Raw genomic sequence first — 121,896 nt, 5'->3', positions numbered from 1 at the left:
CACTCTGCCACGTCTCACTCCGACCCCACCGCCTAGGTAAGGCTTGGGAGTCACCTACATGGAATGCATAGGAGCAATCACTCGAAGAAGAAAAGACGGTTACTCACCGTTGTAACTGTTGTTCTTCGAGATGTGTTGCTCCTATCCATTCCAGACCCGCCCTCCTTCCCCACTGTCGGAGTAGCCGGCAAGAAGGAACTGAGGAGCGGACGGGCCGGCTGGGGTATATAACTAGCGCTATAGCGGCGCCACTCCAGGGGGCGCCCAGCCGGCCCGCCGGTGTTGCTAGGCTAAAAATGTTCCGAAGAGCCGTGCACGCGCGGCGCGCACACCTACATGGAATGGATAGGAGCAACACATCTCGAAGAACAACAGTTACAACGGTGAGTAACCGTCTTTTTCAACTAATTTGCCCGGTACCGATGTTAGACTTACCGGTGTGTAATTGCCGGAATCACCTCAAGAGCCCTGTGCAGGGAGCCCAGGCGCGGAGCTCCGCTTCGTGGAGCCCAGAGATCAAAGTGACTGACAGCGCCATGCTGCATCACTCTACCCTAGAGACTTTGTGGGTCCAGCCGCAGGGACTTGCTCAGGATCGCCCAGGATGGACCTGTCTGAAGCAGGAATTGAACCCAGGCCTCTTGAGTGTCAGGCCTGTGCCCCGCCACTGGGTCCCCCACGCTTGCTTCCTTCCTAAGGGGGCTCCTACCTTATGAGCCTTGTTCCCCTCTGTTAACAATACAGCTGAGGCCATCTCCCCATCACACCCAGCTCCTCTGCACACCCACGGCCGGCCAGGCAGCCGCCCCGCACCCACCTGTCCCGTCTTGTCCCAGGTTACCCCACTCCTGTGAGGCGCAGCATGTAGGGACACAGCTGTGCCCATAGGGAGCTCACCACAGGATCGGAGCCTAAACCTGAGAGCTCTGTGGGGCAGGAGATGGCTTGTATGCCATGTCTGCCCAGCACAGGGCACCCTGCTCCGGGATGGGGCTGATGGGCCTGAATGCAGTTCGAAGGATGCTAATTATAGCTCAGCTTCTGCTCGTTACCATTAGTCATCTCCCAGCAGCACCTAGAGGCTGCAGCTGAGATCAGAGCTCCCTTGTGCCGGGCGCTGCCCAGACACAGTGTGAGAGACAGGCCCTGCCCCAGCTGGGATCAGGGCCCTGTTGTGCCAGGCGCTGCCCAGACACAGTGTGAGAGACAGGCCCTGCTCCAGCTGGCATCAGGGCCCTGTTGTGCCAGGCGCTGCCCAGACACAGTGTAAGAGACAGGCCCTGCCCCAGCTGGCATCAGGGCCCTGTTGTGCCAGGTGCTGCCCAGACACAGTGTGAGAGACAGGCCCTGCCCCAGCTGGGATCAGGGCCCTGTTGTGCCAGGCGCTGCCCAGGTAGGGTTGCCAATGTTCTACTTGCACCAAACCGAACACCCTTGCCCTGCCCCCTACCCTGCCCCTTCTCCGAGGCCCCGCCCCCTCTCACTCCACTCCCCTCCCTCCGTCACTCACTCTCCCCACCCTCACTCACTTGCTTATTTTCACTGGGCTGGCTCTGGAGGTTGGAGTGTGGGAGGGAGTGAGGGCTCTGGAATGCCGGCTCTGGAGTGGGGCCAGAAATGAGGAATTCAGGGTGAGGCAGTGGGTTGGGGTGCGGGGGGTGAGGACTTCAGCTGGGGGTGCAGGCTTTGGGGTGAGGCTGGGGATGAGGGGTTTGGGGGGTGGGAGGGGGTCAGGACTGGGACAGAGGTTGGGGCACAGGAGGGGATCGGGGTGAAGGATCTAGGCGGCACTTACTTCAGAAAGCTCCCGAAAGCAGTGGCATGTTCCCCCTCCGACTCCTACCCAGAGGCACAGCCAGGAGGCTTTGCATGCTGCCCTGTCTGCAGACGCCACCCCTGCAGCTCCCATTGGCTGGGAACCACGGCCAATGGGAGCTGTGAAGCTGGCGCTTGGGGTGGAGGCAGCATACGGAGCCTCCTGGCTGCCCCTATGCATAGGAACTGGAAGGGGGACATATCGCTACTTCTAGGTGCCGTGTGAAGCCACGTCAGGCAGGAAACCTGCCTTAGCCCCGCTGCGCCACTTAGTGGACTTTTAACAGCCTGGTCAGTGGTGCTGACCGGAGCTGCCAGGGTCCCTTTTCGACCAGGCCTTCCTGTCAAAAACTGGACACCTGGCAACAGTAGTGCCAGCCACTAGACCCTGCCCTTCCCCCTGCTGCTGTGTCGGGCCCCAGATCACTCCTGCGGATTGCACACAAAATAAAGGTTTATTAGCCACCGGCAAGCCCCAAACCTAACTCTCATCCAAGGCCCGGAGGCGGCTCTCCTCTTCGGATGCGGCGCTGTTGAGTGACGGGGACAACTTCCTCCTCCAGGCCTGCATCCTCTCCCGCAAGGCACACAGGTTCTCTCCGTGCAGCGCTGGCGTTTTGTCATGACATGGTGAAGGTGGGCATGAGCATGATGCTGGTGGAACCAGCACACGTGGCCTGTGCTCTTGGCAGGACATGACCCTGGCTGCAGAAGCTCAATTTCCAGCCTGGCCCGGTGCCCACGGCGCTCCAGATTAGACACGCCGACTGTCCCGGATGTGTCCTTGGTGGCATTTCCTCCCACGCCATTGGCTGGCATGGCCACCCCGTGTGACCTGGCCTTGCCTGACCTCCTGCGTGCGCCCTGCCGATCCTGGACTCCCTCTCCCACCAGGGATTCCCCTTCTCTGCTTCTGGACCTTGTTCTTCTGCCAGTGGGCCTCCCTCTGCTGCTGGATCTCCACTCTCTGCTTTGGGCCTGGATCCCCATGCTGTCCACTCCCCTGGCCCTGCTGCTGCACCATGGGCCTTCCACCTGGCTCCGTGGGCGAGAAGGACTGAGTCCCCAACCCCTCTGCTGCACCGCGGGCCTTCCACCTTGGCCCTGTGGACGAGAAGGGCTGAGTCCCCGACCCCTCTGCTCTCTGGGCTTTGTTCTGGAGGACTCCCTGGGAGATGGCTGGTTGGAGCCCAGGGCTGCTGAGCCAGACTGTGAGACTCCTTCGCCTTCTTCTCCCTTGTGACTGCCAGTTGTTCTGGTGTCCCTGGTGGTGGGGCAGGCTGGGGGTGGTGGCCATGAGGCGGAAGGTGCCGCTGGCACAGCTGGCGTCCCACTGGGATCATGCACATTCCCCTCCCTGCATTCGGTCACTCTCAGGGTCACCCGCTCTTGGTATCCACCACACGCTGCTGACGGCCCTGTTTCCTGTGGAGAAGGTTCTTCTCTCCTGGTCATGCTGTCCCCTCACCTGGCATTGGGGGAGGCCACCCCAGATCCCTGGGGAGCCCCATTCCCTGGAAGCCCCTGGCCTGGTCCAAACAGCTGTGGCTGGCTCCTTTCTCCCAGCACCATCCATCTCCTCCGCGCTGGAACACAGCTGGCATCTCCTGACCTCTGCCCACATGTGGACATTGGCATTGAAGGTCACGCTCTTGGGGGATGGGGCGAGTTTCTAAGGGGGTGGCGGGGCTCCGCGTGGTGCAGCCACCGACCTGTCAACCTGTCCTCTCTTCTCCACCGATGCCCTGGAGGTGACGCGTTTGAGGAAGCCCAGCATGATTCCCCTGAAGGTGGAGCCCTTCCCCTTGCAGGGGATGGACGGTGACTCGGCCCCTCTCCCTGGAGGTGCATGAGGCAGCTGTTCAGCCCTGGGTGGTGCCTCAGTCAGCACCATGGCCTCTGTCTGCCTCATGTTGGTTCCAGCCCTTGGGCTTGTCCCCTCCGCCGGCATCTCTCTCATGCTGCGTCGCACCTTGGTGTCCCTCCTCTCCTTCCACCCCAGGCTGCCTTCCCCCTCCGCGTCCCAGGCTGCCATGGCCTCACTGTCCCAGTCCCCGACCATCTCCCACTTGCCTTCAGTGCTGAACTGGGACAGCCCTTCTGCAGACTGCGGGCGCTGCTCCGAGGGGCTGGCTGGCCACCGGCTACTGGACAGGGGGCACACAAGCTCATTGGAGGTTGCGGACGAGCCTTTGTCTCCCGCATTGTCTCTGGTTACTGGCTGGGGATGATGTGCTGGTGGGGCCCACATCTGGCCCCCTGCTTCCTCTCCATCCTCAGCGCCAGCGGGACCTTCGTACAGGCGGGCGCCAGCTGCACGGCCCAGATCCCGAGACTGCTGGTAGGATGCACCTTGCTCCCCTCTGCAGACATCACCTGATGTCTCCCTGTCCCTCTGGCGCACGTGAGTCTCTAGCTGAGCCCTCGCCACATCTGACTTCTCAGCCCCCTTGGCAGGACAGGGCGGGAGACTGAGTCTCTCCTCACCGGTGGTGAAGAGGCCATGGCACGTCTCACACAGGTACTGGTTTGCCTGGCTCTGAGACTCTCTGATCAGTCTCTGGCCCAAGGAGCTCGAGACTCGCCCTGACGTCGCTCTGGAGGAAGGGGGTCTCCGCTTCGGCCAATTCGAGCCTGCCGGGCACACGCAGGGCTCCAGGGCTGACCCGCGCTGGGGGTCTCCCAGCCAGAGACATCGGAGCTTCCCCTGCGGCCCTGGGTGCCGTGTTTTCTTGGTCTCGCTGCCATTTGGCCTCCCGCCCTGACATCCTGGTCCCACCTGGGGACTTGACCAGAAACGGCACCCAATTGGGGCGATGCGCCTGCCTCTGGGGAGCGGCCTGGGGGCTCCTTGCTCTGCCTCTGTGCAGGAAACTCCTGACCCAGCCATGTTCCCCTTGGCTTGGTGAGAAGGGCTCATGCTGAGCAGGAGAGGGGCTGGGGTACTCCTCATGACTGGGAAGAAATGGCTCGTGCTGGCTCGATCCCGTTCTCAGCTCCCATGTGAGTAGGGGCTGCTCATGCTGGAAAGAAGAGGAACTCTGGGCCTGCTCTTGCCCGCGAAGGAGAGTCTCATCCCAGAGACAGGAGCAGCAGAAACATTCCTCCTGCTCCATGGAGGAGCCTTTGGCCTGCTGTGGGCGGGGCAGCCCCTCCTCATCCTCTCTCGGCGGGTGGCGCTCTGTTTTCCAGCTGCCTGCCTGGCGCTCGGGAGGGGAGCGGGACTTACTGGGCGGGAAGGGGCTCTGCGCAGGTGGGAGGACCCGGTTGCCTATACATGTCCTAGAGCGGCACCACTGCAGCACATCCAGGCCTCTCCACATGGATCTACCCAGCAGGTTCCTCCCTTTGGAGTGGGAGGCAGGAGGGGGAGGTGACCCTGGCCCAGCAGGGACCCACACACTGGCCCTGTCGGTGTTCACCAGCCGCTCGGCTTGCTGGGCCACCTCGTTGCACAGGACACAGTCTGAGTTGTCACACAGCAGCTGGTGGATGGAGCGGCGCCTGGAAGCTCGGCGAGTGCGGCGTGAGGGGTCCCAACACAGCTGGTCACGTGGCTGCTTCACCCGCTGCTTCTTTGCACCTAAAACAGAACAGCAGCGAGGGCTTCTGAGGAGAGATGGGGTCTGAACGTAGCGGGGGCCACCGGAACCCCAACCGTGATCCCACCCATCCGTACCGCCCCAACCCCAAATCCCCACTCCTGCACTGCTCCTAACCCTGAGGCCCCGCCCCGTGCCACTCCTTCTCCCGGCATTCCGCCCTCCTGTGACCTATTCCCCCCGAGGCCTTGCACTCACACCAAGCCCCGCTCCTCCGCCACTGCTTTCCTCCAAGAGCCTGCCCCCCGCTTGCTCTTTCTTCTCTGCACGCCCTTCCTCCTGTTGCTTGCCCTTACAGTCAGTCAAAAGTCAGAGGGCATGGCCCCCCGGCCCCCTCATTCCAGTGCCCTGGCCCCAGGCCACTCTGCGCTGCTGCTCCAGAACCAGGCATGCTGAGCTTGTGAGAGCCTGGGGCCTGATGAAACACTCCGCCAGCACCACGCCAGGCCCCCTCTCAAATACTGCCAGTGCTGTGAACCTGGCTAGGGTTAAGTCCCAGCGCCGTGAACCCGCCCAGGGCATCGTGCCAGGGCCGTGAATCTGGCCGGTGCACTGTCCAGTACCAGAAACCCGGATGGCACATGGTCCTGGTGCAAATAACCCAGCCGGTGCCCCATCCTGCAGAAATGGGTCTCGCCAGTGCGCGGGATCCCAGGAAATCTCTCTGGCAAATGTCAGGGGCTGGCAGCACCTAGCAGCCTTGGCCTTGCAAGCCCTGATACGATGCACAGCAACGGAGTGCCAGGGGGCTACACCACTATCCAAGACAGAGCAGACGGGGTGAAATAAAGACAAGAGCTGCTGGGCAGTGGGCAGTGCCTCCTGCTGGCAAAGCTGCCCTGTTCTGGGAAGGGCAGGTAGCTCCCCCTCTCCTCCCCCGCGATGCTCACCATTAGCCTGCACAAAGCCCTGGAGGACATGGGGACAACCTGCCAGAGGGGACAGACAATTGGGTGTTTGCCTCCATCGCGGCAAAGCCCCCAGACGACGGTTCGTTAGCAGCATGTCAGCTTATCCCTGCTCCAGTCAGCACCTTGGCTCCTGCTTCCATCCCCAGGGGCAGGCCAAGCCTGGGGGGGCCTCATGCGGGACCCCTGGTCCAGGGTGGAGGGCTTGGGAGAAGCCCTGGGATTCTGAGCCCGGGAGCCGTCAGGGAGTGTGAAGCAGGCCTTACCTTCTCCCTTGTCCACTGTCCCTCTCCGTTGGAGCCTGCTGACCAGAAGAGCCTGCGGGAGCCAAGGAAGCAGCAGAGTTACGTAGTACCCAGACTGAGGCTGTGCAGTGCCAGCCTCCTGCCCAGCCCAGCCCGGTGCCAGAGGTGCCCGCGCTTCCCTCCACCTCCTGCAGCTGGACAACTCCAGGCTCCTTCAGCCATGCCCCGGGCTCCCCACCCAAGTGTCATTGGAACAATCCTGGGTCCCCCATCTCCCGACATCAGGTCATCACCACACCAGAGTCATAGCAGGCCAGGCTGTGTCCACAGCCTCCGCAGCTGCGCCCCACTGAAACCAGCTCATCCAGAGTGTCTGGGATGTTCTGCTGCCCCCGGACCTACACGCATGGGCCCCATCTGCCCCTGGAGCTGGCAGGGTGATTCCCAGCTCGCACAGACAGATTCATGCTACATCCCCTCCAGCTAGCAAGCTAAACCCAGAAATGTAAGCGTGGTTTCACGCACAGTGGCAGCACAGGCTAGTACAGACCCATCTGGATGCTGTGGGTATGGATGGGGGCAGCCACATGCCAAGGGGGTCCCTGGTTTGCCTTTGCCCCTCACCCAGCCCATGGCCATATGCCAGGGAACACAAGCTGGAGGGAATACCCTGGGCTCCCCTTTCTATTGCCTGGGCACCAGGCTGCCCCTGGCACTCTCTCAGCCCCTTGAATTCCAGGCTGCCCCATTCTGGCACCAGCTGAGCTGCGGATTACAGACTGCTCAAGGAACCGAGGCTGTAGGAGCTGCCACATCGCCCCCAGGGCTCTGGGGACCCCAGCACCAGGAAGCCCAAGCAGGGCCGTATGCTGGGACGTTAGTTCTGGGGCTGGGGCCAGATGAGCCGTTCAAGGCCTGGTTGTTTTGGAGAGCTGGGTGACAAACACAGACACTGTAGCTGGCTGGGCACCCTGCCTGGAGCAGAAACGGCATCAGCCGCAGAGTAACCCGGGGGGAGGGGCAGCAGGTTCCTCCTTCGCTGTCCGTGGGCCCTGGGTCTGACCCTTGCCGGGGGAGGGGGTGATTTCTGCCCCCGGTGTTATGAGTTGAATGGGGACCAGGCCCTTGGGCTTCGCAATGTGCTCTGGCTTCCTCTTCTCTCCGTCTCCCCTGGTTCCCACCTGTGAGCCCAGCTCCCCAACTGATCTGGGACCCGAGGCAGGATCCCCAACTGACCAAACCCAACGGCTGTCCAAAGATCTGTCCTGGATTCCCCTTTTCTCCCCCGCATCACTTGCCTGCCCTCTGCCAGGGACCCAGGAAAGCTTGTGGCTTTGGGAGGGAGCTGGGAGGGTTTGTTGGTCAGCTTTCCCGAGCAGAGGGAAATAACTGTCCAGAGCCGGCTTACTGCCAGGAAGCCTGGGACTCCGAGGGAGAGCCCTGGTATTTCTAGCACTAGCTGGTGGTCGGGGCAGTAAGGAACAAGCAATGAATGGAGCCATGAGCTCTGTCTGTGGCCCTGTCTCTCTCTGCAGATGTGCCCAGCCAGCCCAACGGGGCCTGGTCAGAACAGGGGGCCTCGGGCGCTCCCACCCACCCTCCCTTCGATGGGGCTGTGTCCAGGCAAGCTCTGCTGAGAGCGCAGGACGGCTGCAGGGGGGCTAGGTGGGGGGGGGGTCCTCCTACCATCCTGCTTCTCCAGGAGAAGCTGTGCTGAGTCATCAAGGCCACCCAGATGACCAGGACCAGAAGAACACAGGTGTACAACACCCAGGAGCTGTCCCAGCAGGCACAGAACCAGCTCTGCATGATCCCCACCCCCGCGCCAAACATGCTGGGGAGGATGGTCTGGACGCACACAGGGGTGGAGACGCTACACTCCCTGCTGCTGCTGCTGCTGTGGCTGGATCTCTCCCGAGGGGCTGTTTGTTCCAGTGACGCATCATAAAGGGCCAGGACTAAGCGAGTCCTGACATCACAAAGGGACTGCAGGCATCAGAGGTGGGCAAGACCCTGGCTCCCTGCAGCCCCTCCCCAGCACCCCATGTAGGTACTTAGAGACTGTGACCGAGTCACACCGTAACCTTCTCTACGTTAAGCAAAAGAGATTGAGCTCCATGAGTCTCTCACTAGGAGGCAGGGTTTCTAACCTTTGAATCAGTCTTGAGGCTTTTTTCTGACTTCTCTTTCATTGATAGCATTGTGACAGTGCTGCCCGTGGGAGCCAGCTGAGGTCACTCAATCAGGGTGAACTGCAAACCAAACGGGGCAGACAAACTCCAAACGCTGGTGGATATTCCAATACTTAGATTTACCAAGCCAGCACAAAACAGCTTCTATAGTACCTCACTGGTTACTCAGAAGTCCAAATAGTTCCCTTAAAGTGCCCAGCCTCAGGCCTCCATTCAGACACACCTGTCAGATATGATGATGATTCCTGAAAATCTTATCTCATCATATAAAAGAAAAGGTTCTTCCAATCCCAAAGGATCAGTCACATACCCAAGTCCAATTATAACTTAGATCTTACCCAAAATACACACTAATAGCCAATTTTTATTAACTAAGCTAAAATTTATTAAAAAAGAAAAGAGAGAGAGTGTTGGTTAAAAGATCAATATACATACAGACTTGAATTCAATTCTTGAGGTTCAGATACATGGCAGAGGTGAGCTTGTAGTTGCCAAAAGTCCTTTTAGAAAGAGTCCATAGGTTATAGTTCAATGTCCATATTCAGGGTGACTCCAGTCAATGACTGGGGATCTCAATCCTTATGGCTTAAGGTTTCCCCCTCTAGAAACCCAAAGCAGATCTGAGATGAAGTAGAATCGTGTCCCAGGGTTCTTATACATTTCCAGCAGCCTTTCGGCCTGAAAAAACAATAGGCTTAATTCTTTTTCCCAAACATCCTGGCAATTAGCACAGGGTAATTTATCCATTAAACAGTTCAGATACAGGTTTCCACAACCTTCAAAGAGACATATAGACAATAACACTATTTCACTCAAGTATCATCACACATGTTAATATTCCTTTTTTGATCATTGAATTAAAGTTATAGCAACAGACAAGACTTGTTTGCTTACATCACAAGACCTGAGCAAACATCTACCCTTGAGATCTCTAACAATGCAGACTTACATTTCAAAGCTCTGTTCATTTAGGTATCTTCCTAACCAGCCCTTAAGGTTCACCCATGGGTCAGGTCAGTCGGTGAGTTAATTAACTCTTTCTGGCTCTGTTATTCCTCAATGAGATATTAGATTAGACTCATAACGTCACAAACATCCTTCTGGAATGGCGTTCACCAGCATAACCCGTTGGAGAGTGACATTAAATTGGAGTAACACCACAGTGAATCAGGCAGGCGCTGTGAGGCTCTGGATGGGACTGGTCCCCAGACTGGGTGTCTGTCTGTCAATATCCACCAGCCACTGTAGGAAGATGTAATACTAGGCTAGATGGACCTTTGGTCTGACCCAGTATGGCCATTCTTATGTTCTTATGTGCCACTATCTTCCACCCTGGCACTGTTCAATTCAGAGACAGGGAGAGGAGAATTTTCAGAAGAAAATCTGATAAAGCAATTCTCTGCTCAGTATGACTAAGGATATCTCCATTTACTGTACACAGTTACACAGCATTGCCCATGCTTGCATTTTATCAGGAGATTCACTACATTTGATGCAAGTCCTCAACTGGAGTCACGTGATTATATGAGATTCTCAGTTTCCATGACAACAATAAGTAAGTTTCTGGCATTCATGGTGTGACAATGCAGTTCTGGTGGAACCCAACTGAGAGTGCCAATTCAGGACAAATCGCTTAAAACAGGGCAGTTACAGTCAAAGGCTGGGGTTTTTCCACCTTTAAGGCAAACCAAACCAGCCAAAGAGGACTTTGGTCTCACCCACTGGCTAATCACAAGTCACAAGCAATTCCCTTAGACACTCCAATCTCCCAGTATCACCACCAGTGCCCTCGTCCTGGGGATGAATGGTTATGAAAACCAACACCCTAATAAAAGAAAAAGGTTCTCTCGATCCCAAAGAATCAAGCCCCAGGGAAAAGGGGCGGGTTGGGGGCAGGTACTTGGGGCTTAGGGTGGTGTGGGGACAGGGCCACGGGGAGAAGGGGTTACGTGGGGGCTGGGCTTTGGGGAAAAGTGGTGGGGTGGGGGCAGGGGATTGGGGAGAAGGGGCGGGACGGGGGCAGGGGTTCAAGGAGAAGGCGCAGGGTGGGAGCAGGCCTTGAGGAAAAGTGGTGGGGGCAGGGCCTCAGGGAGAAGTGTGCCAAGCTCAGATATAATGACATGGGCCTATATCTTCAAAGGGTGTCTAGGCAACTAACCCCCCCAATAAGATTTAGACCCTAGTCCTTGTGCCAAAGGGCTGGCAATGTAATTTCTAGCCTGGCACATGACAGGGGCAAACAGTGGTGGGTAGGAGATGGATAAAGAAGGACCAAGGTTACAGCCAGCTGGTTATTTACTGAGGTCCCCACTTCAGCAAAGTGCCTTGACTTCAGTGGAACTGGAAGACCTTCAATTGCTTAGCTGTAGTGAGCCCAGTGTGTGTGGGTGGGGGGGTGGGGGAGGGTAGGGATGGGGGGTTGAACTGGAAAAATGCACCAGCTTCCTTGGAACATCAAGACAGGGCAGGGAAGATACAGCCACATGGGGGTCTGTTCTCTAGTACTGTCCAGTGAGAACCGGGGCTCCCATGGGCTCCACTTAAAGGGACCTAAGGAGAATGATTCATGGATTCCAAGTCCAAGTCCATCGTGATCATCTAGTTTGATTCTCTGTACAGCACAGGCCAGAGACCGGCCCCACAATAGTTCCCAGAGCAGAGCTGTTAGAAAAAACAGCCAAGCGTGATTCAAAAATTGTCCAGTGATGGAGAATCCACCAAGAGCCTGCATAAATCTCTTAGGCAAGGGTTTATTAAAGAGGACACTCTATATCCTAGACAAGAGGAGAGGAGAGACAGTGATAAGTGCAGGTAGGGACGGAAGAGAAACAGACAAAAGAAAGTCCCATTCAATTACATCCCATGAAGGCAGACATCTAAATATTGACAAAGTTTCTAAGTGCTTGTGTACCAATGCTAGAAGTCTAAATACTAAGATGGGTGAACTTGAATGGCTGGTATTAAATGAGGACATTGATATAACAGGCCTCACAGAAATGTGATGGACCGATGATAATGAATGGGACAGGGTAATACCAGGGCACAAAATGTAGTGGAATGACCTTGTAGGTCATGCTGGTGGGGGAGTGGCACTGTGTGTGAAAGAAAGAGAAAGTCAAATATACTAAAAATCTTAAATGAATCAAACGAACCATAGACTATGGATAGAAATTCCATGGTTGGATAAGAGTATAGCAGTAGGAATATATTACTGACCAGCTGACCAGGATGGCGACAGTGACTGTGAAAGGGACATTAGAGAAGTTACAATAACAAAAAATCTCAATACTAATAGGGTTTTCAACTATCCCTGTATCGACTGGGTACATGTCACCTCAGGACGGGATGCAGAGAGAAAATTTCTAGGCAGCACTAATGACTGCTTCCTGGAGCAGCTAGTCTTGGAACCCACCAGGGGAGAGAAACTTCTTGATTTAGTCCTAAGTGGAGCACAGGGTCTGGTCCAAGAGGTGAATATACCGGTATCTGCAGCACTTGGTAATAGCGACTATAATGTAATTAAATTTAACATCCTAGTAGAGAGGGAAATACCAACAAAGCTAACCAAGGTAACATTTAACTTCCAAAAGGGGAACTACATAAGAATGAGGTAGTTAGTTAATGGACATTAAAAGGAAGAGTATCAAGAGTGAAGTGCCTGCAAGCTGCATGGAAATAATTTAACAACATCATAATAGAAGCTCAAACTAAATGTATCCCCTAAATAACCACAACAAGAAAATCCCAGTAAGATGTTCAAAAAAACACCACTGTGGCTAAACACGAGAGTAAAAGAGGTGGTTAGAGGCAAAAAGAAATCTTTTAAAAATTGGAAGTTAAATTGTACTGAGGAAAATAGAAAGGAGCATAAACTCTGGCAAGTCAAGTTTAAGAGTATAATTAGGCAGGCCAAAAAAGAATTTGAAGAGCAACTAAAAAAAGACACAAAAACTAACAGCATTTTTTTTTCCAAAGTACATCGGAAGCAGGAAGCCTGCTAAACAATGAGTGGGGCACTGGACAATTCAAGTACTAAAGAAGCAGACAAGGAAGATGAAGCTATTGTAGGGAGGATAAATGCATTGGTTTTCACCTGATTCTTTTTAGGTGACAGATCTGAGGAACTGTCTCACATTGTGGTATCATTAGAGGAAGTTTTTGGAACAAATTGATCAATTAAACAGTAATAATTCACCAGGACCAGATGGGATTCACCTAAGAGTTCTGAAGGAACTCAAATATCAAATTGGAAAAATACTAACCATGGTATGTCACATATCACTTAAATCAACCTCAGTACCAGATGACTGGCAGAGAGCTAATGTGATGCTGATTTTTAAAAAAGGCTCCAGAGGTGATTCTGGTACCTGTAGGAAAGGGGGATCCAGAGGCTATAGTGTACTTGGACTCAGGGCTGCCCAGAGGGGGGGAGGCAAGTGGGGCAATTTGCCCCAGGCCCCGGGGCCCAGCAGGGGCCCCCATGAGAGTTTTTTGGGGCCCCTGGAGCAGGGTCCTTCACTCGCTCCGGGGGCCCCGGAAAACTCTTGCGGGGCCCGGGCCCCCGGAGCTTCTTCGCTCCCGGTCTTCGCTGGCCGGGGGTCCTTCCTCTCCGGGACAGAAGGACCCCCCGCCACTGAATTACCGACGAAGCGGGACCCGCCGCCGGAGTGTAGCCGGGTCTTTGGCAGTAATTCGGCGGCGGGTGTGTGTGTGTCCTTCCATTCCGGGACCCACCGCCGAAGTGCCCCGAAGATCCACAGTGGGGGCTGCACTTCAGCAGCGGGTCCCGCTTCGGCGGTAATTCGGTGGCGGGGGGGTCTCCGCCGTGGGTCTTTGGGGCACTTTGGCGGCGGGTCCCGGAATGGAAGGACCCCCCGCCTCCGACTTACCGCCGAAGCGGGGGCCCCCCGCCGCCGAAGACCCTGGGCCCCCTGAATCCTCTGGGCGGCCCTGCTTGGACTTTCAGAAAGCCTCTGATAATGTTCCTCACCAAAGGCTCTTAGGCAAAGTCAATGGTCATGAATTAAGAGGAAAGGTCCTCTCATGGATCAGAAAGTGGTTAAAATAGGAAACAAAGGATACAAATAAACGCTCATTTTTCAGAATGGAGAGGAGTAACTAGTGGTGTCCCCCAGGGGTCTGTACTGGGCCCAGCGCTGTTCAGCATAGTCAGAACCATGACTGCTCGCTTGGGCGCCAGCCCCAGCTGCAGAAGAGCGTCAGCAAAAATAACCCTCCCACGTGGGTTCCCTGGATGACTTTTGTCCGCGAACCACAGAGACGGCCCCGCAGCGTCCCACACCCGTCTGATGACAGAGAGGAGGGGAGGGGCGGGGCCTGGCTCGGGGCCGGCGCTCGAGCGAGGGGGCGGGCTGGGCAGCGCGGGAGGCGGGGTCTGCGGCAGCCGCCGGCTCGGGGAGCGGCTCCAGCACGGTACGGGGGCCGCGGGGCCGCGCCTGGCGACGAGGCGGGGGCGGGGCGGCTGGGCCCGCGAGGGGCTGGGCTGGGCGGGGGACCCCGCCCTATGGCGTGGGGGCGCCGCCCCTCCAGGATTTAGCTGGAAGGGGCGAGAGCCGCCGCCAGCCGCGGGGGAGGCTGGTGCAAGCCCGTCCCGTGGCCGCTCGGGGACGTGCTTTGCAAGAGCAGCTAATCCCGGTGAACGCCTCGGGCGCGCACGTTTAGCCGGGAATTAGGAGTGCTTTGTTGTGGACTAGGATGCAGCGAATTCGGAATAGGGGAGTCTGGAATAAGAGCATCCACACATGGCCTTACCAGGAATGGTTAAGCTGCTTTAAATTCATACCCTATTAATTTTCTTGTATAGCCAAGGTCCTAATCTATCTAGCCAGGGCGTGCGCCCTCTCGCTGTGCAGCACAGGGTGGCTCCTCCACCTAGGCCAGGGGAAGGCAACCTATGGCCAGGGCTGGCTCCAGGGTTTTTTTTGCCCTAAGCAGCCAAAAAAAAAGAAAAAAAGAAAAGCCAGGATCGCTATCGGCTGCAATTCAGCGGGCGGTCCTTTGCTCCGGGGAGCGAGGGACCCTCCGCCGAATTGATAAGCTGGTGCCTGGAGCCAGCCCTGCCTATGGCGTGTGTGCCGATTTTCAGTGGCACTTACACTGCCTGGGCCTTGGCCACTGGTCTAGGGGGCTCTGCATTTTAATTTAATTTTAAATGGAGCTTCTTAAACATTTTAAAAACCTTATTTACATTACATACAACAATAGTTTAGTTATATGTTATAGACTTATAGAAAGAGACCTTCTAAAAATGTTAAACTGTATTACTGGCACGTGAAACCTCAAATCAGAGTGAATAAATGAAGACTCGGCACACCACCTGACCTAGGCTTTCACAGACCTACTGTCCGCACATTAATTCTCCTCATTTAGTGTATCTGTCCTATTTCAGTATTGTTTCTATTGTTCATTTATACCCCTCAGAGGTAAAATTGGGTGTGTTCGCCTTTCCTGGCTATGCATGCTGAAGAATTGATCTTTGACCTTCTCAAAGAGTAGCCTGCACTTAAGAGCATTTGCAGGTGTTAATCTACAACAGAACCTGGGAAGTCTTGGTTGAAAAACTTTACTTTGTTTAGTGAAAAGAAATGTATAATCAACAGCAAGAGACTTTGTTCTATACTAGAAAATGTATCCATTGTAGACAATGGGTGGAACTGAATGGCACTGGACTCTTTCATTGCAAACATAAGCAGGACAAAACTATATTAGGCACCTTCAGAAACTAGGTTTTAATTTTGTTCTGAGTAGCGCTCAGCTATGGTGGGTTCTGAACTGATGCTAAACATGGTTTGGTCTTGTCCGTACTGTTTTGAGCACCAGCTTAGAATGTGTAGAGTGCTGATGCCCATTGTTAGCAATGGATATTCTTCCTGATGTAGTTACAGCCTTATTATTCTATCCCCTTTCCTTCCTTCAGTGAGGTCCTGTCTATCCTAGAGCTAACAGTGGCACAACCTCACTAGTATTAGCAATGTTAGAAACTCTAGTGTAGATGGGCCACCAGCTGCCCTCACTGTCGCTGGCACTTTTTGATTATATTTGTTCTAAGCAGGGTTTGATAGAACAGTCCTTAAAATGCTGGTAGCTTGTTTATGCAAAGGCTCCTGACATTGGAAACCTGGTGCTAGCTCTGGTGGGAAATTTCAGAAACATTTCCTTAGGGTAGATGGGGTGTGAGAGTACTTTTGGCTGCATTCCCTTAACCTTTCAAACTTCTCACCCACTCATTATGATTAATGTTCTTTACATCTAAATGAAATATCATTAGGGTTTTTGTTAAATCCTTCACAAAATTTACCTTTCATTTTGATTGCCATTAGAGAAAGCTGACAGGGCTGTAGCATATGAAATTTGTGTTGGTGTTTGCAGGGGCGGCTCTAGGCATTTTGCCGCCCCAAGCACAGCAGGCAGGCTGCCTTTGGCGGCTTGCCTGCGGAGGGTCCACTGGTCCCGGAGGTCAGGCGAAGCCGCGGGACCAGCGGATCCTCCGCAGTCAGGCCTGCGGGAGGTCTGCCGAAGTCGCAGGACCAGTGGACCCTCCGCAGGCAAGCCGCCGAGGGCAGCCTGCCTGCTGCCCTCGCGGCACCGGCAGAGTGCCCCCCACGGCTTGCCTCCCCAAGCATGCGCTTGGTGTGCTGGGGCCTGGAGCCGCCCCTGGGCGTTTGGGATGTGTGCTATAACACAGTTCCTCTAGGTGTTAATCAGAGCTGGCTCTACTGTACATGCAATTTCTTAGAACAACAAAATACAGTATTAGAGGAGTCAAAATGTTTATAAGCTTTTCAGTTTGCTTAGGGCAGCAAAAACCCAGGTTGTAATGCTAACCAAACAAGACAGAAAAGGGTAGTCATTTAGTGAGGTTAAAGGAAAATCCAAGTGATATCAGAGTGCAAAGAGGGATTGTTGAACAATTTAATTTATCATTAAATATTTACACAGCACCATAAGTGTGGATAGTACAAAATTATAAAAAGACAGTTTGATGTAAATGAGACATAGTGCATCAAGCAATGACAGCAAACAGCCTCTCTTCTTTTTAAAAACAAAACCTCTTAATGTATTTTCAGAAGATGAACTCAGAATTGATGGAGCAGGAGAGAAGGTTAGCAGGGGAAGGTGTTCTGGGTGGTTCTTCTCAACACCTGTGTAACCTTGGGTGACACTTAGCTGATCTGTTCTTCAGTTTGCCTTCTCTAAATAATAGGGTCTGATTTATCATTTGATGACATTGCCACTGGAATTAAGAATCTTAAGCCTAAGAGGGGAGTGAATAAGGGAAACCTCCTGTGCCTCTTCTGCTGTTATTTTGAGTAGTTTTGGTGTTAGAGGTTTCTATTCTGAAAATAACACTAAGCTGAAATAAATGTAACGCACCTTTTGTACTGTGATTTATGAGATCTGGTTTGACTGTAACCCATTCTTTTTATTGTTTATCACACATCCTATGTCTGGATCCTTAATTTTTGGATTTTTTATTTTAAAATGATAGATTTACTATTCATTCTCCGAACAAGCATGAGTTGGATCTTTTTATTAAGATGCACTCTTAACCGTCTAAGGCCTTTACATTTACTTTCTTTATTGGGAGATAAATATTATTCATCAAACGTGCACGTGTACGCACCATCCTACAGGCTTGATGAATAATATTTATCTCCCAATAAAGAAAGTAAATATAGCGGCTTAACAGGTTAATAATAGTATGTCTTAATAAAAAATTCCAATTCTTATATAATCTATTAGTGGGGTATGAAGGCCATCCAAAATAAAATCCACTAACTTTTTATAAACACACAGCACCACCATATATTTTGCTTATTCCAAATATTTTTCATATCCCTGTAAAACTGGCTGCTTGGGACTATGAATCCAGCAGCAAAGATGCAGGTAGAGGAAGATGATGAATAAGAGAAACATCTAGCACTTCACAGGAGTACTATGGAGATTAATTCATTTTTTCAGAGTGTTTTGAGAGTTCTGATTATAAGATGCAATAGATGTACACAGTATTACCATAGTATGAGTTTGTAGTAAAAATTTCTGAAAACCTTATTCTTAGTAAAGTCGTAATAGCATTGAACAAAAGTTCATTTTTGTGGCAATTATGAGCAGTTGTCATTGCCATCATGTTATAATTATATATTTTTGTTATTTTGCCATTTTCTCTCATACAGATAATGTTAACCAAAAATACAGCTTCTGAATTTTTTCCCAAAATTAACTGAGTTTGTTATACAGTTTGGAAGAAATCCTTGTGAAATATAACATTTAAGGAAACAAATAAGACTTGGGCTTACAAACAATGGAAGAATACACTGTATTAAAAGTACTTGGAGAGGGATCCTTTGGGAGAGCTCTTTTAGTTTTTCATAAGAGTAGTGACCAGAAATATGCAATGAAGGAAATAAGACTTCCCAAGGTAAGTGTTTACGCTCTCCTTCTTTGTATATGTTATCTTAATTCTGTAACTGCCTTTTAAAAACTCACTATACCCTCCAACGGAGGCAGGCTAAGGCTATTCTTGAGAAAGTGCAACATTTCAGAACTTAGGCCCAGATCCCTCAAAGGTATTTAGGTGCCTAACTCTAGGAGTCAGGCACCTAAATACCTTTGAAGGATCTGGGCCTTAGCCAGCCCAGTGATGAGTGCCTTCACTGAGAGATAAGAGTGTTGAGAATGTTACAGGATTTGGCCTTTAATAAGTACTGCAGGACTGAGGATGTTACTGGTAACCATAAAGACTGACCAGCATCACATTTGTGGCTGAAGATTAGAATTATGGAATATGGGAAGTTATAGAGAGTTAAATCCTGGTTCCACTTGAAGTCAATGGCAAAACTCCCATTCACTTCACTGGGGACAGGATTTCACTTCAAAGAGGAAGTAGGTTGTCAGGTTTGTTGCTGAAATTCAATTATTTCAAATTACTTGCTTTTCATTCAGCTATCCAAGAAAGCTCAAAATTATTTTTCATAGAGGCCTTGGTTATACCCTGATTAAAGTTAAGTTTATACTAAGGCACATTCAAATAATCTGTGATACGCTCTGATAGACCTTCAACTGTTCCAGAGCTAGGAAGTGCTGCCTCATTACCTAGTTCTGCAGTGGTCCGAATAGAAAATCATAAAGTGATGTAGCAAGGTACCCTATCTATTCAAAAAAGCGTACAGAATGGCTCTAAAATACTTACATTCTCTAGAGATACAATTCTGGGAAGTTTATTTTGTGTGCTATTTTTCGCTTATTGATTTTACAATAATGGATGGAGTTTTAAAGTTTCTAAAAGAATGGCTTTTTAAAGCAGTTGAAGAAAATAAATTGAAATCTAGTGCTTCAGAAGTAATTCTGGTTTTGAAAATGACACGTAATATATGTAAAGATTTATTCTTCTTCGAGTGATTGCTCCTTTGCATTCCAGTTAGGTGTGCGCGCCGCGCGTGCACGGCTCTTCGGAAGATTTTTACCCTAGCAACACTCGGTGGGTCGGCTGGGCGCCCCCTGGAGTGGCGCCGCTATGGCGCAGGATATATACCCCTGCCGACCCATCCGCCCCTCAGTTCCTTCTTCCTGCCCGTGATGGCCGTTGGAACAGTGGAGCGTGGCTTAGCTGACCTCCACTTCCCTAGCTACTCGTCGTTTCTCTCGTTTAGTATATAGTTCAGATGTTTATAGTTGTAGTTAACTTTATTTGTTTGTAGTATAGTATTTATTTTCAGGGGTTCGGGGTTTATCCCCTTCCCCTCACCCGGTGCCGGGTCCGATGCCCGGACACAGGGTTTTACACTGCTTGGCCGGCCACAAGCCGATGCCGACAAGAGATCCTCTCCTAAGTGCCTCGAGGAATCTCAACTAACAGATAAGTGCCGCATTTGTGAGGCCTTAATCCGAGAACAAAGGGGAGCGGGACTTTCGTCTCAAGCAGCTCCTGAGGGAGGCAGCTCTTGCTCCTCCGCTCTCGGCGCCGAGCGCTGGTTAGTCTTCAAGGAGCGCTCCCTCGGCACCGGATCGCCGGTACCGCCAAGGCCTCCCGGCACTGGCCCTCGCTGGCTCCGACGTCCACTCGGCATGGTTCCCTCTCCTGGAGGATGAAGAGGCACAATATACTTGCTGCGTCCGAGCCTCCTGCTCCGCAGCCGAGCGCTATGCTCAGTCGGAGCGCCCGGTACCGATGTCGGCCGCGGCTCCGACAATATCCGCACCATTAACTCTGGCCAGGCAAGAGCCGTCGAGTCCGGTGCTGGAAGGCTCCCCGGTACGAACCGTGGTCGAGCTCGCTATGAAGCTGCGTCCGAGCCGCCTGCTCTGCAGCTGAGCGCTTTGCTCAGTCGGATCGCCCGGCACCAATGTCTGCCGCGGCACTGACTATATCCGCACCATTAACTCCGGCCAGGCAAGAGCCGTCGAGTCTGGTGCTGGAAAGCTCCCCGGTACGGACCGTGGTCGAGCTCGCTATGAAGCTGCGTCCGAGCCGCCTGCTCCGCAGCCGAGCGCTACGCTCAGTCGGTTCGCCCGGCACCGATGTCTGCCGCGGCACTGACAATATCCGCACCATTAACTCCGGCCAGGCAAGAGCCGTCGAGTCCGGTGCTGGAAAGCTCCCCGGTACGGACCGTGGTCGAGCTCGCTATGAAGCTGCGTCCGAGCCGCCTGCTCCGCAGCTGAGCGCTATGCTCAGTCGGATTGCCCAGCACCGATGTCTGCTGCGGCACCGACAGTATCCACACCGTAGACTCCGGACACGCAAGAGCTGTCGAGTCCAGCACCTGAATGCTCCCCGGTGCGAGCTGTGGTCGAGCTCACTATTCCCTCCACGCTGGAAACATTTCCACAGCGAGGGAGTTGATGGCAAGGGCAGAGCCTGCGCTGCTTTAACCCCTGACACCGCCGGTGCGGGTTATATTGTCTATCGGCGAGCCTGTCTTGCTCACGCCACCCTGCGTCGGTACCGCAGAGCGGCACCGTTCCCGATCGTGGTCCCGCAGACGTTCTCAGTCCCATCAGCAATCGAGGTCCCGACGCCGCTCGCAGTCTCGGCACCGTTCTCTATTTCGGTATCTTTAGTACTCGCGGCACCGGTCAGCGTCCCGTTCGCTGGCCTGGTACACTCGGCACCGATCCCGCTCCCGGCACCGCCCCAGGCACCGAGACTTCCGTAGCCACTCCTGAACATCGAGCCTCGCGCTCTCAGTCGACCGCCCGGCACAGCTCCGGTGGCAGGTCCCGTTCTCGGTACCGGTATGTCTCCCGGTACCGATCCCCGGCGCCGCATCGAGCGACGTCAGTTAGAGAAGGAGACTCTACCAAAGGCTCTTCAGCTCCTTCAGGGCCATCCAGCCACGCATCAGTGTTGCCACGTGCGGACACTTCATATGCGCAGTACTCTGTTTTCCGACGTGCCCTCCAGAGTCTTCCAGGAGACCTATCAGTGGTCCTTCTAGTCACCTTGGGCGTACTACCATGCCAGAGGCATACCGGTGCTCCCATCTCGCTCCGTTCCATCGGAGCTCTGGGTGCCAGAGGCGACAATTAGCCATCCCCCTCTGACCGGTCGGAGCAAGCCCCGGTTCAGCCACCGGGCTCCCAGATCCCACCGGATCAGGAGGTCGTCCTGGAGCGCGAGCCCACACAGGACCCGCTTGTCCCTGGCCTTTCTTCTGCTTCTCCCCAGATGAGGCGGGGGCAGGAACATACTCCTCGGGCCCTCCTCTGATCGGAACGCAAGTGCATGGTATCATCCAGGGGGTACGAGTACCTATAGGTACATCTACCCCCCTCCCCGCTCCCTTGTCGTCCAGTCCCTCAATGGGATGGAACGCCATGGCCAGCAGGCACCAGCCCCTAAATCCAAGGAGGCTAGGCGAATGGTCTTACTGGGCCATAAGATGTACTCAGCGGGGGCCCTGCCACTTCGTGTAGCAAACTAGCAAGCCCTGCTTAGCCGCTACTATGGGTGGCGGTGGGCAAATTTACAGAGTCGGTTCTTCAGAACTCCTCTCAAGAGTTCGATGCCCTCCTGGAACGAAGGAAGAAGCTGGCTAGAGCTTCCCTCCAGGCCTCGTTGGATGCAGCTGACTCCGCTGCCACAACCCTGGCCTCGGGTGTTGCCACGAGGCGCATTTCATGGCTCCAGTTATCGAGCCTTCCCTCGCAGCTGCTGTACACTATACAGGACTTGCCCTTCAATGGCAAAGACCTGTTCTCTGGAAAAACGGGCCCTAGGCTGCAAAGCCTGAAGGGCAGCAGGGTCACTTTGCGCTCTCTCTCGGCATGCACATGCCAGTGCTTTAGCGCCGACCTTTCCGTCCCCAGCCTCACCACTCTTACCCTGCGCCTAGTCAAAGACAGGACTTTGCCAGCAGGCGTCACTTATGCGGTCGTAGGCGTCAATCAGGCCCCCAAAGGAGCCAAAATTAAGGTCCTTCTAACCACCAATGGGGCAAAAGCCTACCCATCCTCGTCCCTCTTAGGGACCCCTCTCACGAGCAGTTCCGCTTGCAACATTTGCGGACGCTCCTCTTCATCAGAGCTATACAGGAGGTACCTAAGGACGAAACCTAATCCCCTGGGCAAAGGGAGGTCTCAGACCTATCCTAGACCTGCGGGACCTCAACAAGTTCACGATGCAGATAAGTTCCGCATGGTACCCGTGGGGACCGTCATCCCATCCTTGGATCCCGGAGACTGTATGCCGCCCTCGATATGAAGGGCGCATATTTTCACGTCGCCATTTCTCTTCCACACAGAAGGTACCCCCGGTTGGGGGCCTACCGTCGCTTCCAGTATACGGCCCTCCCGGTTGGCCTCTATACAGCCCAAGTGTATTCAAAGTGCATGGCGGTAGTCGCCGCCTCTCTTCGCCACCGTCGGATACACGTTCTCCGTATCTAGACAATTGGCTCATTCGAGGGACCTCCCGGCCCAAGTTACCAGTCCTGTGGGCATCGACACGGACCTATTCCTGTGTCTAGGCCTGATGATCAATAGTAAAATCCACTCTGGTTCCCACACAGGGAATAGAATTCATTGGGGCCATCCTGGACTCCAGTCTCACCAGAGCCTGCTTACCTCAGCCTCGGTTTCATGCAATGGTAACAATTGTACAAGGTCTACGGACCTTCCCGACAACTTTGGCTCGCACTTGCCTAGGTTTCCTGAGTCACATGGCTGTCTGCACGTTTGTTTCCAAACATGCCAGGCTTCGCCTCTGTCCACTTCAATCGTGGCTCACCTTCGTGTACCACCCGGGCAGAGACAGCATACTCCTGGTCGTCTCGTTCCCCCTGAGCATCCTAGGCTCCCTCGACCGGGAGTCAGCGCCCTCCCTGGTGTATCCAGGCAGGCTGTTCCATTAACCCCTCGGGGACCCTCATGACAGACACCCCATCTCTCGGCTGGGTGCTCACCTGGGTCAGTTTCGCATTCACGGCCTTCGGTCGGCTCAAGAGCTGGCCTTACACATCAATGTCCGAGAGCTGAGAGCAGTCTGCCTTGTATACCAGGCGTTTCAGCTGGCTTATCGCCTCAGCAGATCCTTCCTGTCTCACAAGTGGTCGTTTCCTCCGGACATTATCCATTCCGTTTTTCGGAAGTGGGTCTTTCCCCGCATAGCCCTCTTCGCTCCCGCGAGAGCGAAAAGAGAGAGAAGTTCTCCTCATTCCAAAGCCTCTTCCCGGGCTCAGTTTTGGAGGGGTTTTCTGATGCTGTGGATGAGCCATCGGCTGTACGATTTCCCACCATTCCCGCTGGTTCACAGGGTCCTGCTAAAACTCCGCAGGGACGGAGCGCACCTGATCGTGATCGCTCCAGCGTAACCCAGGCAGCACTGGTACACTAGGTTGCTACCCCTGTCGGTAGCCAACCCTATTTCCCTACCTCTTTGCTCAGACCCCATAACGCGGGATCACGGCAAGCTTCACCACCCAGACTTGTAATCCCTGCACCTCACAGCATGGCTGCTGCGTGGCTAAACCGATCCGAATTACATTGTTCTGCCTCGGTTCTACGGGATTCTCCTGGGTGGTAGGAAATCTTCCACTCGGTTAACGTATCTGGCAGGGTGGAAGCGTTTCTCCTGCTGCTATGAAACGCACAATGTTTCTCCCGCCGAGGTTCCGATCCATTCCGTCTTGGACTACCTCTGGTCTCTCAAACAGCAGCACCTGGCGCGGTCCTCATTAAGGGCACTCTTGGCAGCCATCTCTCCCTTCCACCCAGCGAAGAGTGGCCGCTCCGTATTCTTACACCTTGTGGTTTCTAGGTTCCTCAAGGGCTTGGAGCGTTATACCCCCCCCAGTTGGCCCCCGCCAAAACCTGGGTCTTCGACCTGGTTCTAACCAGTTTTATGATTGCCCATTCGAGACATTGACGACATGCTCGCTGACATACCTGTCCTGGGAGACAGTTTTTCCTTGTAGCCTTTCCATCGGCCAGACGAGTCTCCGAGCTTCAGGCGCTCATGATGGACCCACGGTATACTGTGTCTCTCAAGGACAAGGGCAGTTGTGACCACGTCCGGCCTTCCTCCCTAAAGGTGGTGTCAGCCTCTCATATCATCCAGGATATCTTCCTTCCGGTCTTCTTTCCGAAGCCTCACTTATAGCAAGGAGAGCAGCAATTGCCCTCCCTAGACGTCTGTAGGGCATCCGCAATCTGTATCGAGCGGACAAAGCCCTTTCGTAATGCCCCCAAATCTTCGTCGTGCTGGCGTGCCGGACGAGGGGCATGCCTGTCTCCTCCTAGAGGATTTCGTCTTCGATGACGTCGTGCATCCGCACCTCCTGTGTTTTGGCCCATGTTCCATAGAGCCACCTTACTTCACATTCCACCAGGGCTCAGGCTTCTCTGCTGCCTTCCTGGCTCACGTACCCTTTCAGGTGATGTGTCGTGCAACTGCCTGGCCCTCGGTCCACACCTTTGCCTCATTGGCCCAAGAGTCCAGAGATGATGCAGCCTTTGGCTCAGCAGTTTTGCATTCTGCAACATCTAACTCCGACCCCACCGCCTACGTAAGGCTTGGGAATCACCTAACTGGAATGTATAGGAGCAATCACTCGAAGAAGAAAAGACGGTTACTCACCGTTGTAACTGTTGTTCTTTGAGATGTGTTGCTCCTATCCATTCCAGACCCGCCCTCCTTCCCCACTGTCGGAGTAGTTGGCAAGAAGGAACTGAGGGGCGGATGGGTCGGCAGGGGTATATATCCTGCGCCATAGCGGCGCCACTCCAGGGGGCGCCCAGCCGACCCACCGAGTGTAGCTAGGGTAAAAATCTTCCGAAGAGCCGTGCACGCGCGGCGTGCACACCTAACTGGAATGGATAGGAGCAACACATCTCGAAGAACAACAGTTACAACGGTGAGTAACCGTCTTTTATTGCAACATTTGTATAATTGTACTTATTATCAATGTGTTTTCAGTCTCCATCTGATGTACAGAACTCTAGGAAGGAAGCTGTTCTGTTGGCTACAATGAAACACCCAAATATTGTTGCCTATAAGGAATCATTTGAAGGTAAATATATAGGTTTTCAGAATATATCTATGTGCATTACAGGTGAGTCTCATCTTACGCTGGGGCTACATTCAGCTGTCCACGCATAAAGCAAAAATCGCATATAGTCAAAATTACATTGAGTGTAATGGCAGACAGAATCTCCCACACTACAGGTACAGTATTTAAATTGTTATTTTTCTCTCTTTTTTTCCTTCTTTTTTTTTTTGCTGACTGTGCAAAGCTGAATTCATGCATGTTAAATGCGCGTAAGATGAGACTCGCCTGTATTTAGACTGAAAGTTCTTATTTCACTTGCAAGCTTTTGGTGGGGCCTGGATTTTTTTTCTTTAAACTGTATTTCTGTAAAATATGTAGCATTTTGTTGGTGCTATATAATAACAATGATACATTTAGCATGCTAATGAAATTACTAATTAATCTTAAATTATTTAAAATTTAGCTGATGGACATCTGTATATAGTGATGGAATACTGTGATGATGGAGATCTAATGCAAAAGATTAAATATCAAAGAGGAAAGTTGTTTCCTGAAGATACGGTAAGAAAAAGAAACAAAGCCAGCCACATAAGAATACTTTTTTACGTGAACTGATGATCATCAAATGATGTATATTGAAAATGAGCAGGATGTTAGATAACTGACCTGCCAGGTAGTTGAAGGGTGTTTGAAATATGCCCTTACCTCAGACAATACTAAGGATGTGATGCCACTGTTTTCTTCTGGTGCTGCTTCCCAAAAAGCAGCACTAACCATGGTACTTTGGAGAGTGATGGCAACATGTCAGACAGCCACTACACCAAGTGTGGCAACCTTGATGTCAAAAGAACAGGAGTACTTGTGGCACCTTAGAGATTAACAAATTTATTTGAGCATAAGCTTTCGTGGGCTACAGCCCACTTCATCGGATGCACAGAATGGAACATATAGTGAGGAGATACACCTCTACCCTGATATAACGCCACCCGATATAACACGAATTCGGATATAACGCGGTAAAGCAGTGCCCCAGGGGGGCAGGGCTGCGCAGTCTGGCGGATCAAATCAAGTTCAATATAACGCGGTTTCACCTATAATGCAGTAAGATATTTTGGCTCCTGAGGACAGCGTTATATCAAGGTAGAGGTGTACATATACATACAGAGAACATGAAAAGGTGGGAGTTGCCATACCAACTCTAAGAGGCTAATTAATTAAGATGAGCTATTGTCAGCAGAATCGAAAAAACCCCAACCTTTTGTAGTGATAATCAAGATAGCCCATTTCAGACAGTTTGACAAGAAGGTGTGAGGATAATTAACATGGGAAATAGATTCAATGTGTGTAATGGTTCAGCTATTCCCAGTCTCTATTTAAGCCTAAATTGATGGTATCTGGTTTGCATATTAATTCAAGTTCAGCAGTTTCTTGTTGGAGTCTGTTTTTGAAGCTTTTCTGTTGCAAAATTGCCACCTTTAAGTCTGTCTGAAATGGGCTATCTTGATTATCACTACAAAAGTTTTTTTCCCTCCTGCTGACAATAGCTCATCTTAATTAATTAGCCTCTTAGAGTTGGTAGGGCAAATCCCACCTTTTCATGTCCTCTGTATGTATATATATTTCCTCACTATACATTCCATTCTATGCATCCGATGAAGTGGGTTGTAGCCCACAAAAGCTTATGCTGAAATAAATTTGTTAGTCTCTAAGGTGCCACAAGTACTCTTGTTCTTTTTCTGGATACAGACTAACATGGCCGCTACTCTGAAACTTGATTGTCAGTCACTTTCAGGAGTGGCAGTTCATGATTTGATATAAAAGAAAATTTCACTATGCTGTTGTTTATGTGCATGCATATATCTATATGGTTTATATGTATAAACAGCAATGCAGTGACAATTTCAGGTAAAATCACATGTATGTGTGATTTACCTGCTGGTAGACAGAGACATCTAAATTCAGAAGTACCTGAGATTTCAGAAACTAGGGAAGCCAGTTACTGAAGTAAATCTCTTGGGCCTCATTTTCCATTGCCTTGCACCTCCATTGGCACCAATGAAATTGGATGTAAAATGCTACCAAATCACAATGGTAGTGATTTACAGTCACTTTGTGCTAGTGTAAGTGACTAAACAAGGTGCAGGGCCTGGTGAACCAGGCCCAATATATTCAAGGTTGAGGTTATATGTAGATATAATCTTCTTAGCTGTTTCTGAAATAATTATCTTCGAGGGCTGTTTTAGTTACTAGCAGCCAAAGTCATATAAAACAAATTTAAAATATACAAAAACCTACAAAAAACCTGCTTGAAATTAAAAAAAATCCTTCTGTATGTATGACATTATTTCTGTCTGAACAATGGGTGGGGTGGGACAATTTCAGTAATAACAAGATAAACCTGAGTTATTTGAGAGAGACTGTAAATATACAACATACATACTGTGTAAAACATAGTGAGATTTGTATTTTTGCTGCCAAGTATCTAATGAAGAGTTTAAAATAAAATCCAAGGGACTGTGAAGTAAAGTTATGAGGTTGTATTGCAAATGAACAGTGAGTGAAACAGTCTGATACAAGTGGACGTAGCCACAGGGTCAAATACTAACTTAATATAAAGTAGTGAAATATGTAACCCCCACCCAAATTTATTTACACTTTGTTTATTTATAATAAGTAATATTTTCCATTTTGGAGGCATCTTTTTAGAAAAAAATAGAGGTCCGGGAAATGTTGATCTAATTCAGTAGTTAGATTGGCTGAGCATCCCTAAAAGCCCTACAAAGTACATTTAAAGTATGTTTTACTCTTCTTAAAAATATAGTGACTCGTTTACAGTTAAATTAGAATATTTAAACTATACAATTATAATTGAAGTGCCTGTAAAATGGCTTGCAGAAACAGATTTCTTTGACTGTCCAGCCTTATTTATACTAACAATGAGTGTTTTACTTGCCATATTGAAATGTCACATATCTTAGTAGTTAAATCTTTACACTGTCTAATGGGAGATCACTAAAGCTGTCAAGCGATTAAAAAAATTAATCGCATAATTAAACAATAATAGAATACCATTTGTTTAAATATTTTTGGATATTTTCTACATTTTCAAATATATTGATTTCAGTTACAACACAGAATACAAAGTGTACAGTGCTCACTTTATATTATTTATTACAAATATTAACACTGTAAAAATAAGAGATAATATTGTTCAATTAACCTAATACAAGTACTCTAATGCAATCCCTTTATCATGAAAGTTGAACTTTCAAATGTAGAATTATGTACAAAATATAACTTCATTAAAAAACAAAACAATGTAAAACTTTAAAGCCTACAAGTCCACTCAGTCCTATTTCTTGTTCAGCCAATCGCTCAGACAATCAAGTTTGTTTGTATTTACAGGAGATAATGCTGCTTGCTTATTATTTACAATGTCACCTGAAAGTGAGAACAGGCATTCACATGACACATTTGTAATCAGCACTGAAAGGTATTTACGTGCCAGATATGCTAAACATATATATGCCCCTTCATGCTTTGGCCACCATTCCAGAGGACATGCTTCCATGCTGATAATGCTTGTTTTAAAAAAAACATGTTAATTAAATTTGTGACTGAACTCCTTCGGGGAGAATTGTATGTCTCTCGCTCTGTTTTACCTGCATTCTGCCATATATTTCATGTTGTAGCCATCTTAGATGATGACCCAGCACATGTTGCTCGTTTAAAGAACACTTTACTGAAGATCTGACAAAACACAAAAGCTACCAATGTGAGAATTCTAAAGATAGCTACAGCACTCGACCCAAGGTTTAAGAATCTGAATTGCCTTCCAAAATCTGAGAGGGAGGAGGTGTGGAACATGCTTTCAAGAAGAGTTAAAAGAGCAACACTCCAGTGCGGAAACTTCAGAACCCGAACCACTAGAAAAGAAAATCAACCTTTTGCTGGTGGCATCTGACTCAGAGAATGAAAATGAATGTGCGTTTGTCAGCACCATTTTGGATCGTTATCGAGCAGAACCCGTCATCAGCATGGACACACGTGCTCTGGAATGGTGGTTGAAGCATGAAGGGACATATGACTCTTTAGTGCATCTGTCACGTAAATATCTTGTGACGCCGGCTTCAACAGTGCCATCCGAACGCCTATTCTCACTTTCAGGTGACATTGTAAACAAGAAACGGGCAATATTATCTCCTGTAAATGTAAACAAACTTATTTTTCTGAGTGATTGGCTGAACAAGAAGTAGGACTGAGTGGACTTGTAGTCTCTAAAGTTTTACATAGTTTTGTTTTTGAGTGCAGTTATGTAACAAAGAAAATCTACATTGGTAAGTTCAACTTCATGATAAAGAGATTGCACCTTATATAAAGTGAATTAAAAATACTATTTCTTTTGTTTACCATTTTTGCAGTGCAAATATTTGTAATAAAAATAATATAAAGTGAGCAATGTACACTTTGTATATTTTGTGTTGTAATTGAAATCAATATATTTGAAAATGTAGAAAAACATCCAAAATATTTAATAAATTTCAATTGGTATTCTATTGTTTAACAGTGCAATTAAAAGTGCGATTAATCACAAAGAATTTTTTAATCGCACTTAATTTTTTTGAGTTAATTGCGTGAGTTAACTGCGATTAATATCGACAGCCCTAGAGGTCACCTTAAATTTATGCCTGATTTACTTTTAATTCCCATCTTGGGAGGTTGTCGACACTGTTAACTTGTTTGTTCTTTGCTGTGTCTTATAATTTTTCGTTCCACCAATAAAGTTTGTATAACACATGCATTTGTATTGTCATAACTTTTTAATCACTTTTTTCAGATACTTCACTGGTTTGTACAGATGTGCTTGGGAGTGAAACACATTCATGACAGACGTGTGTTGCATAGAGATATCAAGTCCAAGGTAATTGGAATAACTTTAATAGCTTTTATTACAAGTTGCCAACAGCCCTCTTCCACTTGGGATGTCTAATTCCATGAATGCTGTGGTTCATTTTAAATTCTTTATCCCAGCATGAGAGTATTAGATTAATTGAACTATCAGGATTAAAACTCATTTAAATGAAAGTGTGGTCTCAAAGTAGCTGCAGTCTTAATATCTATCATTCTGCTTCTATTCCCGAATCCTTGATGATAGCAACTTGCTTGTGGCTAGCTGCAGGCAATTTAAATTTAAGGGAAGGCTTAAAAATGGAGGGGCTGGAATGGCAAACATTATACATATCTTGCCTTTCATCTTCTCTGTTTCATTTTCTCTGAAAACCATTCACAGTCATGCTGGAAGGACATAACGAGTGGGGTCCTGCAGGGATCAGTTCTGAGTCCGGATCTGTTCAATATCTTCATCAGTGATTTAGATAATGGCATAGAGAGTATACTTATAAAGTTTGCGGATGATACCAAGCTGGGAGGGGTTACAAGTGCTTTGGAGGATAGGATTATAATTCAAAATGATCTGGACAAATGGGAGAAATGGTCTGAAGTAAATAGGATGAAATTCAATAAAGACAAATGCAAAGTACTCTTTCACGAAGGAACAATCAGTTGCACACATACAAGATGGGAAATGACTGCCTAGAAAGGAGTACTGCAGAAAGGGATCTGGGGGGTCATAGTGGACCACAAGCTAAATATGAGTCAGCAGTGTTATGCTGTTGCAAAAAAAGCTAACATCGTTCTGGGATGTATTAGCAGGAATGTTGTAAGCAAGACATGAGAAGTAATTCTTCCACTCTAATCTGCACTGATTAGGCCTCAACTGGAGTATTGTGTCCAGTTCTGGGTGCCATGTTTCAGGAAAGATGTGGACAAACTGGAGAAAGTCCAGAGAAGAGCAACAAAAATGAATGAAAGTCTAGAAAACATGACCTATGATGGAAGATTGAAAAAATTGGGTTTGTTTAGTTTGGAGAAGAAGACTGAGAGGGGACATAACAGTTTTCAAGTAAGAAAAGGTTGTTACAAGGAGGAGGAAGAAAAATTGTTGTTCTTAATCTCTGAGGATAGGACAAGAAGCAATGGGCTTAAATTGCAGCAAGGGAGGTTTAAGTTGGACTTTAGGAAAAGATTAAACATGGTGGTTAAGCACTGGAATAAATTGCCTTGGGAGGTCGTGGAGTCTCCATCATTGGAGATTTTTTAGAGCAGGTTAGACAAACACCTGTCAGGGGTGGTCTAGATCAGTGGTTCTCAAACTAGGCCTGCCGCTTGTTCAGGGAAAGCCCCTGGCAGGCCGGGCCAATTTTTTTACCTGCCGTGTCCACAGGTTCAGCCGATCGTGGCTCCCACTGGCCGTGGTTCACTGCTCCAGGCCAATGGGGGCTGCAGCAAGGGCGGCCAGCACGTCTCTCAGCCCGGGCTGCTTCCTGCAACCACCATTGGCCTGGAGCAGCGAACCGTGGACGCAGCAGGTGGTAAACTGGCCTGGCCCGCCAGGGGCTTTCCCTGAACAAGCGGCGGCCCTAGTTTGAGAACCACTGGTCTAGACAATACTTAGTCCTGCCACGAGTGCAGGGGACTGGACTAGAGGTCCCCTCGAGGTCCCTTCCAGTGCTGTGATTCTATGATTACTCTCTAAAGGAAGGTTAGCAACTCAGAAAGAGGTGTGGGATAGTGGTTTGAGTACAGAACTGGGATGCAGAATTCCTGAACTCTAATTCTTCCTTTGCTACTGACTCTAACCTTGGGCAAGCCACCTAACCTTTCAATTTCCCCTGTAAATTAAGGATAATTCTTACCTTCCTTGCAGGGGGAATATGAGGATTCATTTTAGTACAGTGAAGATAAAACCTCTATCTGTAGCCTTTCTGAAGTGTCCGTCACCATATTATCTATATAGTGTGCAATGCAGAAACATTTGTTAGAAAAGAGTTTTTAAGTACATTAATTCTTACTACTTTTTTTGCATTGCAGAATATTTTTCTCACTCAAAATGGAAAAGTAAAATTGGGAGATTTTGGATCTGCACGTCTTCTTACAAAGTATGTAGATATTGCCCCTGGATTCAGTGATCTCTAAACTACATTTTTTTTTACCATTGCTTAAATATTACAGAAAGCTTATGTCATTGCTTTTCATATGGCTTTTCTTTTTTGTTTGGCAAGTCCAATGGCATATGCTTGTACATACGTGGGAACTCCTTATTACGTACCTCCAGAAATATGGGAAAACTTGCCGTACAACAACAAAAGGTAGGCACTTAATCAGTGATCAAAAGACGATGCATTATTGTAATACGATATTTAATACTTGTGCTACAGATTGCGTTGGTGACCAATCCAGGTATCAGGAAGACTCTGGTTTAGAGCTTGTTCTTGAGGAGTTTGGGAGTATTTTGGAGGTGATTATCTCAGTTTTCAGATGGGAAGGCCTAGGTTACACCTCACTTGAATAGCTTCAAGTGCAGTACTGTCCAACCCAAAAGTTCAAAGATCATGAGACAGACCTCCCTAAATTATTAGAATTTGTTTTAAAGATGAGATTGTTTCTCAATTTGTCTTTTGATTTTTGAACTCCCCCAGCCCACCCCCATTGTGGATGTGTGGCAATTAGTGTTACCAGCTCTTCCAAATTCATCCTTGCCCATTCCAGGAGCTCTCACTGGTTGGTTGATGGTGCAGAGATTCCAGCTTCTTCACAAACCCCAACATTTTAATTAATTCTGTGCCCCCTTTGGGGTTTGGGGGGCACATCTGCCCGTCTCCCACCCCAGCAATGAATTATGTACAGTAGAACTTCAAAGATATGAACACCAGAGTTCTGGACTTACCGGTCAACCGGACACCCTCTGGAACCAGAAGTAATCAGTCAGCAGCAGAGACACAAAAAACCCCCTCAAAACCAGCGCTCCCCTCGTAGCTAGAGCCCCAGGGCAGAAGCTGGGAACAGAACCGCAGGGCTGAAGCCCCGAGCCCTCGTGCTCCCTGTGAGGCTGAAACCGAGAATAGAACCATGGGGCTGAAGCCCCGAGCCCCAGTGCTCCCCTCAGATCTAAATCCCTGGGCCCTGGTGCTCCCAAGGGTCAGAAGCCCTGACTCGCCCACCTCCCCCCCCCCCGTGGCTGCAGCCCCATCCCTCCCCTGTGGCTGCAGCCCCAAATACCCCCCGCAGTGGGTGAAGTCCGTAACGTCTTGTTCAGAGTTATGGACGTTTCAGAGTTACGGACAACCTCCTTTCCCAAGGTGTTCGTAACTCTGCGGCTCTACTGTAGTCCCCAGTCCTCACATCAGCTTTTCTTCTTCAGACCACACATCTGCCATTTGCCCCTCATTGCACCTCTGCTTCTTCTGCAGCTCCAAGGTTTTTTTAGCCCCCTCTGTCAGGCCTGGAGGGGTGCAGCTCCATGGTTCTTTCCATCTTTTTTCCCCATGTCAAGAACAGAGAACAGACAGATCTATTGTTCACAGGAGGGAAGGGGAAGCAGAACTGTCTTGAGCCTCTGGGTTCTGTCTGCTCCTTCCTCCTCCCCTTGTGAGAATGGTGTCAGCTGTTGACTTCTTGATGGTGCTCACTTGGTGCTCTTCCCCAGAAGGTGGGAAAATGGGTAAGGCAGCCAATTAAAGGGGGATTTCCGCTGTCCTGAGATAAGCTCCAGCAGTGGTCAAAATCGCTACTTGTGACAGTTGGCAATGCTGCAAATGGCTGGTGTATTATGAAACAGCCTGGTGGGAGAGTGCCTGCCTATGCTGGCTGCAGTATGTGTGCCACAATGAGCGTGAGTAATTTTGCTGCATGAAGTCAGTCAGGAGAAATGCTACTAACAAAAAATGAACTCCCACTGTAGATCGGCTGTCACTACTTATCGATGAGTTTTCTTGGTCTGTTTCCTGATCAGGTAGGGTAAGCAAGAGTCTTTACTCTCATTACCTAAAAAGATAAACATGTAGTCTTATTCTGGAAGGATGTAGTCCAGACTAGTAAGTGGTTGTGTCACTGCCTGCCCTGAAATTCTAGTTGCCTTAAATTCTCTGCTGCTGTAGCTCACAGCCTGAACACCGACAGTCAGCAGACAAACGTACTGAGTGTCTTTGTGTTAAGCAGCTCTGGCTCAGCACTCTAATTCCAGTAGTCTGCTTGTTACATCCCAGCCCCACTTTGGTATCCATCAGCCTTGGTTACTACTAACCAGGTGACTCCAACACACTCTGAGTCTCAGATTTTCCCAAAACTGTGTGCTTGGCAATGTCCAGACCTTTCCTGAACCATTCAGAGGAATAATACGGTTCGTTTGCTTCTCTAAAGAGACAGAATGCATAGCGTGTCACTTTAACTGCTGTTAACTGTCACTTTAATTCAAACACAGAGCTGGGCTGGTTTAGAGTAAAAGTAAAACAAATTTATTAACAAAAGGAGATAGGATTTTAAGTGAGTTCAGATATAAAGGATAGAATTAGGAATGGTTACAAGCAAATAACTGTGAAAAACTCTTGCTAAAGACTAAGACAACAAAACTGTAGTCTTAGTTCAAGGCAAGATTCTTACCGCACCTCCTTCCAGCAATATGGCTCTGCCCCTCCCCCCAACCCTTGGTCAGGATCTCTCCCCAAAGACAAAGTGCTCAGTTCCGTTGTCATCTTAGGTGAGAAATAACTTGGAATTCTTTTCCACTCTCTCTTATAATCCAGTGAACCTTTGACATAGATTCTTGTGAAGGTTACCCCCGGCCTCCCCCTACTTCCCCCCCAAAAAAAGTTCATTCAGGCTGTGAGAAAGGAGACATGGGGTCTGCTGGTGAAGGAATTTCATGCTGGTTTCTTCCCCTACTGGTGTTTGCTAAAATGCAAATTGATCTGTACCTGCCTTCCCTGTGCAAATGAATGGTCTCTTAACATGTGATTGCTAATCAACTTGGATGACACCTGGCTTGTCCTTTATCTGGGAGTAACCTGTTTACCCCTTCCCCAGACTTGCCCGGTATATACATTTTAGTTCCTCGTTTCCTTCATATTTGTAATGTCCCTTGGGTGTTTACCATACATACGCCCCACAAGAATATTATCAGTGTGTTGTTAGTTTTCCAATAATACCTTAGGTGACACACATCAGATACAGTTTATGACATTAATACATTGGGGTACACTGAACTGGTTAAGGCAGTGAAACCTGTACCAGATATCCGGGAGCCCCTTGCCCTCTTGTACTGGGATGCTGTTAGGGTCACACACACAGTTTTTATATAATATTATATTCTGTGAATATTTCTGTTCATTTTAAGTTAAATGTATTTTTTTATTTGCATAGAGTTGAACACTTGAATGAGTAACATAACTTCTGCTAAACGTGACATTGAATTATAATAGTTGGTTAACTACTTCTTATTTTGACTTCTTTGTGTATATATATTTCTAGTGATATATGGTCCCTGGGATGCATTTTATATGAGCTCTGTACTCTTAAACATCCGGTAAGTGTGCTTATTTGTATCAAAACAATTCTAATTTTGTTTATATATCTATATATAATATAGATATATAATATAAAAAAACTTTCAAGTACTAATGAACTCTGAAACTTCATTAGCAGTTAGATTAAGTTGGATGGATTAACTTGTAATTACACATATAGGTTTCCTAAGTGTTTTCTTCTCACTGAGTTTTACTCCATTTAAAAAAAACTAATTATGACAGGCAACAAGTAGAAAATTAATATATATTTAACAAAACACTCACTGCATAAGAATGGTGAAACAAGTTCAGATCAATGGTCCATCTAGCCCAGTATCCTGTTTTCTCACAGTGGCCTGTGCCAGATGCTTTAGAGGGAAGGAACAGAATAGGGCAGTTTCGAGTGATCCATCCCTGTCATCCAGTCTCAGTTAATTCTTTTTTGAACCCAGATATACTTTTGGTCTTCACAACATCCTGTGGCAATGTGTTCCACAGATTAACTGTGTGTTGGGTGAAGAAGTACTTCTTTTGTTTGTTTTAAACTTGCTCCCTATTAATTTCACTGGATGACCTCTAGTTTTTACGTTATGTGAAGAGGTAAATATTCACTTTGTCTGTACCATTTGTGATTTTACAGCTCTCTAGCATCTCCCTCCTTAGTTGTCTTTTTTATGATGAACAGTCAGGGTTTTTTAGTCTCTCCTCATATGGAAGTTGTTCCATACCCCTAATTATTTCTGTTGCCCTCCTCTGTACTTTTTCCAATTCTAATACATCTTTTTTGAGATGGGGTGACCAGAACTGCATGCGGTATTCAAGGTAAGAGCATATCCTGGATTTACATAGAGGCATATCCTTTTCTTAGTGGTTCCTAATATTCTGTTAGCTTTTCTGATTGCCACTACATATTGAGCAGATGTTTACAGAGAACTATCGATATAGACTCCAAGATCTTCCTTGAGTGGTAAGAGCTAATTTAGACCCCATCATTTTATATGTATAGTTAAGATTAATTTTCCCAGTGTACATTACTCTGTGCTCATCAACACTGAATCTCAGTTCACAACCCCTGCCTGCTGGGATTTCCTGCTGTTAGGTCTTGATTGTTCAGGCATTGTAGTGTCTCTTTGTCTTGCTAGAGCGTCTGTTGATTTGGGTTGGTTTCAGCCAGTTTTTTTTTTAAATGACTCTGTTCATTCCACAAGGCAGCGAAGACACACACACACACACATACACACACACACATACACACACACACATACACACACACACACACACACAGCCTTTCCCCTACGCTGTTCCAGGAGCACCGCTAACCCTTTTGCATCCATTGGGTAGCAGTGCAAAATGCAGAGGGAGACTGAGGCACATCTTGGATTCATAAAATGTATTACAGAAAATTCCCATTTCGTCACAGATCCCTTTGTAACCTTCACAGTCATCTTTGGACTTAACTATTTAAAGTAATTTTGTATCATCTGCAAATTTTGCCACATCACTGTTCACCCCCTCTTCCAGATCACTTACAAATACGTTGAACAGCACAGGTCCCAATACAGATCCTTGGGGGACTCCACTGTTTACTGCTCTCCATTGTGAAAACTGACCATTTATTCCTACCCTTTGTTTCCCATCTTTTAACCAGTTACTGATCCATGAGAGGCATTTCCCTTTTATCCAATGACTGCTTACTTTGCTTAAGAGCCTTTGGTGAGGGACCTTGTCAAGGGCTTTCTGAAAGCCCAGCTACTTTTGTCCACATGCTTTTCAACACTCTTAAAGAATTTTAATAGATTAGTGAGGTATGATTTCCCTTTACAAAAGCCAGGTTGACTCTTACATCTTTACTAATTGGCTAGCTTTACTCTTGTGGTTTGATTTTAATTTCAGTTGTGTGAGGAAGAGGTCACTGATGTGATAGTGAACTTTGCTTATGCTGTTTCCTGTTCTTTTGGAGGCCTAGTAGTGAACATAAAATGTATCTGTGCATAAGTTGTACATGTAAGAGTAACTTCTTCCCATGTTGAATTAGGTGATCTCTCTCCTACAACTTCCCACGTGGAATATCACTTTTCAAAATCTCCGTTAGGTTCCTCTTTTTTTTTTTTTTAAGTGGAGCTTTCTGTATTTACTATTGTTTGTTCTAAGCAAGTTTTCTTTTCCTTCTAATGTTGACACAATCAGGCATATGTAAAATATTCTTGAGTGCTGTTTATTTTGAAACATCTAAAAAGTTTTTGTACTCCAACACTGTGCACAGAGGAAACTTCTCAATTGCATTATTACATTTTTTTGAATTAAAATTATTAATTCTCTATCATACACCTGACTCACCTTTTTGCTTACAATATTGGTTGGTTTTACACTTGCTGTATGTTAAATACAGAACTGGAAGTGTAAAATGCACTTTTAGCCAAAGAGTTGCAGTTGGTAGCGCAAACCTTTCAACTTGGGACAAAAAATTAAATTCTGGCTCTAGTCTGAAAGTGAAAATGAATTTGATATGCTCACTCAAGATACAGTTTGCAAACATCACAAAATTTGATACACAATTTGCAGCAAGCAGCCTTTGCTAGAGAAGCTCAGGAGTAGAATATCAGGTGCCTGGGGAGCATTGCCAGCAGATCAAGGGAAGTGATTATTCCCCTCTATTTGGCACTGGTGAGGCCACACCTGGAGTATTGTGTACAGTTTTGGTCCTCCCACTACAGAAGAGAGGTGTACAAATTGGAGAGAGTCCAGTGGAGGGCAACAAAAATGATTAGAGGGCTGGGGCACATGACTTATGAGTATCAGAGGGGTAACCGTGTTAATCTGGATCTGTAAAAGCAGCAAAGAATCCTGTGGCACCTTATAGACTCACAGACGTTTTAGAGCATGAGCTTTCGTGGGTGAATACCCACTTCGTCAGATGCATCCGACGAAGTGGGTATTCACCCACGAAAAGCTCATGCTCTAAAACGACGGTTAGTCTATAAGGTGCCACAGGATTCTTTGCTGCTTTTACATGACTTATGAGGAGATGCTGAGAAAACTAGGCTTATTTAGTCTGCAGAAGAGAAGAGTGAGGAGGGATTTGATAGCAGCCTTCAACTACCTGAAGGGGGGTTCCAAATAGGATGGAGCTAGGCTGTTCTCAGTGGTGGCAGATGACAGAACAAGAAGCACTAGTTTCAAGTTGCAGTGGGGGAGGTCTAGGTTGGATATTAGGAAACACTGTTTCACTAGGAGGGTGGTGAAGCACTGAAATGGGTTACCTAGGGAGGTGATGGAATCTCCATCCTTAGAGGTTTTTAAGGCCTAGCTTGACAAAGCCCTGTCTGGGGTGATTTAGTTGGTGTTGGTTCTGCTTGGAGCAGGGGATTGAACTAGATGACCTCCTGAGGTCTCTTCCAACCCTAATACTCTATGAATATGTCCCAGAACGACGTTCGCTTTTTTTGCAACAGCGTAACATGGTTGACTCATATTTAGCTTGTGGTCCACTATAACCCCCAGATCCCTTTCCGCAGTGCTCCTTCCTAGGCAGTCATTTCCCATATTGTATGTGTGCAACTGATTGGAGTGCTTTGAGCAGGGAGTAGGACTAGATGATCTCGTGAGGTCAGTTCCAACCGTAATCCTCTATGATTCTATGCCATGCATTTTACCACTGTGCCCTGCCTCAGCTATTTTGGGAAGGTTGCAGTGCTAATAGTCCTTCATTTTCATTGGTATAGATACAGATGATGTATTAGATTATATGGGACATGAACATACAGTAGATTGAAAGTGGAACTCCCAAAATATTGTTGTTCCTAGAAGTTTCCTGCCTAGAAGGCTTTATGTCCATGATTACAGTTGCAATGTAAAGAATAAACTGACACTATTATGTCATTACCAGAAATACAACTTACAAAGGTAGTACTGACTGACTATCAAAAACACTGTGTTCATGGCTGTTTAAGTGACAAAAGGCAGGAAGGTAAATACTTGCCCTAGTAGCAGTAGAGACCTGAGGTTTTCAAAACTCGTTGGCCCAATAGATAGCATACAGTTACACAATATGCATTATTGCAGAAGTAATTAAATGTTAACATTGCTCTCACATTATGGCAGCTTTTCTTTCCCTTCATATTTGCTTTCAAGGTTTTAAAATTATTTTCTTTCAAATTTAGTTTCAAGCCAATAGCTGGAAACATCTCATCCTTAAGATATGTAAAGGATCCTACAATCCACTTCCATCTCATTACTCCTATGAACTTCATTATTTAATAAAACAGATGTTTAAAAGAAATCCCAAGAACCGTCCATCGGCCAGTACTATTCTTGAAAGAGGCTGCTTAGCAAAACTTATTAAAAATTGTTTGCCAGCAGAGGTATAGTGTACTTTTTTATTTTGTCTCCAATTAAAAGAATTTAAAAGTAGTGCCTACATTTTAGAGGCTAACTCAAATACCTGTATTGCCATATCTTAATGTTACTGAAAAATTACTACTTGGGAACCTTCTTAAAGAGCGTTAAAAATTAGTCACCATCCTCTGTTAATACAGGTTTACAAATCAGAACTATTACCATAGGGGAGTTGTTGAATTGTGGTAATGTGGTTAGGACTATACAAAATCTGTATCTGTCCAGAGGAGTTTACAGTCTAGGAAACTAATGAAGATGACAGATTCAGAAAGCACAAAGGCCCAGATCCTCAAAGTGGTTAGGCACCTAACTCACATTGAAATCAAGTGGAGTTAGGCACCTAAATACATTCGAGGATCTGGGCCAAAATGACCAGGTGATGGAACCGATACAAAACTGCAGAATCCTGCACATGTATAGTCTTCTCAGAAAAGTGGAGTTTTGATGAGGGATTTTTTAAAATTAAAAAACACTGGTGTTGATTTATGATTTAATCAGTAGTGGGTAGTTATTGCTAACTAGAAGGTGCTTTTGTTCCTGTTGATTAGCCTATATTTTTAACACAAAATTTGTTGAGTAATCTGAAAAAACATTAAAATACGCACACTACATAGAATCTTTGTGTACAATTTTCAGATGACAGCTGAGTTTGAACAAATATTAAAGGAGACAAAGAAACACAAAGGTGATTTAGGAAGAAAAAAAGGTAATTTTTTGTCAGAATGATTTTATAAATGACTTAAAAATGTATCAAAATAAGTGAGTATGAAATGCAGTATCTTAGAATCTAACATTAAAGAACATGTGTCAGTTCTGTGTTTTCAAATAAAGTTGAAATTATTTTTAAATGTGAAATCTTGAACCGGTTAGGGTTCTATATAGTTCATCTTTGCAGAGTTTAGTGGGTACTTTGATTTTTCAAACTACAGTTTTATCCTTTACCATAAGGAACAAATGTATCTGATATCTTTTAGCACAAGAAAGGAAACTTTATGTGCCACATATTTTATTTGTAAGCAGTACTCTAATTTTATGTGATAAATTTAAGGGTAATAGTATCACTGTCTGGTTTGAGGCTCCAGTTCAATGAAATCCTTCTGCTCATGTGCATAACTTCAAGCATGTAAATTGTTCCATTGGCATACCTTCCTAGTTTAAACACTCTGTGTGTAGTAGTGGTGGTGGTGGTGTTTTTTCCCCCCTGGGGATATTTACCCACTGCTCAAACCTGCTGCATAATCACAGACAATCAACAGTTCCTTTTTTCCACCGAGAGGTTCAGGGGAATTGAATAGCAGAAGTGTCTCAAGATGAGACTGAGGCAGTGATGAGCTCCCAAAATCCTAAGAACTGGTTCCCTACCAGGTCCTCGGCGGCACTTTGGTGGCGGAGGGGTGGGGGGTGTCTTCACTCGCTCCGGGTTTTCGGCGGCATTTTGGCAGCAGGTCCTTCACCTGAAGCGAGTGAAGACCCCCGCCGCCAAAGTGCCGCAGAAGACCCGGTAAGGAACCGCGCAGTGATTAATGTACAAGCCCCTATGTGCCTGCCCCCCCATCCAACCCAACCCGTGTCCTGCCCCTGACTGCCCCGCTCAGAACCCGCAAGTTTCTCGTCCCCCGTCCCTCACTGGGGTAGCAGCAGCAGCCCGGGGCTTCGGGGGCTATTTAAAGGGTTGTGGCTCTCCTGCTTCTACCACCTCGGCCCTTTAAATAGCTGCTGGAGCCCTGGGGAAGCGGTGGGGCTCTGGCGGCTATTTAAAGGACGAGGGCGGCAGAGGCAGCTGGAGCCCCAGCCCGTTAAATAGCCCCATGGAGCCCCCGACTACGCCTGGGCTCTAGGGGCCATTTAAAGAGCCTGCGGCTCCCCTGCTTCTACCGCCCCAGTCCTTTAAATAGCTGCCGGAGCCCTGGAGTAGTAGTGGGCTCTGGCAGCTATTTAAGGGCCGGGGTGGTAGAAGCAGCGGGAGCCCCCGGACTTTTAAAATAGCCCCCAGAGTCCCGCAGCCCTACCCCAGGGCTCCAGCAGTGGGGCTCTAGTGGCAATTTAAAGGGCCCCTGCTGGGAGCCCCAGGCCCTTTAAATTGCCCCGAGGAAGCAGGGCCACCCCTTTAGCAACCAGTTCTACACCATCTTCTAAATTTAACAGCCGGTTCTTGCAAACCGGCTACAGCTCACCACTGGACTGAGGTATATTGGCAGAGCAGTGAAGAAGCTTTCACAGACTTTTCCTTCAAAATGCCTGGCTCAGTGGTGTTAATTTCTTGCCTTCATGAGCACCACTTTACTCCAGCTGCTTATCTCAAATATGGATTTAATTTTTGAACATGGCCATTAATTTATCAGGTGCTGTCAGAACAGGTGGACGTTCTAATAATGGGGTAAGTACTCAAATATGAATACAAATATAATCCCTATTTTTTAAAAATAACATATAGCAAATTGTTGCAGACTAGTTACTGTATTCATTAATAATCCATAGGCTGCTAGATCAGCAGTGGAGTGAATTGTGGTGGTATTTATGTAAACATGTCACCCACATACACCTCTACCCCGATATAACGCTGTCCTCGGGAGCCAAAAAATCTTACCGTGTTATAGGTGAAACCGCATTATATCGAACTTGCTTTGATCCGCCGGAGCACACAGCCCCGCCCCCCCGGAGTGTTATGTCTGAATTCCTGTTATATTGGGCCACGTTATATCCGAATTTGTGTTATATTGGGTCGCGTTATATCGGGGTAGAGGTGTATCTGTTATAGTAGGTACTGTCCACATCCTCTACAGTTAAAATTGCAACATTTTCTGATATAATCTCAGCTTCATATCCTTGTGGCTTTCTGAAATTTTGGTTTAGGGTCTTGCGTTTTCCATGTTTAGTCCCTGCCTCGAGGTGGATTTTGTTTTAGTTTTAGTGAAAATCCCTCCGGTTGTTTGAGTTATGGGACAGTGGATAAAAATAAAAACACTGAACAAGCCACAGCAGAAACAGTTTGGCTTGGACATAGTCCTCACTGAGAACTAGTGCCCATGCTTGATTTTGGGGTGAGAGTAGCTAAGTTAATTTAAGTTATAAATGCTGAAAGATCACTTCTGAGCAAATTTTAGCAGAGCCTCCACCATCCCCAGTGACTGTATTTTTCAAAATAGAAAAGAGACGTTGCCAATAGGGCTCATTTCCTTTCCCTGGCTGAGTTTCTTAATGGACCTGTCAATCTGTGAGCTTCCTGTTTGGGTGCACCTTGTTGTTCTCCAGCTCAATTCCTATTCATTCATCCAATCCAGCTGCACCTATTCATTCTCCATTATATTGCTTCTGCTTAAAAAAATTAAAAGATGCATAGCCGTACATAACTAAACTTGTGCTTGGTGTCAGAAATCCTGACTCTCTGTCAAGAAGGGACGTACAGTATGAAATGGGGTATAGGAAGTGCAGTGCAATTGCTGGTTTGGTGTCGGTGTTATTAACTTTAATATACTTGACTAGTATTTTTGTCCAAAATGTACCAAAAAAAGACTTGCAAGGATTATTGTTTAATTGCTTTAACAATACAAGTAATGACTAATGCTGTCCTTGGACCTTTTAAAGCAACGTGAAGATCAAAGTAGTACAGTTAGCAATTCAGAACTGGAGAACATTACCAAGCGCTTGAGTGAGAGGACACTGAAGCAAAGGGGTGCTGGTGAAGAGGGTAATGTATATTGAATTCTAAGGCTTATGCGTTCTCTTATTTATAGTGATGCTGATCTGCTGTACGTACAGCCAAATCTTTAACTTAAAAACATGGGAGTACACAGCACTGTAATTACAGAAAAAGGTGCCAGTACACTTGCATGCAAACTTTTTGAGATACAGTGATTAATTGTTATTGTATATTTCAGATTAAAGTTTTGCCCACAATGTTAGAAAAGCAGGTTCTTTGAAAACAATTGATGTAATAAAAATAAACAAACACATGGGACCAAATTGGACTTGCACCCACTTCCATTAAGTCCAAATTTTGACCCCCTAGTGCCTAATCTCAGTGTTGCTAGAGTACTTTATTGCTCTTTATAGTATTTTGTTTGAGCATAGAAATAAATGTGTTAGAAGCTAGTAATCAACTTTTTCTTTTTATCAGAAAACTGTGAAGTCCCCCCAAAGAATGTGAATTTGCCACATCCCCACAGAAAACATTGGGAAAGTGGAGAGTCAAATAAGGTGGTAAACGTCCTGGAAAATGCATCCTTGCTTTCTTCCAGTTTTACAGCTGAGGAGGATGAAAGTAAGATCAGACTAAATGTATTTACAGTTGACTTTTATTTGTTTTTCATACAAGAAATGGACAGACTTCTTAATGGTTTTATAAAAAATCATTTTTTAGAAAATGATGGCACTATGCAAAAAGGGTACCTAATAATGACAAATACCACCATACCAATAAGGATTTGAAGTAGTAAACAGTGCAGAAGAGAATAAATGTCTGATTTTTAAAGTGTGGTTTTTGAAAGTCTGAGATAGATGCCAGCAGTGTTGGAAAGAGCCACAAGTGGAAAAAGCAGTGTTGACAGCAAATGGTCATCATCTGTGTTTGACAAAGAGATTGTGCCTTTACCACAGTTATGTCCCTGTTACATGAAGCTAAATCACTTTAACGTGCTCTACATCAGTGCTTCTCAAAGCCGGTCCGCCGCTTGTTCAGGGAAAGCCCCTGGCGGGCTGGGTCGGTTTGTTTACCTGCCGCGTCCACAGGTTCAGACGATCACGGCTCCCACTGGCTGCAGTTCATCGCTCCAGGCCAATGGGGGCTGCGGGAAGCGGCGTGGGCCGAGGGATGTGCTGGCCGCCCTTCCCGCAGCCCCCATTGGCCTGGAACGGCAAACTGCAGCCAGTGGGAGCCGCGATCGGCCGAACCTGCGGACGCGGCAGGTAAACAAACCGTCCCGACCGCCAGGGGCTTTCCCTGAACAAGCGGCGGCCTGACTTTGAGAAGCACTGCTCTACATTGAGCTAACCTTGAGAGCTACTTATAAGATTCAGCTGATGCAGAACTCAGCTGCCCATCTTTGAGTAGGGTAGGCTGGTGGGAGCATGTCATATTTGTGCTTCAGATTCTGTGCTGTTTTCAGCTAATATGCAGGTAATTCTTGTTGACAAAGGCTGAAATGGCCTAGGCTCTAATTACTGTATCTCAGAGACTCTCTCTTTCTATGTCCTGCTGTGATGATAACTCTCAACAGGAACACTTCAGCACAGATATTTTACTGAAAAATTTGCAGATTTTACCTTGTACAGTGCACCCACGTACTGCAGTAATGGATGCCTCGTTCATGCTTATAGGACTATAATTATTATTATGGGATAAATATATATTATAAATAAATGTGAAAATTAGCATTGGTATTTGATTACAAAATCAAAATATGAATGGTCAGAAAATTCCAAAAGTTAGGGGAGCAGATGATACACCAGGCCATGGAATGGAAACTAAACCTGTTTGGACTTGTGCATTTCCCTTGATTTCTGCTATAGGAGTGAGTTTTTCTTCTTCGTTAGAACTGGCCCTCCAGGCGCCATCCTATGAGATTCATAGAGGCACATGATGTCCAGGCAGAGGTGATAAGCCTCTACACTTGGTCCTGGCTTCTGCTGGTTTCCTGATAGAATCCAGAATCTCTTGCTGCCTTCAGTACCCTCATTCTGCTCTAGTGGTGACACAATCAGCATCAGGTCACCAACTGAAGGGCTATGTGTTTGGGGAGCTGGGCAATAATGCTACAAGCTCAAATCTCCAGACCACACCCCTCTGTTATTTTTCTAGTAGATATCTCTATAATTCATTTTGTTAATGGTATCTTATGTAGATAGTATGTTTCAGGGTATGATTTGCTGATGATCAGTGATTTGCTAGTGATGTTTTTACTAGGTGGCTGTGTTATAAAATACAGTGAAGATAAACCACGTAAGCAGTGGATCAAAGAAACGCCTCACACCTTGATGAATATTCTCAAGAATGCTGATATCAGCTTAGCATTTAAAACCTACACAATCTATAAACCAGGTAAATCCTGAGTCTGCAGGCAAACTGACATTTTGAAAATCAGATCCATAGTGATCAAAGTTTTTCATTATATAGCATTATTTTTATGTTTGACTTTCAAAATTGCAACAGATTTATTTTAAAATTTTATTAAACAAAATTTAGACTATTAAAAACAAATGAGAGAAATTTACGTACAGACTTGCAGCTGTGTGGTAAATCTCTTTACCCCACACTTCTACCTACCACTTGTGGTGGCCATGTCCATGGCAGCCTTCTGGAAGGCAGGATGCTGAAAGAGTAAGGTATAAAAGAATTTCTTTTACCAGATTTGCTGCTGCTTTAGTACAAGTGGCGGAGCTTTGGGAAGCCCTGGCCCCAGGGTATGGCTATACTACAAGCATTACCATGCTGCATCTACACTGCTGTAGTGTAGACATTTGCTACAACGGCAGAAAGGGTATTTCTGTTGCTGTAGTAAATCCACAACCTTGAGAGATGGTAACTAGGCCGACAGAAGAATTCTTCCGTTGACCTAGCTGCATCGACAATGGTAGTTAGGCTGACCTAACTATGTCACACAGGGCTTGAAACTTTTCACAGCCCTGAGAAATGTAGCAAGATTGATATAATTTTTAGGTGTAGACCAGGTGCCACATTCTGATTCTACCCTGCATTCTTTTGCAGACTGCTTTATTAGCTTGTTTAACTACTCATTTAACAGAGTGTAGCAGCCTGTACTGATGCTGTAGGCATAGGAGAATGTCTCTGTGTGTCCAGTTTATGATTTGACATCATACTTTCTTTGCTTGTCCACATTTAAAAAATGAAGAAAGGGTTTAAGGAAAATGTTACAAGTATGATTTGAGTTTGGGGAAACCTGCCTTACAGTGAGAGACTTAAGAAGCTTCATTTATTTAGCTTACCAAAGAGAATGCTAAGAGGTCTAGGAGTACTACATGGAGAGAAGATTCTGATAGCACAGGGTTCTTTAACAGATAAAGGGACAATGAGATCCAATGGCTGGAAGTTGAAGCTAGACAAATTCAGACAAAATAAAATACACATTAACAGTGAGAGTAAGTAGTCATTGGAACAGCTTACCTTGGGATTTGGTGGATTTTCCATCACTCAAACTCTTTAAATATAGATTGAATGATTATATTATATGTAATATAATATTATATATGCTATATATATATAATTGTAATATAATGGTTATAGCTCAACCAGAAACTTTGAGCTAGAGACACGATTTGATAGGTGAAATTTTTGGCCTGTGTTATGTGGAGTTTCAGACTTGATGATCATAATGATCTCCTCTCTTCTTAAAATCTATGAATGTGCTGATGTTGGTTGATTTCTCATGTGGTAGCAGTGAGAGGTTGTTAATTTGAGAGAGTTTAATTCAGACAAGCTACTTGGCCTGAGAAACAAAAGAGTTCTTGGACCATGGAGCCTGATTTTGGCAGTATGTGTACTCTCTCTTGGGATGTGTGTAGCCCTACAAATACAGAAGATGAAATTCACCCAATAGAAAAAGGTTCTTTGAACGTAAGTGGTGGGAAGGCCTTCACATGGGCTACCTGCAGTAAGGTTACTCCTGTGGACATTCTTTGCCAAAAAATTAAAAATTCTGCAAATTGCATTTGTCAAAATAACACTAGATAATCACGCTAGTTTCAATTATTTTGGTAATTTATTTCAAAATATCTGTTAGCAAATATGTCTGTAACAATACAGACACACACAAATTTTTCCCCAGGAGTAGAGAGTTAAAAAAAACCCTATGACAACCCAATTCCTGTTTCTCTGCCTCCTTCTCTTCCCCCTCATCCCCCCCGCCCCCCTGGAGCCCAGCCAGGGGGCCATACATCTACAACCCCTCCCCACAATAGCCCAGCTGTGGCGCCCTCCCCCAGCCAATACACCCAAACCCCCTCCTCCCCAGAGCCCAGTCTTGGGGCCTCTGGCCCAAATATCCATACCCTCTTTCCCCCCACCCCCAAGAGCCCAGCCGTAGGACCCCCCAAGAGCCCAGCTGTGCCCCCCCTTGCCCAGATACCCACTCCCCCTCCCCTCCAAGCCTAGCCACAGGCCTCCCCTTGCCAAGATACTTGCACCCCCTTCCTCATGAGCCCAGACACCCACCCTCTCCCCCTTCCCAGAGCCCAGCCATGTCCCCCCCAGCCCTCCTCCTGCCTCAGAGTCCAGGGATCCAGAGGGAGAAACAGCCAGATGCTTGGTCCCAGGCTTGCACAGAGTTTCCCTCCTCTCCTTCCCTCAGGGCATGCTGGGAACTCTAGCAGCCAGGAAGCCTCTAGCTCACTGTCCCTCCCGCCAGCAGTGTCTTCTATGTGTGAGCTGGGATCTGCCAGGTCCAGCAGCCCCTCGTGGTGGCCAGCAGTGCTGCAACCCATTTCTGTTGGGGAAAGGAAATTCTGCGCACACAATGTTAATTTCTGCAAAATTCTGCATTGCGCAGTGGCACAGAATTCCCCCAGGGTGAATATTACCAATAGCTATGTCTTCACTGCAGGATTAACTTGAATTAGCTACATCCAAGTTAACTCCTCTTGAGTTAGCCTAGCTCAAGTCAAAGCAACCATGCTGCAAAACAACACTTAGATCTTGTCTACACTGTCACTCACAGTGCTGAAACTTTCTTCGCGCAGGGGGAAAAACACCCCCCTGAGCGATGCGCTTTAAAGTGGCAGTGTAGATAGTGCTCCAGCGCTGGGAGCTATTCCCCTCGCAGAGGTGGTTTTATTACAGTGCTGGGAGAGCTCTCTCCCAGCACTGAAGTCACGACTACACAGCCACGTTAAAGCGCTGCTGCTTTAACATTGGCTGTGTAGACATACCCTTAGCTGCACAGAATGATTGGTTTATTGCACAGAGTGATTGTATTAGCAACACAGAGCAATTGTGTTAGTAGCTGAATAATTATGCTAATTTGAGCTGTAGCCAAAAGGTTTGTCAGCTTAAATAAAAATACTACCACACTCAAATTAAGGGATTTTGTGTGTGAACGGAACTCAAGTTAAAGGCAATGCTCAAGTTATAATTTGGGTTAACTGCAGTGAAGACAAACCTTATGATTTACGGAGCTTAGTTTGGTTGGAGGAGTTAGCAAAGGGGGCGGTAGAAAGAATTTACGAGCAATATTCAAAACTTGGGGAACTGGTGAGGCATTGGGAGGTGTGAATTTTGTTGACATTCGATTTTGGTTTTGAAACACTTTTTTGCTTTCTTTTTTCACACTAAATTATTCTGGGTCCCCCCCCCCTTTGTTTCAAAGTCTCTGAAGACTTATTGAGAGGTCCACTTTCTGAGGAAACCAAAGTATCTGATGAAATAGATGGCAAAAGTGAAGCCATTATAATGGATCCTGAGAGGCTTGAATCAAGATCTGATGAAGAAGACACGTATGTTCCAACACAGCTTAAAAATTGTATTCAGCTCTCATGGTTTTCTTTAGATTTGTTAGAGTAATTGCTTAAAAATAACCTTTTCTCTTGAAAACCTGGAATGTTTCAGCATTTTTCAGCATATAAATTCTGATCACATTTATTGCTATTAAAGTATAAAATTCAAAGTACTTTTTCACTACTATTTTTCACATACTTGCCACATTGTGGTGAGCCAAATGGGAATGAGCTGTTCCCACAGGAATAAACTCCTTCCTCATCACTCAGCCTGATGAGAGACTAAGAGCTTGTCTACACTGGCACTTTACAGCACTGCAACTTTCTCACTCGGGTATGACATGACCCCCTTCCCCCCCGAGCGCTGCAAGTTTCAGCACTGTAAAGTGCCAGTGTAGACGGTGCACCAGTGCTGGGAGCTGTTCCCTTTGTGGGGTTTTGTTTTTTTTATCGCGCTGGGAGAGCTCTCTTCCACCTCTATGCCGTAACTACACAAACATATTAAAGTGCTGCCGTGGACAGTTCTTTAAAGTTGCTAGTGAAGACATGCCCATCTGGCTTCAAGCTGCCTGCCATGCTATCTCTGGTGCAAGTGAAGCCATTTCAGATGTGAAGTGGTGAGATGTGTGGCAAGTGAGCACACCTGGAGCCTCAGGAACAGTTGTCACGTGGCTACAGTGTGGTGTAGGATGCTGCTTGTCTATTGAATGGCTGCTTATCTCTTGCTGGTCTGTCAAGAGGACTTTTCAGACTCCACACTGCTGAGCCCAAGACTATTGAATGGCCTTAGAGTGTGTGATGCCCACCTACGCTGTTTGGACACTTTGGACATTTCTGATTTTTTTACTTATACGTCTCTGTTCTCGCTCCTGAATTATTATTTTATATTTTGAACCTTTTTTCCTCTTTATAGTACCACTTGTGCATTCCCTAATATGTACCATATTTATACATACCAGTGATGTCAAAATTAAATAAATTACAAATTTTCTTACCGTTCAGTATTGACATAAGAATGGCCATACTGGGTCTGACCAGTGGTCCGTCTAGCCCAGTATCCTGTCTTCTGACAGTGTCCAGTACCAGATGCTTCAGAGGGAATGAACAGAACAGAGCAATTGAGTGATCCATCCCTTGTCATCCAGTCCCAGCTTCTGGCAGTTAGAGGTTTAGGAATACTCGTAACATGGAATTGTATCCCTGACCATCTTGGCTGATAGCCATTGGTGGATCCATGAACTTATCTAATTTGTTTTTAACCCAGTTATACTTTTGGCTTTCACCACCTCACATGGCAACGAGTTCTACAGGTTCACTGAGTGTTGTTTGAAGAAGCACTTCATTTTGTTTGTTTTTAAACCTGCTGCCTGTTTTTCATTGGGGGACCCCTACTTCTTGTGGTGTGTGAAGGGGTAAATAATACTTCCCCATTTACTTTTGCCACACCATTCATTATTTTATAGACCTCTATCATATCTCCCCTTTAGTCATCTCTTTTTTTAAGATGAACAGTCCAGTCTTTTTAATCTCTTCTCATATGGAAGCTGTTTCATACCCCAATCACTTCTTTCTTGAGCAATAATAGCTAATTTAGATCCCAGCTTTTTGTATGTATAGCTGGGATTATTTTTCCCAATGTGCATTACTTTGCATTTATCAACATTTGAATTTCATCTGCCATTTTGTTGCCCTGTCACCCAGTTTAGTGAGATCCCTTTCTCTTCGAAGTCAGCTTTTTTGAGTAATTTTGTATTGTCTACAGATTTTGCCAGCTGACTGTTCACTCTCCTTTCCAGATCATTTATGAGTATGTTAAACAACGCAGGTCCCAGTACAGATAATTGGGGGACTCTGCTATTTACCTCTCTCCATTATGAAAATTGACAGTTTAGTCATACTCTTTGTTTCCTGTCTTTTAACCAGTTACTGATCGATGAGAGGACCTTCCCTCTTATCGCATGTCTGCTTAGGGCTTGTCTACACTTACCGGGTGATCTACGAGGGGCGAGTGGTGCATTGGCAGTTGATTTAGCGGGTCTAGTGAAGACCCACTAAATCAACTGCAGATCAATCTCCCGTTGACTCCTGTACTCCACTGGATCGAGAAGAGTAGGAGAAGTCGACGGGAGAGCATCTCCGGTTGACATCATGTAATGCGGACCCCCCAGTAAGTAGATCTAAGATACGTCGATTTGAGTTACACTATTCACCGTAACTCAAATTGCGTAGCTTAGATTGAATTTCTCCAGTAGTGTAGATGAGCCCTTAGTTTGCTTAAGAGTTTTTGGTGAAGGACCTTGTCAAAGTCTTTCTGAAAGGCTTAGCACACACTCCTCTTGTTGGCTTCTCCCATTTTTTAGTTTGTGGCTCTCTGCCTAGCATGCTGGTTTGCAGATCATGTTCTAAGCCACCTATCTCTCCCCATTCGTTATATGAGAGCCTAGGTATCTGACTCAGGCTTTCTGGATCACAGTGTTGTTCATGTAATTTTCTAGGAGCCTAAAAGTTAGATGCCATGATGCTCAGCATTGCAACACCTTAGTCCCTTTTGTGGATCTGAGACCTTCTCTTTGTTTTCTTATGAAAGCTATAATTGGAATTAATTCAAAAAATACCTTTCCATTCCCTAATCACAAAGGTGTAAAGAATATACCTTTTGTAATTATTTTGACTGTAATTCAACGTGATATATGGGATAATTGTGGAAGAAGGAAAAATAGTAGTCAAGATTTTTATGACTGTATGATTTTATCTTTGAGAATTTATTCTTTTAATCTGTTTTTAGGGATTTTGAAGAGGAAGATGATCCTGATTGGGTGTCTGAATTGAAGATGATGGCCAAATACAGTGACTGAATGTATTATGTAACAATTATATGTACAATATATAAATTACAGTTGTTAAATGTATGTAATCCAAGTTTGGACTTTAATTTTTTTAATGCTAAATCAACAGTTTTCAAGTTGATTAGTTCTGAATATGTAAGGTTCATACACATCAGAATGGAGAAAATATATACTTGATAAAAATTAAAACTGCAATCCAATGAACAAATCTGAGTATTGAATATATGCTTGTTCTGTAGAAATGCCCAGGAGAGCAACACTGTTAAAATGATCACAGTGTGGCAAGTGAGGAATGGTAGCACTAAAAGAATAATATGCAAGGTGTTTTTTTTATTTAAAATACAGATGTTTTATAGTAGAAATAATTGATCTTGCCTGAATGTAGCTTTAGGGGACTTCAATAACTTTTAATAAAGGCCTATGGCTCTCTCCAGCCAGTTTGTAATCCTTTGAAAATGCCCTAGACTTGATTGTTTTTGTTCATTCATTTTAATAACAGAAGATTTTTACAGAAAACCTTGAACATGGTAGTGAGTTAGGTTTATTTGCAGAGAGGACATGGGTGTATGTGTGTGTGGTGAGGGGAAGGGAACACTGGTCTCTTTTGTGAGGTGCAGTGGAACACTGACCTCCGTCAATTGAAATGAGGATTCTAGTCTTGGTGCAGGAACACTGGGCAATGGGGAAGATGTAGTGAAGGAAGACAGGGGTCTCTGGGTGTGTAGTATGGACGTTGGGTGATGGGGGGTGCAGTCAGGACACTGGGGAATGGGATACACTCGATGATAGGGGATGCAGTGGGGACATTGGGTGATAAGGGTGCAGTGATGACTAGGGGCGGCTCTAGGAATTGCGCCGCCCCAAGCAGGGCGGCATGCCGTGGGGGGGGGGCGCTCTGGCAGTCGCCGGTCCCGTGGCTCCGGTGGACTTCTTGCAGACGTGCCTGCGGAGGGTCCGCTGGTCCCGCGGCTCCAGTGGACCTCCCACAGGCACACCTGTGGATGCTCCGCCGAAGCCATGGGACCAGCGGACCGTCCGCATGCATGTCTGCAGGAGGTCCACTGGAGCCGCCTGCCGCCCTCCTGCGGCGCGCCGCCCCAAGCATGCGCTTGGCGCGCTGGGGTCTGCAGCCGGCCCTGGTGATGACATTGGATGATGGAGGTGCAGTGAGGACACAGTGATAGGGAACACTGGGTGATAGGGGTGCAGTGAGGACACTGGGGATTGGGGTACACTGGGTGATAGGGATGCAGTGGGTACACAGGGTGATAAGGTGCAGTGAGGATACTGGGTGATGAGTATAATGACGACACTGGGTGATGGGGTGCATTGGGTGATGAGGGTGCAGTGAGGACACAGTGATAGGTAACACTGGGTGATGGGGGTGCAGTGAGGACACTGGCCCCTGGGTGAGGGGGCAGCGCTGAGGGGATCCCGGGAGGGGTCGGGGCACTATATTATCCAGGCTCCTCCCCCCTCGGGGAGCCCGGGCTCCTCCTCCTCCTTCCCACCCGCACCCCGCGCGCTGCTCTCACTGCTGCGGGGCGCGGGACCCGGCCCGGCTCCGGCACACAGGTACCGCGCGCCCCGGTCTAGACCCGCCGGGGCCAGGCGGCGCCGCGCGGGGGGCTGGACGAGGGGCCGCGCTGAGCGGCGGGTCTGGCGCGTCCCGGCCCCATGGCAACGGAGCGCGCGGGGAGGGGAGGCCGGGCCGGGCCGGGCGAGGACTCAGGGATTACCCCGTGGCCCCCACAGCCAACGGGGGGAGGGCGCCGGGGGCAGCGCGCTCCCCCGCCCCCGACTGCACCAAGAGGTTGTAAATAGTGACAAACAGGGAGCCTTTTGTAGGGGCGGCTGCAAACCAAGGCTGCCCCAGCCCCGCCTCCTGCCTGGGGCCTGGCTACAGGTGCCCGCGGTCGGATCCAGCCTTTCCCGAAGTGCGGGTGGAAGCCCAGCTTGCGTCTCTAGAAGACCCTGCAGACGCAGTCCTGGCAGCGAGGGGGCAGCCGGCGCTGCCTGTTTGCCTGGTAGCTGCAGTATGAACGTCCACATTCATTTCAGTGGGTCACGGGTGCTAACCCAGATGCCAGTGATAATACTTGGTGTTAATGCTTTTAACTATTTCACTGAGCCTCGAAGCTTATAAGGAAAGAGAAATCACGTCATATTATTAAAACCTATAGCATTAGTGTCAGCACATTTTGAGTAGATGTCTAACACCACTTTGTGCTGAGGAAGTTGTAACTGGTTTTATTTTCCTGAAGGTGTGGGAGGCTCAGCATTCTTACATTTGGAAAAGCTGGTTTAATTAAATACGCTGCACACCAACCCAGTTGTTTCCAGTTGGTGACAACAATTGTGACTGTGATTAAATTCTTCAAATTTGTGACTTCAGCAATGTGTTAAATCCCTTAGAATATTTTCAGAACACCCATTACCTTTGAAACCCTCATATTAGGGACTTTATTTTGTATTTTAGACACTGCTTTAAGACAAAGACATCATGGATAAATATGAAATTATTAAAATGATTGGGGAAGGAGCCTTTGGCAAAGTATTCTTAGCAAAAGGAAAGGTAGATAACCACCAATCTGTTATCAAAGAGATCAATTTAACAAAGGTAAAAACAAAAGCAACCCTATATAATACTGGTGTTTTTTATTTAATTGGTTATAGTGCTATGTGTTACTACAATGTAAACTTAGGAGTTTTTTATTTCCTGTACAATTATAGGTTGACTATATAAGGTTAAAATTTCTAAGATTGTTCAGTTTGTCTATTAATTTAGTGATTTGCAAGCATGATTACATGTACAAATGTAACATCATAAAAACATGCCCACTATATTTCCAGTTAGTTCAGACTTATCTATATGTAGAGTATGATAGCGAGTATAGAAATTATGAGCATATCCCTGCCAAACGTTTACCACTGAGTATAATGGTTACTAATTGTGAGTATTCCTGTTTTCTCCACCAAAATTTGTTTACATTTTATTTACTTGTGTTTCAATTTCTCAAAAGATGACTATGAATTGAACTTTATTAATACAACATGTTTTAGTCTTCAAGCCTTTTCAGTTAATTGATTTCTAAGCGTCATTATAATTTAAAAATATGAGTAAAATATGATAGAACATATAATTAAAATAAAGCAACTGCTCTCAGAATAACTGAACAAAGTACATTTTGTGATGTGTTACCCTGCTTTTTTACTGTTTGTTCACTTATTTTCAAAATTAAGTAATTCACAATGAGGGGAGAGGAGCAGTCCTCTTAGTGATTAATGTGAATTAGTGTGTGCATGATGTATTAGGCAGCTGCAATAGAAGAATACATTTTTATAGACCAGGTCTGAAAATCTTTATACAATGTTCATACTCAATACCAGAGACTTTACAACCTAAAAATTACCTGGATACAAAAACTGTACAAATTCTCTCTAAACTGTAGTCACCAGCAATACAATAAACAACATTTGCCAGGTATACAAGACTTCAGATTTTGGCTGTGCACAGTTTTAAGATCAGTAACTTTAAAAAATTGCCAAGCCTGAGCATTCAAAAATCATGAGTCATGTTAAAAAAATTACAAGACTTTAAAAAAAAACAAAAAAACCACACAATAGATTTTCGGTTCTTTTTATTTGCCTTTTGGTTTCTCACCCTCCTGTGTACACACAGGTTACATTTTCAACTTTTAAATGAAAGATGAGGTTCTCAATAAATCACTAGACTTCAGGATCAGCTGCTTTAAGAAAAACACCATGGGTGAAATCTTATCCCCACTGAAGTCAATGAAAGTTTTTGCCATTGACTTCAGTGGTGCTAGGCTTTCACCCAAAATATTGGAAAAGTGGATAACACTTAAGAGGAATATTTTTCAATATTTTTCCTTTGTATTTTGTTCATATGAACTTACCCATACCAAGAATGTAAGTCACATGGGTCCTGCTGCTGCTAACACACAAGCATGGGCCTAACTTTACTTATGTGAGAAAAATCCTTTTGACTAATTAGGACTACTCAGATGAGTGAATTTACACACCTGCTTAAGTGTTTTCAGGATCAGAGTCTAAAAATATCAGTGTCAATATATTTTCAAATGTCAGAACTTGTATTTTTCACTGTATATGCATAAAACCCTTTAAATAACTCTTGCAACATTTAGATCCACCACCACTTATTTAATGTAATCTCCTATGGCTGTTTTGATATGAGCTTTACATAGAAAAACGTTTTACTAGGAAATTGGCATTTTACAGGTTTTTTTTCTTTTTTAAACTCACTTTAGATGCCTGTGAAAGAAAAAGAAGCTTCTCAGAAAGAAGTAATTCTTCTGGCTAAGATGAAGCACCCAAATATAGTAACATTCTACAGTTCTCTTCAAGGTTTTAGTTTAACTTTATTTTATTTGTGATTTTATGTTAGATTAAAATACTTTACTCACCTAGGAACCTGAAAAAATGTAACAAGTGTTTTGTACACATAAATGACTTATGGAATTGGACCAAGTTATTAGGTATTACTTCTGTAGCACTTGAAGTATGCATGGAGTTTTATTGACTAAAAAGAAACAAGCTTACAGCCTTATTGAGCTATTTACAGCCAGGAGTAATGGTTGGAAAAGGATGTACTATGCAACCTTTCCCCCCATTTTTGTTTTCTCTGTGTGTGTTTTTCCCTTTTAATATTTTAAGCCTTGCCTGTTTGTGTCTTGCTTATTGTTATGGGGTACCGCTCATAGCTGTTTAGGGGATTAGCTTCTTCCAGGTAAGACACCCCTTTCCTTGCAGCATGGCCCTTCTCTCTCTGTAACCCAGGGTACTCCTTCTTTTTGACTCAGCCCTCCAGCCAGGTCACTCTAGTCCTCTCCTCCCAGGGTATCAAAGTCCCATTGGACGACTGTCCCAGACAGTCTTCAGCTATGTCTACACTACCGCAATAAGTTGACCTACACTGTGCAACTCCAGCTACGTAACTTAGGTTGAGTTACCGTGGGGTCTACACTGCTGGGGGCAGATGGGAGAAAATCTCCCATCGACTTACCTTACTCTTCTTGACAGGGGGTCAACTGGAGAATGATATGCAGTTGATTTGGTGGGTCTTTACTAGACTGCCGGTGGATCGATCTCAGAGCGTTGATTGCTGCCGTAGTGTAAACCTGCCGTTCGTCTCCACTGCCTAGTATACGCCACTTCCTTTTTGGCTGGTAGGCAAACCCGGGCTTACTCTCTGCTCCTGGTTCAAGCCCAGGGACCCTCTAATCAGCAGCCAAGCTCTGCTGCTACAGTAGAAACTCAGAGTTATGAACTGACCGGTCAACCACATACCTTATTTGGAACTGGAAGGACACAATCTGGCAGTAGCAGAAACCTGAAGAAAACCAAACAACCCAGTACTTTATTAAACATAAACTACTTTAAAAAAATGTTTAAAAAAAGATTTGACAAGGTAAGGAAACTGTTTCTGTGCTAGTTTCATTTAAATTATGATGGCTAAAAGCAGCATTTTTCTTCTGCATAGTAAAGTTTCGAAGCTGTATTAAGTCAATGTTCAGTTGTAAACCTTTGAAAGAACCATCATAATGTTTCATTCGGAGTTACAAACATTTCAGAGTTACAAACAACCTCCATTCCCGAGGTGTTCATAACTCTGAGGTTCTACTCTATTTTCCTGAGCTTTTTCTTTCCTTCCCTCTCTAATATTCAAAGAATGGCTGTAGGCTCCCTCACTACAGCCCTCTTCTGTCACCAGCTTGCTGGCTTTATATTAGCCCTGTCTGTACCTTCTTAGCCTGCCCCCACCATCGTTAAGGGGTTACTTAGGCCATATAATTCCCTTCAGATGTGGCCTTTCCAGTGAATTGGCCCTTTCTCAGCCTCACCATCCCCTTCTAGCCTAGTACGGAGTGAACATCCCATGACACTTATGGTTTAGTTTTTATCTGTCTCTATGTGCCTCTCAGGGTTTGTGTTTGTTTGTTTGTTTTTTAAAACCCTTCCTTATTTACCTCTCTTTTGTCTTTTGTTTTCTTTTTAACTTGTGTCTGTTCTACTGTGCTGTCTAAAAGAACAAGCATTGTCATTTCTGCATTTGATACATATGATGATGGGAGGTCGTCTTGATATTCTTTATGATGGTTGAATTTTGCAGACTGACATCTCGGGAGGTGGGTGGAGGGGGTGGCGGTAAAGGTAGGGGGAATTGCTACAGTTTCCCAATTACAGGTGCACCTATGTCACATATGGTATTCTCCTCTTCATACTAAGGTTTTGTTGCGGAACCAGAAATGTGGGATTGGTCCTGGAGTACTGTGGCCAAATTGATAACTAAGTTTGAGATATTTCCTTTTCTCATTAAATTTGTGATTTATAGATGGAGCTTTGCCACAAAGAAATAGGCTGTGGCAGTGAACTGAGTAGATATTCATTAAGTCACAGGATAAACACAGGTACATATTTGGAAAAAAAACCAGGTTTGTTATGGTAATTTACGAAAAGAAATTCATACCTAACATTTCAAGATGATAATGCTAGTTTTTTATAATTAATTGACAAGGTCACAGAGGATTTGTGTCCAAGTTGGCAAAATAATTATGCAAGGCACCAGCCCAAAGAGAATAACCGAACAAAAGGAAAACTTTGGCTGGTGGGACTTTACCATTATAAATTCCCTATTTTGTGGATTGCTGATATCCTGGTGAGTTAGTGATATCTGCAGTGATGTCCACGAAGTCTGTGGTCTGTTGAGGAAGGAGCTATAGGCCTACATTACAAAACTCAACAGTTTTTAGTGCAGCCTGCAGCTTATGTTTCAACTCTAACTTGTACTTGAATTTTTGAAAGCTTGGATATTTTATTTTGTTGCATAGTACAACAAACTATGGCCAACATACATATTTGATAAAGGGGCACATGTATACTTGAGTTCAGCCAGCAAATCTATTTCACGTGCTCTCAACCACCAACTTGCATTTTGGCTTCTCAGAACTATTTTTAGTGATTGCTCTGTCTACTGCACTATTAAAATATCCCCTCAGGAATAAACATGGGTTAGCAAAATGCCAAAGGGGAAGCAGAATTCCTCTAAAGAGGATGTTTTGGGCTATGGCAACGTAGGCCCAAAGATGGAGCAGCTTATTTCTCAAGGATACATCTCTCCTCTTGGGGAAGCTCCGCTAAGAAACTGAAAGAATCTGTGACCCATGGAATAGTTCTCACACATAAGAAACTAAACACTGTGCAAAAGTTTTTGCATAACATTGAATAGCATATGGAGTCTGTTGCTGGATCCACACAAAACTTGGAAGCCAGCATAACCTTCATTCAGGGCCGCCCAGACGGGGGGCAAGTGGTCCCAGGCCCCAGGCTCCGCAGGGGCCCCCATGAGAGTTTTTTGGGGGTCGTGGAGTGGGGTCCTTCACTTGCTCCGGGGACCCCGGAAAACTTTTGCGGGGCCCGGGCCCCCGGAGCTTCTTCCATTCTGGGTCTTCGGCGGTAATTCGGCGACGGGAGGGCCTTGTCGCGGGTCTTCGGGGCACTTCGGCGGCGGGTCCTGGAGCGGAAGGACACCCTGCTGCTGAATTACCGCCGAAGCGGGGGCCCCCACCGCCAAAGACCCCAGGCCCCCTGAATCCTCTGGGCAGCCCTGCCTTCATTTATGGGTTCTAGGATATTGCACATGCAATGATGGGGAAGAATTGGTTGACTATATATTGGCCACAATTACTGGTGGAAATAAATTCACTTTGTCACAATGGGGGGTGAGTAGGAATGAACATTTGAGGATATGGGAATCATCCTGAACATGGATTAAGCTTAATCATCCTGAACATGGATTAAGCTCTACTTTAGCAAATCTCCATCTCTTTTATGTCTTGTTTGCTGTAATCAGTTTTCCCTGTTGGTCACCAAAAGCATCCATCTTACCAGAAATCTTTGGGGGCAAGAAGTAGAGATAGAGGATCAAAAGCTAAAAAAACAAACAAACCCCAAACCCAAACACAACAGCTGTAACCAAAATAATTAATTGCTGTATCCACTAATATCAATGAAGTAGGTAGAAAAACCTCTATCTTTTCTTGCAGAAAAGAATAAACTGTACATTGTGATGGAATATTGTGATGGAGGTGATCTAATGAGACGGATCAATATGCAACATGGAGTGCTGTTTGATGAGGACCAGGTAAAGGGGTTATTTTTGGAGGAAAGGATTTATATCCTAATATGCATGTTTAGGACTATCCAATACATGATGCAGTTTCTTGTCTTTATCGTTACAGTCACAAGAGACGTAGCTAAGCCCTTCTGCTTTTTGTGAGAATTTAGTGATTTTTCAGTTAAGAGCTAGAGAAAAGATCTCTCCTTAGAAATGACATTTGAGATGGAAGGTAAGGAGTAATGTAGATCAAGGCTGTGTCTTGTAGACACAACAGTGTTACCTAGATGGAGTGAAATGCTGGCCCCATTGAAGTCAATGGCAAAACTCCCACTGATTGAAGTAGGGTCAGGATTTCACCCAGGCTATTCAATAATAGGATTCAGAATTGTTAAACCAGCCTTCTGACCTATTCCAGCATATATTAGCTCAGAAATATGTGTATATATATTTAGTGGATGGAATGGAATCACAACTGTTTCCCATCCTTGACTTTACTCCTCTCATTCTCATACATGCTCTTTTTTGACCTCCCTTCAACTAGCTGAAGCATACTTTTCTATTATGCATTGCACTTCAGAGTACAGAACTCAGGGTTAGTTTTTTCAGACATTGATTTCCATTTTGCAGGTGCAATCAAGAATTTAGATACCTAGTGACCTAAATTGCTAGTGAAAATAACTGGTTGTAAAACTGCACATGCCCAAAAAGAAACCCAGATAAGGCTGGACTTAAAATGTGAGACTCGATCGACTCTCAATCTAACATTTAAATAGAAAAAGAAATCTCTTCACTTTTCTTTTTTCCATTTAAGTGGTAGAAAAAGAGGGAGTCAGTAGTGCAGCAATCAGTTGGGAGTTAACTGAGGGTTAATTGAGGACTGTCTGGCTCATTCAGTTATTGGAAGCAGACGGAACACAAGAGAGAGAATGAAATTTATATAAGAGGACAAAATCACAAATAAGAAAAATACAAAATAGGGAACCAACAATAAAAAAAGACTGCTGACAACAAGAGAGAGTAACAAAATACAGAGCCAAACTAACAGGAAATGTGACATCAGAAGACAGATGAAGAGCAGACAAAAAAGGTGTGGGGCAGACAATAACAAAAAAATCCCCAAACTAAAGAAGCAAAGCAAGCTACCCAATTATGTTTAGTCCCCGTAATATGCTTATGTATTTTCAAATGTATGTATGAATTTAGTGCTCATGAAAGGCTCCAAATCAAGGAATCACAACTTAGCACAGCTAAGCAGGTGCTTAAGTGCTTCCTGAATAACGTTGATTTCCTGAATGAAATCATGAAGTCAATGGGCTGTATGCATGTGTTGTAAAGTTAAGCATGTGTTTAAGTGCTTTCCTGAATAGGGATAGACTGAAGTATATGTCTAACTGCTTCCCAAAGATCTTGATCCAGGAAAGTACTTAACCACGTGTTTAATATTAAGTATAAACTTAAGTGCTTTTTTAGATCAGGACCAACGTAAGGATATAATAGCTGTGGCTTATGACAGGGATAGTGCGAGAAGTTGCTATGCAAGCTTCCTTATACAACTCTGCTGTTTACTCACATTTCTAACTGACAGTCTATTTTTCTGTTCCTGGGCCTTTCTTGACAAGGGATCATGAATGTCATCGAAATTGTATGGTGGTTTAATGGTTTCCAACACTGAGGATTAGGATGAGACTGTATAACTCCTTTTCAAATGTGATCTGAACTTTTGAACTCACTCCTTCCTAAGTAAAAGGCTGCCTTGGGCTCGATTCCACGTTCCTTATTCAGGCAGAACTCCCACTGCAGTTACCTGAAGGTTTGTTGGAATAAGGACTGTAGGATCATGTATTTATCTGCATATTATTTACTGATAATATTAAAATTGGAAAATTGATTAAACGAGTCCAGTCACTCAAGTTGATATTAACAGCTCTGTTTATTTTTCCCTCTTTTTTGTGTATATGCAGTGTGTACTTTAGGTTTTTCTTTTGTTTTTGTTTTATGTTTTTCAGTAAGACATTCCATCGGAAATCACAGTGGTGCAGATTTACAGAGTCTTATACCTTTTGTTTTTCACTATAGATTCTGGCTTGGTTTGTGCAGATTTCCTTAGGACTGAAGCATATTCATGACAGGAAGGTTTTACACAGAGACATAAAAGCACAGGTAGTAAACTTGGGGAATTACAGTTCTTGATTTTACCCAGTCACAAAAATGCATACATAGGAAATTCTTCCATGTTTCATCAACGCATACCAGTTTCTTCTTTATTTGCAGAACATTTTCCTTAGCAATAATGGAATGGTAGCAAAGCTTGGGGACTTTGGCATAGCAAGAATGTTGAACAAGTAAGCATCTTTTTTATGCAATCTGTGTCCTGTACCTAATGCCAGCCCTGAAAAAAATGTCACTGTTCCTAAAGATCAGGCGGAGATTGAAAGTGTGTTGTGTCTAATGCAGTCCAGGGGACTAAGGGTCTGATGCTGCCCTGTGGAAATCAATGAGAATTTTTGCCATAGACTTCAATGGGAGCAGGAAGAGGCCTTAAGACTGCACAGAATGTATCCAGAATGGTACATATTTTATTTTCTTTAAGAGGTGTTTATAAGAAGATAAACCTAAAAGAGCAGCTGAGCTGTCTGGTGGAAGGATGGTCCAGTGGCTAAGGCACTAGTTTACAACTCAGGAGATCTGGGTTCAAGTCACTGTTCTACTGCAGACTTAAATTACTTAGCATCTCTGTGCCTCAGTCCCCCAACTGTAAAATGCAGATAATAGTACTTCCCTGCCTCACAGAGCTGTTGTGAGGATAACTACACTGAAGATTGTGAGGTGTTGAGATACTACAGCAGGAGTGGGCAAACTGCCAGCCATTTTAATCCGGCCCTCGTGCTCACCCTGGGTAGCAGGGTGGCAGGCAGCTCCCGGAAGCAGCGGCATGTCCCTGCTCCGGTGCTCCAGCCAGGGAGCAGGGTCGAGGGCCGCTCCACATGGCTCCCAGAAGCAGCAGCATGACCCCTCTCCGGCTCCTATGTGTAGGGGCAGCCAGCCAACCCTGCTCCAGCTCGGAGCCCCCTCCTCCACCCTGAACTCCTCATTTCTGGCCCCACCCTGGAGCCCGCACCCCCAACCAGAGCCCTCACCCTCTCCCACACCCCAAACCCAATGTTGTGAGCATTCATGGCCCGCCATACAATTTCTATTGCCAGATGTGGCCCTCGGGCCAAAAAGTTTGCCCACCCCTGTACTACATTAACGGGAGCCACATAAATACCTAAAATAGATGGCAGGTGAACCTCATGCTTTGTATCAGTACAGACTTTTTCTACAGTATTTTAATAGTCATCATGGAATAAGAAAATTACAAGAAAAATATTTACTAGTTCATTAACACCATTCATCAAACAAGTTTACTATACAAACATGAATGGCTTAAGCATCACAACTTCCTGGATGCTCGGAAGCATTTTCATCTTCTTTTTTGCAAATGGGGAATCAGAGCCACAGAGAGGCTAGGTGCTAAACTTTCAGTGGGAGTTGCGGGTGCTCAGCACTTCTGAAAACGAGGCTGTCAGTGTCTCAAGTTTGACAGCCAAGAACGAAGGCACCCCAATATTAGTGTCCACTCTTGAAAATTTAGATGTACAGTGATTTGACCAAGGTTACACAGCAAGTCAGTGACAAAGCAGAAAATAGGACGTGCAAACCCTGGGAAGCACTCCCTTCTTTCCGTCCTGGTTTGGGTGGGATACTCACATCTAGGACAACACTGTTTCATGGTTTAATGGATATATTGCAAAACCACCTGGTGCGTCATAAAATCTTGCTGCACGGTTGTCTGCTTTTAAAATCCTGTATTAGTGATGATTAAAGCTATGATTTTTTCATGGAGGTTATGGGAGCCACAGAATCCGTGATGATCAAAGACGTCTGTGCTGTCAGCCCTGTCAGCTGGGAGCTTCAGGGTCCCACTGCCTCCCACAGTAGCAGGGAGCTGTGAGATATGCCTGGCACCTGAGGCAGCAGGCCCCCAAGCTCCAAACTGCCTTGGCAGTGGGGGTACCCTGCAACTCCCGGCCACCACAGGCAGAGGCTACCCCACAGCTCCCTGACACCTACAGTGGGGCAGGGGGACCCTGGAGCTCTGAGCCCCCACAGGCCACCCTGCAGCTGCCCAGCCACTTCCAATTTATCATGGATATTTTTAGTAAAAGTCACAAACAGGTCACAGGCAATAAAGAAAAATTCACAGAAGCCCGTGACCTGTCTCTGACTTTTACTAAAAATATCCATCACAAAATCTTAGCCTTAGTGATAACCATTTCTCCAGGAATGGTGATTGCAACACTGATATGGGGTGAGGAGAGAGAGAATTCCTGAGCTTTATATTGGAACACAGGCATGCTCCACTATAGAATTACACAACCATTTTAACAGAGAGCTGGAGAGTGTTTTAATTTTGTCCCTGCAGTGTCTAAGGCCTGGTCTACACTGGGGGTGGGGTCGATCTAAGGTACGCAACTTCAGCTACGCGAATAGCGTAGCTGAAGTCGAAGTACCTTAGTTCGAATTACTTACCCGTCCTCACGGCACGGGATCGATGTCCGCGGCTCCCCCATCGACTCCGCCACCGCCGTTTGCGGTGGTGGAGTTCCGGAGTTGATGGGAGCACGTTCGGAATTCAATATATCGCGTCTAGATGAGACGCGATATATCGAACTCCGAGAAATCGATTGCTACCCGCCGATATGGCGGGTAGTGAAGACGTACCGTAAATTAATGTACTAAACTGGCATTCATATACTTTTGAGCAGAAATTATAGCCGCTATGTGCTCTTTTCCTGGTTACATACAAGCCCTTTCCCCCACTTTTAGAATAAACTCTTTATCACTTAAGTTTCTTTTGTTTTCTATCTTTCATTAGTACTATGGAGCTTGCCCGTACCTGTGTAGGGACACCCTACTATCTATCACCGGAGATCTGTGAGAATCGACCATATAACAATAAAACGTATGTATCTAAAGATATGTTTGCTTGGATGCTTTCTTCAACCATATGATGAAACATGCGTGCTTGAAAACAGGAAGTTATTTGCTTTGATAATCTCATGACTTAATATTACAACTGCATTTTTATTTTCATAAACATGTTTGCAACTACTTATATTTTAATCTTCTTACTTACATTTGTAATACTGTCAGGTTGAAAATCAATTCTTTCCTTTGTTTCCTCTTTGTGATTTTATTCCACTGTGTGTCTAATGTGCAGTAGCTGCCAGAGATGTGGCTCCTTTTAGTTGAGTTTGGAAAATGTTAATAGATTGAGTATTGATTGTTAAAAATATTCTACAAAGAACGGTGCTAGATTGACAGTTCTGTACAGTGAAAGCCCCTGTTTTCAGTAACCCTTATAGAGTTGTCTGCAGAGGAGGCAGATATGCCTGAGACTTGTAGAGACTCACTGAGAGCCACCAAAACATTAGGTGCTGAGGGTTGAAGAGTCATGGGTTATGGGGGACTATGTACCCCTATTCTGTGTGGGAAGTTTGACTTCAGATCAGAAGAGCCTTTATTCCAGATAGATACCTCAATTTCAAAGCTCTCAAGGGACTCCTCAGACTGCTCATCTCCCTTGCAGTCTCCTTGGCTGTCAATCAGACAGAGAGAGCCTACCCCTTCCCTGTGCAGGAACGTCCCTGCTTGTGGCATCGTACCCCAGTGACAGGGCTGCCATCTATGACAATAAGAGGGGAAAGTCTAAGGTATTCATTTATTACAATGCTGGATGTGATATAGAAAAATATGTAGAGTAAAGGGCTCTACCTCTGGGGATAGAGCTGTGTGGCCACAGATCGGCTCTCCAACCGCCTCTGTGTGGATCTCCATTCCCAGATTCACCTAACTCTCTATGGATTCTAAACCTGACCAGCTCATTCAGCTCAGTCTGTATCCAGTGAACGGATCTCTCAGGGATCTGTACTACAGCTACAAGTACCACTGAAAATGAAGAGGCAGTTGTTTATATTTATACTGTCAGGCAGGCAAACATGATAGGCAAAAAGAAGCACTGCAGTGAATGCTGAATATCTTTATTGCATCTCCAAAGTAATATTCTTCAAGAACTATTTTACGCTACTACAAGTGCAAACTGTTGACACTAGCCCATCAGTTCTACTCTTGGTCCGGACACTTGAAGGTAATAAAGTAGTAGTATGATTGTAATTGTTATTTATACTGCACCATCATCGTGCATGGTGTATAAATAATTTTTTTTTAAAAGGCACCCCGTTATGTACTTCAGAAACCAGAAAAATTAACAAAGAATCCTGTGGCACCTTATAGACTAACAGACGTTTTGCAGCATGAGCTTTCGTGGGTGAATACTCACTTCGTCGGACTTGCATCCGACGAAGTGGGTATTCACCCATGAAAGCTCATGCTGCAAAATGTCTGTTAGTCTATAAGGTGCCACAGGATTCTTTGCTGCTTTTACAGATCCAGACTAACACGGCTACCCCTCTGATACTTGACAGAAAAATTAATTCGTCTTTGAGTGATTGCTCATGTGCATTCCACAGTAGGTGTGCATGCTCGCCATGTGCACTGGTGCCGAAAGTTTTTCCCGTAGCAGTACCTATAGGGGAGCGCCCCTAGCGACCGCTGGAGTGGCAGCTCTGTGGTGTGGTATAAGGGGCTCTGTGCGCTCCCCCCACCCTCAGTTCCTTCTTGCTGCCAGTAAAGGTGTGTTGGAACTGCTCTGCTCCAGCTTGGCTGCAGCTTCCCTCTTGAACTCTTGTTCATTCATAGTTAGTAGTACCTGTAGTTAAAGTAGTTTAGTTTAGTGCGCCCGGGTTGGGGCATGCCCCGTGCCCCAGGCTATAAGTTGTGCGACACTTGCAGGCGGCTGATGCCAGTGCATGATCTGCATGTGGACTATTTACACTGTCTGGGGGAAAACCAGCTCAGCGATCACTGCAAGATTTGCAGAGCCTTCAAGCCCAAAGGGACATTTGGCTCCGAGCCATTCTGATGGAGTTGGCGTTGACCCTGACTCCAGTGCGCTGTTCCAAGTTGGCACCGAGTACCACGGCATCGGTGCACAGTGACCCTTCAGTGCCTTCCACCAGCCGGCACTGCTCCCAGTCCGCAGGGCACGCCAAAAATTCTAAGAAGAGGTCTTCTTCACCGCGACACCAGAGCAAGACCGGGGGAGAGACTAGACCCACATTGGGCAGTTCTTGATCCCTGCTGGCCTCCAGGCATCTGACTCAGGTTGAGCAAAGCAGCCCAGCCCACTCTGCGCCGACCTGCCCAGACGTCCGGGTGCCCTTCACGCCCTGCAAGCAGCCCGGGACGTTATGTCTCTGCTGGTACCAGGGGCACCACCACTGTTGGCTTCCTAGTCCAGAGGCAAGCCACCGCTTGGATCTCCACAGTCGCTGCCTTGTCGGTACCGTTCGCAGTCTAGGGAATGTTCCCGATGCCGTTCGCCACTCAGCGACTGCCCCGTGCCGGTTCCCATCGACTCCCACCAGATTGTCTGTCTGGGTACCAACTGGAAGGGGTTCCAGGCACCGCTCCACCTCGAGGGACCGTAGACCTTGCGAGGAGAGCATGCCCTGTTGAGACCGGGACAGACAGCACTAGAGGTCCTCGTCTCCATGAGGCTATCGTAGCCCATTGCTGTACGGGTATCAATGCCGTTCCCATTCTTAGTCTCGCTCCAGGACCCCACCATGCGACTGCTCCCGCAGTCCCAGGTGTCGATCGCTGGTACTTCCCTGTCGCAGAGCCCTTCATAGAGCAGCTGCTACCGGTGGTACTCCCACTCCTGCATGCCAGGATCACGGTCTCGTGGTCAGCACCGTTCCTGATGCCACCGCTCCTCCCAGTCCCGGGACAGTGGCAGGTTGTACGCCAGCCCGGCCTCCCTTCATAGTCGTCAGTCGATGGGACAGGATAGTCAGGCTGAGCAGCCTGCTCCACCGGTGCCACAGCAGGTGAAGTGGCACCGGGCTCCTTGGCCGGCACTGTGATACCAATGTCCCCGTGGCCCCTGACACAGCCCCCGGTGGTGGCTTGCTTGGTGGCCGGGGCCTCGGAGAGACCATTGGCCTCCCTATCTTAGCCTCCCAGGGTGGCATCAAGCCTCAACTTCAAGCCAAGATGGTAGAGGAACCCTCGGACTCCCTCTTCTACATCTTCTTGGCCTCGGCACCGGGCAGGGTGGCCCTCCCACTCCACAAAGGGGTGGCAAAGCTTTAAAACACCTTGTGGCAAACCCTGGCTTCCTTGCCCCCCATCTCTAAGAGGGAGGAATGGAAATACTTTGTGCCCGTCAAGGGGTATGAATACCTGTACACCCACCCTGCCCCCAATTCCCTGGTGGTCAAATCGGTCAACCACAGGGAGAGGTACGGTGTGTCATGAATAGTTAGTAAAGGGTTAAAAATAGTACCTGGTAGGCACCTGACCTGAGGACCAATCAGGGAAGAGAATTTGAAATTTCTAGGAGGGAACTTTTTCCCTCTGTTGCTGTGTGTTTTGTCTTTAGCCGTCTGGAGTTACAAGAGTCCAGACGATTTAATCAAGTCTCTCAAGTTCTAGGGTGACCAGACAGCAAGTGTGAAAAATCAGGACAGAGGGTGGGGGGTAATAGGAGACTATATAAGAAAAAGCCCCAAATATCGGGACTGTCCCTATAGAATCGGGACATCTGGTCACCCTACTCAAGTTCCACCTTTCTGAACTAATTTCTTCTAGCCAAGATAGTGAGTATTAGAAAGATACGTTGTGTCTTAAACTAATGATCCTATGTTTGCAATTCTGTGTGTTTGTTATTGATTATTCTTAATTCTGCTTGTACTGGTTGTACTGAGAAGGAGAGGGGATTCTCTCCAGAACTTAGCAAGGTTATACCCTATGAGTGTCCAGCTTGGACTCATAGAGATTCTGTATTTTCTTGTTTTTCTTTTAATAAATTCTTTCTATAAAGATTTGATTAAATCCCTCTACTTTGAATACAGGGGAGGGGCTAAGACGGTCTCTCTCGGTGGTGAGACAGCTTATCTCCGGGCAGAGAAAGGAGGGGGAAGAGAGAATTCCTCCTGGGTTTGATTCAAGCAGTTTGAATCAGGTATCTCTTTCCAGTGGCTAGGAGAGAGGGAGGGGGGAGGTTTCCCTCCTGTGAGTGGATCTGTATTTCCCCAGGGAACGTCTCTGGAAAGGGAGGGGGAGGGGGAATACAGGGGTGTCTCGGCCCACGTAATCGACCGAGTGGTGGCAGCCTAAAGGAGACCTACCCTAGGATTTTAGGGTGGGGGAAGACATGCGGGTCCTCACTTTGAAACCCCCCAGTTTCAAGTGAGGGTAGACTCTGACAGGGTGAACCGGCCCTTACTCAGAAAAATAAAGACTTAAGGAGGATGGACTTATTCGGGAGAAAGGTTTATTCATCCTCAAGTTTCCAGTTAAGGGTGGCAAACCACCAAGCCCTCCTGGGGAGGTATGAGTTTATTTGTGACAAGAAGGAGTTCAAAGCTCTGGTGGAGGAGGGTACAGCGGCTGCCAGGGCGACCCTTCAGGCAGCATCAGATGCCCCTGATACGCCTGCACGGTCTATGGCCTCGGCGGTGTCTATGAGGAGGGCATCGTGGCTCCTGCTGTCTGGCTGTCCAGAGAGGCACAGAAGTCCTTGCAGGACCTTCTGTTCGATGGCAAGGCCCTGTTTGCGGAACAGATGGACGTGAAATTGCACGGCCTGAAAGATTCCTGCACAAGGCTTAAGACCCTGCCGGGACCAAGTTTAAGCCGCAGCACGCTCCCACCCAGGCCAGAAAACCCGGCCTCAAGTGTTTTACATCAACAGGCAAGGCGGGGCTCGCTCCTCTGCTAGGAAGCCCTCAGTTGTGGGACTTCTGTATAGCCCACGATATTTGCCTACAAGCCCAGGCACCCGGAACTCGCGGGCGGATCACCTGAGCCGAGATTTCTCCTCTCAGCATGAGTGGTCACTACACCCAGAGGTGGTGCCCAGGATTTTCCAAGAGTGGGGCACTCCCCAGGTGGACCTGTTCGCGACACGTCAGAAGTGCCGGTGTCCCTGCTTCTGCTTCAGGGAGGGGTTGGGCGCAGGCACCATCTCCGATGCCTTCCTCCTGTGCTGGTTGGGCCAGCTTCTCTATGCCTTCCCCCCCCATTCCCGCTGATCGGCAAGGTCTTGGAGAAGATAAAAACTGAGAGGGCCCGGGTGCTCCTGATTGCCCCGGCACGGCCCAGGTGACATTGGTACAGGACTCTCACAAGCCTGGCAGTCGCCCCCACGTGACCGTTATCATCCTGCCTGTACCTGTTCTCCCAGGACCAGGGCTGCCTCCTCCACCCCAATCTAGTTGCACTCCACCTGATAATGTGGCTGCTCAGTGGTTAGGCCGGGAGGAACAGACATGCTTGGAAGGGGTTCAGTACATCCTCTTGGAAAGAAGATGGCCCTCCACACGTTGGGCCTATTTGACAAAGTGGTCTCAGTTTTCGGTGGGCAGCAGATTGGGGTGTTTCACCCATGGCGGCTCCGATCCAGCTCATTTTAGACTACCTCCTTCACCTTAGAGCCCAGGTCCTAGTGCCCTCATCCGTCAAGGTGCACTTGGCAGCCATATCAGCCTTCCATCCACTGGTGCAGGGCCACACGATAGTCTCCCAATCTATGACAGGCCGATTCTTCAAGGGATTGGATTGTCTTTTCCTGTACGTTAGGCCCCCCAGTCCCACAGTGGGACCTGAACTTGGTGCTGGCCTGGTTGACAGGTCCCCTGTTTGAGCCACTAGCTACGTGCTCCTGGTCACACCTCTTGCCCCCGTACATGGTGTTCCACAAGGATAAGGTCCAGCTCCGACCACATCCTTCGTTCCTCTCCACGGTGGTCTCCACCTACCACATGGGTCAGAACATCTTCCTGCCGGTGCTTGGTTCCAAGCCCCATGTGTCCAGTGAGGAGCGCCGCCTCCACATGCTGGATGTGAGGCGAGCTCTGGCCTTGCAGCTGTTCATTGCCTCAGCCAAACGCATGAGAGGTCAGCCAATCTCTACTCAGCGACTCTCCAACTGGATCACCTTGTGTATTCGTACCTGTTATGACCTGGCTGGATTCCCCCCCACCCCCCCGCTGCCGATTGTGAGGGCACACTCGACAAGGGCGCAGGCCTCATCGGCCAGCTTTTTAGCCCATGTTCCCATTCAGGACATTTGTAAGGCTGCCACGTGGTCTTCGGTTCAAACGTTCATCTCACGTTATGTGATCATCTCCCAAACTGGGGAGGACGCCGGGTTCGTCAGGGCTGTGCTCTGTCCCGAGAGTCTGTAAACTCCTACCCACCTCCAACAGATACAGCTTGGAATCATCTATTGTGGAATGCACATGAGCAATCACTTGAAGAAGAAAAGACAGTTACCTTTTCTGTAACTGGTGTTCTTTGAGATGTGTTGCTCATGTCCATTCCATGACCCGCCCTCCTTCCCCACTGTCGGACTTGTCTGGCAAGAAGGAACTGAGGGTGCGGGGAGTGCAGCGCCCCTTATACCACTCCAAGGGTCACTAGGGGCGCCCCCCTACCGGTACTGCTAGGGGAAAAACTTCTGGCACCTATGCACGTGGCAAGCACGCACACCTATTGTGGAATGGACATGAGCGACACATCTCGAAGAACACCAGTTACAGAAAAGGTAACTGTCTTTTCCAGGTTAGATTTGGCACAAATCTCTCTACAAATTACAGTATTAACAACTTTTCGTGAAGTATCTTCAAGTAGTTTGAATGCTGAGGTGAGCGGATTGTACTATACTTATGAAAATGTTAGAGGCGTTCTCCTGACATTTGAATGGGTTTCATCCACAGAGATATTTGGTCTCTTGGCTGTGTCCTCTATGAGCTGTGCACTTTAAAGCATCCGGTAAGTATATTCACAATCTGACTAATATCATATTATTTCAAAAAAAGATTGAACAAGGCAGAAAATTGTTGCAATGAGAGTATTTCAAAGACAGCTGTTGGAAGGAAACATTTGCAATTTAATGGAGTTGGTATTAGAATATGCGCCTCAATTCTTTACTTTAATTTCTCACATGAAGTCTGTTTTGGGCATATTGAAACAAAGTGAAATGTACACACAGACACACTGTGTTCTTCCACATAGCACTGCTATTTTTATTCTAAGTGTGTTCACCTCCAACACACTTAGGCCAGATAAACTTCGGAATCATTCCTTTTTAGGTGAGAGCTGTCCTGGAGCTAGGAATTGGGAGGTAGAAGCTTCAGAAAATCCAGTGTGGACCAGTGACAAAGCCCTAGCCTTTAGGAAGGCACTGGCATCTCAGCTAATTAGAATTAAATGGCAAAGTGGGAGACAGTGGAAGAAATCATTGTGTGCCTTTTATCCTAGAGGATCCCAAGGCATTTTACTAACTTTTATGTATAAGAATCAACCAGCATTAAAATGCATCTGTCTTTGGAATGGAACATGGCTACTGTTTAACAGTGCACAGCGACACTGTGTAAGTGACAGGAAATGAAGAAGAATATCTTGTCCAAATGAAACTGCAATGGGAATTTATGTATGAAGATATACTAAAGGAAGAACTAAAGCCAAACTTCAAACTTGGGTGCTTAAATATGGCTTTAGGTGCCTAACTTTAGCCGCCCAAGTTTGAAAATATTGATCTAATTTATTGCAGATTTTGAAATCCAAATTCATGTAGAGTTCTTGGAAACATTTTCCAAACACTTTGATTTGATATGGAAGCATTTTAATGCCAGAAGAAACTAGACACAACGTATTACAGGAAGGAGCATTCCTTTGATTGGTGCTCCGCTCTTGAGCTTTGTGTGGAATAGAAAGTAAAGTAGAGGCTGATCAGAGTGACCGGAGAGGACCAGCTTCATGGAAGCAGCAGAAGCTAAGCTCCCACTCTGCCTATAAAATCATGTAGATGTCACACAGAGCAGTATTGATTGAGGGGGCAGAAAGGCTGGCATGGGAACGGTACTGAGAAAAGTCCCAGGTACCCTCCCTTCTTGCTGCAGTGATCTTGCTACTGATTTTAAATGGCAGTGTGCAGTCATTACCTCTTATATCAAGTGGCAGTAATTATTATTGAGTGATATATTTTATTGTTCAGTTTGAAGGCAACAGTTTACACCAGCTGGTGCTGAAGATCTGCAGAGGACATTTTATCCCAGTGTCTCCAAAGTATTCCTATGACCTGAGGATTTTAATTTCCCAGCTGTTTAAAATATCTCCAAGAGATCGACCATCTATCAATTCCATATTAAAGAAGCCCTTCTTGGAGAAGCGCATCACCAACTACTTGCCCCCTGAGGTGAGTTTCTTGTGCTGCTGCCAGAACTTTGACACATCCTTATTCTTTTTTTAATTAGTCTACAAGTTTGGTTGATAAAGGTAATAGTATTGACATAATATGCGTAGACTTCTGCAAGGCATTTGACTTAGTACCGCATGACATCTTGATTAAAAAACAGCACATTAAATGGATTAAAAGCTGGCTAACTGGTAGGTTTCAAAATGTAATTATAAATGGGGAATCATCAGCAAATGGGTGTTTCTAGTGGGGTGAGTCCCATAGGGATTGGTTCTTGGACCTATTAAACATTTTTATTAATGACTTGGAAGAAAACACAAAATTGTCATTGATAAAGTTTGCAGATGACGCAAAAATTGGGGGGTGTGGTAAAAAAAAAAAGCAGAGGCCAGATCACTGATGCAGAGCAATCTTGCTCGCTGGTAAGCAGGACGCACAGTATGCATTTTAATATCGGTAAATGTAAATGTATACATCTAGGTACAAAGAAATAGCCTGTACTTACACCATGGGAAATTCTATCATGGGAAACAATGACCTTGAAAAAGATTTAGGGGTTGTGATGGATAATCAGCTGAATACTGAGCTCCCAGTGCAATGCTGTGACCAAAAGGTCTAAGGCCATCATTGGAGGAAGCTTGAATAAAAGTAGAGAGGTTATTTTACCTCTGTATTTGGCACTGTGCGACCTCTAATGGAATACTGTGCCCAGTTCTGGTGCCCACAGTTCAAGAAGGATGTTGATACATTGGAGAGGGTTCAGAGAAGAGCCATGAGAATGATCAGAGGACTCGAAAACCTGCCTGATAGTGATATAGCTCCATGAGTCTATTTTGCTAAACAAAGAGAAGGTCAAGGGATGATTTATTACAGTCTACAAGTACCTACATGGGAAACAAATATTTAAAAATAGGTTCTTCAATCTAGCAGAGGAAGGTGTAGCACAATTCAGTGGCTGGATGTTGAAGCAAGACAAATTCTGATGGGAAATAAGGTGTAAATTTGTTAACAGCAGAGTAATTAACCATTGGAACAGCTTACACAGGGTCATGGTGGATTCTCCATCACTGGCAATTTTTAAATTGATTGGTGGTTTTTCTAAAAGATATGCTCTAGGTTAGGAGTTCTCAACCTTTTTCTTGTAAACCCCCCGCCCAACATGCTATAAAAACTCCACGGCCCACCTGTGCCACAACAACTGGTTTTCTGCATATAAAAGCCAGGACTGGCATTAGGGGGTAGCAAGCAGGGCAACTGCTTGGGGCCCCACGCGACAAGAACCCCCTGTGAAGATAAGTTGCTCAGGCTTCAGCTTCAACCCCAGGTATCGGGGCTCAGGGCCCTGAGCTTCAGCCCATACGGTGGGACTTTGGCTTTCTGCCGTGGGCCCCAGTGAGTCTAATGCTGGCCGTGCTTGGCAGCCCCCCTGAAACCTGCTTGTGGCCCCCAGGGGGCCCTGGACCCCTGCTTGAGAGCCACTGCTCTAGGAGTTATTTTGGGGGAAGTTCTATGGCCTATACATACAGAAGATTGGACTAGATGATCACAAATAGTACCTTCTGGCCTTGAAATCTATGAATCTATTAAACAAGGTGCAGCACAGACAGTTGTAACAGATACTTTTTGCTTATAGGTAATACATGAAGAATTCAGTCACACTGTTATACATAAAAAAAGACCAGCAGCACAGCCTGTAGCCAAGTTGGTGCAGGGTAAGTCTTGTTTTATGACATAATAATAATAAAATACATACATTATTATAAATTAATGTTGGTTCTAAACTAATCTTAGTACTATCCAGAAGTGAAGATGTGTGATAAGGTTTGAGGACTTCAATAGCTCAGACACAGGTTTGATACAGGAGTGGGTGGGTGAGATTCTGTGGCCTGCATTGGGCAGGAGGTCAGACTAGATGATCATAAGAGTCCCTTCTGACCTTAAAGTCTATGATTCTATGATAATTGTTGTGATGGACTTACCTTTTTCAGCAGTTTTTAATGTGACTTGCACATCAAGGGATTGATTTAGCATCGCTAATGTAGGGGCGGAGAACTTCACCAGCAGAGACACTCCACCCTGGAGGGAGGACAAGCATTGTTTACACCACTGCCCTATCCAGATATTCCACCAGTGAAAGGCAACTTCCATTGAAATCCAGGTCACCATAGAAGCTCAGCTGGTGGAAGCTGTCGTGGGGATGTGCTGAACCCGTGGTTTAAAATAACTTTTGTGGTTAAACTTAATATAATTTACAAAACTGAGGGACTGCTATAACTTGCAGCTACCTGTAGTTCAAAGCCATTGTTGGAAGAAGTGTCCTTGCTTGGCTCTGCCAAGGTACCCCAGTCCTATCCTGCAAAACACATGCTATTGCAGTGCTGCACTTTTCTGGGGCACAGACCACTATTTGTTTTACGTTACACAGTGATTTTGTCATATGAACAAATGCCCTCTAAGGAGCACTCCTTCCTCATCACCCACAAGAAAAGTCAATAATAATAATTATTTAAAAAACCAAACATACCTTTGGACTATTAAGTGCACATGCCTAACTAACTGAACACGTACTCTTATTGCTGTAATCCTTGCTCTTCCTCAACTCATCTATCATTAGATTTTAAGTTTATCTGGGCAGGGTCATTGTGTTGCTATGTATTGTGCAAAGCACTGAGCACACTTTTGTGTGCTGTAAAAATAAATAATAATAATCTCATTTGTACTTGTGGCACAAATAAAACATCTCAATAGTAACATGACAAATACATTGTATTATTTTGTCAGCTGACAGCATTTTGCAAAATAGCATAATACATTAGATCAAAATGTGAAAGACAACAATGTTGGATTTGTAACTGACACCCACTGGTAAGTCAGGTATACATACCCAATCTGTGGTGTTCAGTATATCACAAATACTCCATAATGTTACTTATAGAAGAACAGAAGTTAGTTAAAACAAATTTGCAGACATAGATATTGGTTGGTTCTTTTTTTATTTGTTTTTTAACTTCTAGGAATTGTGGGTAACATTTTCAGATGTTCCAGAGTGACTTAGGGGCCAAGTCCCATGTTCCAATGGGACTTAGGCACTGAGGAGCATACGTATCACTGACTTTCAATTAGATTGATGCTCCTTGGTGCCTGCATTATTTTTGGAAAAAGGGACTTGGCTCCTAAGTCACAGAAGCATTTTTGAAAATTTTATCCATAAGCTTGGATGCTAGTTGCAATAAATCCCCTAGTCATGATACTCTTTGCAGTTGACAGTCCGTACTCAGGAGAAACTTAGGACTATATTAACAGTCTACTTCCTTCTCACAAAGGGCACCACCTCTCTTCATTAGTGTTGAGGTCTTTGCAATGGCACTGACTGTGAGACTCAAATTGGAGTGGCTTACAGTCCTCTTAATTTACCTGGGGCATAGATAAATTGAATTTCTCATTTTGCAGCTCTTTTTTCTTACGGTTCTGAAGAACTATGGTGAAGTGTTGTCTAATGGTTAGAGGACTTGACTGAGGGCCAGATTTACAAAGGTATTTTGGGGTCTACAGGTGCAGCTAGGCATCTAGTGGGATTTACAGATGTGCCTAAGCAGGTTAGGGGGCTAACTGCATTGAAATCTGGCCCTGGACCTCAAAACTATTACGTTCTATTCTTGAGTCTAGCACTGAATCTCTGTGTAACCGTGAACAAATCTCTCTGTGCTTCAGTTTACTTATCTGTAAAATGAGTGAAAGGATACCTACCTCACAAGAGTGTTCTGAATCTTAATTAATTAATGCTTTCAAAAAGCTTTGGACTCTTTGGATGTAAGGCATGAGGTGAGGTCTATAGTATTATTAATCTAGTTAAGGTGGAATATAAAGGCCTTGTCCACACTACAAAGTTTTGTTGACAAAAGTGATATCGACACTCAAAAATCAGCATAATAGAAATTGGTCTGTCATGTTCACACTCGCGCTCCCTCTGTCGGCAGAGCAAGTCCACACTTGGGGCACTATCATTGACAGTGTGAGCAGTGCACTGTGGGTACCTATCCCACAGTCCAGCTTGACACCTTCTGTCGCTAAGTGTTGTGGGAAGGTGGAGTGGATTGCCGCACATCTTGGGACCTGGCTCAATGTCCTGTGATACATTGCTTTTTGTCCCTTTTTGTCCCAGCATTCCATGGGCTTCTGGATTTCTTTCACGTAATTTTTCAACGGCCAAGGTTCTTTGCTGTGAACCTTCGAATCTTTGTAAGCAGGGATGGATCCTGCACTGCTTTCCTATGCTCTGATAACTATCATTAAGACATCATGGATGGCAGTGCAGTTAATCGCAAAGTTCTTAACTGAAGAAGACTCCCAGTTGCCTGACATGCTGTGTGATATGGATAGGAGCAACTTTAGATTGCTTTTGGCATTCACAGAACAGCTGTAGTGGGCGGACTGTCACTTTTGGCCTAGGGAAACAAGCACCGAATGGTGGGATCGTATCATGCAGGTGTGGGATGAATAGTAGTGGCTACAGAACTTTTGGATGCGGAAAGCCACCTAACTGTGTGTGGAGCTCACTCCAGCACTGCGGCGCAAGGACACCAGAATAAGAGCTGCCCTATCAGTAGAGAAGTGTTGGCAATTGCTGTGTGGAAGCTGACGACTTCAGATTGCTATCGGTCTGTCGCAAATCAATTTGGAGTCAGGAAGTCGACCGTTGGGGCTGCGTTAATGCAAGTGTGCAGGGTAATTAATTGCCTCCTGCTACGAAGGACCATGATTCTGGGAAATGTGCGTGAAATAGTGGACGGCTTTGCAGAAATGAGTTTCCCTAACTGTGGAGAGGCGATAGATGGCACACACATTCCAATTTTGGCAGCAGACCACATTGGATGGAGTACATCAGTAGGAAGGGGTACTTCTCCATGGTATTGCAGGCGCTTGTGGATCACTGTGGGCGTTTCAGTGACATCAACACGGGGTGGTCCGGGAAGGTACATGAGGCACACATCTTCAGGAGCATGGGCCTGTATAGAAAGCTACAAGCAGGGACTTTCTTTCCAGACCAAAAGATTGCAGTGAGGGATGTTGAAATGCCCATAGTGATCCTGTGAGACCCAGCCTAACTCTTACAGCCGTAGCTCATGAAACTATACAAGGGAAACCTGGACAGCAGTAAGGAGTGGGTCAACAACAGGCTGAGTAGGTGCTGGATGACTGTGGAACGTACCTTTGGCAGATTAAAGACGTGCTGGCAATGCCTTTATGGCAGGTTAGACCTTAATGAGGATAATATTCCCATGGTCATAGCTGTGTGTTGTAAGTTGCATAATCTTTGTGAAGCTAAGCCTCCCACATTTCTGTGCCCTGAACCCACGTCCGTACTACACAGCCACTTACCAGGCATCTCCTCTCCTGCTTCTTGCTCACCGAAGAGCAACTGCTGAGACTGGCTAGACACCTCTAGAGTGGTGAACAGTTCCTGGCTGCCTGCCCCACCGGGCGACCCTGCCGGGAGCTGCACATTGTCATCTAACTCCACCTCTTCATCGATTACTTCATCCTCTGGGTTAGGTCCTCTTTCCACCACCTCCAGGCCCACCGTAGTATCCACAGGGGCTCTTTGTGGCGGAGGTGAGGTCGCCACTGAGGATAGCATCCAGCTCCTTATAGAACTGGCAGGTCTTAGGTGCAGCACCAGAGCGACAGTTTGCCTCCCTTGCCTTATGGTACGCCTGCCTCAGCTCCTTTATCTTCACTCTGCACTGCAGCATGTCCTGATCATAGCCCTTTTCGCACAATCCTCGAGCAATCTGCCCGTAGGTATCCAAATTCCTATGGCTCAAGCGCAGCTGGGACTGCACAGCCTCCTCTCCCCATATACTGAGAAGATCATAGAATCATAGGACTGGAAGGGACCTTGAGAGGTCATCTAGTCTCCTGTACTCATGGCAGGACTAAGTATAAGATCCAGCAGCTCCACAGTGGTCCAAACAGGAGAGCATTTCTTGTGATAACCTGCCATGGTCACCCGAGAAGATGTGATGAGACCTCTCCATGCCGAGCAAACAGGAAATTTCAATTGGAATTTCAAATTGGAATTTCAAAAATTCCCGGGACTTCTAAGGGAGAGGGGTGGATGGTTGTTTACCTGGCTGCAGGACCGTGGAGTTCAAACTGCATTGTGGGACATCTCCTGGAGGCCAAATAAAGCGATAAAATCAAGTGCGGTTTCTACACTGGCATTTTGTTGACAAAAATTTTGAGCAAAAAGCCTTATTTCTCGCATTGGCGTGGTTTTATTTTGTAGCTAAAACAGGGCATTTTTGCTGCCAAAAGTTGCATTGCTGTGTACACATTCACTGTTTTGTTGACAAAACTTTGTAGTGTAGACAAGGCCAAAGGGATATTTATTAGACTGTTCAGTATGTATTAGACATATGCACTTTATTACAGTTTATAATTATTATGTAATAAGAACAGTAGGAATAATTAAGATTACAATTATATTTTTTATTGTTAAATAAGTTCCTAAACTTCAAAAAGTGAGAGTCCAGGACCATCGTCCTCCAAGATCCAGGCTGGTGGCACCTGTCAAGAAACAGGAATTATTACATAGTAATGAATGGAAACCTCCTTCAAGAGTCCAGCAGCCTGTTGCCCAGGTACTGTGCCTAGAAGACTTACAGAGCTTTACTCCTTTCTGAAATGTAGTCAGGTTGAGATGGAAGAAAGCTGCTTTTTAAAAGACTATTTTGGATTATTGGCAGGAGTGCATTTCAAAGTATTTGGCAATGGAGGCAATCAAACTGAGTCTGTTCCCATTTGAAGGATATAAGGCTTAATTCTGCTCTGTTATACTGGTGTAAATCCAGAGCAATTCAGTGGACATAGTGAAGTTGCTCCAGGTTTGCACTGGCATAACTGAGAGCAGAATTTGGAGCACAGTGTTTTTCTTATTTAGGCAAAGTTATAGTATAATACAATATATAAAGTTATAATACAATAACATTACCTACCAAATTCACGGTAATGAAAAACATGTCACGGACCCTGAAATCTGGTCTCCCACCTTGAAATCTGGTTTCTGTGTGCTTTTACCCTACACAATACAGATTTCATGGGGGAGAGTAGTTTCTCAAATTGGGGGTTCTGACGCAAAAGGGAGTTGCAGGGGGGTTGCAATGTTATTTAAGGGGGGCTGTGGTATGGCCACCCTTACTTCTGCACTGCCTTCAGAGCTGGGTGGCTGGAGAGTGGTGGCTGCTGACTGAGGGACCAGCTCTGCAGGCAGCAGCCCAGAAGTAAGGGTGGCAATACCATACCATGCCATCCTTACTCTGCGCTGGTGCTGGTGGCAGCTGCCGCTCTCCAACTGCCCAGCTCTGAAGGCAGCGCCGCCACCAGCAGCAGCAGTGCAGAAGTAAGGGTAGCATTACCGCAGCCCCCACCCCCTACAATAACCTTTGTGATCCCCCCACAACTCCTTTTTGAGTCAGGACCCCTACAATTACAACACCGTGAATTTTCAGATTTACATAGCTGAAATCATGAAACTTATGATTTTTAAAATCCTATGACCGTGAAATTGGTAGGGCCCTAAATATGTTAACATGTTATGTAACTATATAATACATTATTAACCTGATCCTGAATAAGTAACACTCAAACAACCTGGCTAAATATTCTGGCTTGCCACTTGAGGAGCCCTCCTCTTCTGAGTACACTAGAAAAAGTGTACACTAAGTACAGTACCTATCCTCTTTCTGGCACTTCTCTTGTGTACGTACTTGTGTTTTTCCGCTACAAGGACAATCCATATTTTACCATTCCACAATTCCATAGAAGAAGGGTGTGTGTGTCACATTTCTCCAATAAAGTTCAATACAAAGTCTAACTGCTAATAATAATAATAATAAAAAAATTGCTCTGTTTAAAATAAAGCTCCTTTACCAGAGCATTAAGTAAGCCTGTTAGGGGATCTCTAGGAAGCTGATGTTTTGTCACGAGATTAATCTTTTTAAATAATTTCTTCCCAAAACTGTCTAATTCCTGGACGAAAGCACTACAAGTGCAAATCTGTTTCTCTTTCCCTGCAGCCTCCCTATTAGCAAAAATATAATGGATCTAAACTGGAGTCATATGCCATTTATACAGTAATTTATATTTTTTTAAAGTCTTTGAGCTATACAAATTGAAGGTGTATATCCCCTCTCTCAATTTCTTTGTCCAAATCCCTCTCCCATCTTTTCATCTGGGTTGTTTTCTTATCAGCATCTTTTTCTATCAAAATTTTATATATCTGAGAAATTAAACCTTTTGTTCCACCTTGCTCCTGGGTAACTCCTGAAATGTAGTTAAAGGTGTAGATAGAGCTGCTTCATATCAAGTTTCATAATAAAGTGTGTCATAATAAGCCACCCTGGAATTCATTCAGGGCTTCAGAGCAATGTGAGTAAAATTTATTACAGTGGCTCTAATGTATCTAGTTTATAGACACAAAGAACTGTTGGCTGACTCACAATGAGGAGAGCTCCTGAATGAGGAGAGCTGAAGTAATGGGTAGACAGGAAAGGACTGCCATAAGAAAAATGTGCCTCTGGAAGCCAGGAAGCCTCTAGATGAGGTGTGAAAAGATATGGGGACGTTGTCCTGGGTATAGTGTAGACAGCTAGTATTATCACCTAACTGAAAATGGGGAGCAGGAATGGAACTTGCCTTAAAAATGTGACAAGTGCAGAGGATAAAAACTAGCATCCAGCTTACCATGTCTTGGATTAAGAATGATCATTCATTACCTTTGAAATTTCAACCTGTTATATGTATTTTCAGCATTGGCGCTTCAGATTTAAGATGGCAGAAAGGCCAGAAGCTGCCAGAGTACATGGACATTATGGTCATTACTATGATAAACTTGACAACTTGCAGAAGAGACTTTATGTACAAGATGACCTTTCTCACATCAACCAAAGAGTTGAGGAGTATTATAAACAGAAAGGACAAGTTGCACCACCCCCACCTGAGTGGTAAGCCTTTCCCGCAATTTAATTACTGAAGAATCACCAATATCTTGACTCCTCAATCTTTCTGATCATGTAGCAATGTTGAGCTGTAGAAGCAGAATCACTCATTCCGTGTGATTCCTTCCCTGCTCAGGTTTTGATGTGGTTCTTATATTACATATGATTCATCAAGAAAAAATGAAATGCCCATTTCTATCTACCCAATTCAACCTAGAGATTCACTTCTGAATGTATTTTCATGACATTTGAAACAGTTCATTGTAGAAACTTGTCCTAGATTTCCGTGCAGCTCCCAGTCCAAACATTGTGGGAGAAATAAAACTACCCTTATCTGGACATGTGCTTTTTAAGAGCTAAAGGCTGTTCTTCCCCTCTCTCCTGCCACCCCGACCTCAATTGTTCAGAAGGCTCTAAACACAGCAGGACCAATACGGTTCTCTAGCCTGGAGATTGGGGTTCGGGTAGGCCACAGAGAGATTTCCTCCTGCAGAGCTTATACTATAGCTTCCATAGAAAGGTTCCTTTCTCCTGCATGTTTATAAACTTCACAGCCTTCCTCATTCAGGCTCCACAGTGGGAAGCGTTCTCCTATTTCTGAGGCTGTCTGTCCAATGGGTTCAAGAAGCATTGCATAAGGTAGACCAGGTTAAGGATTCAGGGATGGCAGATTTAAATAGTGACTTGTTTGGGAAGCTGCAGTTAAGGTAGGCTGGGTTATAAGGTTTTGGTCAAGGAAGGCAGGGTTGGGGATATCTCAGTTAAGGATGACTGAATTTAGGATACCCGGCTTAAGGATGGCTAAATTCAGGATGTTAAGGACAAACTAAATTGAGTTTGGTTCTTTGAATGACAGTAGCATTCAGAAGGCTTGATGCCAAATAACTGAGGACCAAGGAACTTACAAGCGACTGCTGATTGTTTTGCAACTTAAAAAAAAAAATTCTATGAAAACCCCATACTAATACAAAATGAGGGTGTTACAGGCACACAGAAGTCAGAAAATGCAACATTTAGGATTGAACATGGAACTTTAACTGTTGGTTCTTGTGTGAATGCATTACAAAAGAGTATTGTTTTTAATAACATTCATACACTATTTCTCAAACTTCAGAAGACTGGTATAATTGATGGAGTGGAGAGGGCAAGGGACAGAGGTCAAGTGAATATATGGTTACTCAATAGTACATTCTTTATACGTTTAGCACAGTATAGCTAGAATTCAGGAAGTAACTTCTGGTAAACAAATAAATTTCTGGGTGTGTGTATATATAGGGAGCTTCCATGTTAGTATAATTTGCTGAAAGTTGTAAACAAAAATATCATAGCTGAATGTCATTGTGTTCTGTCAGGCCTGCAGAGTATCTTCAAAGACGGCTCGAAGCCCAGCAGTACAAGATGAAAGTGGAAAAGCAGTTGGTATGTATAAACTGAATTATAGAATACAGTCACTAAAGTGGAAATGAGTGAAAGCCCAGGAAATGAACTTATGCCTTTCTCACAGCAAAATATAACACTGACAAATAGGGAACTCTGCTGTAATGTTTTAATTGATTTACTCCACAGTTTTTTTTCTCAAGGTTTTACTTTTTATTGTAAGAAAAACCTAATGCAAAATACCATTATAACTATTTCTCCCTGAAATATGTACTGTACTTATGGCGCTTTTGATTGAGGTGTATGGGGTGGAGGGTGGGGAACTCAGAAGAGAAAAATCTCTAAATGGAAATTCCTTTGCTCTGGAAATGATCTTTTGCATATCAACAGGGACTGCGACCATCCTCTGCTGACCCACGTCACAACCAGATCCAGCCGCAGGAAGTGATGGAAGAGCAGCTCAAAGACCATCAGAGGGATCTGGCTAGAAGGAATGAAATGAAAGAAGAGGTAAAAGACACGTTCATCTTAGTTGGCCAGAGCCATTATATTATACTAATTGGCAATTATACTTTCCATTTGTGAAAAATGATACTCTTTGCCCTGTCCACAAGTAGAGTATTAGCTGGATTCGTATGCAGGTTGTATAGCACCATCACCACCTGGTAAGGTCCTGGTACAAGAAGCTGATTTGAGTAGCCATATGAAAGAGCACAGTCCTGATTTTGATCTCACTTCCTTTGAAGTCAGTAGAATTACATTGTTGTAAAAACAGTGTGAGAGGAGAATGAGTCCCCACGTGCACAAACCAAAAGATGTATTATTCTCTTAGTTTTTGTTCCCAGTTTCACCCTTCACTACCACATTTAGAGATGCTATTTACGCGATATATTGTTATCCATGGAGATTACTTATATTTTTTATATAAACTGTACTTGATTCTGTGATGCTTTTGTATGATTGATAAAATGGTAATAATACTTACCGGTACTTTTGATATGGATACACAAAAATTACATGCTAATGTATTTAATTTATAACGAACTTACTTATTAAAACAAATGTAACTACATTAAAATATTAAGGTAGAATCAATATTACTATATATAGTTATACAGATAATTTGGATGTCTATGTATTTTTTCTTTAAAAATGTGCACAATATTCTAAACTTGGTGCTGTTTAACAGGAATACCTGAAACAATTACAGAAAATTCGGCAACAGTACCACAGTGATGTAAAAGAACTTAGATTCAAAGCAGGAGCATTGCAGGTAACAACTCCCCGCTACACAGTTCCAGAAGCGATCATTTAAAGTCAATGTCTAATTTACCCAGTAACTGAAACAAGCATTTTGTAAATATATCCTTTAGGAGAACCCACAAATAAAAGACCAAACCTATCTTGTGAAACAAGGGAAAGCTGGGGGTCAGCCCGATCCAAAAGATACTCCTGGAAGAAGAGAAGAACCAATCCAGGTACCAACATTCTGTAATCGAGTTTGAACACATTCCTGCAAAGTAACTAAAGTACAGTAAGTTAATGTGATCCTGCACACTTCTAGTCTATTTCTCTGAGAACTCTGAGAAGTAATAGTCAAGGAAATAAGGAACACATGAAAAATAACTTAGATCTGATAGAGTCACTTTTTACTGCATGTGAGATTTTATGTCCCTATGTTCATTTTATGTCTAGCCTGAGAAGTTTCTCTCTTTTGGTCTTGGTTTGTTCAGGTCAATGTTGTTTCTCCCCAACTTTTACTGTGATGTACTTTTGCTTTATTTAAAGAAATCTGTTCCTTTTTTCATGCTTTAAAACTGGCATGCAGTGGAATCCACTCACACGGGCAGATCTTCATGAGTGTGGATGGCTCCATGCAGAGCTAAGCAGGTTCAGTTTTGCTGTGGAGGAGCAAGACGTGCAGAGGCTGCACAGGGAGTGAGTTAGAGCCAAATTCCATTGGGACTTCTTGGCCAGGAAGAGACTTGGGAACAAGCTGGGAGGAGACGTAGGGCCAGAGGATCCCCTGTAGCATAGATCCTTCACTTCTTCCTCACCAAGGGCTGGCAAACCAACTCCAGCTCTTAGGGGGGACTAGCAGCTGAAGAGTGGCTCCATTCTCGCTTTTCCAGACCATGGAGAGTTCTGCAGCAGCCAGCTAGCCCAGTTACTTGGACTGGGGAGAGGATTTGGCCTGACTATTTTGGGAGTTTGACTATTTCTTTTTATAGGATGGTTATCAGGGAGTTGCAACATGGGAATTGGTGGACAATAGACATGCACATTTTGGAATGGATGATGCCAGTGTGCTATGTAATACTAAGGCGTGACTTGGCCCCAGGTAGTTTATTTCTTTATACTAGAGACAACAGAGTATATTGAGACCACTTGCGTCTGGGGCCTGATTCAGTGCCCATTTAAATCAAGGGCACAGCCAGTTTATGGGAAATCAGGATTAAAACAGCACAGAAACCCATTCTCCTAACATCTAATAGATGGCGCAGTGCAGCTGTGGACTAAGCACCTCCTTGACTTCAGCTGTGTTCATGGACTTGCTCCACGTATTTGAGAAAGTTTTCTTATGCTTCACATGTTAATTAAAGTCCAAAAATTGTTCGGATATTTTATTAGGGAGATGGTGATGCACCTGAGCCTTTAGGATATGCTAATTTTCTCTGTTTATTTGACAGGTAGCTATGTTGTGGCATTGGATGTAGGAAAATGAAGTGGTATAATTAAATAACATTTTAAGTGCCATGATGAGACAAGATACTATGGAGGGCGATTAGTCTTTCCACAGTTAAGGTTGTAACCAGATTTCCATTCTAAACTTGATTTTTCACTGACTCTCAAACTAGAACTAGATGAATCTGAAACTTCTTATACTGGTCCTGTGTCAGAGCAGGGGTTTGGTTAGTTGGGGGTAATCTGACAAAGTATTCTTTAAATATGGGAGTTTGAAAAAGCAGAGGTTTGCACTTTTCAAAAAGTTTCCTAACTTTTTTTTTTTTTTGCCAAGTCAGTTAACATTGGCAGTTATTTGCTGTTCCATTCCAATTAGCAGTGAAGCAATCAGGAGAATATTCATAAAGAGCAATTAATATATGTACACCATAAACCATACACTTTATACATAGTCTATACATACTCTGGTTCTGAAGAGTGGATGTATAATTGTACTTTTTGAACTTTATGAGCATTTTATTTTTTTCTTCAAGGATATTGAAGAAAACTTAAAACATATCAGACTACAGAACTGGCAAGAGAGACGAGTCCTGGAAAAGAAACATAAAACAAAGGTAATTGACATCATTGCCCTATTTTGTTCTCCTTTATAGCTTTCCTCTATTTGTCTCAGATGGTCCCACTATGCCATGATAGCCCTAGAAAGCAGGTTGTGTACAAGTCAACACCAGTGCTACTTTATGGATCACTGGAGAAGAGTTTCTGTGGGAGCAAAGGGTTATCAAGGAAAGTAGCATGGTAACACAGTTCTGCCCCCAACTTGATAGTGACTCCCATTAGATACTCTAGTGACAAGGTGGGTGAGGTAATATCTTTTATTGGACCAACTTCTCTTGGTAAGAGAAACAACCTGAAGAAGAGCTCTGTGTGGCTAGACAGCTTGTCTTTCTCACCCAGAGAAGTTGGTCCAATTGAAGATACTGCCTTACCTATCTTGTCTCTCTAATGTCCTGGGACCGACACAGCTACAGCTACAGCTACACTTTAGATACTCTACACAGTTATCATATCTCCTCTTAGTTATCTTTTTATCAAGGCATACTAGTACACCTCTACTCCGATATAACGCTGTCCTCAGGAGCCAAAAAATCTTACCGCGTTATAGGTGAAACTGCGTTATATAGAACTTGCTTTGATCCACTGGAGTGTGCATCCCCCCCTCTTCCCCCCCGCGCCCCCGGGGCACTGCTTTACCGTTCGGGGTAGAGGTGTACTGTATAAAAATACTCCAATTGAATTCAGGTTCAGTCAAAGTTAGGTCTGCCTATTAATCCATTAACATTTCCTTTGTAAGTCATTACCTCTTACAGTAGAACCTCAGAGTTATGGACACCTTGGAAATGGAGGTTGTCCGTAACTCTGAAATGTTCATAACTCTGAACAAAGCACAGTTCGGGCTCCAGATCCAGCAGCTGACACTCCAGGCCAGGATTCAGCAGCACATGAATTTGCAAGCTTGTCCCCCTCTCCGCAGGGGTGTGTGTGAAAACAGCATGTCGCCCTCCCAGCCTAGGGAAGAGAAGTAAAAACAGCACATCCCCCTCCAGGTAGGGGTGTGTGTGTCTGTGTGCGCGTGCGCGCCTTGGGCTGGCAGCCCCAACATCTTGCTGTAAGTGACTGCCATGGGGGTATGGGTGGGGACAGGCAGCCCAGATGTGCCTAGGTCTACCTTTAAGATGCATATGGGCACAGTACAGTACTTGCTTTTTCTTTTTTTGGTCTCTGCTGCTGTCTGATTGGTTACTTCTGCTTTCACATGGTGTCTGGTTGACCAGTCAGTCTATAACTCTGGTGTTTGTATCTTTGAGGTGTTACTTAGGGTACGTCTACACTACGGGATTATTCCGCTTTTACATAAACCGGTTTAGCAAAACAGATTGTATAAAATTGAGTGCACGCGGCCACACTAAAAACATTAAATCGGTGGTGTACGTCCACGGTCCGAGGCTAGCGTCGATTTCTGGAGCATTGCACTGTGGGTAGCTATCCCGTAGCTATCCCATAGTTCCCGCAGCCTCCCCCGCCCCTTGGAATTTCCAGGTTGAGATCCCAGTGCCTGATGGGGCAAAAATCATTGTCGCGGGTGGTTCTGGGTACAGCCTCACCCCTCCCTCCCTGCAGCAGACAACCGTTTCGCGCCTTTTTTGCTTGGTGAACTGTGCAGACGCCATAACACAGCAAGCTTGGACCCTGCTCAGCTCAATACCGCAATCGTGGATGTTTTAAACACCTCGCACACTCTCGTGCAGTATATGGTGAACCAGGACCTTCAAACCGAGGCGAGGAGGAGGCGGATATGGCAGCACGGCGATGACAGTGATGAGGACGTAGACACAGAATTCTCTCAAACCGCGGGCTCCTGCGCTTTGGAGATCCTGATGGTAATGGGGCAGATTCTATCCATTGAACGCCGATTTTGGGCCCGGGAAACAAGCACTGACTGGTGGGACCGCATTGTGTTGCAGGTGTGGGACGATTCCCAGTGGCTGCGAAACTTTCGCATGCGTAAGGGCACTTTCATGGAACTTTGTGACTTGCTTGCCCCTGCCCTGAAACGCCATAATACCAAGATGAGAGCAGCCCTCACAGTAGAGAAGCGAGTGGCGATAACCCTGTGGAAGCTTGCAACACCAGACAGCTACTGGTCAGTCGGGAATCAATTTGGAGTTGGAAAATCTACTGTGGGGGCTGCTGTGATGCAAGTAGCCAAAGCAATCACTAAGCTGCTGCTACAAAAGGTTGTGACTCTGGGAAATGTGCAGGCCATAGTGGATGGCTTTGCTGCACTGGGATTCGCTAACTGTGGGGGGGCGATAGATGGAACCCATATCCCTATCTTGGCACCAGAGCACCAGGGCACCCAGTACGTAAACCGGAAGGGGTACTTTTCAATGGTGCTGCAAGCACTGGTGGATCACAAGGGACGTTTCACCAACATCCACGTGGGATGGCCAGGGAGGGTTCATGACGCTCGCGTATTCAGAAGCACTACTCTGTTTAAACGGCTGCAGCAAGGGAATTACTTCCCAGACCAGAAGTTAACAGTTGGGGATGTTGAAATGCCTGTCGTTATCCTGGGGGACCCAGCCTACCCCTTGATGCCATGGCTCATGAAGCCATACACAGGCAGCCTGGACAGTGGTCAGGATCTGTTCAATTACAGGCTGAGCAAGTGCAGAATGGTGGTGGAATGTGCATTTGGCCGTTTAAAGGCGCGCTGGCGCACATTACTGACTCGCTCAGACCTCAGCCAAACCAATGTCTCCTATGTTATTGCTGCTTGCTGTATTCTCCACAATCTCTGTGAGAGTAAGGGTGAGACCTTTATGGCGGGGTGGGAGGCTGAGGCAAATCACCTGGCCGCTGATTACGCACGGCCAGACACTAGGGAGATTAGAAGAGCACACCAGGAAGCGGTGCGCATCAGAGAAGCTTTGAAAATGAGCTTCATCAATGGCCAGGGTACAGTGTGACTGCTGTGTTTGTTGATGAACACCCACCCCCCTTGATTGACTCATTCCCTGTAAGCAACTCACCCTCCCCCTTTGAGTACAGCTTACTTATGCAAATAAAGGCACTATATTTTAAAAATCATGATTTATTTATTAATTCGTTATAAAAAGAGGGAGAGAAGTAAGGGTGTGGTTTGGGAGGAGGATAGGAGGGATGGAGAAGGGCAGTAAAAAAAATTCACAGTAACGACATCCTTCTGGTTGGGCTGTCCACGGGGGTGGAGTGGGCGGGTGCACGGAGCCTCCCCCCACGCGTTCTTACACGTCTGGGTGAGGAGGATGTGGAACATGGTGAGGGTTGAGGGTGGTTATACAGGGGCTGCAGCGGCACTCTGTGATCCTGCTGCCGTTCCTGAAGCTCCACCAGACGGCGGAGCATGTCAGTTTGATCACGCAGCAGCCCCAGAGTTGCATCCCGCCACCACTGATCTTCCTGCCGCCACCTCTGATTTTCCTGCTGGTCTTCCTGCCGCCACCTCTCATCTCGGGTGTCTCTCCTGTCCTCACGTTCACTGGCATCTTTCCTGTAATTTGATACCACGTCCTTCCACTCATTCAGATGAGCTCTTTCCTTGCGTGTAACTTCCGTAATATCCGAGAACATTTCATCTCGCGTCTTCTTTTTCCTCCGCCTTATCTGGGCTAGCCTTTGGGATGGAGTAGGGAGGCTTGAAAAATTTGCAGCTGCATGAGGGAGAGAAGTATTTAAAAAGATACATTTTACAGAACAATGGTTATACTCTTTCACAGTGAACAGCACTATTCACCTTACATAGCACATATGATTTCCCTACAAGGTCGCATTTTTCATCTTAATACTGAGTGCCTGCAGCTCTGGGGTTACAGATCTCACAGACACAGGTCCGGGCATCAGAATTCAGCTTGCATGCGGCCATGGTAAGCCACTGTCTTTCGGCTTCTGCAGTGATTTACCCCTCCCCCCAACGCATAACTAATACCATGCTAGCTCCCTTCTAATCAACACCCTTCCCCCCCCCCCCACTGCCTGTCTGGTAGCTTGGGGAAGATCCCCGCTGACCAAACACAAAAAAGATCATCGGCATTTCACTCCTCCCCTCCCCCCGCTTGGCTACGTGCAGGAAAGGGTTTTCTTTTAAGATGCTGCAGTCCACGAACCCAGTAGGAAAATGGGCATCCCCCTTACTTAAATTCCTGATTTTCAACCAGGTTACCCTGAACGATATCACTTTGCTGAGGATAACACAGCGAGATAAAGAACGGATGCTTCTTGAATGCCAGCAATCACCGGGACCATACGCAGCTATGCTTTGCCATGCAATGATACGTGATTACTTGCTACATGCATGGCGTGGTAAAGTGTCCTACCATGGTGGACGGAACAAGGCTGCCTTGCCCAGAAACCTTCTGCAAAGGCTTCTGGAGTACCTCCAGGAGCGCTTCATCGAGATGTCCCTGGAGGATTTCCGCTCAATCCCCAGACATGTTAACAAACTTTTCTAATTAACTATACTGTCAGCGAATGCATCCCAAGTCCTCAGGGCAAATCAATCATTAAAAAACGCTTGCTTAAAAAACAATCTTTGATATTTGCAAAGGTACAATCACCAGAGGTCCCTTCCATGGCTTCATTGTCTGGGGTAGTGGGTTGGGAGGGTAATTCCATCAGGGTGAGAAAAAGCTCCTGGCTGTTGGGGCTCACGGAGTGCTGTGTGCTCTCTGCAAGGTCGTCCTCCTCACCTTCTTCATCGTCATCTTCCCCATCCGCATAATCCTCAGCCATGGCAGAGATTACAACCCCCACCTCGGAATCCACGGACAGGGGTGGGGTACTTGTGGCGCAGCCCCCTAAAATTGCATGCAGCTCAGCGTAGAAGCGGCATGTTTTTGGCCCTGCCCCGCACCTTCCGTTTGCTTCTTTGCTTTTCTGGTAGGCTTGTCTGAGCTCCTTGACTTTCACTCTGCACTGCAGTGAGTCCCTGGTGTGGCCTTTATCCGTCATAGACCTTGCAATTCTTTCAAATACTTTTTCATTTCGTCTTTTGGAACGCAGTTCTGTTAGCACTGAATCCTCTCCCCAGATAGCGATCAGATCCAGTCCCTCCCGTGCAGTCCATGCTGGGGCTCTTTTTCGATTCTCAGGAGACTGCATTGTTACCTGTGCAGATGAGCTGTGCGTGGTCACCTGTGCTGATGAGCTCTCCACGCTGGGGAAGCAGGAAATGAATTTCAAAACTTCGCGGGGCTTTTCCTGTTTATCTGGCCAGTGCATCAGAGTTCAGAATGCTGTCCAGAGCAGTCACAGTGGTGCACTGTGGGATACCGCCCGGAGGCCAATACCGTCGATTTGCGACCACACTAACCCTATTCCGATATGTTAATCCTGATATTAGCGCTACTCCTCTCGTCGGGGAGGAGTACAGAAACCGATTTAAAGAGCCATTAAAATCGATATAAGGGGCCTCTTAGTGTGGACGGGTGTGGCGTTAAATCGGTTTAACGATCCTAAAACCGGTTTAAACGCGTAGTGTAGACCAGGCCTGTATCTCTCTACCGTTATTTGAATGATAGAAGCAGATGAAAATGTTAAATGAAAATTTACATGAGATGTTAGGAAACTTTTCTAACAATAATCTCAATTAGGCATTGGAATAAGGCTTCTAATGGAACTTATTGCAGACCAGGCATGGCAAGTATTCAAAATTTGGACTGGACAGAATTCTTGAGAACCTACAACAGAGACCAGTTGTGTAACAGGGCTGCTGAGAGCGGGTTCGGGCCCCGGTGAAAAAAATTTTTCAGGCCCCCCAGCAAGGGCGGACCGGCTAAACAGGGCTGATGAAGCTGGGCCCCGGGCCTCCTTCCGGACCACCAGGCCCTGGTAATTTGTACCGGCTTTCCTCCCCCCGTCGGCCCTGTTTGTGTATGGCAAAGGGGGGGCACTAGATGGTTATTCAATGTGGCTTTTCTTTAATTCTCTGACATTGCCGTCTTGTCATACAATCGTTTGCTGTCTGATACAATAATTATCAGATAACAACTATCTGAAAGATTGCTATCCCTCTTATGTTAATAGGGACATTGTCAATTTCAGTAAGTGTTTTTAAAATAGTTTTAAGTACTATTTCTTTCCTGAAACCACCTGCTAATCTTTGTTGCTACATTTTTCAATTTTGAAACCTTTTTTCCCCTTCTCTGTTTCTGTGCAAAACTAACCATACTGAAACTGACTACAAAGAAATTGCTGTCAAATAAACAAAGTGAACAAACAGGGAAATATTTTTTTTCTAATCTATTCAGGCATAGTTATCTTGTCACTTGTAATAACAATAGATAAACAGTTTTCATAGAAAAGTAATTTTTGAATTTGTAGTGCCCCTTTTAAGCTGAATAGATTTTAATGAGCTACTTTAATGAAGTATGTGAACTTCTTTTTTTTAGGGAGGAGTAAAATTTGAAATTAACTTAGATGCATGTGTTCCTGAGGAAGATACTGTGCAAGAAGAGGTATGTTGTAGCTATGTTAAAAACACATTTGCTTTAATAGTCTGAAGATCTGATAGCAGCTCCATCTTATAAGTTGTAACTCGGTTTCCATTATAATCCTCTTCCTTCTCCCTGTGTTATAATGAAAACATTCCACTTGATATTGCACATGTATGATCATCTGCCAGAGGAAGATTTTTGGAGGGGGAAATTTGATGGTGATTGGATAAAGCATTAATCAGAAATAGGGCTGTCAAGCGATTAAAAAAATTAATCGTGAAGAATCATGTGATTAAAAAGATGAATCGCGATGAGTCGCACTGTTAAAGAATAGAATACCATTTATTTAAATATTTGGGATGTTTTCTACATTTTCAAATATATTGATTTCAATTACCACACAGAATAGAAAGTGTACAGTGCACACGTTATATTATTTTTTATTACAAATATTTGCATAGTAAAAAACAAAAGAAACAGTATTGTTCAGTTCATCTAATACAAGTACTGTAGTGCAGTCTCTTTATCATGAATGTTGAACTTACAAATGTAGAATTATGTACAAAAAAATAACTTCACTCAAATGCCCATTCTCACTTTCCGGTGACATTGTAAATAAGAAGCAGGCAGCATTTTGTCCCGTAAATGTAAACAAACTTGTTTGTCTTAGCAATTGGCTGAACAAGAAGTAGGACTGAGTGGACGTGGAGGCTCTAAAGTTTTACATTGTTTTGCTTTCTGAGTGCAGTTATGTAACAAAAAAAAAATCTACATTTGCAAGTTGCACTTTCCCAATAAAGATATTGTACTACAATACTTGTATGAGGTGAATTGAAAAATACTATTTCTTTATCATTTTTACAGTGCAAATATTTGTATTAAAAATAATATAAAGTGAGCACTATACACCTTGTACTCTGTGTTGTAATTGAAATCAATATATTTGAAAGTGTAGAAAGACATCCAAAAATATTTAATAAATTTCAATTGGTATTCTATTGTTTAACTGGTGCAATTAATTGCAATTAATTTTTTTAACCGGTATTAATTTTTTTGAGTTAATCGCGTGAGTTAACTGCAATTAATTGACAGCCCTAATCAGAAACAAAAGGATTAAAGCTCAGAGTAATTTTACTTTTGTAAAAGTTTTTTTGGGAATATCGTATCTCAAAAGTGATTTTAGTCTGCAATCTCCAAATTTGGCTTATAAATTACTTTAATAAACTGCCTTTGAGTATTTCTGAAACATGTCAGTGGCTGCTTTTGGAGCTACTAGCTACAGTTGTTTTGAGTTGGTGGTTGTTCCATAGAATTCAAAAGTCCATAGCATTTCCGGAGAACTTTGTACTGTATATAACCTCTGTGGCCTCAGTTGTCTGTGCAGCTTATAAATTGCACAGAATCAAAGAGGATCACTAGGGCCAAGAGCCTCTCTTGTCTTATAGAGTTATAAACTACACATTGTGGTCCTGGTTATTCTCTGACTTTGCTACATTTTCAAGCTCTGCAGACCAGAGGGTTCCTGCAGAGTTTATAAGTTCAACAGTACCATAGAACTGGTAATACAGTGCAGTGTGTAGAAACTTTCATAGAAATAGGGCTGCAGTCAGAACTTCTGCCTAATATAATTCCTCTGGAGCCTTTAAAGTTACTATGTATGTCATGGTTCAGACACCTCATCTTCACTTACTGGGAATTAAGCTTCTCAGGCAAGACATCCTGTTATTCCCTAATCATGCCTACCTACTACTTTAAAAAAAATAATTTCTAAGCCTATTGAGTTTGCAAAGAAACTGATTTTTATACCCTTTTTTGTGGGATGCTGAGCTGGCTTATAAATAAATATATATGATAATAAGGCCGGTCTTCATTCTTCTACTGAAATAACTTGTTCAAAGAATTTAAAAGTTAAAAGTTGGGCCTGAGTCACTGCTGCATTACTCCTGTGTTATGCCAGGATAGCTCCATTTAGATTTCAATGGGCAAGGAGTGAGGAATCACAATCACCTAATGCCGTTCAACAAGGATAAGTGCAGAGTCCTGCACTTAGGACGGCAGAATCCAATGCACTGCTACAGGGTGGGGACTGTTTGGCTAAGCAGCAATTCTGCTGAAAAGGACCTGGGGATTACAGTGGATGAGAAGCTGGATATGAGTAAACAGTGTGCCCTTGTTGCCAAGAAGGCTAATGGCATATTGGGCTGCATTAGTAGGAGCACTGCCAGCAGATCGAGGGAAGTGATTATTCCCCTCTATTTGGCACTGGTGAGGCCACATCTGGAGTACTGCGTCTGGTTTTGGACTCCCCACTTACAGAAAGGATGTGGACAAATTGGAGAGGGTCCAGTAGAGGGCAACAAAAATGATGAGGAGGCTGGGGCACATGACTTACGAGGAGAGGCTGAGGGAACTGGGCTTATTTAGTCTGCAGGAGAGAAGAGTGAGGGGGGATTTGATAACAGCCTTTAACTACTTGAAGGAGGGTTCCAAAGAGGATGGAGCCAGGCTGTTCTCAGTGGTGGCAGATGACAGAACAAGGAGTAATGGTCTCAAGTTGCAGTGTGGGAGGTCTAGGTTGGATATTAGGAAAAACTATTTCACTAGGAGGGTGGTGAAGCACTGGAATGGGTTACATAGGGAGGGTGGGATCTCCATCCTTAGAGGTTTTTAAGGCCTGGCTTGACAAAGCCCTGTCTGGGATGATTTAGTTGGGGTTGGTCTTGCTTTGAGCAGGTGGTTGGACTAGACGACCTCCTGAGGTCTCTTCCAACCCTAATCTTCTATGATTCTAAGCACAAAGCAGGAATAATACAACAGTGAATCAGACACTTTTGGAAGAAATTGAAATGACACTTTAGAAGATATAAAGAGAATGATGTGGTTATGTGTTTTAAAAACCCTAACATCTGAAAGTAGAACTCCTTTTCAAAATAACACACACTATTTATTAGGCACCAATCTACCAACCTGTCTTCCTACATGTTTGGAAATCCTCTTGCAAACCAGTGTTTTACAAATAATCATGTGTATTCTGAAACTCCTGCTGCATTATCACTTTTCATGTTCTGTCACTGTTTCAATCTGCCTGTCCACCTGAAAACATTTGAAAAAATCAATAAAAACGGGAATTAAGTGACTGCCCAATGTTTGTGTTCTGTTTCTTACTAAAATCTGTTTAGTTTCAGGAACTAGATAAACTTAATGAGACGTTAACTTTTGAGGATGGTGAGAATCTTAAGGAGAAATGGATGAAGATCTATGAAGATCACACACAAAAAACCTTGGAAGAACTATGCTCTCCGGAAGCAGGTATTACTTAGAGAAGCACAGGGCAAGTGAATATATTGACCGTGGAAATTAATTAGTAGTTACACTCACTTAAATTCAGTCAGTGACTCGTATCATAGCATCTGATGGATCCTTGTTTACAGGATTTGTTTCCAATATATGTCAGAGTAAGCATTAGAATCACAGTAAAATTTGTTTGAAGGGCATTGAAATATTTATTTGTTCTTTTCTTTCTCTTAGAGGCTGGCAATATAGATAATGCCATGGAAATCAGAAAACAATGGCAAGCTGGAGCCCCACAGACTCTCCTGGATTTTCTAGCTGAGGCAGATGTCACATCTGTCTGCCCTACAATGGCTGAAAGTGAACTTGGTATGAATTTGGTGTTTTTTACTGTGTGTGGACAAAAACCAACTTACTCCAGCCAGACTGGTTATAGACATTTAAACAATAGTGTTTTGATTTGGGAGTTTCACAGCAGACTATTCATGAGATCTGCTGTGCTGTTATTATAGGAGTTTGTCATGGTAATTGAGGTTATCACATATATTCAACCAAAGGATGTAGTAATAATTTGCTATTTGTTCTAATGTGTGTAAAATGGGAATAATGCTACTTTCCACCTTTTGTAAAGTGCTTTGAAATCAACTGATGAAAAGCACTATATAAGAGGTTGGTGTTATCATCATCAATCATAATGAGTGCTTAACTAGTGCTTTATCATGTGAGCTAGACTGTGGCTTGCCCTGCATGGGTGTACAGGGTGGGAAAAGGTGCAAGAAGCTATCTCCCACCTTGCAAATGTGCACAAGTGATAACCACAGCCTAGGGCCTTGTGTTCCTGGCACCCAGGGAAGTCTGTCAGCAACAGCACCCAAGAGGGGGGAGGGGACGGAATCATGGTCCTTCTCCTGTTTCCGCACTGACACAGAAATATGCTGTCACATGGCAGAGTGCCTTTTGCACCATTCCAAAGGGTGGTGGTTGTTGTGGTCCATCTTTTCAGAGGAGGCTGCTCTGACACCAGTTCTCTCTCTGTGTCAACTCTGCCATGGGTGCCTGGACTCAGCAAGACTGTCTGCAGGGACTGCCACTGGGAAAGATAGAAGGTGGCCCTATGGCCTCAGTTGTCACAATGACCTCCAGAATTGCAAGCACAATTAAAAACAGGTTTTTAAAAAAGTGCAGTTGTGGGTGCAATTTAATCATATTTAATTGTGGGTGAAAAACTGCACAGCTAATAGTGGCTGTTGGGCTGAGGCCCAGCTAAAGCCTGGCCTAAATATTTTTCCGGGGTGTGTGTGTGTGTGTGTGTGTGTGTTCCATATCAGCACACTGAGGATTTTCCTCTTCCTTTAAGTGTAAAGAATCAACATTATAGCCACCATTCTCTCAGCAGAAGGGAATGTCATCGAACTGCCCTGAGAGCTTTGTTAATCCCTAGTTGTCCAGAGGCTGCTATGGAAAAGAATATCTGCGCTACTCTTAGACTAAACCTTCGTTCGGTGTATTATGCATGAGCTGTATTATTTATGTCTAATTTTGACTGTAAGCTTGTTCTGGCAGGCTCCTGTGCGTGTACAGGGCCAAACTCCACTGTAGCACTCAATAAATAACAGTGAGCTATGTTCGTCCCCTGAGAAACACTCACAAGAAGGCAAAGATAGCAGCAGTCTCAGTTAAGACTTGCAAACCTTCTGCCTTCTCTCCTCCAGAGGCAGGGATTAGTTGCAGGGTAGATGGAGCTCAGGGATCTACAAGAGAAGAACAGCACCATCCTGTAGCTCCTTGGCTATCCCAGGGGAAGACCAGCACCACTACACTATGTGCTGGCTTCACTTTCCCTCCACATGCAGGTTTCTTAGTGAAGACCTTCCAAGGGATTTGTACACATGCCTACAACTGGCATGGAAAGGCTTCCATGAGCCCCAGGGATTGGCCCTAAACCATGTTTGCTCTTCTCCCCTTACGGGGGTTTAGGGACCACACCATCCCTTTTTGTTTCATTCCACTTTTGATGATACATGTCACGGACACCTCCTCTACAGCTTTCTCAGACCGTAATGGACTATGAGAAAGAGATCAGGAATTAGTCAATGGAGTTGCACCTGCTTACACAAGGTCTGAATTGTAGAAGGCTATTTTGCTTTAATGAAAATGTAATTATTCTTGTAGAAAGCGACAAAGAGTCCTGTGGCACCTTACAGACTAACAGACGTATTGGAGCATAAGCTTTCCTGGGTGAATACCCACTTTGTCAGATGAATGACGAAGTGGGTATTCACCCACGAAAGCTTATGCTCCAATATGTCTGTTATTCTATAAGGTGCCACAGGACTCTGTCGCTTTTTACAGATCCAGACTAACACGGCTACCCCTCTTGATACTATTCTTGTAGAGATACTTTATAGTGAGGACAAAGTGTTTAATCCTATTATTTTTGAGTATTAGAAACAATGGTGTTATTTGATCATTAGAAAATTTGGTGCCAAATACTCCAAAAGTAGGCCTTCCTTGCAATACCGGTCAGAACAAATACTGCAGATAAAGCATTCCGCTTGGAGAAGGAAAATCCCACAAGGAAAGCAATTGGCTACTTAAGGAGCCAAAGAAATGAGAAACTCCACTATAAAAATGAAAATCTTTTAAGTTGGCAAGGGAACATGGCAATAATGCCAAGTCACATTCACGTTTTATCACATGCAGCGACTTGATGCTCCTCCTATTTCCTAGCTGGCCAGGTGGTTGTCGTGCCTGAAGAAACCCCAGGAAACAGGAAACAGTGGAAACAAGAAGCACCTGAGACACTGCTGAGTATCTTAGCGAAAGCAGAACTGTCTAATGACTCCTTCACCTGGACCGAAGAGGAATCTGGTAGGATATTTGTTACTGCAAATTATAGGATGAGTCCTCTGAAGAATTTTACTAAATATTTTGATAATGAAAATGGAAATGAGATATCAAGAATGGAGAGAGACATAAGATGTCCAACATTTCCAGAGGGAGTTTTTCTTTGATTAAAATGTTCTTATTGTAGCTAGCATAGGACCTGTGAAACAAAAATATTTTAATCACTTGGCAAACTATTAAGACCGAAGAGAAGGGTTCAGTCATTTAGTAGATGGTTAGTATTTTAGAGCTCTGGGGATCCAGATGGTATTATAACTGCCACTGAATTTTTGCAGCTTACTAACTTCACAAAGCCAGCACATTTTTTCTATCCAGCATTATTTTGATATTTTTATCAGTTTCACTTTGTCAGGGGACAAGAACTGGACTAGGATGGGAATTCAGCTGCTCTTGCTTTAGAGAAAGCTATCTCTGGCACTGAACATTTTTTCAAAACACTTTCCCAAGACATAAGAAAATCTTCCATATATTACTAGTAGCTGCACTAGTTTTGGATACATCGACGTAAATTGCTATAGCTCTTCTACTAGATATAGCATATGATGGCATAAGCACAATAACTGACTTTACATGATTGAACATGGTACAATTCTACATATAAGACATCAACATTGAGCCCTAATCAGTTAGGTTGCAGCATACTGTTAGGGTGATGGTTTTTAAAAAGAAAAAACCCAACACAAAGTTACAGTGCATGTTGCGAAAAAGGAAGTGTAAAACAATTTTCATAGTGTAATTGGTGCAATTGGAAATGAGTATGTTTTGCATGCAAATTAACTGAACATGGAATTAGATACAGGCCTTTAAAACCAATTCAATTGCATGTGTCAAACACCAGCATATTAAATGGATTACAGGGAAAATTCTTTCATTTGAAGTTGCACAATCAACACTCCCTAGCTAACTAACATACATGCGCTCTCTTAGCATGTCAGGCTATTTTAAAAACTACCTCATCCTGACAATATTAATCTCTCCCCATAGATATACTTCTTTTAAGAAATTTGAACCAGGTTAAAACCTCACTACCCATATTCAACAAGCCATAGAGGGAGTGCTGTACTAGAATCACTGACTTTAGACCCAATTCTGCCACCTTTGCTCACATTAAATACCTTGCTACCCAAATAGTCACATTCATTCCAGTTGGATTATTTGCAGAATAAGGCCCTTAAGCAATACCAGGGCAACTTTTAAAAATTCAGTCTTCTCTGAACTTTCAGATCTGCGTTGCCCTCCCACCCACTAGGTTTTGTGTTGGAAAGTAAACATGATTAGGGAGCTATAACTATCTAAATATTTCTATGAACAGCAACAATGGCCATCAGTGAAGTCTGGTGGTTGCATTGTTGTGATTTGAACAAAATCCTTTCCAAGAATTTCTGTAGTGGTTTTAGATATTTTTGGTACACTTACCAGGTATTTCTTTCCCTCCCACTCTCCAGAGGGGACATTATCACCCTGGCCGCCAAAAGAGAATAAGGAAGATAATGCAGAAACAGGCTCCACTATCGATACCGATGAAAACAGACTTGAGCCAAGATCTGATGATGATGACACGTAAGTCACTGATATGGATAAGGTAACTTAAGTCAAGTTACTCCAGAAGAGGAAAAAGCTACGAATGGACAGATTCCTTCTCTTAGGAAAACTGGCCCAGCAGGCTAAGTTGCTTTAAAAAAAATCCTCTGTCCCTTTAGACTTTTCACAGTGTAATTAAACAGAGAAAGTTATTAGCAGCCAAATTGGATTTTAGATCTTGTTAAACTACAGAATTAGGTCAACTTAAATTAGTTCATGAACATGCCAATACTAATGCTTTCTACACCATTAGTATAGACAAATGCAGATACAACAATGATAACATTGGCTGTCTCCGCATCACTTACATTGTAGTTTTAGTGGAGCTTAACAGGATGGAGGAATGGGGGCAGGAAAATATTTAAATTTCATACCCAGCTTTTATTGCCTGTTAGGTTCACTCCCTCTGGGGCACCTGGCATTGGCCACTGTCGGTAGACAGATACTGGGCTAGATGGACCTTTGGTCTGACCCGGTACGGCCGTTCTTATACTCCTCACAAAACAATTTTTTTTAAATGGAGACCTTATGGGCTTTGAGACCAGGACAGCTAATAACAGTGACACATTTTATTAACATCCATTTTCTTTGTTTAAACATGTAGGAACTTTGAAGAATCTGAAGATGAATTGAGGGATGAGCTGGTGGAATCACTAGAAAAAGTGGTAACTTCTCTGGCAGAGGAAGACAGAGAGGTGCCAATCCAGTCAGCAAACAAAGACAAATCAGAAGAGGAGAAAGAAAGCTTAGCTAGTAAAATACCTGGGAAACCTGATGAGGTTTTAGACAATAACACTGATCCACTTACTGCTGATATATGTAATGGAGAAGGCAGGCAGGAAGCAGCAATCAGCTAAAATAGGAGGTTGACTGCTGCTTCAAGACTTTCCTAAGTTGCTGGAAGATAGAGCCATAGCAGGGCCAATATTTTAAAAACAGGTGTCTAAAGTTAGGTTCCTCGCTCCATATTTAGGCACCTGAAGAAGTGCTGAGCACTCATTTGAAACAAGTGGAAGCTGCTTGGCATGCTGCACTTTCAACATTCAGGCTACTTATTCAAGTGGCTAAAGTTAATCCCTTTTTAAAAAATCTCTGGCCAAAATGAAAAGCAAACTCAGCTCCTGCTTATATCTTTACTTATCTACACTGCCTCTCTCTCCATCCACTCTTTAGTACATTCCTGACTCTGTGCTTTTCTCTGTTCCATGTCAGAAGTGCACTCTTCCAGTTATACACTTACTCCCCTCTCTCTCTTCCCCCAAATCCATCTCTTTGGTGAAGCTTTCCAGTCATCATATGTTGTCCTGTACAGCTTGTAGCTCCTTCTAGTAAGCCATTAAGAGACAGGAACCCATAGTTTGACTTGCACAGCTCTTATTTTGTATCGCACCATGTACACTTAGACTCTTATAATTAGTAATAATAGCAGCAAAGTTTACTAGTACCACTAGGATGTTATGTATCTGAATTTCTAATTTAGAAGTGCCATTATGCAAAAAAAAAAAAAAGACAGCTGGAAGAGGATAAAACATGGTAAAGAGTTATTCCAGCTGTCATTTTCTCCCCCGTCCTCTCAAATTTTAGATGTAAGCTGTCTGGATATTATTTAAATGGAAGGAACACAATAATAACTGTTTGATTTCAGTAGTTCTTGCCCTTCTCTTACTAGCTTTTTGATTTTGCTAAAATATAAAAAAAGCCTATAGTAGACCATAGCAAACCAACCATTTTTGTTAAAAGTGGACGTCTATTGCTGTAGTGTTTTAACCATTAGACTACAATGTTTCAACGTTACACGAAGCAGTAGTTTAAAGTCCAAATTTGTGACCCACTGGAATAGGTTCTGTCTGATCAAGTTTTCAATTTTCTTTAAAACAGAAAAAAAAAAAAAAGGAGGGCAGGAGAAAACAAGTTATCCTTATAAGAGGAAGAAGATATGGTTAATACAAGGGACAGCTGCAAATAGTTAAACCTCTGCTCCTGCTTTTTTTAAAAGCACTGTCGGATTAAACCTTAGTGAACACTACAGCTAAGGCTGCAAAATAGTTTGTTTATTCTGATTTGAGACAGATGTCTGAAAAATTTGCATTAGGGAATGCAAGCAAAGAAACTGTAAACTGAACTTTTCTTTTACATTGTGAAAGGAGAATATCTAATATAAATATTGTTAGATTTATGTAATATTTCAGGGAGGATTTGGTAATAAGGTTTGCATCATAAATACAAAGCAGCATTCATCATGGCCATTTGTACTCAAAGAGCAAGCAGAGCCATCACTGGAAACTTCAGAATAGTCTTTTAACCCTGGAGTTAAGTTTTTTGGCTTTAGCATCTGACTCTTATCAAAATCAGAAAAGTGTTAATCTTTAAAAACTGAATCCCTCCACTGTAGCATGCCACTCAATCTGTTTTCCCTGCCTGTTGTTTTAAGGCAAGAAGTCTTCCAAAAGAAAAAAACCACCACTTTAAAATAACCTAAATATGATGAGTTTCCACATGCAGCTCTACTACACATGAGAAAACATTAAGAATTTAGAAACTTTAGCAGTGCCCTGTAAATCCATTGGAAAAAAGTTAATTTTCATGGAATGGGGTTTCCTCCCTCCCCTAATAAAAATTGTTTAATGCGCAGAGCTGATGTCCTAATAGAAGTATAGGACTCTTTATTGCACCATGATAGCATAGATTAAAAAAATATTTACAAGTGACATATGTATAAAAAGTTATTATCCACATACACAAATATTACATTTATTTAAATAACGGCTCCACAGACAATAGGAACGCCCCTTCAAACTCTTGGTCAGCAAATCTGTTCACAGACTGGCGAGCATTTTGTCTGATTTCCAGCCTCTTTTCAGGAGACAAAGAAAGGATCTGAGCCATGGTCTCAGAATAATCGTCCTCATTTTCTGCTAGAAATCCTGTAATACGTCCTTCATAGGGTACCACGATATCTAGTTTGGGGCCACCAGAATTGTGAGCCAGAATAATTGTGCCAGCTGCCATACATTCAACTATTCCTGGAAAGATACAAAAAACATGTTAAGAATACAGTTCTCATACGTACATAGAGCTGGTTGAGCTTTTTCAGTGGAAGTGTTTTTTCAAAATAGATACTTCAGAACCATTTTTCCCCAAAATGTTTCACGTTTTTCATTGAAAAACGTACACAAAATTTTTTTCCTTTGGGCAACTAAAAAATTAAGATTTCAGCTGATTGGATAAAAATAAAAACTTTCCATGAAAACTGCTTGCTCACTCAGCCTTTTGGTGGGGGGGATACTGGAAAACCAGTTTTCTATTTGTTTTTCCATCTGAACCCTGAAAAGTTTTCTAGAAAAACGACAGTTTTTAAAAAAATATCAAAATTTGGGGGCGGGGAAGGGGGGGAGACCATCTCTACTTATGGATTCAATAACACTTAAAACTGTAGGGAAAAGACAGTGATAGAATTCTAAACTGGTATTAGGTGCTGTTTTATCATTTAATTTCTTAGCATCTGACTGTTAGACTGAGCTTGAACTCAGATGTCAGACAAGAGTAGCAGGCATTATAACAAAAGAAAATCTGTTTCAGTTTGTCAGTGCTATCCAAAGGCTTTAGCCATATCTTTCAAGTTACAGCCAACTCCTATTGTAACATTGGCTTTCTAGGTTGAGATTTTTAGTATATTTCACAAGTCTGATTTGTATAATAGACACAATATGACTTGAATAAAAAGCTACATATTGAAAAGAGCAGAGGTGGACAGAATGAAATGCACTGAACTAGGCACACTGCTAACCCCAGGGACCAGCAACAGCTGAAGTCAAAAGGTTAAAACACCTTTGAATACTAAAAGAGTACAGGAATTGAATAGTACATAGCATTTGTATTCGACCCCCATAGATTACACAACAACCCGCAAAACACAGCCATTCTGATTACTCCCTTGCTGCAATTCTGATATTTTAAATGCTGTTAGCTCAAGAATTGCCAGAGGTAGAAAATAATGCTGTAACTATATCCTAAAGCTTGGAATCCTATTTTCTAAAGGTGAGCTGCTAAATCATCCTGGAATTCAGGGCCATAATCTGAGTGGGGTGTCTACATGCTATTCTGGCAAAAAGTGAAGTCTTTGTGGGCAGGGTGGGTGTGGAAATGAGCAAAATTATAACTGCGGATTTAAAAGCCCAATATCTTGTGATCTGACATGACTAGAATTCCTCAAGGGACCATTACAAAAATGTACTGGTATTGAAGGTACTTCTAAGCACTGAGCCTGGACCAGAACACAGAAGAAAACATTTTTGATCACTGCACAATCATAAGAGAAATCAGCTAACTATGTTACAATTGACACTGTTGCCAATGTTTATCCCTTTACCGCAGCAAAATGGGAGCAAGACTGAAAAGTCTCAGCAGTTTTAGTAAAGGGAAAAATCCAATAGGAAGTAGCAGGAAATGGGAAAAAGCTCAGAATGGAAGACAACAAACAGATTCTCACAGGTGGAAACAAAGTAGATATTGGGGGGCAGGGGGAAGGCTTGGGGGAGGTGCGAAGCAAGAGAATGAAGAAAGTAACAAAAGCAATCAAGATGCTATATAGGAGGAAAACTATCAGCTAGAGCAGGCCTGCACAACTCGTAAAGCGGCGAGGGCCATATTACTCCAAAGAAAACAGCTGAGGGCCGAACTCCGCCCCAGCACTGCCCAGCCTCCCCTGCCAAAACACCCCCCCCAAGCACCGTCCGCCTCGCGGAAAAAAGCCCTCCTTCCCCAGTGCCGCCCCGCTGAAACAGCGGTACTGAACTTTGGTAATATGTTATAGCGAGCCCCTAAGGTAGTGTCACTCACTCACTCATGCCCGTCACCCCAATCGGGGTATATAATTAAGGTAAAAGAAAAATGTCTTTTTGCTAGAAGTAGAGTAAGATCTTCCCCCCACTTTGTAATCAACTGCCCTGTTGAATGAATGAGGTGTGACCGTGGAAGGCAGCACCTCCAGACAGCTGCGACCCTTGGAGAGGGGATGGGAGCCAGACCAGATCAGTAGAACAGGTCAGCCACTGACTCCTCGCTCGCCTCCTAAGCCCGCCACGCCCCCGGCTCGCCTCCACAGCCCCCCCTCCCCCTCTGCCGGCTCATCTCCCCCCCCCCCCCGCTACTGCCTGCCCATTTGCCTCCTCAGCCCTCCCCCCCCGCCGCCAGCTCACCTGCCCGCTCGCCTCCCCAGACCCCCACTCCCCCGGCTCACTTGCCCCCCCACTCGCTTTCTGAGCCAGTCCCCACCCCCCAGCTCACATACTCACCCCCCCTCCCCCACTGCCAGCTCATCTGCCCCCCCCCCCGCTACTGCCTGCCCATTTGCCTCCTCAGCCCTCCCCCGTGCCTGCCAGCTCACCTGCCCGCCTGCCCGCTCGCCTCCCCAGACCCCCACTCCCCCGGCTCACTTGCCCCCCCACTCGCTTTCTGAGCCAGTCCCCCCCCCGCCCAGCTCACATACTCACCCCCCCCCGCCACTGCCCACCCGCTCACCTCCTCAGCCTCCCACCCCCTTGGCCAGTGTTGAGCTGCCAAAATCTTAACCGGTTCCCTCCTCACCCCACAAGGGGGTCATGGCCTGCCCCCACCCCCCTGCCCCATCCACCCCAATTCCCTGTCCCCTGACTACCCCCTGCCACCCCATCCAACCCCTCCTCTCATTCCTGATGGCCCCTCAGGACCCCTGCCCCATCCAACCACCCCTTCTCTCTGTCCCCTGCCTGCCCCTGGAACCCCTGCCCCTGACTGCCCTCTGCCACCCCATCCACTCTCCCCCTCCTTCCTGACGGCCCCCCCCGAGGACCCTTGCCCCTATTCAACCCCCCAGTTCCCCACCCTCTGACTGCCGCGACCCCTATCCACTCCCCCACCCTATCCAACCCTCCTCCCACTCCCTGCCCCCCATCCAACCTCCCCGCTCCCTGCCCCCTTACCGTGCTGCCTGGAGGTGGCTGGCGGCGCTACAGCCGCACTGCTCAACTGGAGCCAGGCCATGCCGCCGCCATGCAACACCTGGAGCACCGGGTCAGGCCGAGCTCGCAGCCCCCCCCACTTCCCGCGAATCAGCTGTTCACACGGGAAGCCTGGGAGGGCTGAGAAGCAAGCAGCGGCTCCACGCTCAGGCCCAGGGAGGCAGAGGTAGAGCAGAGGTGAGCTAGGGCAGGGAGCGGTTCCCCTGCCCCCCCCCCCGGGTTACCTGCTGTGGCGCAGCGGCCCCCCTGCCCTGGCTCCGCCTTGCTGGGCCTGAGCATGAAGCCACCACTTGCTTCTCTGCCCTCCCCGGCTTCCTGCGCGAATAGCTGATTTGCGGAGAGAGGGGGAGAAGCGGGCGGAGCGTTCAGCGGAGGAGGCAGAGCGGCGGTGAGCTGAGGCCAGCCGCCGGCTCACCTGCCCCCCTGCCACTGCCCGCCTCCTCAGCCCCCCTCCCTCACTCGCCGCTTGCCTACTCACCCCTCCCCCCCGCGGGCCGCACAGTGAGCCCACGCGGGCCACATGTTGTGCAGGCCTGAGTTAGAGAGTATGCTTCCGAACTGACTGAACAGGCTTTACTTACATCACGGTCCTGTACAGCTTAAGTCACTTCTGTTGCTACTTTTGTTAACTGTAGTTTAGTAATGGCTGATTACTTGGCTGTGGCTTTCCGGAAGCTGAAATTGATGTAATCAGTCCATCCATTAGGATGCAAGCTTGTCTCATCCTGCATGCATACCAGAGAGGTATGGTCGGTCTTACCCCATTCCACAAATGGGAAAAGTAAGCAAGTCCCTATTTCTGTACCTCATTCATGTTCATAAAGCAAGCTCCCCTCCCCTACCCTACCCTCCCCCAGCTGAATTCAGAGCCTTAAGGTGCTTAAGGTCAAGGAAAAGTACTCACCAATTCCAAAGTGCTCATTCCACATGGTGTGCAGACCGATAATTGCATCTGCCAGGTACTGCTTTAGCTCCTCAAATGGAATGTTTACTTTGAACTCCACCTTTTTGTCAACCCCTAGCTCTTCACAAAGCTTTTTAAGTCTGTTTACACGCTGCTCATCTTGTTGGTTACGACAGCCTCCAATCAGGATGAGCTTTGGCAAGGACTGCTGCCCCAGAGCTGTCTTTTCCAAGAATTTAGCAAAGGCTCTGATTTGCAAAGGATGGTCCTTCTCGGGCCTAAACTGTCCTAGCGAGACAATGGAATATTCTGTGGTGCTCTTTTCTTCATGTAATGGAATATCCAAGAATGTCTGAACATCACAAGGTGGATACACAACACTTGTACAAGCACCAGCTCTCCAGAGGGAAAGAATGTGATTTAGGGTCCATGAAGAATTAACCATAATGACATCACTGCGAGAACCAACCAATCCATATACAAAAGCAAACAAGTAGTAATAGACAAGTTTGAGTTTGCTGAGAAGGGGATTCCTTGTAATGAAGGCTGCATTGTTAAATCTGGCATTCTGACTCCTAACCATAGAAAGCATGTCAGTGCTGATAGTTGGATAATGAACATAACACCCAACACGGCAACCTCCTAAGTACTTAAACAGAGGCAGTGTGAAGGCATAACCCATTGAGTCAATGTAAACATCAGGAACACACTTCATAAGAGCTTCCCAACCAAGAAACACAGACCCTAAGCTTTGACCCAGCAAAGTGAAGTGGGGGTAAAGAGAGGCCTCCACAAGGTAACGTTTTTCTAGAAACACAAACTTCACAGGATGAGTTAATTTGATGTTGAATCTTCTGAAAGCACTTTCTACAATCTGTTCTCCAGTGACATCTTTATCGCCAGTATAGACAACATATATTGCATCTTTGTACCTGAAAGAGTACAGTAAAGAAGACTTTCACAAATTTTTCTATAACAATTTGTCACGATTTATGCAACAAACTTATTTCCGTCTCAAAATTACCAGAAGTGAGAACAAACTTTTAGCCTTGGTCTTAAACACACTGGCCTTACACAAGACTGGTTTTGGTTTAACTGAACCAGATTTTTAATTTTTTTTTAAAACCGCATTTCTGGAACCTTAAGATTCTTTGATCTACAAAAACATGGGGTTGTTTTTGGCTAATTAAAAGAACCCATGTTGTTATTTAGTAGAATTCAACTTGCAGGGCAGGATATTCCCACTCAGAAGACGAAATTTCAAGACTGCAGAACTGGTCCTTCTAGTGCAAACCAAAAGTAAAAAGGAGAAAGAGTGTAGTGTAGACCAATGGATGTGTCAAAAGAGTAAAGAGGTTTTAGATGCAGGGTTTGAATGCCCCAGGAAACTGTTTGGATTAGATGTGGTCTACTTAAATATATGGGCTGCCAAAAACTGGATAGATAATACCATAAAAAGTATCAGGAAAAATCAGACTGCAATATAAACTTGCACTTTGCTAAGCACGTGCACTTACTTTTTCTGCAGTGCTCTTATGGCACACCACAAGACTCTCTCCCCTCCACCACCTGCATTGCAATATGGATGGAAAAATGCAACAACCAACTGATGTTTCCCATCTTTTCCTGTTGAGGCCAACTGATTTTTCCTTTGTTGTAGCCACAGCCGTACTCCCCACAGTAGTACAACCAAACAGAGACATAAAGCTCCACTTAGGAACAATCCAGGGATGAACAATGAGCACAGCAACCTGGAACAAGCAGGGAAAATTAAATTCAAACATCATTTGTCAAAAATAGTATATGGAAAAAAATGATTTAAACAGTAAATACTATATATATTTCCTAGGCAGTTTCTCAGATTATTCTGTTTCAGGGATATCGGAACCTTGTTTTAACAGCTAGCTTATTACTGGTTTGCTTTCAAACCTCTGCTTGGAAGACTGCAATAGAAAAGAAGGTTACAAAACTAAGCTTATGGAGGTGATTTAAAATTATAATAAAGTAAAAATTCCAAAATATAGCTATCTCTTGCATGACTCCTATAGAATACTGCCAGCAGACACTGACTGGGCAGGTGGTGAGTTGACAGCTGTTTACTACATGATAGCAATAAAGGAAGTGGGTTATTTCATCCTTCCCTTCCTCCTCACCTGTTTGTCTCATCCATCTATTCCAGCTTCTCATAACCACTGTAAACTCTTTGGGGAAGGAACTATTTTTTTGGGGCGGGAATATACAGTGCCTTGATCTTTGATTGATGATCCTATACATTACAGCAAGTGATTTTCTGTTTTATTAACAGTAAATTAAGCATCCCAGCACCTACACGGTAAATCAATGTAATCCCATTTTGCAGATGGGAAAACTAAGCAACAGAAGTATTAAGTGACTTGTTTAAAGTCTCACAAATGGGTGGCAAAGCTAAGGACAAAAACCAGGAGTCCATACTCCCTATTTTTTTGCTTTAGCCACCTTTTGCTTTATGGTCCTTCTGAATAAGTGGGAGGCAAGAGTCATCAAGATGCCACACCTAGACTACAGCACAAGAGACTTGGGGGTCAATTTTTAAAAAATGGCTAAGTGACTTGGGAAGCTAAGTTCCATTTTGAGAGGTGACTTAGGCACTGAGGAGCACTAGGCCTAATCTGCAGTACAATGTGAAGTCAGCATAACTACACCACTCAGAGCTGTAAACAATGTCATGCCCTGGGTGATGTAGCTAGACACAGCTGGGGCATTGGAAGAATTCTTCCACTGACCTAGCTGCTAGCAATGGAAGAACCCCTCCTGTTGCTGTAGTGGCTGCACTTAGGGTTGCCACCTGTCCAGGTTTTGGCTTCTGTGTCCAGGTGCAATTTAGGGTTGCTCGGTGCCTGATTTTTAACGGGAAAGTCCAGTGGAAATGGGGACCTTGCAGTGCCCGGTCAGATGTACTGACTGGCCACCAGAAGTCGTAGGGTGACCAGATGCCCTGATTTTATAAGGACAGTCCCGATTTTTGAGTCTTTTTCTTATATAGGCGCCTATTACCCACCCCACCCCCCACACACACCCTATCCCGATTTTTCACACTTGCTGTCTGGTCACCCTAAGTCCAGCTGCTGCAGGGCCGGGGGAGGATCCAGGTAATTAATCCACGCCAGCCCCTGCTCAGTCACGGCTTCCTCCTACCTGCAGGCTGCAGCAGCTCCCAGCCCCGCCCCGAAGCAGAGGAAGCCCAGCTGGGAGGGGAGGAAGCAAAGCTCGGGGGGCGAGAGGAGGGGAGGCAGGGCAGGGTCTCGGGAGTCCCGTTACCAGTCATCAGAAAGGGGGCAACGCTCTGCACAAAGCTGGGCCGCTGCAGCGTTTCCAGGGCAGCCGTAGCCTGCGTCTCACTGACAGTCCCCAGGCCTCGAGCGCCGCCGGGACGCGGGAGCCTTTCCAAGGGCGCCCCGGGGTGTGACAGAGCCTAAGGGAGGAGCAGCCGGGGTGAGCCAAGAGCCCGCTCCCGGGAGGAGCAAACAGCGCTCGAGAGGAAGAGCCGGAGGGCGCCGCGCTCCGGCCCCGGCCCCGGCCCGTGGGACGAGCGCTCGGGTCGCGGGGCCGGGGAGCGGCAGACGCAGAGGGCGGGGAGGACACGGGAGGAAGCGAGCGGGAGGGTAACGGAGGCGGGGGGGGGGGATTTTCTTTCCCGCCCCCAACAAACCCCGGAGCCGAGGCGCCGCTCACCTGACGAGCGAGCACAGACACAAACCTCCCGCCGCCATCTTGGACAACGCCGCGTGACCTCTCACCCCGGAAGCGATCGCGCCGCTGGAGGCGCGGCCTGGCTATTCCTCCTTCCTCATTGGCTCCCGCTGGGAGAACCCGTCTAGAAGGAGGGGCGGGGCTGAGGCTGGGCGGGGCTAGAACGCTAGCGGGGATTTGGGGGCGGTCTGTATGGGGGGTGGAGCCAGAGAGTGGGTGTCTCGGGGAGGGGGCGTGGTCTCGAGTGGGCGGGGCTTGGGGCATGCAGGTGAGGGAGGAGGCCTGTGCTCCTGGCTTTGCGCTGAGGCAGGTAAGGAACATCCTCTCCCCCTCCCCTGCGGGTGACTGGCGCTGCTGCTCTCTCATTAGGGGCAGCTTACAGCTCCCTTGCCCCATGGTACTTGCAGGGTGGCTGAGTAATCTACCGAGCTGACCCCAGCTAGCCCCTATTTGCCACCCCCAACCTAAAAAAGCACTTTCGTGTCGAAAGAACAGGAGTACTTGTGGCACCTTAGGGACTAACAAATTTATTTGGGCATAAGCTTTCGTGGGCTAAAACCCACTTCATCAGATGCATGCAGTGGAAAATACAGTAGGAAGATATATATATACACAGAGAACATGGAAAAAGTTAGTGTTGCCAAACCAACTCTAACAAGACTAATCAATTAAGGTGGACTATTATCAGCAGGAGAAAAAAAACTGTTTGTAGTGATAATCAGGATGGCCCATTTCAAACAGTTGACAAGAAGGTGTGAGTAACAGTAGGGGGAAAATTAGCATGGGGAAATAGTTTTTACTTTGTGTAATGACCTATCCACTCCCACTCTTTATTCAAGCCTAATTTAATGGTGTCCAGTTTGCAAATTAATTCCAGTTCTGCAGTTTCTCGTTGGAGTCTGTTTTTGAAGTTTTTTTGTTGAAGAATTGCTACGTTTAGGTCTGTAACTGAGTGACCAGGGAGGTTGAAGTGTTCTCCGACTGATTTTTGAATGTTATAATTCTTGACATCTGATTTGTGCCTCAGGAACAACTCTGACATTATAATAAAAAAGGCTGACAAAGGAGGTGCCGTAGTCATCATGAATAGGTTGGAATGTGAACAAGAGGCTGCTAGGCAGCTCTCTAACACCACATTCTACAGGCCATTACCCTCTGATCCCACTGAGGGTTACCAAAAGAAACTACACCATTTGCTCAAGAAACTCCCTGAAAAAGGAGAGGAACAAATCTGCACAGACAAACCCCTAGAACCCCGAGCAGGGGTATTCTATCTGCTACCCAAGATCCATAAACCTGGAAACCCTGGACGCCCCATCATCTCAGGCATTGGCACCCTGACAGCAGGATTGTCTGGCTATGTAGACTCTCTCCTCAGGCCCTACGCTACCAGCACTCCTAGCTATCTCTGAGACACCACTGACTTCTTGAGGAAACTACAGAACACACCATCCTGGCCACTAGGGATGGAGAAGCTCTCTACAACAACATTCCACACAAGGATGGACTACAAGCCGTCAGGAACAGTATCTCCGATAATGTCATGGCAAATCTGGTGGCTGAACTTTGTGACTTTGTCCTCACCTACAACTGTTTCACATTTGAGGACAATGTATACCTTCAAGTCAGCGGCACTGCAGGGGTACCTGCGTGGCCCCACAGTATACCAACATTTTTATGGCTGACTTAGTACAATGCTTCCTCAGCTCTTGTCCCTTAACACCCCTCCTCTACTTGCACTACATTGATGACATCTTCATCATCTGGATCCATGGAAAAGAAGCCCTTGAGGAATTCCACCATGATTTCAACAATTTCCATCCCACCATCAACCTCAGCCTGGACCAGTCCACACAAGAGATCCACTTCCTGGACACTAGAGTGCTAATAAGCAATGGTCACATAAACACCACCCTATACTGGAAACCTACTGACTGCTATACTTACCTACATGCCTCCAGCTTTCATCCAGACCACATCACATGATCCATTGTCTACAGTCAAGCTCTAAGATACAACTGCATTTGTTCCAATCCCTCAGACAGAGACAAACACCTACAAGATCTCTATCAAGCATTCTTAAAACTACAGTACCCATCTGCTGAAATGAAGAAACAGATTGAGAGAGCCAGAAGAATACCCAGAAGTCACCTATACCAGGACAGGCCCAATAAAGAAAATAACAGAACACCACTAGCCATCACCTTCAGCCCCCAACTAAAACCTCCAGCATATCATCAAGGATCTACAACCTATCCTGAAGGACAATCCCTCACTCTCACAGATCTTGGGAGACAGGCCAGTCCTCGCTTACAGACAGCCCCCCAACCTGAAGCAAATACTCACCGCCAATCACACACCACACAACAAAAACACTAACCCAGGAACCTATCCTTGCAACAAAGTCTGTTGCTAACTCTGTCCACATATCTAATCACGTCAGCCACACCGTCAGAGGCTCCTTCACCTGCATATCTACCAATGTGGTATATACCATCATGTGCCAGCAATGCCCCTCTGCCATGTACATTGGCCAAACCGGACAGTCTCTGTGCAAAAGAATAAATAGACACAAATCAGTCATCAAGAATTATAACATTCAAAAACCAGTTGGAGAACACTTCAACCTCTCTGGTCACTCAATTACAGACCTAAACGTCGCCCACGAAAGCTTATGCCCAAGGTGCCACAAGTACTCCTTGTTCTTCTTGCTGATACAAACTAACACGGCTACCACTCTGAAACTTCTTGTTGAGTTAGTGACTACTCCTACTACTCCTACTAGGCCACACTGCTTTCCCCCTGCCCTCCCCAGCAGGGCCGGCTTTAAGATGTGTGGGGCCCGATTCAAAAGAGCTGCTGCCGAAGACAGCAGCAGCGATTGAGCTGCCACCGAAGATAGTGGCGGCAATTCAGCAGCAGCTCAATCGGTTGCCATTGTTTCCGGTGGCACTTTGGCGGAGGGTCCTTCCTCGGCAGCACTTGTCTTCCGGGGCCTTACCTTGCGAGGCCCCTGTTCCGGACTCTGCGGGGCCCTCTTAGGCATGGGGCCCGATTCACGGGAATCGGCCAAAAGCTGCCCCTGTTCCCCAGGAGGGATGTTTCCCCCTGAGGGTGGGTGCAAAGGAGGAGAAATTTGCTGCATGTGGGTGAGGTAAGATACAGGAATTTGTCTCCTCACCCTCAGCTGACTGCTCCCAGGGCACTACATGATGGTTAAATCCCCTCTGGGCTGCAAAGGTTATGTGCAGTGACAGAGAAACATGTCCACTGCAAGTGGTGGAGGGGCACATGAACTTCAAGGGTAGGGCTCTGCTAGGAAAAAGGGTATGGTTTGAATTTGAAGTAGTTAATGCATGGGAACTAACACGAGGGAAAATCCTGTCCCTTTGTAAAAACCTTTTTGGCAGTGAAGACATAGCCAAAGCAAAGGCAGATTGTAGTTTTAACACAAGTTAGCAGGTTAAGGTAAAGTGGAAAGCCTAGTATTTCTGCTGACTCGTGTTAAGCCAATGTACTGCTTTGCCTTAACTAGGATTTTACCCTTGTTACTACTTACTGGCTAACAAGAACTCACTATTTTTCCTAGTGAAGATAAGGCAAGAGGATGGTGGATGGTGTACCCCGGGCCACAGACCATGCTGTGTAACTTCACGTTACTTCCGACACCACTGGGTAAGTAATGTAAGTCTACTTCCAGCCTTGTCACTGTTTTGTTGTGTAATGTTAGGCAAATTATGTCACTCCTTTGTCTCAGTATAGGGACACTAATGATTACCTAGATCTCTGGGGGGTTGTGGGGCTGAATTCATTAATGTTCCTGAAGTGCTTTGATAGGCTCATATTTAAGGCACTCTACAAGTGCAACGTATTATCACTTTTTTAGAAAAAGAAGGGCTGTGTTTGTAAATGGATAATCATTTTCCTGCATGGACGATCTTAAAAAGATATTGTCTGGTCAAATTTGGCTCAATATTAAAAGCTTTTATTATCCTTAAAACCAGTAGCCATCGTTACATGATTTTAAAAGAAAAGTCTAATGAAAAGGTTTCTTTAAAACACAAGAATTTCCTTTGTAGAGTCTGCAACTTAAAAATTGCATATTCTGCAGGAGAACCTGAAAATATTTTCTAGATATAGAAGTGAAATTAGGATATTTTCATTAAAAGGAATGCAAAAAAGTAGGCGATCATAAATGCTGATGGGCATATTATCTTGTTTTAAATTGGTAATATGCTTAACATTGTTTAACATAACAGCATTCCCTTACATTCATGGAGATGAGGATTTTAAAAAACGTAATGACAAAATGTTGACGTGAGTCCTTTAAAAACTACCTGTAAAGAAGAAATTATGCTAGAGCTAATCCATTAGCTCCAAAGAGGCACAGTACCCTGTTTTGGCCCTGATCCTGCATTGGTATTTGCTAGCACAGACTCTTGTACTTACGCAGCTCATAAGCAGATTAGCGGATCCCAATGCAAGATTTTTCTCTTTCTTATCACATTTCCATTGTTTGTTAATTTTCATCCTTTACAAGCATTATTTCTGCATGTGTCTCTTCATTATGGCAAAATGGAATGTATTCACTTTCCTTGCTTCAAATCTCACTTTTGATCTCTGACTGCCTGATAAGCCTAAACAAACAGACCGTATAGTCTCCTGGCAAAGTACACATGTAACTCATTAACACTAAGAGATTTAATTGCATATATACTCCAGAATATCCAGCATCTGCTTCTCACTCTCCACACACACACACACACACATTGCCAGATAGGATTTCCAGTGGAGGGTGTTTTAGTCACTCTTTGATTGTTATTGTTGTCGTCCTTTTATTTCATCTTCCATTTTGTCTGCACTGAGAGACAATGTACACAGACCAAAGGTCAGAAATGAAATGGAACGTGAAGGGGCACTTCTGCATTCACCACAGTGAACTTCAGTTTATGGGGAGAAGACAGGAAGAAGATGACGTAGTTGTAGATAAGGTGGCTCATTTTAATAGGCACAGTCATAATGTGAGATTCTATGAATCAAACAACCCAGGAAAAAAAACTACATAACAAAACTGGAGAAAGGTCACTCATTGACAGGCTGCTCTGTCTCAGAAACGGCTCAACATGCTCAGAAAGGGATTCTGAAGGGCATCCTCTCATCAGGAGCCTTGCAGGTACCGTACCCAAAGAGGGAACCAGATTTACTGAAAAGTTATGGTTCGAAAAGATAAAAGGGCATAACAAAGCTGTGTTGTTGCTAACATAGCAGCATGTGGCTGGGCAGGAATGCCAATTTCCAGTATTATGAATGGGTTTTATAGTAAATGAATAAAAAAAATTAATAACTCAATAACAAAAGAACGTGAGGCAGAAATATGGAAATTTACAAGCAAAGACTTTTAATCTGCACTTACAAATGCTGTATTATTAGAGTCCAGTGGCTGTAGGATTAGAATTTATATATATATTTCTATTATTTCTATTTTCAAAGTATCATTAGTGATTCTTCACAGAATAATTAGTGGGTTTTGCTGTTTATAAATTAATCTTGCACTGAATAATGGGAATGAATCCCACACCATTCCTGTGTTGGAGGAAGTGTGAAGCTGGCTACAGCACGGATGGAAAAATCTAATCATTTGCAATACAGAGAATTTCTAAAGTCCTATGTGGAGCTGAAGATAAATGTCTTCATCTTTTATTGTAGTATCGGCAGTGTATCACATGACAGACCCATTCCAGGTGGGTGAATCCACACTGTCTCCATTCTGTTACAGTCAAGGTTTTTCACATTTTTAAAAAGTTTTCAGTTTATTTTATATAGAATCACTTAGATTTGTACTGATCTGTCTGCCTCCATGAAGACAGAGCAATGGCCTTTCTGTGTCATAGTTTTGGCCAGTCTTGCTCACTGAGATTCTGGAGCCGTTAGGAGTTCTCTAACCTGTGAGTTAGATCAGTGTCTTTCCTGACTGGGGTAAGCCACTGGTGAAGTACTGGGTCCATTGCTGGTGGAGTGTGTCAGCACATCCCTATGCAGGGAGGCTGGGTGCCTGCTGTCCTTAAATCAAGAATCATACAATAGCTGCTTTAAGAAATGATCACTTGAAGCTGATGACTTGGATCAAACTTCCCATTTGTGAAGCATCATTGAAAAGCTATGGTATGAAAACATCAATTTCCCTAGTCATCAGAATTCCTAGAGTTTGATCGATTGGGTTTTAGGCCTGAGTTTGGGGTAGAAATGTCCACGGTGATTTTATGAGATCTGTCAGCTGTCTTTGGTACTATTGATTATAGTTTTATTGGGACATCTATGCTGGTTAGGCGTGACTGAAGTTGGTATGGAGTACTTCCAACTGTCTATATTTGGGAGGCCCAAAAGAGTGGCTTGGGGCATTGCCCGTTTGCTCCAACAGCTCTTGTAATTGGGGCAGGCACAGTAGGGGTCAATTTCTTCTTTCTTCCTGCTCAACATGTATAAGAAGTAGCTAGGACAGGTAATGAGGAAATGTAGAGCTGCACTACATTCAGAATACTGATGATACTCAGTTCTGTGTCCCCCTCACATCAATTGCACTTAGTGCAGTGGAACAAATAATCTAGCGTCTTTCATCGTCGGCAATCCCTTCTGGTCGACAATCTCTTTAACAGGTTTTATTTTTCATGGGTCCTTTGGTGACTGAGGAGTCCAATCCTTGAGCCACAGGCTCGTTGGCAGACGTTACAGGTAGTGTTAGGAGACAAGGTTGGGCCGCGATTGCTGCATGACCATTGTCTTTCCTTGCTTTTCTGGCATTTTTCTGCAACCAGGGCGAGGCGATTTTCCTTAAAAATGGATGTTCCCTCTCTGACAAGTCTTCGACAGTTATCCCTATCCTGGTCTGCTGTCTCCAAGTGTGTGGTGTCGATGCCACATCTCTTGATATTTATCTTGGGGGTGTCTTTAAAGTGTTTATTTTGATCTCCCCATTTCCTTTCTCCTTTGAGTTGGGCATACAGCAGTTATATTGGTAAGCGTACATCAGGCATGTGCACACAGTGTCCACTCCACCTCAGCTGGTGCTGGATAATCAGGGCCTCAACACTGAAGATGTTGGCCTCTCTGAGGACACTGACATTAGTACGACAATCCTTCCACTTTACATTGAGGATCTTCTGAAGAAAGTCCTGGTGCTGGCATTCCAGGTTTTTCAGGTGTTTTCTGTAGGTCACCCAAGTCTCGCAGCCGTCAAGGAAAGTTGGGATAACCACCACTTTATAAACTAAAAGTCTAGTATGTGTTCTGATGTTGTGATTGTTGAACCCCTGGTGAGACAGTCTGCCAAAGGCAAGGCAGGCATAGCGAATTCTATGCTGAATCTCGACGTCTGTCTGTCCTCTGTGGGAGATGGCTGCCACATTTTCCAGTTCTTTTTTGTTGATGTAGATCTTCCTTGCTGGGTCTGATGATTGACCAGGGACTGGCTGGTGGAGAACTTTTTGTTTTGCCCATGTTCAGAGTTAGCTCTAGGCTCTTGTAAGCTTCAGAGAAGCAATTAAGGGCTGTTTGTAGATCCTCCTTTGAGTGTGCAACTACAGCACAATCATCTGCATACTGGAGTTTGTTTATTGTTGCCAATATTACTTTAGTTCTGGCACAGAGACGAGAAAGGTTGAAGAGGTTGCCATCAATCCAGTATTGGATGCCAGTGCCCTGTGTAGACGGTCTTGGGTTAATGTTTTCATAGCTGCTAAGAAAATGGAGAAAAGGGTGGGTGCCAGTATACAACCTTGTTTTATGCCAGTTCAGATGACAAAAGGTTCAGAGGTAGGGCCACTGCACAGGATGGTGGCAGTTATCTGGCTGTGGAGGAATCTTACAATGGTGATAAATTTGCTTGGGCAGCCAAACTTTGACATGATTTTCCACAGAACCTCATGGTTGACAGAGTCAAAGGTGTTGGTCAGATCATTAAAGGCCATATACATCTCCTGGTGGTGTTCTTGACATTTTTCTTGGGTCTGCCTGGCTGCAAAAATCATCTCGGTTGTGCCTCATGATGGTCAAAGCTGCACTGGAACTCTGGAAGTACTTCCTCTGCAATTCAGTAAGATTCTAGTAAGAATCTTCCCAGTGATGAGGAGGAGGGCAATGCCTCGATAGTTGCCACAGTTGGCCTCTCTCCCTTTTTGAAAATGGTGACAATGTTAGCATTACGTAAGTCAGCTGGGGTTTCTTCAGTGCACCAGATTTTGAGGAGCAGCAAGTGAACCTTGTTAGTCAATGTTTCTCCCCCTACTTTCAGTACTTCAGCTGATATGCCATCAGGACCTGGTGCTTTATTGTTCTTCATTTGTTTAATTGCTTTGCAGACCTCCTCAGGTGTTAATGGGTTGGCAAGAGTTTCCCAGATTGGGTGCGGAGGGATGGAGTCAATGGTGTCATCGGTCACTGTTGATTCTCTATTTAGAAGCTTTTGGTAGTGTTCCTTCCAGCGCTCTTTGGATTCGTTATCTTTAAGAAGGGTTCTACCATCTTCAGATCTCCGAGGAGCGAGGCCACATGACCTTGGTCCATACAGGGTCTTTGTCTCTCTCAAAAAAAGCTCCACATTGTCTCCATATGCTACCGGTGTGGTGCTTTGCTCTGTTCAATGTTGATAACAGTCGGCTGCGTGTGTGTGTTCTCTCTGTGTGCTGCCCCGGCTCTGCGCAGATAGCTGACACAGCAGACTCTGAGAGAATCCCCAATGACCATAGACTCTGATAAGGTACGAAGGCCCCCGGCCAGGTTTATTGTCAAACGAAGCACAGTAATAGTTCCCTGCAGACTCTACAGGACATACTACAAATATGTGCCCTGTGATAATGGACCAGCTCAGTCAGTGGCGGGACTCTCCACTGCCCCCTAGGCCAGACAAAGACATCCACTCAGGGATGCATTCTTATACACAGGTACATGTTACACATCACTCCTGATGTATTGAGGTGCAAACCCTCTACGCAGTAAAGTGTCACCTCTCACATTGTACATGTTGGTTTGAACAAAACAACTCTATCCATCATATTACCCTTTTGCCCCTGTCCTTGTTATCTGTGTGGAATGTGAAAGTATCAGAGTGTTCTGGTATCTCTAGTGTCCAGTACTTTTTAGGTATGTATATTTGTGCAACATCAGCCCTTTCCTTGCCAGCTTCTGTGAGCAGGGCCTGCCTTTGGCTCAAAGCTTAACTTTGCTTTATGTTAGCAAAGTCTTGACCATTACTTTAGCTCAGGCTTTAGGCCTAATACTGGGCTTCTGATACAAGGGTTTATGTTTCAGGGCCTCATCTTACTACACAAATATCATGTCTATCAGCGAATGTTTGGATTTTTTTTGCTTTGTCCTCCCACCATTTGTTTTTGATTTCTCGGATCCTCCTTCGCACTTCAGCTTTGAACTGAGAAAGAGCTCTGCTTCTGACTGGATAGTGGTTGGTTTTGCCAGTTGCAGAAAGCTTTTCTCTTCTGGTCCAAAAGGG

The 121,896-nt window shown here is 45.4% G+C and overlaps 4 protein-coding genes across 9 annotated transcripts; 2 read left to right on the top strand and 2 right to left on the bottom strand.

Moving 5' to 3' along the window:
* Positions 1–2,346: 2,346 nt before the first annotated feature.
* LOC123353038 lies at positions 2,347–8,446 on the bottom strand. Its single transcript, XM_044993761.1, has 3 exons — positions 8,257–8,446; positions 6,592–6,643; positions 2,347–5,398 (listed from the first exon to the last, which is right to left on the bottom strand). The coding sequence occupies exons 1-3, from the start codon at positions 8,401–8,403 to the stop codon at positions 4,329–4,331; spliced, it is 1,269 nt and encodes a 422-aa protein (XP_044849696.1). The 5' UTR covers positions 8,404–8,446; the 3' UTR covers positions 2,347–4,328.
* A 5,705-nt stretch (positions 8,447–14,151) lies between these two features.
* Positions 14,152–52,788, top strand: NEK3 (NIMA related kinase 3). Of its 4 annotated transcripts, none has more exons than XM_045014668.1 (17): positions 14,181–14,195; positions 16,850–16,884; positions 17,957–18,201; positions 25,198–25,291; positions 25,734–25,831; positions 30,108–30,191; positions 32,201–32,268; positions 32,392–32,478; positions 35,636–35,690; positions 39,831–40,031; positions 40,702–40,771; positions 42,408–42,442; positions 43,651–43,753; positions 44,183–44,326; positions 45,968–46,102; positions 49,383–49,509; positions 52,295–52,788. In XM_045014668.1, the coding sequence occupies exons 3-17, from the start codon at positions 18,085–18,087 to the stop codon at positions 52,362–52,364; spliced, it is 1,488 nt and encodes a 495-aa protein (XP_044870603.1). In that variant the 5' UTR covers positions 14,181–14,195; positions 16,850–16,884; positions 17,957–18,084; the 3' UTR covers positions 52,365–52,788. The 4 variants fall into 4 exon arrangements, with proteins under 4 accessions (XP_044870594.1, XP_044870603.1, XP_044870582.1 ...); XM_045014647.1 differs by lacking the exon at positions 14,181–14,195 and adding an exon at positions 14,328–14,542; XM_045014659.1 differs by lacking the exon at positions 16,850–16,884 and having other exon boundaries at positions 14,152–14,195.
* A 1,262-nt stretch (positions 52,789–54,050) lies between these two features.
* On the top strand, positions 54,051–104,287 carry NEK5 (NIMA related kinase 5). Of its 3 annotated transcripts, none has more exons than XM_045014612.1 (23): positions 54,051–54,168; positions 54,835–54,975; positions 56,648–56,744; positions 60,443–60,540; positions 62,593–62,676; positions 62,788–62,858; positions 65,435–65,521; positions 72,405–72,459; positions 73,685–73,885; positions 75,519–75,597; positions 80,393–80,529; positions 82,697–82,890; positions 84,237–84,303; positions 84,652–84,771; positions 85,451–85,534; positions 85,635–85,739; positions 87,480–87,560; positions 93,939–94,004; positions 97,163–97,292; positions 97,512–97,643; positions 100,005–100,145; positions 101,627–101,741; positions 102,367–104,287. In XM_045014612.1, exons 2-23 carry the CDS (start codon positions 54,859–54,861, stop codon positions 102,617–102,619), a joined length of 2,514 nt encoding a protein of 837 aa, XP_044870547.1. In that variant the 5' UTR covers positions 54,051–54,168; positions 54,835–54,858; the 3' UTR covers positions 102,620–104,287. The 3 variants fall into 3 exon arrangements, with proteins under 3 accessions (XP_044870547.1, XP_044870557.1, XP_044870538.1); XM_045014622.1 differs by lacking the exon at positions 54,051–54,168 and adding an exon at positions 54,253–54,382 and having other exon boundaries at positions 97,169–97,292; XM_045014603.1 differs by lacking the exon at positions 54,051–54,168 and adding an exon at positions 54,253–54,382.
* Positions 104,288–104,397: 110 nt separating this feature from the next.
* Positions 104,398–112,497, bottom strand: ALG11 (ALG11 alpha-1,2-mannosyltransferase). Its single transcript, XM_045014634.1, has 4 exons — positions 112,377–112,497; positions 110,183–110,416; positions 108,666–109,597; positions 104,398–104,785 (listed from the first exon to the last, which is right to left on the bottom strand). The coding sequence occupies exons 1-4, from the start codon at positions 112,412–112,414 to the stop codon at positions 104,514–104,516; spliced, it is 1,476 nt and encodes a 491-aa protein (XP_044870569.1). The 5' UTR covers positions 112,415–112,497; the 3' UTR covers positions 104,398–104,513.
* Between the last annotated feature and the right edge of the window lie 9,399 nt (positions 112,498–121,896).

Source organism: Mauremys mutica, chromosome 1 (assembly GCF_020497125.1).
Source record: "Mauremys mutica isolate MM-2020 ecotype Southern chromosome 1, ASM2049712v1, whole genome shotgun sequence".
NCBI classification, from domain to species: Eukaryota; Metazoa; Chordata; order Testudines; family Geoemydidae; genus Mauremys; species Mauremys mutica.
This window is presented reverse-complemented; position numbering and strand designations above follow the sequence as displayed.

Excerpts from the sequence above, each read along its gene's own strand:
- NEK3 (XM_045014659.1), top strand. The coding sequence starts at position 18,085 with ATGGAAGAATACACTGTATTAAAAGTACTTGGAGAGGGATCCTTTGGG. Across the intron at positions 25,292-25,733 it reads CTATAAGGAATCATTTGAAG|CTGATGGACATCTGTATATA; the intron begins GTAAATATATAG and ends TTTAAAATTTAG. Across the intron at positions 42,443-43,650 it reads GTGGACGTTCTAATAATGGG|CAACGTGAAGATCAAAGTAG; the intron begins GTAAGTACTCAA and ends GACCTTTTAAAG.
- ALG11 (XM_045014634.1), bottom strand. The coding sequence starts at position 112,414 with ATGGCGGCGGGAGGTTTGTGTCTGTGCTCGCTCGTCAG. Across the intron at positions 109,598-110,182 it reads ATAAGAGCACTGCAGAAAAA|GTACAAAGATGCAATATATG; the intron begins GTAAGTGCACGT and ends GTACTCTTTCAG. Across the intron at positions 104,786-108,665 it reads GAATGAGCACTTTGGAATTG|GAATAGTTGAATGTATGGCA; the intron begins GTGAGTACTTTT and ends GTATCTTTCCAG.
- NEK5 (XM_045014612.1), top strand. The coding sequence starts at position 54,859 with ATGGATAAATATGAAATTATTAAAATGATTGGGGAAGGAGCCTTTGGC. Across the intron at positions 84,772-85,450 it reads GGAATGAAATGAAAGAAGAG|GAATACCTGAAACAATTACA; the intron begins GTAAAAGACACG and ends GCTGTTTAACAG. Across the intron at positions 94,005-97,162 it reads AAGATACTGTGCAAGAAGAG|TTTCAGGAACTAGATAAACT; the intron begins GTATGTTGTAGC and ends AAATCTGTTTAG.
- LOC123353038 (XM_044993761.1), bottom strand. The coding sequence starts at position 8,403 with ATGTTTGGCGCGGGGGTGGGGATCATGCAGAGCTGGTTCTGTGCCTGC. Across the intron at positions 6,644-8,256 it reads TCTCCTGGAGAAGCAGGATG|GCTCTTCTGGTCAGCAGGCT; the intron begins GTAGGAGGACCC and ends TGGCTCCCGCAG. Across the intron at positions 5,399-6,591 it reads GACAGTGGACAAGGGAGAAG|GTGCAAAGAAGCAGCGGGTG; the intron begins GTAAGGCCTGCT and ends GTTCTGTTTTAG.